Here is a 144,179-nt window from a genome sequence, read left to right as displayed (position 1 = left end):
GATTTCTCCCCTAGTTGTAAGTGACCTGCCACTGCAGTTCATGAGATTGTTTTTAAGTATTGTCCTCAGTGGAACTGCAGAGTAGAGAAATGTTTTCCCACAGCTATAGTCAACGATCAATTGTACCCTCCCACTTTATTGAAAAACATATTGCAACATTTTTAAAAGGAAAACATAAGAAAGTTTTATGTTTTGAAATGTAAAATCATGGTCTGATTTACTTCCATAACTTTACCGCTGAGCTTGAGAGAAAATTTGAACCGCTCATATGCCTTTTCATTTCACACTGAATTTATATGAAGTTTCCAAATAATAACAGTCAACTTGGCAGGAATAAATGTAGACCAAATGGTGTAATCCCCACAAGGAAACATAATTCTCTTATGAAGTATTTACAATAGCAAGTTTGGAAATCCAACAATAGGTTATATTGTTAATAGATTGTTTATAGCATCTTTTATTGACTGATTCATTCCTAATGGCAACAGATTTAGTCACCTAACATTCTTCATGTGGCAGGCAGTTCAATGTTCACTGTTGCTTTAAGAATCCTCTCAGGTAGCAGAAAGTTTCAGTCTGACATAAATCAATAAATAGGACATAAATAGGACCTTACAAAGTTCAGAAGTTCCCTGAAATGTAACTGAACTTTCTGATGCTCCCTTCCTGTGACCCGCCAATAACCCTTATCTCCCCTGCCTTCATGACCCTTTAATGTTTCCCTGGCTCTCCATTCCCTTCATCCTCCTAAAGAGCTTGGCTATTTCCCAACTTGGATTCATCCAACAGGCCACTCTCCTTGGAAACTCTCCCAGTCTTTGAAACAGCATTGCAGTACAGTAGCCTCAATACTAGTTTGCAGATTTAAATTTCACATACTGCTGAACCTGTTATTTTGATATCTGAACTAAAAATGTCCAGTCCTACAGTTTTGTGTAACCTTCAGCATCCATTATATGTTTACCTGATAGCTTCAGACTTTGGCATATTTTTCCGCAAATTGTAGTTATCTAATAGAGTTTCAGATGAGGTGTTAACTTTGAGTGCTAAGTCCCTCAAGAATTTTATTTTTAACAGCTAAGTCCAACATATTTGTTCACAGAGATTTGTTCCAGTACAAATCATACATTGGGTCTGATGGTCTTCACATTTTCCAATTTGCCTACAAATAAATGTGAGCTTCACAGAAGTTTTTTTTTTTAAAGTAAGAAAGAATCCCAGGAATATGCAGCTTTGTGAGTATTTAGGTGAGCAGTGTGAATGCAGCAATCTAAACACTTTTTATGTGCCTGGCAAGAGAATGACTATGCACATGAACGTGGTGACAACTATAGCCCATGTCCTTAAGATATCCCTTAGAATATTTGAGAGACTAGAATGAGCTCAGTACTTCTCTGTGGCACAAAGTTTGTCATCTAAAAAACTGCATCATTACCCTTGAGTATAGTAAAATTAAGCCCCTGGGTTCAGAGGTGGGAGTGATAAGGGTGAAAAGGCTGTGGAGTGGAAACAAAGTCTTCCATGGTGCCATAACAATACAGCAGTAAAGAGCAGATCCAGGTTGGTTGGTTGCAGCTGAGAAAGTGAACTGAGACAGGTCAGTGGAATCTCTGGATAAGTTTGTGGGTTAGGAACCCCCTAAAAGTTTGAAAGGATTGAGATAAAGTTTGGAATGTTTGGTAAGGGCAAGGTGACCGTTTAGCCAGCTGTTTCTTCTATTACAGAAAAAGTAGACTGTCCATGGCAGTTGCCTATCTATGCGACGTACTAGCTATTTTTTTTCTTGCAATAAAACAGTAGTCTCTACTATACAAGGATATGGTCTGAATTTTATTTTCTGATCCTTAAAGGAGGACCAGGGTAAAATATTATAAGAAATGAGCTTCTAAGGGATACAGCACAGATTTATCTGTACGCAGGGATAGACTGCACAGTGAAAAATGGAAATATGTTTAGTACTGTGTTGAGACTAAACAACAGCGGCCTTACCTTCTCCTCATATGGCATGTGCTTCAGCCCCCAAAGCATCTCACTAGCTCTTACTAATAAACCTGCTCAATTTTATTAATAACTCTCCTGTACTGGGAGAATCAAGATGGGTCAGAGAATTTGAGCCACCACCTCACAAGTACCAAATCCATCTTCTTTCATGTCCTTCATGTCTTTCCATCTTCTGAAACTAGAATTTTAGATTTACATTGTTCAACTGATCATTAAGGGTAAGGATATATTTGATGTTATTTATCTGCTATTTAAAAGTACAAGAGTAGTAAGGTTCCTTGTGATAAACCACTAGTTGGTAACCTCAACAAGGGAGAAGACATTTATTAATATGTACTAATTTCATTTGTTTCAGGATCATGTAAGAACAAAAGACAAAAGGAAAACACACAGAAACCCCCTTTCTCTACTGAAACAGCCATTAGATGTAGTGTTCCAGCTTTGAAGTCCCTAATACACATTGGCTCATGAAAATGGATTAAGAAGGTGTAAAATCATTCTGAACAGCAGACTTTCCCAAGACCTTTATGTGCAAGAGAGGGAGAAATTTCCCCAAATGTCCTATCCTTCATGGAAACAAATGCCAGGAAAAAGAATGTGAACAAAACTCATAGTTCTCCGTCAAGTCCTGGAGAAGACCCTACTAGTATCTCTAGCACCTTGCCCTCAGAGCATCATCTGGCACCATCCAACTTGCAGATCTTCCCAGAAATTTTCCGAAAGTAGTACATCTGTAAGCTGGACGCCAGTAAAGGTGACCAGGCACTGCAATAGCATCAAAACCATCAGATTTTTCAAACATGTCTCAAACGCCCTTTCCACCAAGGAGACCTGGCTTGAAGGTATGCTATATCTGTGGCAGAGAATTTGGGTCGCAGTCTATTTCTATACATGAATCTCAGTGCCTAAAGAAGTGGCATATTGAAAACGATCAACTACCAAAGCACCTTAGAAGACCAGAGCCCAGGAAACCTGAGGTCCTTCCTGGTGGTTCCTATACACTTGCAGATGAAAATGAGGCGGCTTATCAGAGTGCTCAAGCCCAGCTCGTGCCCTGTAGAAACTGTGGCAGAACCTTTTTTCCTGAGCGTCTCCCTGTGCATGAAAGGTGTTGCAGAGGAGGTAGCAGCACTCATAAATCTGGTAAAGGACCAAGAACTGGAACTGGCTCAGAAAGATATGGTCAATCTGAGGACCATCAAGGAATGAGTGGGGCTGCATCAGCTGCACAGGTAAATTGCTAAACATGTGCTGTATGAAAGGGTGTGGATGCATCTTGATACTTGGAAGATGAGGGGAGACTGGCTTCCCATCAAATTTAAGATCACTTTCCTTCAGAAGGACCTTTTGGCTCCAGGAAAAAGTTTATCTCCTGAATAGTAGAAAAAGAAAAGAGGAATACTGGGTGAATGGGGAAACTACTTATTCCTATTTGTTTCAACTTTCTTTTTGAAAGAGAGTAGTTGGGTTCTCCTTCTCTGTGGTCCTGTAAGAGTTATACCCCAAGAGGACCATTGTTTGCTATACCTCCCTAGACGATTCTCTTAAGTAGCTTAGGCAAGGTTTGGATGTTATATGTTTTATCAGATACTAGGTATTTTTATTTAGTAACCATGAAATGCAGTGTTTCATTGTCCTGTAAGCACTCCAGCACTCCAAATATGATTTTCATATTTTACCATTTTTCTTAACCTTGGCATGGAACATAAGTTTACTGAGGACTGCATGTTCAAAGGCAGCAGCTCTGGGTATAACAACAACAAAATAAATAGGACTGCACATTTCTTTCCACTGAATTTGGTTCAAGATCCAAGAATAAAGAAGCTGATTCACATTATCCAAAAACTATACAGAGTTTTGGAAAATGGCTTATTTTTTTCTGCATTTGTTTCTGCACAAGCTGTCTTTTGGCCAGGAGTTTTGTAAGATAGTTGTCTGAATTTAGGCCCAGTGTCTAAATTAAACATCTTTTTTTTTTTTTTTTTCAAATGGGGATTGGAATCCTGGTTTCCTACATTACTTTTGAAAATGAGATTTAACTTTTTCAGTCACCAAAGGAATGCAATGGTATGCAGAGCATTTCTAAAGATGCTTTAGATGTCAAAGGACATTACATGTTAGCTTACGAGCTGCTCAATAAAATGGAGATATAAGCATTACCCTAGCTCACATGAGACTAAAAGATAACAGGAAACATTTTTTTATTATGCTATATGAGGCCACTAACTGATAGATACTGTCAAATTAGGGTTCACTCCTTACGTCTTCTATCAGCAAATTTCAAATAATTCCAAGCAGTTCAAAGTGCTGCACAGCTGCATCTATAGGTATAGGAAGGGTGATGTTCTTGTTTTCACAACATTGTACCCTTTACCAAAGAACAGGCTTTGCTCTGAAAGTGATTGTTCAATGAAGGGCATGGGTGTGAAACAGAGAGTTTATTCCATCACACATAATTCTGGAGTTTAAAAAAAAAAAAAAAAAAAAAAAAGGACATGGGGCAATTGTCTATAGTTATAATGCTATCAAAAAGAAAAAAAAAAAAAAAGAAAAAAGGAAAAAGTTTAGAGCGTGGTTTGGCATTGACAGTGACTCTGTAAAATGTTACCCTCTTGCACAACAAATCTGTTCCCTGTGTGGATTCAGTCACATCTGCTGACTTGTTGAACAACAACATTATTACCACTTTTTACTTCTGTGAGCTTTGCAGAGCCAGAATGAAATCTGTTCAAATATGTTCTTCCTTCTGTGTGAACAACAGGTTTACTCGTTTACTTCCAAGCAGTTACAGTTCATCAGTTGCAACAGAACTAATGAGGCTGTACAGCTTGCAGTTTGTAATTGACTCTAAGGGACTTTATTATTAACAATGACTTTCAGGAATGGATGATGGATTTTACCTCTCTGAGGTCTTTTATGTTAATATTTTTAGAGCTGTTCTTTTGTTCACTTTAAAGGCAGAAAGTAGAACAGAAGACTGAAAGAAATGTCCTGTGATCCAAATGGTTCTTCAGGATTGGCAGACAGCTTATAAGAAGTGGTTAAAGGAAGCCTCTTTTCCATAGGTTTAAATTCTCTGTGTGAAGGTCTGTATTTACAGTTGAAAATTTTGAAAGCTCCACACATGGAAGGATGTGGAAAAGCATTAAGCTTATGGAAGAACTGCAGATTTGCTATGAACAGGAACAAGGTCTGTGTGTCCTCTAAAGTCTTCATCTTTTTCCAACATATGGTTTGAGTTTTGCTCACCTTACCAGCTCCTCAGCTACTTATTAATTCTGTTAAAAAATAGTACTCCATTAGTGCTGGAGTGAAATGGCAATCTGTTTTGGTCCTGTCTGGGAAGCATTTGGGGCAGCCTATTGTCTCATTTAACAGACCTACTTGCTGTGATGGTGAATTATTTAAGTACTTATTTAAAGTCCTGATTCAGCAAAACATCAGAGAAAAAGACTAACTGAAAAAAAATCCAACCCTTGTATAAGTGTATTTAAGAGAAGTAATGCTACTGTCAAATTAATTTATGCAATGAAAGATGCCCTATATGAAAAAGCTGAATTTTCTTCATTTACAAAACGAAAGTTTTGACTGATTTAATAGTACACCATGTGAAGGACATCTCAACTTTACAACTGCAAGCACTTCTGCCTGTGTGCCTCTGTCCTGGAGCTCCCTGCCCTTTAGCAAGTGAAGGGCCAACTAGGCTGTTGTCGTTACTGACAAACTCTTTTGCAGTTTTGCATTAAATGTTTTTAGAGCTGGAGACACATCAGCCTTTGTAAATCATCTCTTCCACTAATTGCCCTTGCTCTCAGAATCAGTGAACACATCTGAGTTAATCCTGTGTGACTTTGTACAACAAACCACCGCCTATGCTTAAAGACTCAGAAATTCTGCTTTGGATTCTGTCGTGATACCCCCAAAAATGGAAGTGACGTCTGGAGCTTCTGAAAATCAGACTTGCACTAGAACAGAGTCTGTGTTTTATTCTTTCATAGAAAAAAGTGTGTGGTACGTGTAAGTGAGCACCAGTGACTTGCCGTGTGTGTATGAGTTATGGGATTTTTGACAATAGATATCGCTGATCTTGGAAGCCTATTAGATGTATCACCAGCAGCTGCTGCTGCCATCTGCTGTTTTCTTCTTATCAGGTGAACTACCTAAAAAGATATCACTGATCTTTCTTTGCTGTATTGCAATGCATTTTAACACAGCATAAACCTTGAAAATTTTTGTAGCAACAATGTTGATGTTGTATTTTGCTCTAGCACAAAGCCATCTAGGCGCTTGGTAAAAGAAAGACTCCTTCAGATGCTGTGTAATTCTAATGAAGGTGGGAAGTCAACGAAAAGCTTTGCTTGCCTCGATTGCAGTGGTTTTGAACACCTTTTTAGGAGAATTCTGGCAAAGAAATTTTCAAATATGGAAAGTTAATTGAGAATGGACAGTGAATGGATGGTTTGAACGAAACTTATCATTGGGAATGATTGAGTTTCTTGCCTTTCTTTTTATACACAAAATGTACATGTTCATTATCCTGATGTATTTCAATTAAAATAAAACACATCAGGAGCGAAATGGGATATTCTAGTGCTCTCAGCGGAGTAATATCTTTAATTACCAGCATCATCTGGCAGAATTACTGTTCAAAGAAATTTTGTACACAGGCATATGACCAGTCCTAACATTTGTGCTTGGGGTAGTTGTGTTGGGGCAGTGGCTGAAATTACTCCAGTGGGGTGTGAAATGCAACTTTGCATAGTCATGAGATCTATGCCACAGCTTGTCCCTGTCCTTTATGCAAAATGCTTTCTACTTTCCGGAGAGGAATGTGTGAAAAGAACTGCTTTCATACAACAGAATGGTGCTGCTAAGTGTTTGTACCAATCTTTTTTTGAGCCTCTGTTGCTTGGGCAATTCAAGTCTATGATGAGAGCTCTGTCCTAGAGCAAGATGCTTCCCCTCTTCCCATTAAAATACGTGGATAACTAAACAAATAGGAAAGGCGAGGTGTGTGCAGTCCTAGATGATAAATATTTATGTAGCAGAGCTTGGGAGACAGTCTTATTGTGTACTTAAGAAGAAATTAAAAGCTTTGTGCAGTATGGAAGGATTTGACCTCATGTAACACCATAACAGCAGCCTGGGGCTAACCTCAAGTAATGTCAGGTCTATTGAAAATACATAGTTGCATAGCCCTCTGAGCTAAATAACTTCATTCATAGTCACGCAGACATACTTAGCAGTCTTGGAGAAAAAAAGAAAATACTGAGACACCAGAGGAAAGCCTAGCTACACTGTTAGGTATTTGTAGGTATTTTTATAATAACACATATCCTCAGGAACAGACCTTCCCTACAACCCTTTTTAAAAGTTAAAAACAAAGCAGTGAGCAGACAGCCTAGCCACTGGCCTGTGAGTAGTTTGGGTTGGAAAATTGTGGTGTTTCCAAAAATAGTTTCATTTCAAACTGCAGGCCTCCAGATGTGACATTTGGGATAAGCACACACTGAAGAGAAAAAGAAAGGAAGGGTAAATATCATCAGCTGTAGAAATTCCAAGTAAAGCTTATCATATCTTGGATTCCACAGTTAAAAAATGAGAAACCTGTTACTACCAATTGTAAGGCTAATCCACTTCAGATTTTATTTTTCAGGTTTTCAACATGTGTGCAGAGAAGGATTTGTGTGTATAATTGTATGTCTGGTGATGATTCAAACTCACTATTTTTCTGGAAAAAAAAAAAATTCTATCCTTAGAGTGACCTGATTCCTTTTAATTAATTTTGGTCTCTTCTATTGTTTCTGTACAGTTTTTAATTGTGGAAGTTACAAAAGACAGACATTTCTACTTGAACAGATTTCTACAACATTTTTACCAGGATTCCTTTTTCCCTTTCTGGTAGTATATAAAGAGTTCCCACAAACCAAATGCACATCAAATTGCTCTTTCCTAGTTTTCAGCCAGTAAATAACCTATTTTAATGAATGGTAGGAACCTAGCTAATGAACCTAGTGAGAAATATGTGTTCCCAGTGATTTTACAACTAGCATTTTTTAAGGAAACCATTTCTAAAATGCTGTAACATACTCAAAACAGGAATGCACACTGAAATGAGTCCCCTGATCTCAACAATTCAGATAATATTCTTAATTAAACCTCTCCAGAGCCTACAAATAAACATATAGTGCCTTCAAAAAACTCTGTGTCTGGATCCAGAGTCTTATCTCCAAATCAGACAAGGTTTAGCTCAAGACCTGAAGCAAGGAGGTAGGTGAAAATTGATAGTGAAAAATCAGAAGGTGTTCTTAAAATAGCTGTTGACATATTCACCTACAAATAGGAGGAGAAGGGTATGTTTTTATATTTATTACAAATATACATGTATAAATACTGTGTTATCAAAGGTAGCTAAGGAAATTCCATTTGAAAGTCAAGAGGCTGAAATGTCCTTGGAGAGACTGTCTTTCGATGTCGTATTTCAAGTCACTGTGAGAACTTTCTAGATTAAGTCTACCTTTTCCCAGCAAAAATACACTTTATAGAGTAGTATTTCTTCTTGTAATTGAGTTTACATGTGTGATACAGGAAAGCAAGCTTATGCAGATTGTTCACTAATGACATTTTCAGACTGTAACATAAATGCGAGAACTGCCCAGAATTTCTTGAACACACTCGTGGGCTGACAGAGAGAGTCATAAATACTGGAACAGGTTATTCTTTGTCTTAAACAGCAGCAGAGGAAAAAATTAAATCCCCACCTCCCTTGTTTGAGTGAGAAAGGCTTCCCATGTTTGGTCTGGCCTGGCTGTCCCTCTATCTTTAGGAGAGCGGGGGACAGCTCATCTCTTACTGGTATTCTGCAGTCAGAAGTGTAGGAAGTGCTGGCAGTTGTGAGACCCATCTGTGTGCCTCCAAGTTCTGTCTCTACAGTGTTTTTTTATGCTACCAGTAGGGCTGGTATTGACACCACACCTAGCCCAGGACACGCCTAAGGACACAGCCGAGTCCATAATCTACCATACCACAGTAATTATACATTTTTCAGCCTTAGAATATGTATTTGTGAAGTTTGGGACTGAGGAATCTTTTTCTTCCATTGTTGAGCTGTTTTTTTCTGAGAACAATAGCATATTTGCAGTGTGGAAACAATAACTTGCTTAGAGTCCAGTTCTACACTCACTACAGTTAGTGGCAAAGTTCACACTGAGGCCTTTGGGATAAACAAACAGCAATTCCTATTTTACCCTTCATCCTGAAATATCCTGGGTTGATTTTAATCCTCGCAGGCTAAGAATTCCATCAACTAACTGAACTGTGGCAAAAAAAAGTAACATGGGGTAAGGGACCACAATCACTGCTTGGGACAGCTACCCTCACTCTCCAACTTTAGAGAGACACTAAAGCTGGACACAGTGGTTTGAGCTGTGTTCTGCCAGAAGATGGAGTCTGTCTGTTACTGCAGCTGTGTTCAGCTGAGGAAGCTTTTGTTGCTTCTTTACATGTTACTTCTACTTGGTCCATAAAAAAGAGCTTCAGTCATTTAAGGTGGATGCTGCTCCCCAGCAACCTGATGAAGCAAAGTTGTTTCTGCATGTGAAGACTGAGCATTTCTATGAACTCGAAGGTGTGAAAATAGCTAAGTATTAGTCACACACGTGAATTTTCAGCCCAGTATCTGCAGAATGAACCCATCTGTTAATGAGGTGATATCTCTTACAAGCTTCAAGACTGAATGCAAACAAAACAGAATTGCTAGAAACAGTTACACTGATTTCACGAGTATCAGGTTCTTTATCTACATGACTGCTTTCATCCACAGTCATTCTGATTCAAAATTAATGTTGAAACCAGTATTTATTCTTCTTCACCATTTTTACTTGCAGGCAAAAGTGATAAAACGGCCACCAACAGTGATTTGTTACATATGTGGTCGTGAGTATGGAACAAAATCTATTAGTATTCATGAACCACAATGCCTGAAAAAATGGCACCAGGAGAATGACAACCTACCCAAGCACTTGAGAAGGCCAGAACCTAAAAAGCCTGAAGTCAGAATTGTGCAAGGTAAGATATAGACCAAGTTAAGATCTGGGAGGAAGAAAGTGGGAGGAACAAAAAATAAAAATAAAATAAAATAAAAATTTTTTAAAAAAGTAATTTTAAGTAGTAGATAAATAGTTTGCAAGAACTTCTTTCTCCAGTTTACTTGTTTTAAGCTTTCTGTTAAGTATCAAGTTATTCTGTGGAGCATCCATGAGAAGTGAGAGTAGTCACTGACTCTGGGACATGCCTACTGGGGCAGTCCCCTTTATGTGTCAGTATGTTCGGAATCAAAACACAAATAGATTAGCAACATGCTTCACAGCTTTTGACTCCTTTCAACACTGTAGATAGGCATGTTTTAAAGTAAGCAAAAACATCCAAGAGTAATGCGCAGACTTGACACATACAGTCATTAAAATAAAATACCCTTGGGCAACATACGTATAGATACTTCAACTACGTTCTTCTACAGTCAGCATCCAGTGGATGTTATTGATCCATTTTTAATTCTGTCAATTTGGCATGTTTGTTCTGTGGGTTCTGTTTTATAAGTTTCCACTTCTTGAAGTCAACAAACATTGATAATCCCCAGCACCCACAGAGGTGGGCTCCAGTATGTGTTCCGGGGGATGATGTGCTCAGTGTAGGACCAAAAAGAAATCCTTACCTGTGCTTTGCCTGAAAGCTGTTCCCAGGGCTTCCCTATTCTCATGTAAAGTTATTTCACCTTTTCTTCTGGATGCTTTCCCTGGCCCTGCCAGCTGGTCTGAGCTACTTTGGGCCAAGTTTGGACCACTTCCTCACTCACAGGCATTTAATCCACACATGCTTTTTTTTATATTCCCCATAATTTCCCTCAGCTTCCCCTAATGTCTGGAAAAGTAGACAAAGTCTCCTACAACTCACTGTGAAAGAGTCATACACTAGGTCAGTTTACAGCAGTACAAAGAAATATGTCCTCAGAAGACACACAGAAGAGAGCAGGATCACAGAGAACACTAAACAGCTGTTCAAAATAATAATCAAAGATCAAATAATGTCAAATCATAACTTGGTTAACAGATGCCAAGTGGCAGAGTTGAATCTGCAGTAAATGATATGTTCAAAAGATGTTTTCATTGTGTTTGCTCTTTTAGATGTTAAACACTTTTTAGTTATTACACATTTTGTGGTAAAACAGATGGAGAAAATGAGAATTCCATGTGAAAGAGAAGGATGCAAAAGGACAAATATGTTTTTTTTTAAATACACTGTTCTTATTTTGAAGGAGTGGAAGCAGAAAGACAACCACTCTTTGAGAAAACAATCTAGCAGAAAGCTCAGAAAATTGCTGTATGCAGTGAGTCATATCAGGCATCTCTCATCTCCTGTGAGGTGTTGTGTGCCTATGGTTCCCCAGGGGACATTGACCTGCTTCCAACATCTGTCCCTAAATGCCTGCTGATGCAAGCCTGATCAGTTCTGTAGTTTGAGCTAAAATTGTTGTTCCCCCTGCAGTTGCCTCATACTCCTGGCCTCAAGAAAATAATCTCAGTGTTGTTCTTTTTCCGTAAGAGTTACTCTCGATCATCTGGTAAATGCTATAACTGACCTTGAGACCACATGCATGTACTGCATGTCTCACAGTTTCTCATTTCAGGGAGGAGGGATTACTCCTGTTGTTGAATAAAACAGGCAATGTTCAAAAAAAGCTCAGAAATATTAACTGCTTACATAAAACTTTTTATAACTTACATAAATCTTTTTTTGAAAACTCCAGTGTCACGGGAAGACAACCACTGCCCTCATTACACAGTGTTTTGTTTGTGGAATGCCTAACACATGCCTTCAAGGAGAAAGTCATCTCTCTTTCTCTTTCCCTCCCTCTTTTTTTTTTTTTATATTCCATAAACTCACCAAAGTACAGAAAATACACATTCATTTCCTGCAAGCAAAGGGGATATTTGTCTCAGCCAAGAAAAGAAACACTACTTGGTTGCTCTTCTAACAAAAAGAACATTAGGAACAGGCATATTAAGAGATCTAAGGCTTATTGTGGTTATGTGAACCATTGGATATGAATCATATTAAAATTGTATGGGCCTTTAATGAAGGGCTCTATCATGTGCCAATGACAGAAACCATGGAATTTTTTAAAATGCACAAATCCTTTTCTTTTAAAAATTGCTAAAAGTTCAAAGAAAAAAACCAGATTTTTAAATATTTTTCTATATTGTCATACCATTTGAGAAGGGTGAAGCAAATACATCTTCAATTCAAGCCATGTGGATTTTTTTCTACATGTACTTCAAATGAAAACTCTTAAGGACTAAGTCCAGGTATTAAGCAACCTTCCTGGCCTTTTTGCAAATCAGTTTGAGACAATACTATGTGAAAAGGGAAGTCCATTTCAAGATGAAAGTAAACAAGATATTTTTTTTATACCCAAATCTTGAAAATACATCTGAGTGTTTGAAGAATGCTCTTGCATTTTCAGAGCAGTCCTTCTTCCCACAGTGGAAAATAACTGAGGGTAAGACTGGATTAGCGTTTAGATCACAATACATGTATCAGTGCAGTGACCTCATAGGAAGCTGTGGCTTCAAAGTACTGTAGGTTTTGTCTGTAAGGTTTTGAGCTTATCTAAGATTTACTCCACTTTTTAGCAAAACTTGCATAAACTCCAACAGGAAGAAAATTGAACCCCTTTTCCATAGCAGTGCAAAGAGCATATTCTCAAGTAGGATACACTCCCGCCCATAGCCATGGTCAGATAACACATGCTGATTAAACAGAACTTGAGGTGAAGCCAAAAAGTGAATTTGCTGATAATAGTATGTATGCAAAGATGTTAGTAATTAGCTTAGAATGCACATCATAACACACAGCATGATGTTTTCTCTGTACTCTCATACAATACAAAATGATTCAGTTTGAAGTTAATTTAATTCAACCCCTGGGACAAAAAGCAGAGTCTTTTTTATGTATTTTTTACTCTTTTGCTTCTTTCTTTTCTTTTTCATTTGCAAAAGCAATATGGTTTGGTTAAACTGAAAGGCTCAGTCAACAGGTATTTCCTGAAAATATTTTCCATAAAGAGTTGAATGTGGGTCTCCAGAATGAAAGCTGATACTTTCTTTTTCTAATTTTCCAGCCAAAGGTTTCTATGATCTTGATTCTTTAAATGAGGCAGCCTGGAGCAGCGCCCAGACCCAGCTAGTTCCATGTGATATTTGTGGGCGTACTTTTCTTCCAGACAGACTGATCGTCCACCAGAGGTCCTGTAAACCGAAACCTGCAAAGTGAAGTGGATGTAACACACATAGATACAAATACATGCCTGCTAACATACAAACGCACATGTTTACCCTAAGCTCGATAAAATATATGTGCATGTGTATGTACATGAAGGCACACACATGCACCCATACCTTTCAGACAAACCACAAGAGAAATAAAATTCAGCTGAGAGGCATGGCCATCAAAACTGTAGTGCGTAGTCATATCGTGTGCTCCAGAAGTCTCTAGAGTAAAAATCAGCACTTACTACTAAAGGGTAAGGTGAAATACAGAAAATTATTTCCTTGATAATTTTGTTTACCCTCTATCAAGGACTTCTCTGGTTAGTGTAAAGAACTGCAGCTGAACTTGACTAATCAGAGAAACCAAGTAGCTCCTTTAATGAAGTTTGTTCATTTTTGTTAGGATTTTTGGGGTTTTATGGGGAGGAAGTTGTGTCTTTGTCCATTTTCTATTCAACTATTCAACTATTTAAGGATTCCCACTTAGAGCTTAAATCCAAGGAGCACTCCGGGGTTCACATCCCTGTGTGACAGTGCATCATGAAGACCTTGACTGCCACAAGTGAAACATTCCCATATAAAGGGACTCAGTCATGGGTCATAGAAGCAAAAATTGGCTTTTAGAAATACCCCAGAAATGCCCTCTTCTTGGAGCTTTTTGTGCTTAAGAATGATACTGACCATGTGATTTATCCTCAGCTCAGTAAACTGGTCATGCCCAAAATATTTTAAGTCAGAGAAGCATATCTTGAACTTTATATAATAAGGAAATGTATTTTTATGTCAAGATAAAACATGGGTAGTGTCCCAGATGGTTGCCATAAAATACCACTCTTCCCTCTCTATCAAATGTGGCTATAACAGAGTGCCAGTATTGGCAAGAAGGATAGGTATACTACAATAAAGCTGTGGGGAAGGTGTTTGATGATGCTATTTTGTTATGTAGAAGAATCAGTGCCAAAACACATCAGTGAATAGGCTAAACACATGAAGGAAGTAATACTCACTTTTACAAGGTACAGCAGAGAACAATTATTATTATTTTACTTACTCTGTAACATTTTATTAAGTGGTGAGGTTATTCAAAAGGTATGACAAAATCCAGTACAAGTTTTGGAACAGCAATCTATGCTTCCTGATATTATGAAAAAAACTGTACATGTATATTTTAATCTGCGTGTTTAAGGCCTATAGTTGTCTGTTATGTATTGTGTGATCAATGTGACTTTTCTCAGAGCATTCACACTTACTATTGTACTTAAAAATCAGATGAAGTGGATGCCTTCATACACACTAAAATGAAATATAGGTACCAGCAACTTTTCTTTTCCAAGCTAGCAAGATGTGTGATTTGTGGAGTAAGTGAAACAAGAAGTAATATCATAGTTCTGTTATTAGAGAAATGCTCCTGGCTCCAGCCCTGGCAGGCTGTTAATTCAGACTGGAGAAGTACCAGCATTCTTTGGTGAAAATAATTTCCAAAACAATCAATGGTACCTCAGCAGCCCTTTCATCTTCGGAATGAGGGTTGTATAGTCTGAAGATAGATATCTTCAGGAGTCAAAGGTTCAGTTTCTGTTCTACAAAACAAAGCTGTACAAACCCTGCAGATCTGTCCTTGCTAGTGTCTCCAACCATAAGAGATGCTGGTGGAGCTGGACCGGTGCCATCCCTCCTCCTTTTGGCTTGGAGAAGGCATGTGGCTTGAGGAAAGAACTAGGGCACTGGTTTGTGATTGTTAGACTGGCTCCTAGAAGCTGTTGGCAGGCAACATACACTGTGAGACCCTGAGGCTGTTCTAAGTCACACCAACTGCTGGCCTGCTGGCAAGTGGTTTGGTAATTGGAGGATTATGGATATCATACAATCTCACCTCTGTGTCCCCTCTTCCACTTCTTGGAACCCTCTTTCATTTCTCAGACATGGTAAGTATTTTTTGGCTACATATCCCTCACTGGGTCATCGAAATTCACTAGAGCCACTTCAAGAACGAAAACGTATTTTAAAGAAACTAAGCCTTTGCAAAGTCACTGCAGTCCTTGGCATAAAAAATTTAGCCTTTCCTTTTGGTGGGTTTCAGATGTCAGTCTGTGTCATCCTGGAAGTTAGACTCAGTGATGATTTTAAAACTGTCAGAAATTTCACCCAGAACAGTTTTTCTGTGTTTCATTGCCAGCTCTACACGTGTAGATTTTTTATTTTCTAGAATTTTATTCCAAAAAGCAATAAAATCTGCCTGAAGACCTGTTTATAAACAACAGAGGAAGTACCAATATTAACTGTACTTTCAATGTGCTGTTGTTACCCAGAAATACCATTGTATGGGAGCTTTGAAACCATAAGCCTGGAGTATGGTTTCCAGGTCAGCTTTTACAAAAGCCAAATGAGGATTTGGCAAATTAAGAGCTGTCTCTGCTAATAAGTCATTCCTGCTAATAAGTCATCCCATTTAACATGGGATTTGAGAAATGGTGAGTCAAGTCAGTACTGGGCTGTGAGGGCTAATGGTGAGACCAGAGCATACAGGAACTGAGCGGGAGGCAACAGCCTTCAGAAAGATCTCAAAGATTGTACAGTCCCTTTCCCTCCACAAGTTTGTGGGTACAGTGATTTCAAAAATATGTAGAAATATAAAAAGCACTGACATATAAGTGCATATTGTTCCATTTCAAAGACTGTCACTCAAACCCCAGGGTTACTCTGTCACAAGCTTCTCTGCTGAGCTCACCAGCCCCAGTGTTAGTTTGTGTCAATGGTGATGGTGAATTCTATTGCAAACTTTGTTCACTGGGAGAAGCACATATAGTACCTTCATGGTTTGCTCTCAACGTAGTTCAAATGAGATCTTATGAGCATTTTTCATTAGTGCTTGGCATTTATCATTTGGACTTTTTTGCAGGAGAGGAAAAGGAAATAAGAAATTGAGCTACTTTGCCTCCTTTGTTTCCATACTTTAGTGATTTGTCACTTTAACCTTATCTCATCCACCGTTAGCTCAATGTTATTTCCAGCTGAATCCCATGTTTCCTACTGCCACAATATGTTTAAAGAGCTGAAGAATATGTTCCGGTACTTCAAATCCAATGACATTCCATCTAGTTTGTCACAAACGTGCTGATAGCAGCTAAAACTATTCCTGGACAAAATATACAGAAAGTCAGAACATGGATTGACAAGCAAAGTTCGATCACATTAAACAAATGAGCACGCAGATCATAAATAAAAGCCTTTACTTATCTTTTAGTTCAACCATCTACCAGTTCCAAATAAAAAATGAGACACTTTATAAAAGCAATTCTGAAGATTGTAGTCAGTTTAACTGCAGACATCAGTAAGATATTAATGAAAGAACCCATAACTGCAGAAAATTATTATGTGTAAAGTTGAGAGTCACAGTCCTTTAGTTACCGTACAAACTTCAAAAAGTCCTGCATCTTTAAGAACAGTATCAAAAAATGCCTAGTAGGCCCTAGCAAAAAGTTTTCTTGAACTCTTTTTCTTAAAGGCTACCAGTACTTTGTAGACCACCTTGAGGAACAAAAAATTTGTAAATGCAATGTCAGTTTCTATCTGAAAGATAGTGAGAACCTACATGGATCTGGGAATTCTTTCTTCATGGCACAGACCTGGAAAGCATACAGCACCATACAGAAATTATGTTTTTGGCATTGCCTCTGGTCCACTGACAATTTAAATGCTTAAGCTTTAGTTCAGGATTTGTAAACATAATTTGATTCTGTACTCACTGAAACCAAATCCTACAGTAGCAGATGGGTACAGGATGGAGCCAGAAAAGCTAAGAGATTGATCAAATATTGACATGTATATGTCTTAATCAAATTAGGTCCTACAGCTTTTTATGATGGCACACAAGCTTTCATAGTCTATGTATGTTGAACAATAGAATTTCATAGTTGAGAATTTTGGTTTTAATACCCAAGGAGCTAGTCTACACAGAGAAATTCTAGGTGGGCTTTTGCAGTATTTGCTTTGAGGGTCCTGTCTGCCCAAGCAATTAGTTTGTCTTCACTGTTGGTGGGGATAAGATTTCTGAATTCTGTATTTCTGAGCTGTGTCAACCACAGTGGTTCAAATGAGTTTGCTCCGTCTGGAGACATGCCACCCTCAGCTACACAGTAGCTACATCGTGCAAAAGCAGGATTCAGCAGAGGCAGGAAGTCCACCAAAACCCAAAACCTACAAGCCTGGAAAACCCTCCAAGAAATTGCCTGATGGACTGTCTAAATTCTTGTGTGCTGTTACTTGTTTATTCCTTGGCCAATATCGTAAGTGACATACCCAGAGTGTTATTGACTCTATAGCATGCAAGGGTAAGAGAGTCATCCTAAATCTTTATGTCTTTGAAAACTCCTAGCATTCAATAAAAAAAAAATTATAATTTTCATAAATTCAGAAGAAAGAGTTGACAACAGAACTGGAAAATTTACCTGACAAGTGAGACTCCAGGAGCCCAGATTGTTTAACTTTTCAAAAAACAGATGAATTGCCTCACTGATATACATATCTGTACATATCCAGATTACAGAGCCTTCTTTCCAGAAGAAGAGATTAAATAATTTCCAAAGTAAGAATTTGTTGCTAGTCAAAGTTGCTAGTCAGAAGTAAGAAACTCAGAACATTAAAATGTGGAGCAGTTTACTGAGATTTTCGGTGGAATGTCTATGGCAGGATTTTTACAAACATGAACTTATTTTTAAAAAAATAATGCTTAGTCATAGGTCTAATATGAATAAACTTGGTCCAGCCTTATATTACAGTACAGCCTGTAGAACATTGGACTAGAAGACTCTAAAATATTATCATGAGATATCATAATTGACATACAACAGGTTGTATCTCTGAATTAGGTACTTCAAAGGTAGCAGTTAAAAAGAAGAAACTGAAAAATGCATATTTTTAAAAAGTAGTCCCATCTCTCCAAGAATGTGGGCCTAATCAAACATATAAATAACAAGAGTAAACTGCTTCTTAAGGTAAGAGTATTTGACTTGGTTTATGATCTGTACCTGTATTTGGAAGTTGAATCAGATGCCAAGTTGGCCTGTCATAATGAGGTCTTCGGAGCAGCAGTGAGAGATCTCTGGACAAAAAAAATTTGAGATACAGTCTCAAATGAAATATAAGTTGCCAGTCCCATCAGAATGAGGACATTGATTTCAAAACAAGTGAAGGGTTTGCCTTTCTTGCTTTCTCTGGCACCTTAAGGGGAAAAAGATTTACCTAGGTTAGCTCATAGGACTTGTAAATCTAAATGGTTAGGAAACTGGCTGTTTCATGTTTCACACTTTATTTTTGTAATACATCCAATTGAAAGTGAGTTATACTTACTGCTGTCTATTTAAAGGCTGTTTAAAGGCTGGAAAAAAGTAAAATAAAGGTCCTGCCAGATACAGCTTGTGATAAAAGCAGATTTCCAAGATCTCTCTCTCCAGTCTACTCCCTCCTTTCACAAGTGCTGGTTTGTTAGCCACCATAGCCTTCCCTACAGTTCTTTTCCTCCCTGTGTCCCCTCCTCCACCATTTAGCCTTTTCTGATGCATTTGAACAAAGGTATCTTCTCTAAATACCTATTGGAGAAGTTACACTTCTCAGTATGTGGCCATGACAGCATACGTGCAGCATGGAAGAAGCTTGAGTCAGAAACATGGATCCCACTGCACACTCCATGTTACAAAGTGGTAAACTGGATGCATTCAAATAATATAGCAGAGCCACATGGAGGGTTTTTAATCCCCTAATATGTAATATTTACATTGTATCACTGAGAAGATAAGATATAAAATGAATACACTTCTTGAAAAATATTCTTGTGGTTGTGAGAAGAAAGAGACTCAGTCTGTTCAGATCTTTTATCTGTCATGCATGCCATATTTCAGCTCTTAATTTTCAAAAAACAAACCAAGTTCAAGGGTAGAAATTAGTATTTACAGAATTTCAGTTCTGCATGCTTAACCTTGACATGCCCAGGATCTTGTGCATGTTTTACAAACTCATCTCAATTAGGTAACATAGCAGACTAGAAACCTAAGTCCTCATTCACATGGCATTAAAAATACCCAGTACAATTCCCAGAATATCTGTATTAGCAAAATTTAGACTTTTAAAAAGACAAGGCAGGACATTCAGGTCAGCTTATCTCAGCTTTTCTGAAAAAGTCAATGGAAAGTAACTGCAGGTTCTGTAGTGTTTTCCATACAGTATGGTCTGTGAAGTTGACCTGAATGCCAGAGAGACTAGAAAGTTGTCAGAAGTGTGACTGTGGTACAAAGTGATCTGGTCAGGCAATTTCTTTTCAAGGGAGGTAAAAGGACTTTCTGCTTCCCCTGTGAGTCTGTGGTCAAAGGAGTTAGGTGCCTACATACCTCAAGAGTTCCTGGTGTGGTAACTAGAGAACTGTAAGCTGTCTAAATGGTGGAACAAGCTGTTGGTTTGTGCAGAAGTTCAGCACATATTAGGAAGGATCTGAAGAAGATCTATGGGCTTGATGATGAATACATGACAAGTATAATGTTGGGTAGCATAGTATTTCTAAGACTGAAGAGAGTTCCTATCCAGTACCAGTTCCTATCCAGTACCAGTTCCTATCCAGTACCAGTTCCTATCCAGTTCCAGCAACATGCGTTACAAATGTCTTGGGGTTTCTTTATTAGAACTACAAAGAGATTTCTGGAGCATTATAAGATCTATAGTTTGATTTCTTCCTAAATTTCTTCTCAAATATTGATAGACTCTGCTATTCCAAGGAAAAACCTGTGTGTGAAGAAGAGGAGGTGGTAGCATACTTCCCAAGGTCCTTGGTCAGTGACCCCAGACTAACTGACTTCCAAGTCTGGAGTGCACAGAAAGTCAGCATGTTCTAGCCAAGCCTGAGAGTTTTACAGCTTAACACTTACTTTTTGTTTTTGTTTTTGTTTTTGTTTGTTTGTTTTGGTTTTGGTTTTTTTGTTGTTTTGTTTTGTTTTTTGTAACTCTGTCGGATCATTGAATATTAAATGATTGATGACCCCATATCTGCAAGAGGCATTTGAAAAACCGCACATTTGTGGAAGACCTTGCTGATCTGCCTTGTGTGCTTGTGAAGCAATGAAGCCCAGCAGGTGGCAATATAAGCACTTCTCGTAATTTGAAATCCTTTAACTCTTGTCATCCAATAGCATTATGATGATTTAGTCATTTATAGCTCTGACTTGTATGGAAAATAAGCCTCAACACTGACAGTGATTTTATTCACTAAAGTAATGCAAATTCCATGTGTGGCAGTCTGGCATTCTTTCCATCTCTGGATCCTTCTTGTGTCTTTGGGATTAACCAAGTACTACTTCATTCATCTGAGGTTGAACAATGTCTTGTAGCTGCTGAGAGCAGATTACATCTAGAAACACACCTCAGATATTTTATTTCCGTAAACTGATAGAGTGAGCTCTGACTAGACATTTCTCCTAAAATACATGTACGTCACATGAAATAAATGTTCTCATCTGGTCAAGGTTTCAAAAGGTTTGCTCTATCTGCAATTGATCAGCTTCCTTCAAAACTATGAATCCTTCCTCAGTATGACTTCAAGATCACATCTCCTGGCAGGCAACTGATTTCCAGCTACATTTGTACTTGAATGTATATTGTTTAGGGAGGAGTGAAAATACCTGAGATTGGACTAGGACATTTTACTTCTACAGAGATCTCAAACAAAGAGCTTGTGGGAAAAGGCATGTGTAGGTTACAAAGGCTACATTTAAAGAAGATGTTCTTAACTATAAACTACTTTCTTAAAGTGTCCTGAATATCAGTGTATGTTCAGAGAAATATGTTGAGAAAGTGAGTCTAGTGGACATCCAGTTTTCTTCTGGGCTTCTGGGTACTGAAGTAACTGGATAGTCCCCCAGGGTGAAATTGAGAACTGGAAGTGCTGGAAAGCCTCTAAGAACTCTACACGGACTACCAAGGGATCTGACAGACTCTAATAACCGTAATACTTTGCACTTCTAGTGCACCTTCCATTCAGAGCTCTCCAAGTACTTTAAAACCAGTCATTAGCTAAGGCTTAGAGCCTTTGCTGGACAAGGCTCATTAGTACCATTTTAAAGCTGTTGAATTGATTGCTGGAGTGTAGCCTTACAAATCAGTCCTGTTTTCCTCTGCCTACCCTGACCTCCCAAAAGTGGACCCTGACTCTACTGTTTGCTACGAACTTGAAGTTTGCCAAGAAGCTTGATCTTCTGAACTATAACAGGGAATCTAGAAGTTAAAATGAATCTTTAATATTGCAAACCAGTTTTAGAATAAGTCAGATGCAGATAGATCAATCTGACTATGTAAAATCTTTGGCATTTTCTGAGGAGAAACAGATTTTTGCAAATGCAGTCCCAAACAGAGATTATGGAGAACAGAACTGGTTGCTTCTATTCACAGTAATACAGTTGCTTGAGAAATCTGTTGAGTAACCTGCTCGATGAGAGCTCCTTTATTCCTCAGTTATACTTATGTAACACCTGCTACTTACACTCATGTCATGCATCTGGAGGAAAGATGCCTACACCACAGACCAACAGTGTATGAATGAGAGGCTGGTTCACTGCAAGCTTTCCTCCAGATGACCCCACATCTCAAGAAGGAATCTTTCAGTAATTTTTCAAACCATGATGTGCCAGGGAAGCCAGGAGCTACCATTATGCTGTATGAGAACAATTCAGAGGATGCTATAAATACACTCAGCATTTTCTTTACATTAAGACACTTAGCTTTCTGGTATGCTATTTGATGTTTTGGGTCTAATTATGAGTATTTTTTTCCCTATCTTGCTCTTTTCTTTAAAAAAGAAATTAAAAAAAAATAAAAATAAGAGGGGAAAGGAAAAGAAGACTGTAACAGCCCCCAAAAACTCTCAGGCCCAGTCACAGTCCTAATCACACATGAGTTTCAGAGGAGATCACTGTCTGCCTTCTGGCCAAGCTATACCAGGAGAGGGCTCATGGTTTTCTAGTTAAGAGTTCTTTCTAAAGGCAGCACCAGGAACCTTAGCAGATTACTTCTGCTGGTTGTGACAAGAGCTCAGGCCCTGCCACTGAGCAAGATGAAGACCTAGGTCAGACTGTCTGACAGACTCTTATGAGAAGAGACCACAGTCTGACAAGCCAGAATCTCCTGCCAGCATTTTGTCATGGTGCTACTCATGGTCTGTGGCACCCTGGCCTTGGGGCCTGGCCTTCAGAGGCAGACTCGTGGAAGAAAAGCAGCAGGACTCTGGCACATGTCACCATCTGGGTTTGATGAAAACAACTTGGAGGCAAGGCCACCCATTAAGCGCTGGGCACAGGCACCAACCTTTCCCCCGCTATTCAACACTATATAGACCCTCAGCTGGCAGGGCAGGAGCCCCATGCCAGGCAGGATGCAGCTTGGCTGGCATGTTTCAACCTGGAGAAGGAGAGGTGGGAGGTGTCTGGCAGAAGGAGCACGTTTGGGCTTTGCTGGGTGGAACCTGGGAACATGTCAGCAGCTTCCATCCCTGTCCCACATCACTCCTCCCTGCTGTGTACCACCCACAGGCTGCACAGAGGAGCTTGCTGGCTCGGTGGCAGCTTCCCATGCCCAGAGCTGCCACCACTGTGTCGCCATTTGGCTGCCTGCAGCCCTGACTGATGCACACCGGGACAGTGGTGATTTCCACTGTATGCAGGTCTCCCTGACATTCCTGATGGGTGTCCACAGCCTGACACAGACTGGGCACTGCTCCTACTCTCAGGAGATTGCACAGTGAGCAGTCACAAGGGGTTGGATGAACATCTCTAAGAGACATTTGTATTTCCAAGTTTTGAAAATTTGAAATCTGAAGTTTTTTTTTTTTTTAAATTATCACAAAGTCCATAGATCACATTTCCAAAGAAGGGAAAATGCTCATCAGGGTGCCTAACCTCTTGGTGCCCAACCTACATTTGTTTAAAAACCTGTATATCTGTTGAAAAAAATAAGACATACAAGTAATGCAGGCAAGGGGTGAAGGTTTTGCATTCTAGTGTGTATGGATTTTATCTTCTTGCTACATTCATTGAGCCCTTTCTGTTTCATCTTTTCTTTCCTCCCTTTTGTTTTTATTTATTATCTATGTATCTGACCATGTCTGTATTATTCTGCTGTAAGTTTCAGCAGACATACTTTAAATATTGCCAAATCTTGATGAAGAGAGTTTCTCTGTGTGTGCTCTACCACAGACTCAGAATGTTTGTGATCAGAAACTTGTTGGAATATCATATTTCAGAAAAAAAAATAAAAAGAGTCTGAAGCCTGAACCATGGTCTTGCTTACATCAGAGAATACAGTGAAATTATTTTGATTTCTGTGTGTGTAACTGAGATCAGACTTTGGCTGTAACCATGTATTCTGTCAAAGGCAGAAGACCACAGTCACCTTTGGGATAATGATTAATTACAACCACCAGGTTGTCCTTCCTGTGCAGGTGGTGTAATGTCATATTACATGTTTGTTCTCTCCAAGTATCCAGTTTACTAGATCTGCAAACTTCACAGTCTATGAATGTTCTGTAGTGAGGAAGAAATTAATGGTCAAAATCGGCAATGAGCCACAGAGGCCAAGTCCAGACTGGACTATCGTAAGAACTGGGGCTGGGCAGGAAGGTATGGTTATAAGTTTTAAGCTCATCAAATTACTATGGAGAAGAAATGGATTGGGGGAAGATGTTTGGCACCTGCAAGAGTCTGCAGGTGCTCAGCACTGATTTAGGTAGGGCCTGGATTGAGTGCCCACAAGTGTGAAAAAGAAATTGGAATATTCCCTGAACATTCCCAGGATTACACAGAACAGCAGGAATAGCATTTAGAGAATCCTCCTGACCTTGAATTCACCTCATCTTTTTTCAGTACATAAACTACTGTAAATATCAGATGTGACATACTGCAGTTTGATGCAAGCCAGTACAAAATTGAATTTAAAGAAATATCTCCTCTTTAGCAACTGGATAGAATCAAAGATGACTCCATTTCCACTGTTTCTTGCATGCACCAGCTATTTGCTTCTACAAGGTCTCAGTTACTACTAGAAACAAAGCGTATTTTTTGTAGTACTGACAGAGAAGAAAAGATTTGCACTGTACTGAAGCACAGAGATGGTTAATTTTTATCCTGGTAATACAATTCACCTCAATACCTACGGGAATCCTGAAGCTGAATATTATTTTAAAGGTTGGTGAGAGCTACATTTAAAGGTAAAAGGCAGCCTTCCTAATTTCTGCCCCATTTCCTTACTGAAGAGAGGAATGGAAGATGTGGGTCCTGTGGTATATAAGAAGGAAGGCGGGGCCCATGAACATCCCCACGGACGCTGCTTTCAAGAGTATAGACACAGACTTCTAAAAATGCTGAGCATGTACAGTGGAACTCCTGAACCTGGCTTTGGAGAAGAACATGCTAGACACTAGATGAATATGTAGATAGAAGAAGTAACTGCTACAGTGCATTAGCTGTAATTTCCTTCCTCTGCAATATCTCAGGATGCCAGGAAGAGCAGCTGCAGCTGTTGGAGGCAGGCATGAGATACCAGCTTCACTTCAACAGCGAGAATGGCCAGCCTTTCTCTCTGGGCCAGAGTCTCCTCTAGGGGGATGATATTTCTCTTAATCACCAGGTGTCCAAAGAACTAACACCTCCTTGATCTGCTGCACCAACCTTGTCCGGATGCTAAAACCAGTATGTTGATTTCAGCTGTTCTGTTCTGGTTTTTTTTCTCACTACACACATCAGCCAGGCTCTGTCTCCCAGCAGTCAGACACTCTCCATGTGCTCTTGTGGTGGCCCAGCACTGGAACAGAGCCTTTGGGTCAGATGTCTGAGCTGGAGACAGAAGAAAGGTCCATAAAATTTGAAAGCAATTAAAAAAAAAATCCCTAATAGATATTTTAATATAAAATGCATCCTTTTCCTCCTCAAGAATGTTGACTATATATAACCTAACCAGTGAAAAATACATTTGAGAACCAAATTTATCCTCTAACGTGGAGATGAATACTTCCAACTTCATCACAAGAGTTCCTGAAAAAAGAATATATCCTCAAAAATATTATAGGCAGTGTCAGGGTTTTACAAGCGATAACCAGCTAAATATTTTGTAAGAATCAACTGAGAAGGAGACCGGATATTAAGAATACTGAATTACCAGTTAGCTTTTGCCAAATCCTTGCCTTTTATCTTTGTCCATATCAAAAGCTCTGAATTCCAGTCTCCATATCTATAAAATGTTCTAGGAACAATAATACTTTAAAAAGTGCAGGTACTGTGCATCACTACTGTAGTTAATATGTGCCAGGTATATGAAAAACTTTACATTAAATACTTTCAAGTTTACAAAAGTATTATTTTCTGTTCTCTATCTCATGCCTGAAAAATATTTTTAATTTGCAGTTATACAACTTTTTTCTCTAAAATATGTATTTTTATTAATCATTAGTAAAAGCCAGTAAATATCTAAAGAGAAAATCACCCAATTGCCAGACTTAATAGATATACCCCTGCAAAGGCATCAATACACAACAATACTGTGCCTCTGTGTGTTTGTGTAAGAAAATTCAGCAAACAACAGAAAGAACCAAAGATTACTTTAGAAATTACTAAGGAGATGAAATAGATATGGTAGGCTTTTTGGTTTCAGCATCTCCAAAGTGGTTTAATGTAGAGTTAATTTTCTACATTTTCACAAAGTATGAAATGTGCTCACAATTATGGGTGCAACACAAATGTGTCATTGTTTAAAAGTTGAGACTTAGTATCAGGAAATCCACAAGGGTGGATTTTATCAAAAAACAAGGACTGGGCGAACCTGGCAAGTTGAAAAGTATCAGTAGCCAAAAGATTATCATTCCCTGGTGGATTAATTTTTACAATACCAGCTCCATTTTGTTTTTACTCTACTGGAACATGAAATGTATGCCATTGCTGGAAAGGGATACCCTAGTATAAAAACAAGGACAAAATCTCCGTGACAAGCAGCAAAAGTCTGTTTGTTGATGTTTGGAGCACTCCAGGAGAATCTGATCTCAGCTCCGTCACTGGTGTGCCATGTAACTTTACAGAGATGTAGTGTTTCAGTTTCTAATTGGGCTCTTGCTACTTAGCCTTCCCAGTGATGTTATTTCACTGTCTCAGGCATGTCCTTTAATGAGGGAATTGCAGAAGTTCAGTTTACAGTGCTGCTGTTGTTAGTCACAAAGCATAACAAACTAAAGTCCAACGGCTTTCTGGTGCCACTGAAACGACCTTTTCCATTCTTCAGGGCCTTGGATTTTATCTTTCTATCTGTTATGCCTTTCTGTAAATTTGTGTAAAGTCTCTGTAGCAAAGAAACCCTAAAGCTAAAATCCTGACCCTGTAAGCCAATAAAAAAAATTGCCATTGATATTGTTGCAGGGAAAAGACTCTGGGACATTTACCAGACACAGTTCTTTAAATGAGATCAACTGTATTAATTGATTATCCTGTGATGGTTAAAACAATATTCTATTTTTCTATCAGGGAAGTAGCCATTATTTTCTTCTCTTGCATGGAGTTGCAAAACAGTCTTGGTTCATTACACCAAAGAAAAGTTATGATGTCTTAGCAATAAATACTGAAGTGAAGCAACTCTAGATTTGCAAAACAATACTCATAATCTGTGTTTTTGGAAGCTCAAATTCTGCTTTTTCCTGTTGACCCAAATTTCTCACCATATAATTTCAACCAGTTTTTTAAAAATTGCTGTATTTATGTCACCTCTAAAAGTCAATTTATTTAGACTAGTGGATGGCTTGATGTAAGATTTTTTTACCTAAGTGAATACATTCAAATCCTAGCAGCATCAATTCACCTGCACTTTTCAAATCAAATCCAATTTCATGCCTTTTTCTTTGTTAGAAAATGATGAGTTACATTAATTATTCTCTGACAACTTATGCAAGAGATTTTTAAGTACCTCTGAACACTCTTCATTTCTTCTCTTTATTGCCTGATGTATTTCATGTGCATTGGTTTTCTCTCCTTCATGGCAGAGGAATAAAACAACTGGCCATGCTGCACAGTTACAGTCCCTAAAGTGGTTTGTAATAAAACACAAACCAAAGAGTCACTATGCTATGTGAAATTAATTTAATATACTGGTCTGTATAAAAATTGTTTTGTGTCACAATAAGAAGCTTCAAAAAGAACATTTTTAAAAGGCAAAATAAGGAAAGAGGTGGTGATGGATTATCTCATCATTCTTTCAAGCACTAGTGCCCTGTATAACTCATGCCAGTCTTTAAAATACAGTTCTTTTTTCATCCTTTTTATTACAATTTTTTTATATTCCTAATTTACCAGTGCATATAGAAGCTGTATTCATTAAAGGCTTGGAAAAGAGTAAGACTTGTTTTCTTTTTGTGCTTATACAGTGTTTATGCTGTCCTGAAATGCTTCTCGAAAGCATACTTGTTTCCAAAGGATAATGGCACTTGGCCTTTTCCTTAGTTGAGTGGGCAAGCTAAACAACAGCATTTCTCAAGGAAGTAGCATTAAAAATTCCCAACCCCTCCCCCAAAACCAAACAAACAAAAAACCCCAATAAACAAAAAACCAACCAACCAAAAAAAAAAAAAAAAACAACAACAAAAGAAAACCCCAAAACCAACAACCAAAAAAACCAAACCAAATCAAAACAAAACAAGAAACAAACAAACAAAAACCCCAAACAACCAAACCACAACATTATGTGGAAGTTACCTGATTTCACTATTCAACCATCCTGATTAAATATTTCTTCTGATTTGAAGATACGTCCACTAAGACCTCAGTTCTGCAGTGCTCTGTCTGATTCAGATACCAACCGACAAGCAAACATCAGCACAGCAGGTCATAACATCCTTTTTCTGTGTAGGCAGCGTTTTTCTCTTACATTAGTCCATCACATTTGAAACACTTTATTTACAGGATATGAATAAGTAAGTTTGTAATTGGAGCCCCTGGTGGTCTAGTGGTAAAGGCGCGGCGCTGTCACCACCGAGACCTGGGTTCGATTCCCGGTCAGGGCCACTCCCGGGCAGGTGGAGCTCGTTAGCCCTTAAAGGCAACCCACCTACGTCCTAAGGACCTCGCTGCCACCGTCCAAGCTCGCTTGGCCCCGGCAGATGAACCTTAGGATTAAAGGGTGGGCTCAGTTCCGCGCACACTGTGTCTCACCTAAAAAATCCAATGCACAGGCTGGAAGGTGTAAAGACCTTCCCCGGATCTTCGCTCGCGAAGACTGGCCATTATTATTAATTGTGACTAATGTATGCACGTTGAAAACTTTCAATAAGAATGATATGGAAAATAATTCACAGAAATAAACTAAGCTTTTTTTCATATGCATTTTGAAACCATTACCAAGATTGCTAGATGAGACTTTATGCCATGACCCTCATTTAAGCTACAAGACATACATAGTTACCTTTATCCCAGCTAGTGGCTTCTGCTGGAGTGGCAATGGCATTTTGCATGAACAGATAAGACTTATTTAAGAAAGTAAAAACTGTTCTGCAGCTTCTTTATGTCAAAGTACTGAAACAAAATAGCTCTACAGCTGCTATAGCTTATTACAGAAGCCCAAACTCTAGTAGTACAAAATTATAGTCCAGACATGATATCATCAAAGCCTGAATGGGCCTAAAATAAATACACAAAAAACAAATAAACAAACAAAACCCCAAACAAACAAACAAAAACAAACAAAACAAAAACCCCAAACAACAGAACACCAAACAGAAGACAAGCAGAGTTTGAGTTTTCTTGGGAAAAACACCTTCATTCTTGGTATTTAATATTTCACAGTGTATTTTGTGGTTCAAACCAAATCAAACCAAACCAAAACCACACTTGTCAGAAACAATGTACTTTCATTTTAGAGTATTTCTAAAAAATAATAAAACGGGAAAAGACAAGACAGGCTGGTCTGGCTGGTAGCATCCCTTTTTCATGGCAGTACAATTATCAGAAAATCCACCAAGGCTTGGCAACTCCATATTCACTCACATCATCTGCCTGAGAGGATGGAAAGAGTTCCCATTAGTATTCCAGCCACCATGCAATCCAATACCTGAGAAGGCTGAAAATGGATTGGTGAACAGTTTTATTTTACAGTCTTTCACTTTGTATAAAGCACAAAATACTTGTTGCAAGACAAAGGTTCTTCCTCCCAAGAGAATGTCAAAAGTATTCATAAATGGCAAAGAGCATCTTCATCCTCCTTTGCAAAGGAAGCATTTCATACAACATGAGTGATCTCTCTTAGGAGCAGAGGAACTTTCTTATATGTCTAGTCATTTCTGAAGCAGCACCAAATTCAAATCTATTTGCTGCCTGAACAGTGTCTAGCTGAACTTATTGATCATTTCAGGAAGAGCTATATCATATTTGAGGAAAAAGGATGGTACTACTCAGTGCCACACCATTTAAATTTTGTTGCTGCAACCTCTAACAAAATCTCTGGAATCTGGCCTACTAGTCAATAATATCAGCAGGACACAAATCTTGAAAATGGGGAGTAAACAAAGGGTAGAAAAATACTTTGCATTTTGTTTTTCCTTCTGATTTTGCATGACCTCAGACATGGTTGAAAAACCATGATTTTCCTTTTTTATTATTATATCATTAAATATGCTCTGAATAGATAAAATGGATGTTTAAAATGTCAAGGTCCATCTTTTCCTTCACTTCCTGAGTTCAGGGCTTCAGTGAATTCTAACATAAGAGCCAGAACATCAGCTCAGTACTTCTTCCTTTCAACACAAATGAAACTATTTAGAGTCTTGATTAAGCCCTGCCTGCCATGCATGCCCATCTGGGAGGTTGTCTTACACTGTGATTAATGGGGCAGCTGAAAGAGTGGGTGATAGATAGAAGAGCACAGCACAGGCTTTCTGGGCAAGGGAGCAGCCAGTGTGTCAGAAAGAGCTGCACCGAGGATCCTGAGCACTCATTAACTTGGTGGGCACAATAAGCACCTTCCACCCTTCCCTCCCCCCAGTTGCATCTGACAGAGACAACCAAGCCAGAAAAAGTCCTCTTTTTGGCCTCCTATACCTGCTTTAGGAGGTAAGAGATCTCAGGGCAAAGGAAAGTCTCACTGTACCAGGAGGAATTTGTTGTTGTTGTTGCATACTTCCCATATCCTCCATCTGATACACATGATAGTTGATGTACTTTTCAACATCATACATACACTAATTATAAAATAAATAAAATAAAACAACTCTTATTGCCCTTGCACAACTCCCCAAATCCCAAAAGATCAGTTACATCCATAGGAAGCTAAGCCTCTGCCACTCACACCGTATCATGCCTGCAGCTTCTTTTGATCTGATACATTTGAATCTGATATGTCTGTGGAGCAGTGAGTGAGGCCTTTTATGAGTCCTTGCCTCTGATATTACTATCATACTCTCCAGACATGGTATCATGAGAGCAGTGTCAGTGTGGTGGTGTGATACAGTATATCACTGAATTTTTCCGTAACGTAGCTGAAGTTGTCACAAGAAATAGCTCAGCATGGGTGGTATGTGAGTGCATGCAGCTTGTGCGCTGGGGCAGTATTTAAAGTAGTGAAAAGTGTAATTCTGTAGCAAGAGCTAAGGGACTTAGTCTGCATTTCTTTTATTGTTGCCAGTGGCAGCTTCTTTTATCCAAAGAGGTTAAAATATGCTCTTAAGTGCTTGCAAAGCCCTGGAATGTGTGGTTTACAGCAGTATTAAGAGCTGATCTATAATTACAAATAGACATGGCACTAGTAATTTATTTGGTAAGCTTCTGAAATGCTGACTGTTTCATTCCTTCTTATATATTGAATTTAGATTGTACAAAACCAGGCAAAGCAGGAGGTCATGGTTTCCCCCCACCTCTCCTTCCCCCAGGAACTCAAACAAAACATGTTATTTCTGGATGCAGACTGGATCTGAATGTTTCCTTTCCTTCAGGACCCACAGCACCAAAGCATCTCTGGCTCTGTCTAACCCAAGCTAATGCTCATCAGTTGTTTTTTATATGATACTCTTACTGACAGGGGTTGTCCACTTTATAAATTGTCTCTGCAGACAAATCAAGAGGTCAAGAAGGAAACTTTACAATGATTGGGAGCTTATAGACACCACCCTGCTGTACAAAGCCTTGTAGAAAGCCTTGCCACCTTTGCAGACAAATTCCAGACACTAATTACTTCCCCTGTGCCATGTGAAAAGACTTTGGCAGAGATTAGTCAGGAGAGAATGAGAGTTAAATCAGAATTCTTAGTGTCAATCCTAAATAATGAAAGAGATGATTTCAGGATTGACATTGTGGAAAGAGGTGGATCTGTTCTCTTATGCTTTTCCCCCACTTCCTTCATCATGGTCCTCATAGTTCATGAAATTACATTAGTTCAAACTCTGACTTCTTAAAAATAATTTTTCCTTAAATGTGCAAATTTGTCTTTACCAAGACAGAAAACATGGTAGCATGATCTGTTTTAATTAGTGTTTAAGGTTACAGAGCATGATGTGATATGTTAAAAGTAGCACCTGGAAATGGAAGATGCTTTTAACGCTTACTAGAAAGAAAACTAGAACTGTGTCTCCTTATGCAGGTGCCCCACTGTGTGTGCCCCAACACAGGCAGACAGTGATGGGCCTACTCCAATCTGGAAGTGATTTTATAGGGACAGTCAGGTGCTGTAAATAATTCGCTTGGATCTGCTAAGAATTTTGCTGAAAGGCAAAGATGCATTTTTTTACTTCAAAGATTTTTGCTTTTACACTAGAAGAGTAAACACAAGTATTTTTACTCTATGATAAGTTGAAATACTTGAAGACCCTAATGGTCTGGGTGCATTGCATGCTACAATTGCCCACTGCAATGCTAAGACATCATAGCTTCAACCATCTTCTTGCAGCCTCTCATACAGGCATACTCTCAAACTCAGAAATTTAGTCCTACCTATTCATTTGGTATCTTTAAGAAATTGCAACTAATTCCATCACGGATTTTTCCATATAGGGTTTTTAAAGGGAAATTAATAGTTACCAAAAAAAGAGCTAAATTTGATGGTTACTTGATGTTTACTATGTTATAAATAAATAATGGAGACTGTCCAGCAGCACCAGAAGACAAACTTCATCATCTTTTCCTCATGGATATAAAGGAGGTTGCATGACAATCTTTAGAGAAAAAAAAAAAAAAGAAATCACATTACATTTGCAGTTGTAAATGGGGAAGTAACACAAGAGATTTAACTTACAAAGAAACCATGTTGTCAACGAGTCCTAGAAGAAAAAAGCTTTAGGTTCTGAAATATGGAAGAGCTTTACTTGTTCCAGATACAGCACAAAGTATAGCTGGGTGACAGGAAAAGAGAATAAACCTCCCTGCCTCAATCTGGACTTATTCCTCATGCCAAAGTGTAGTATACAAACAGCAAAGTGAGTATTTTTGTTTCCATATTGTCCAATCTTGGTTTGAGTTCTTCTATGATGCATTTCTTATACGATATCTTGTCCTTCATTTTGCTTTCCATTTTGTCTGTGACCTGCTTACTTTGGCTGGTTATCCCTTAAGTCTCCTCTTCCAACCTGTGCACAAGAGAGCCCTTCTTCTCTAGTCCATAATAACCTATTTGTGATCTCATGGATCTCACTTTGAATCAAATTTCACCAAGAACATAATGAAAGATAAAAAGAGTGACTTTTTGGATAATGATACTCAATATTTTCACTTTCAGAAAAGGTGAATGCAAAGGACGGATGAACTTTCCTTGCTATTTGCATGGCATTTTTGTTTTCCAGAGGAACACCAATTTGCTCTGGTCATTACAGTTGACCAGAAAGTATAAAAATTCTTTTGTGCTTGCAAACCCTTAATACACTCATGCATATCAATGTTTCAGGAGAAGAGCTGGGGGAGGAAGTAAATGTGTTCCTTTTGCAATTTCTAGTCCCCTTCAGTAACAACATGTGCAATGCAGCGAACCATTAGGGTCTTCAATTATTTCAGCTTATTGTAGAATAAAAGTACATATATTTGCTGTTCTTACCTAAAAGCAAAAATTACAGTAGTAAAAGATTAGTCTTAAATTCTGTCCTTTATTTACCACAAAGTTTTCTTTTTAAAGCAAATGAATGTACTTGCATGTTCAAAAATGAGCTGCTAGATCTAACTCCTGCCCTACTTTTCAGACTGCTAGTCTCCTTGAGAGAAAATCTTACGTGATAAACTTTTCATGAATTAGACTTCAAGGATTATAAATGAGAAAAACACTGACTTATAAAGGTGTTCTTTCATGCGTAAGGAGAAAGATTTATCCAGCTTGATCCTGTTATAGACTTTCTTTGCACAGCTTATAGTAATACCATGGAAGGTTCCCTAACACTTCTGCAGCTAAAAATCGGTCATCATTTCTCCAGCATTCATCTCTTTGAACAGCAGCCACCTATTCTTTTATCTCTCTTAAATTTCATTAAGATATACATTTTAAACAATTTGCTTTGGCTAAACAAACGCCTATATAAATACCTATAAATAGGTATTTATACCCATCATTGTGTGGGATCGTCTGCTGCTTTATGGACATTGAAAATGCACAATAAACTCAAAAGCATTTGAACAAGAAAAAAACAACAAAAAATAAAAAATGCAGTGGTGTTAAACTTATTCCTTGGTTTTAATAAAGAAAGCTTAGTGAAATAAATGTCTATTCCCATCAACTATCTGAATTTTTTCTGTCTTACAACATAACGTCCTCCCTAAATCTAAAAAAGAGAAAAAGAAATTAGACCCTAGGCATATTCCACCCTTAAATAAAGAATTGCTTTAAAGACTGTCTGGCTAGTAGAACTGAGGTATCTGATATTAGAGGACCAATCTGCAATCTAACTCCATTCCTACAAACCTGAATATATCTTGTTTTTTTAAACAGTGACAACAGTTTAGTTTCAGAAGCATAGAATTACATCAAATAAAACAGTTCCTGTTTTAGCAGGTTTTGTACTCTAGGAATCCCTGAAAAAGAGCTGAAGTCTATGTTTCTGTCTCACAGGATATATAAAAAGGAAACATAGGTAAAGTGGCAAATGAGTTGACTTTTGCAACGTGGAAACATGATGTCTTTCAAGTAAAATCCCAACCCCAGTGAAGATAGTGGAAATTTTGTCTTTTTGTTTTTACTAGGGCCAGAATTACACTCTGCATGGGATCTTACAATACTTCAACAAACTACTTTGAATCCTATAAAATAATCCTTAAAAAAAATAAGAGTGAGAGAAGTGTACGGAAAAGGATTGTTTTAACTTATTTGATCCACTTTTCTTCATTATGGGATTAATGACAGGGTGTAGTTTACTCTGAAGAGCAAAATAACAATTAGCAATGCCAAATTACCTTGAGAGGTTGAATTGGTCCCATACATTATTGAGGTTGGAGCTGTGCTACTGTATGTTTCATCCACACACACACACACACACACACACATACAAAAGGTCTTCTGTTATCTTCGAAAATGGTGAACTCAAGTTCATGAAATGCAGATGGAGCGAACACAAAGGAACTTTTTATTATCTTTGTATACTTATTCTTTTCTTGAAATCCTAAAAATCGTGAGGTTTCTGTAGCCAACCATAACTTTGACTTTAAACATTCATTCACCAACCTAATGGGGTAGTTTTTCAGTGTATCGTGGTTTCACAATGTATGCAATACCTTCTGTATTCCTGACTACTTATGTTGGAAATCTAGTTTGACCCTAACTCAGAGAGAAATGTGATATGGACAGTGTTTCCCAATGAAATGAGTATCAACATTCATATGATGAATTTGCTTTGCCTGTTGTTGATGGAATAGTTGATGGAATAATTGAAGAAGGTTAGAAATTAAATTAATTCCAATGCAGGATGCTCAACAAACACTCTATGCTTCCCTAACATGTTTAGCTTAAGTCATTCTGCAATCAGAATGAAGTAGAGACTCAAGATTCAGTTCTGAGTGGTCTGTGTACGTTGTAATTTCTAGACATGGTGTTGTGATCTGACCATGAGGGAAAATACAGGACAAATACGGAGTGAAAGTGTGGAAATGCAGGATTCCACAAATTATATATCAAAATGAAAGGAGCTATAGTAGGAGGAGGAGACACAAGATGACTAATTAGTAAGTCATGTCTACCCCAGGGAAATTAGGTGAATATCCGGTGAATTTTTATTTCATTTGGACAACTACCTGTGCAGTTATGATCAGTATTTTGGATCAGATGAGGTTATTTTGTTAATTAACTTTTTTTCTGATAATACTCTTTTTTAGTTTAGTTTGTTTTGTTTTGGTTTTTTTTCATTTCATATGGGAGAATGACCTGGGGGGAGCAGGGAGAAGAAAACAGAAATGTGTAAAAAAAAAAAAAAAAAAGCAAAGCAAATAAGAGCAAACAGAAGGGATCCATCAAGTCAAGGATATTGAATCTAAAATAGCAGCTGGCTGAGACAACATTTGGCAAGGGGAAGAACAATGCCAGAGATATGCATCTCACTGCTGGGTCAGGATTACTTCATATTCAACTACATGAAATGTTTTACTATTTCCTTTAAGTCAGTAAGGCATTGAAAAGCCATCCAGCAGTGCAGGGACATGTACTATTTCTCTGCAGTGACAGAGATGATTAACAACAATCTGACACTGGCAACAGTTTTGGATTTTCATGTAGCAAACAAACAAAAAAACACATGAAATAATTCTTCTGCCTCATAAATATCAGATGGGCACCTGCATGAGGACTACTCCCAGTCACTGCCAACCAAAGACCTCTACCCCGTGTCCTGGGGTGCATCAGGCACAGCATTGCTGGATGATCAAGGGAGGTGATTGTCCCTCAGTGATGCAAAGGTGATTTTCTGCTCTGCACTGGTGTGGCCTCACCTTGAATATTGTGTCCAGTTTTGGGTAATACAATATAAGAGAGATCTAAGAGAGATCAGAGACTGTCCAAAGGGGAGCTGCAAAGATGACCAAGGGCCTTGAGGGGAAGCCATACAAGAAGTAGCTAAGATCACTTTGCTCATTCAGCCTGGAAAAGAGGAGACTGAGGGGAGACCTCATTGCAGTCTATAACTTCCTCCTGAGGAAAAGTGGAAGGGCAGGCACTGATGTCTTCTCTGCAGTGACCAGTGACTGGACTCGAGAAAACAGCATGAAGGTGAGTCAGGAGAGGTTTAGATTGGATATCAGGGAAATGTTTTTCACCCAGAGAGTGTTTGGGAATTGGAACTGGCTTCCCAGGAAAGTGGTCACAGCACCTACCCTGTCTGAGTTCAAGATGTGCTTGGGCAGTGCTCTCAGACACATGGTATGATTCTTGGGGTTATTCTGTGCAGGGCCAGGAGCTGAGCTCAATGAACCTTATGGATTCCTTTCAACTCAGGATATTCTATGATTCTATGAATACATTTTTTAATTATTCCATATGGTCTGAAATTTCTTGAAGGTACGTCTGTTGCAGTTAACACTGCTCTGACCTACTTATGCTCTGAATCTGTTGACTGTACTCCCAACCTTCTTACATGCCATAATCTAATTCTCAGCTACTTACACTGTAAGCACAGTAAAATCCTTTTCTTGAATGTTTGTTATTTTTCTAATTGTGCCTTCCTTGTCCTGCTTTCAGGATTCTGTCCACTTCAGTGTTTTAACTTAGTTTGGAAAAAATTTTTGAAGTCAGTCTGCAATCTTGACAGGTGCTGAGACTGCAAATTCTACAGCTTTCCTTAAACTGTGTGGCTTCAAAGGGAGATAGTGGATTCTGTTACCCATCAGAGTCAGATCACAATTACTCCATGAAATTCACAAGTCCTTCTTAACTAAGTCACAGTTACCTCCATGATCTCCAATACTTGAACTTTCAGTTACATTTTACTTTTGCTGATATAATCCTTAAGTGAAAGAACTAATCTCAGACTCTTACATCAGGTTCTAAACTTGTCCTTTTCATGCTTCACCATTACTAGATATCTAAAAAGCAAGAGCTGTCCAAAGAAGCACCTTGGGTTTTGGGGCTTGCCAGTAGACAGACTGTTTTCGCTGAGGGAGATCTGGCTAGGATGACCCATGAGCCTGTGAGCCTTCAGACAGTGTACCATACCTGGCCCAAAATAACCTCCCAGGGGGTGGAGGATGTGACAGCCTATTGCTGTACAAATTCTGATAGTACAGGTACAGCAGCTGACCAACTAGGATCCTGCATTAAACTCTAAATTCTTTATGCAGATGCTCTCAGATGTTCAGTTTGGGCTTGGCAATCACACAAAGGGAGGGGATGGGGGGAGGAGGGCTGAATAGTTTGGTCTTCATGTGGATCCAATGCCAGCTCCCAAACCATTTTAACACACCAAAAGGCATTTCTAAAGTATACCAGCTGCTAGCAGCTCCAGAGGAACCATCTGCTAGGTTTGCATATCCCAGTACAGTTGTGCCTGGATTATACAGCTTCCAGTTCTTGCACTGTGAGGACAAGTTGTATGTAATGAATAGCTAGATGCTAATATGAGGCTTCCTTGGAAATTAGAAAATTCTGTTCTGGTTGGTGGAAAGTTTCAAGTCCCTTGGTAAACTTCTTATATGGTTAAGAAACTAGAAGGAGGAGACAAGATATAATTTCACATCTTCATTTTTGAAGCTCTGAAGTGTTCTGCATTTTTTCTTATTATGCAGGCACGCAACAATAACAACAAATGTCTAGAACAATGGAGTTGTCACTAAGTGCAGAGGCTAGTACTTCCATGGTGACGCATGAGTGCGGAACATGCTACCAAGACAGATTCAAATAAATCTGTTTTCTTCTGGAGAAAAAAAATTGGAACCTGTTTCTTTGCCATTTGAAGTAAGAATAATATATCAAAGGAAAAGACACAAAAGAAAGAGGAGGAGAAACAGAAACACCTGGAGAAAAGAATAATTCTGGTGTAGTACACAATAATAGGAGGACAAACAAAATAGGAATACTACGTTAGATGTGTTATCATTGGCTACTATTATCCTCCTTATTGACATATTGGAAGGAAGAAAAAAAAAAGATCAGAGTTGGAATCTCCATGAGTGTAAATCAACATCATTCATCTTTCATTGGAAAAAAGTTATGACAATTTAGAACAGCTGTTATTTAGCTCATATTAGTTTTCAGTTGGTGGTTGGGGTTTTTTTGTTTGTTTTTTTTTTTTCTCGTTTTACTTTTGTAAATCATAGCTATGATCATGGGACAGAGGATGGACTGACAATATGAGATGTGAATCCCATGCAACATGACTGCTGTTTCAAGTTTTCAAAGTCTTTTGAATGCTTAATACAATGCTATTTGAATAACTAACAAAGTTTTCTTTGGCAGAAACCCTATTTGGTATCAGAGCAACTAGACGATGACTTCAAATGATAATTACGAAATTGTGTTATTGCTGGTTCATAATTGCATGTGTGAGTGTTGGGAGAGAGAAAATTTTATTTTGTGTCATTGACCAAGTCAGGACAACTGGTCTTCCAAGTCCAGAGGGTATTCTGAATTCAGTGGGAGTTAGTTTAGATTTCAGTTCAGCTTTTTCTTTGAAAATATGCCTTCTTCCTCATGGAGGAAACATGTTGTTTCCTAATTTAGTTTTGGTCTGTATTACCCACAGTCTGTATCTTCTTGTCAAGGGTATTTACACAGTCTAATACACCTTTATAATTGGAATGCCTTTATGAATTATTTATTGCAGATAAAGAGGAGTATGTTTTCGTAGCAACAGCGGAATAGTTAAAAAAAAGAACATAAATAGTTTTTTTTTTTAGTTCACAGTGCTTCAAATAGCTGTGTACTAGACTTCAGAGACATCAAAGAGTTAGATAATTACAACTATGAAAGGAAACAACAGTGAAATACAACATAGCAGAGCCAAAAGAAAAGCTGTCTGAAATAAGCTTGTTTGTAAGTGCACCTGTACCAGGGTAAGAAAAGCAGGCTTTCTGGTGATTCTGCCCCTCTACTTCACTCTGGTTGGACTCTACCCAGAGTGCTGCATCCAGCTCTGGGGTCCCCGGCATAGGAAGGACATGGACCTGCTGGAGCGAGACCCAAGGAGGGACAAGGGATGCAGCACCTCTCCTACAAGGAAAGGCTGAGACAGCTGTATTTGTTCATCCTGAAAAGAGATGGCTTCAGGGTGATCTAATTGTATCCTTCCCTTACCTTAAGGGAGCCTACAAGAAAGATGGAGGGGTACTTTTTACAAGTGCATATAGTGACAAGACAAGGGTGAATGGCTTCAGACTGAAAGAGAATTAGGTTCAGATTAGATATTAGGAAGCAATTCTTTACTCTGAGGGTGGTGAGGCACTAGGACAGGTTCCCAGAGAAGCTGTGGGTGCCCCATCCCTGAAAGTGTTCAAGTCCAGGCTGGATAGGGCCCTGAATCTGGTATAGTGGAAGGTGTCCATACCCATGGAGGAACTAGATGATCTTTAAGGTCCCTTCCAACCCAGGCCATTCTATGATTGTATGATTCAACAGAAATCAGTCTGAAATCTGATTTCTTAACCTGAAAGCAGTCAGGTTAAGTGAACTTGAAGATTCACAAAACAATTCCTTTTCCCACTAGGAATGTATAATAACAGGTAAAAACTTTAAATGTTAATTATAGTAAAGGAAAGCACAATTCTCCTGTGCATTTTTTTGTTCACAGTACTATTTCTGACTTTACACATGGATGTTCAGGCAGACAGGTGGTTTTAGTAAGGTCTGATAAACACAGATTTGTTAAACAAGGAGTCACATGAATGGGAATTGTTTTTCTTAATGTGAAGGTTAATGTTCAAAAACATCTTGTCAGCCACTGAGGAGGTTAAAACCCTTCACATCTGATCACAAAATGAGACTCCCTTTTCTCTGATGCTGCACACAAACGGGCTTGCTTTCCAGGACATAGCAACAGCTTTACTGAATTTGGCTGTAGCCTCCTGTTGACACTCACCCAGAAAATGCCTATTCTCAAGTTCTATGCAAATGCCACATTTGTTTGCTATCATCTGTCTCTATATATTGAAACTCTGTTACTGTTGTTTACCCAAAATAGTGCCATTGATCATGGTAGGAGTCATGAGAGGTTGTTTAGGAAGGCATCATGATATGAGGGGTCTGTAATGCTGTAGTGTGGTCACTGTTAGCACCCTTACTTTTATTAGAAGAAAGCAGACCACTGTTTATTCCCATTCATTGAGCTAACCCTGCACAGAGAAATAAGATGGATAAAGAGCTGGAGCTTACTTTCAAAGAATGATTTCAGGGCTAGTTTTAGCCATCATTCTGTCAAGTTCTTTTCATATAGATAGATATGGAGATAGATGTGCATGTTTGTGTGACACTGCAGATACGCATATGTTGTCTAAGATCCAGGAAGACAAGAAAACAGGAAACAGCCACCTCTCTAACTGCTTAGAAACACCTTGTCTTGTCTCTGTGTTCCCCAATTTACCTTCACTTATTGCAGACCTCTTCATTTCAGCGGAGAAGTAACTGGACCCAATACAGTGGTCAACTCTCAAAGCTGAAGCCTTTCTGTCCTAACTTTTTAATGGAAGGCTTTACTTTTAGGCTTTTATTAGAGTCAGCTCATTTACAGGCTCTAGACTGTTTGTTAGGTTTTTTTTTTTTTATATCATTATTTTAGCAATTAATTCGAGATTGTTTGAAATATCTTGCTTTGACCTAATTCAGGAAATGGAGTCTTCTGCCAAGGGACTGACAGAAAGCATGGATTTAAACTTTCTCAAAATAATGTTATTGATTGGAGCATCTTCAAACCAGTGAAATTAGTAGTGGTGTATTGGTTATAGCTGTAAAGTCTTTTATTAATTCACAGGGTTACTGTGACCAGAATTTGCTTCTAGCTCTTCCAGTAAGTTTATGGTGGTACAGATTTTGCTTGAGGCTCAAGTGAAACATAATATTTGGTCTTAATCCAATGTAATGTGTTCCCCAGTCAGGATTTCCTCTAATGACTCATTCACCCTAATGAATTGAAAAGGATATGTGTAAATCGACTGAATTTAAACTCCAAGGTTTTTGACTTTTTATCTTATCTTGGAATTGGCAGCATACAACATTGTATATATTCCAATCATACAAAAAAACCCCAACAATACCTTTTTTCTTGTTCTTCTTGTTTAATGAGATCACATCAGAGAATGCAGGTCACATATACAGGATGGGAGAAAAATGGAGTGTAACTCTGAACAGCCAACTACATGTGTATTCCTAGTACAAAACAGTAGTCAAATAATCCCAAAAGCACGCTCTAGTGCTTTAAGATAAGGCAAAAACCGGTTGGGTTCAGCTGCCTAGTGGGATCTGCTTCTATGCGTGCTCTCACCCTATGAAGAGTGCAAGTTCACATGCCCCTTAAACAGGAGCATTCCCTGAGCTAGTGATCTAACTTCAGCATGGAAGGGAGAAGGAGTTATACCAGGGCAATTATGGAGCAGAGGATGTAAGTCACTGCCTCAGAGCCTGTCTTACCTTGTGGCAACTTGCTTATATTGCCGTATTCATGCACCATCTATTCAAAGGTAGTATTTGTACATTAAGCAGAGGAATAACAGATATGGAAAAAAAACCCAAACCATCTATTACCCTCTGTAATTTGTTTTGAAGATCACCCTTAAAAGCTTTATAATTTGCCAACATTCGCAGAATGAATATCTGTGACATCAAATATTCACAAATTCAGAGTTGTGGCATGTATTATTGTCAAAATCTCAGGGAATACAAATAAATCCTTTAGAATCTATCCAAAAAACTTTTGAAAGGAGACTTGAAAATATACTGGAAATACATGGATGATAAGAAAATCTGTAAGCATGGACAGCTTCTTATTTACAGCAAGCAAAGGCAAAACTAAAGCTAGGGTCAGAATTTCGATCCTCAAATAGCTGAATGAGAAGATAGACCAAGCACTTGTAATTCAATAGTGAAGCTAATGATCTATTACATCAGTGTTGTTAGGAGGGTAGTGATCAGGATTAGATCACTTTCTGAAAAACATCTTCTAGTTCAACCAGGAATTGTGGGGCTTTATGCCAGAAGTCAGAATAGCTGATTATGGTAATTGTCCCTGACCTTTTGATGCAGTAATGCCATGTGCTAGCTTTCCAGAGATACATGGTATGTTCTGTCTTTCTGCACAGCTGTGCTGAATGTGTGAGCAGGACCTTGGATGTCACATTGTGAAATTCTCTGTGTGATTTATCCGGCAGAATAGATGAAATAAATAAGCATGTAATAAAGCCCAGGCTTGAGTTTCCTCTCCCGCCACGATGCTGCCAAGTAAATGGCCTCTTAAGATTGCAAAAAATACCTTTCTGCCCAATCCCAGAAACAAAGCTATATACTGAAAGATGATTTTGAACTAATTATTCAGATTTTTGTAGCCTCTTCTCTTTTTATGGATGAGGACTTGATCTGCATTTTTTTCAAGGCAACCTCTTGCTTTCTATTGATGGCAGATTGGCCCACTGTTGGTTAACATTACAAATACTGAAAACAATGCAAAAACAGAGCAGAAAAACAATTGTTTTACTGCAGTACCAGGTATGTACTCTAGTCTCCTTCAGATGTAGCAGTTCCATGAATTTAAGATTGACTTACTCATCAGAGGGAGTCCCTGGTGGTCTAGTGGTTAAGGACGCAGCGCTGTCAACGCTGCAGGCCCGGGTTCGATTCCCGGTCAGGGACACTCCCCGGGCAGATGGAGCTCATTAGCCCTGCAGGCAATCCATCTATGTCCTGAGGACTCGCTGCCACCGTCCAAGCTCGCTTGGCCCCGGCAGATGAACCTTAGGATTAAAGGGTGGGCTCAGTTCCACGCACACTGTGTCTCACCTAAAAAATCCAATGCGTAGGCTGGAAGGTGTAAAGACCTTCCCCGGATCTTCACTTGCAAAGACTGGCCATTATTATTATTATTATTATTATTATTATTATTATTATTATTATTATTATTATACTCATCAGAATGTGTGTGGCACCGTTTGTCGTAACCAAAGTGAAACAGTAAGTCATTACCTCTAACAATCTATGCAATGCTGTAATCATTCTTTCAGCCTAATAGAGTTATGCTCATGACAGTATTTGTTATATTGATACATGCTTTTAAGAGTGAAAGTGTTTTTCCAAATTGAGAAAAAAATTTGATATATTGAAGAGCAAACTGAAGGTGGGAAAAATTAGGAACAATGCTTTTTGAAAGTTAAGATGCCAGATTGACTTGATCTGTGTTCTGTTTCTCTCCACTCAGAATCTGAAGGTGAAGATAGGAACAGGTTTATCCTGGTTTAAACTCACTCTTTTGAAATGAGTACATAAATTATGTCATGCTCTAAAAATGGTTGTTGTTCTTACTGATCCTCAAAGCTAAATGTTTTCAATCCTTTTATTTATTTTTTTTTTTTTAAAAGAACATCTAAGTGCCCTGATGATTGCCTTGAATGACTACAAGTTATCATGGTTTATCATTTGACCGAGCTAAAGCTTGTTCTTTGTTAGTTCAGGAGACACTTACACTGCAATTGCTAGGTTTTACTTAATATGATACTGTTGGTGATGTCCCTTGGTGGAGATATGTCAGCAGTCTTACGTCACCATCTGGAAGTTCACAGGCTTCCTTTATATATTAATTGCTTCAAATCCCTACAGTGTTACCAACTGTTTGAGTTACCTGAACAACATTAACTCCCAACCTTGCCGCTCTGAAAAAAATGGCAACATACTGTATATATTGCTGGACTCATGTCTTCTAGGCTTCTGCTGCCTCCTTTCTATTCCTGTCTATCTTTTCCATCACAAGACTGCTGCACGTTTCCAGGAACAAGTATATGAGTTGCTCCTGCGTAGGAATAGAAAATCTCCAGCTGGACATATCTCCATGGGCTTTGTGTAGTAAGTAAAATGTGGTCATGTCTTGTGAGCAGAATTAGCAAGAATCACACTTTTAAATCTGTCTCAAGTTCATCTATTATAGGAATTTCAAAAGTAATGGAGGGTTTTCTCTTGTGTTCATTAAAATCAACGGATGTGATCACTGATGAATGCTGTGATTGCTGCTGACTGCCATGGGCCCTTGATGTGGGCCACAGAATTCAGTTTTTCCAAGGGCTGCTAGACCACAGATTGGTCTTGTGTTTCATGTGCATCCAACCATACACTGTGCAGTTCTGACACAAATACCAGCCTTGGTTTCATCAAGTAGGAATACTGAGGTTCAACAAGCCACTAAATGATCCTGGAGAGATGTACTTGGAAAAGCAGTGGGTAACACATTTTTTAATCACTTTATTCCATTGGGAATAGGATTATCAATGAGATGTTTTTGAATATTTCAGCAAACTTTCATATCTGCACACTCATCAAGAAGAGAGCTAATTCTGTGATTTTGTTTTAGACAAAAAATAATGATGGGGCCATATAGCTGGCAGTAAAAATCCATCCTGAAATTCTTGCAAGAACTGAAGTTGTATATCATAATTTAGGGGAGTTTTACAGTCATATAACATAATCAGCACTTCTTATTTAAACAATATTTCCAGCAGTAAGTTCAGAAGTAGATACATAAACAGGGTTATCAGTTCTAATTGAGATACTATCATATGTAACACATACAAAGACACTTGGCAAAGACAGTTATCTTACAAACTGTATTTGCATATGAATGGTATTTATAGACTCTAAATTAAAATAAGATTATTTTGGTTTTGGTTTTTCATCAACACTGTTTGTCAAGCAGGCCATGCTCCTCTATGACATTGTGTTCTGGAGCTAACCTGCATTCATTTCAAACCATTTAATCACACACAGCTGACCAACATTCCTGTATAAAACCACCTAATCAAATGCACTAAAAATACTCCAAATGGTTACATAAACTTCATATATGTAGAAGTATGAAATATGCAGTGCCCTTTCATAAAAGTGAATGACATAAAAGCAGAAGACCTGTCTGAAGTATACCTTCTCCCCTCTTCAGTACCCACAGACATTTTTAAGGTGGTTAAGATAGTATTGCTTCACATAGTTGGTGTTGCACATATACATTAGAATCCAGTGTTGTAATTCATATTCAAGCTTCTTTTTTACACTTCTTAAAAATGTAATCTAATAAGAAAGAAATATAACAGCTTTCCACTTCTGGGCAAGAGTGTTAAATAAGCTGCAAATTATTTGAAAATGCATGACGCTGCAGCACCCAGATAGCTCAAGTAACATAGCATGGAGGACTGTGTTTCCTTTCATCTCCAAGTCGCAGGGTTCAGATGACAAGCTTCTCAAGGCTGGTACTGTCTGATGACTCTGTGTCAGGATTAAGCAGAATAAGTTATTTCTTTTTATGCCCATTAGCCACAATTTGATTATAACTTTAACTAGAAATCTCTGTAGGAAGAACAGAGACCCACTGAGCTGGAGACTAAAATGTTTTCCCCATTTCCAGAGATACTTATCCAGAGCATGCTACGTGCTGTCTAATGTGGTACTTGTGGTACTGCTGAGTATGCTCTATGTGTTCTGCAGGCAATAATTTTCCAAAATGCCAAACTAGCATAAATTCACTTATTTTTCCTATGTGCACCTCTCGGGCTTTTTTCAGTGCTTGCTCATCAGAGAAAATGAAATATAAGATGTACTGTGTCTGAAAGGTAAAAATGCATAAAAGTCAGAGGAAGTGGAAAGGCGCGTAAAGGGATACACTTAAGAGACAGGATGGAAAATGTGCCTCTGAAAAGTAAGGGGGGAAAAAAACCTCAACAAAACAGACTAAATCACAAAGAGGAAAACCAGCCAAAGGTTCAGTTTTATGCTCTTCTCCTGCTGCCATCATCATCCATGCCAGTGTGGCGAGCTAACCTGCTTGGAGGCCTCCTTTCTTCGTGCAGTCCCTGCAGCTCCTGAGGGACAGCCGGTGGGTTTCTGCCCGGCTCACTGGGCTCCTGCCATGGCTGGATGCAGGAGCACCCTCGGCAGCTCCGCGAACTCTCAGCACTGTGGGAGAAAAACGCAGGTTCCTCGCCAAGGAAGGTGGGACTAGCTCGATGGAAAGGTGTTCAAGCGTGCCACCGCCTCCATTCTCACGAGCCAGAGGGAAGCAGAGAGACTTTCCAGGTTTTATAGCAGATCAAAATAAAACAAACAAACAAAAACAAAACTGCCCCCCCAAACCCATCAAATTTTATTTCAAACAGATGTGAGCGGACTGAACTCGGCATTTTCATGTTCGAGCTCGGCACTTTCGTGGTTTTTTTAGCGCAGCGTGGTGCCACGCGCGGACGATTTGTCACGACGGCGCAGCGATTTCGGATGCCGCGGGCATCGCTTCACACGCGCGCAGGACCTGCGGGGCGGGCGGGAGCCCGGGGCTCCCGGCGGGACGGGAGCACCATTCCCGGTTCCCGCTTCCCGGCAGCTCCGCCGGGGCCGCCCGGGAGAGCAGGGGTCCCGCACAGCCCCCGCCCCCCGGTCACGTGGCAGCGCCCCCCGCATTGTGACGCAGCGGGGCCGGGCGGGGCCGTCCCCCCTTCCCTCCTTCTTCTTCTTCTTCTTCTTCTTCTTCTTTTCCTTCCCTCCTCCTCCTCCTCCCGGCCACTGGCCGGTGGCAGGGCAGAGGCGGAGGGCGGGGTGGGGGAGCCGGGCCTCTGGCGGAGCGCTGCCTGCACCGGCGGGGAGTGGCGGGGGCGGCAGCCGAGAGGCGTCACCTGGGTCCTTCCCCGTCTCCATCATCCCGCGGCTGCCGTGGAGCGACCGCGGCCGAGCGGAGCGCGGGGCTGAGGTGAGGCGAGGGCAGCGGGGCCGTTCGGACGGGGGGCTTTGTTGCCGCCGACAGCGCTGTTCCCCGGGCCGGCGGGAGGGGGGCGCGGAGCCGAGCGCGGGGTGTCCCGCGGGGGGTGCGGGTGTTGCCGTCCCCGGGGGCGCTGCCCGGGCGGCGGGGGACGCGGCCGGGGGCGGGAGCGGCGGGCGGGGGCCGAGCCCCGGCCCCAGCCAGCCCGCCCCGGGGAAGTGCTTTCCGCATGAAATCAGGGCTGAACGCGGGGGGTTTTGCTGGGGCTGAGCGCATACGTGATGTCAGCCCCGCGAAGTGCCGCCGCGAAGCCCTTGTAGAGCGATGTAAGGCGCTGACACTCGGAGCCGACCAGGATCCGCTGCTGCTCTGCTCGGAGCCGTGCGCCCGGGCGGGGACCCGGCTATCAGCACCCTCCTGTCCCGCCGGGCAAGCCGAAATCTGGAAGAAAATCAAGTAGGAGTCGCATGTTTGTAACTGGGGGGGAAATAAATGCCAAGTTGTCGGGTAGAAAAGCTGTGCCAAGGCTTAGACTTGGGTGAGCCCAAGATCGTGTTTTTGCAGCACCAGAGATCAAACCTTTTTCATGCTCGTATCAGTGAGCGTTTTTGTGTGAGCAAATGCAATTTCTATGAAGAAGAGCTCGAGGATCAGGTCTGATGGTACTGGATACGAACCAGCTCCCAAACAGTCTCCGTCCTTATTGTCAGTGTCATCACCTGACGGCACTTTCAATGGTTGGTTTAAAGCCACAACTTTTACAGAGATATTAATCAGTCACAACTGCTTTTCAAAATGTCCCCCCAGTTGAAAACCCACCAAAAAACTGCTAGTGCCTGTGCTTCCATGGAAAATCTTGGAAGCATAGCCTCGTTTTACACCTCAGCAATCCAACAGCAAAAGGTAACTGAAAAGAAGTTTTAAAAAATTACTCTTAAGCAAATCACTTGACTATTGGACCCTTTTGCGTTATTTAAATGGCTGAAGAAAGTTATACAATCATAGCATTGGAAAATCAAAATCACTTTATGTCTTGTGCAAATAGCACTGGTCCTGCAGCAAGGAGTTATGTGGAATGACATGCCTGTATTTTAGCCTTGTGCAGCATGCTCTAGCAGACTTTTACGGTGTCCTGCCCTTACTGAATTTAGGAGTTACAGTAATGCATGTTCTTCCAATAAGCCATAAAAAGCATGACCTTTTGCCTAACTACCACCCATAAATATGAGCTACTTCAGCCTAAAATCCTCTGCAGCTAGTTCATGGGTGAGCTCATGCCTGTTGAACTTGGTAAGCCACTTCTCTCTTTGTACTGCTAAGCCTGCAAGTGTGCCTAGTGTGATACTGGAGCCATAGTTTGAAGATTTTGCAGGTAAGCTGGAAACCTGGTTTTGAGAGCAAGCTTTGGGGGTCCCTCAGGACACAGTGAGATGTTCAAACACAGTGAGAAGCACTTTTCTTGTGTATAAAACAGTTAGAATTTGACCTCTGCAGTTGTCAAGAAGACATTTGCCTCATCACTATAGTTACAGTTGGAAAATTGTAACTTTTCCTTTTGGTGTTCCATCAGCACAGAGGTGTAGTGCCCATGCCTGGTGTGAAAAGGCTCCCTTTGTAAGGTGTGGCATGTCTGATTTCTGCATGTTTTCATGTGTCAAGACCAGCTTACGCAAACTGACTGTTCCACTTAACACAGGCACTGACACTGTCTTAAATTGGCAGTTCAGTGATTTTTCAGGTCTTTGTGATTTCTAGTCTGTGTCGTTGATTCAGTGTGCTGCAGAAAGCATGTGTGGCTTGTAGCTTGTTGAAAAAGTGGGTAATACAGAATTACATCGGAGGTAACTGGCCCAGTTACCTCCAAATCCAAGGAGTCTGTTAAAAAAAATCTCCTTTTTCTGGAGTGAGCAGTTCAGTGTGGGCTACTCAAAATGCTTTAAGTGGTATTTTGGCATAAGGAGATGGACAGTGTTTCAGGTTCTATGGAAGTTCTATAGAAGGTGGTAAAAGTTGTATAGAAGATAGTAAATCATATTAGATAGAAGCTGCTCCTCTTCTTAATGTTTTTTTTCTCTAATGACAGCAACATGGCAAATAAGTATGACATGAGTCCTTTGGGGCCAGCTTCTGAGTTTATAAAGAGCTGCCAAAAAGTAGACTTCTTGAACAAGGTGACTGATTGATACTTTGGGAGATTGTGTCCCTTCATGGAGTACTGTGAATAAGTGATAGGTAATTTTTTTTTCATGAATGAGAAACCGTGATCCCAAATACTACGTATTTTGTAACCATTTTTTGTCCAGACATTGGCAGAACTTGAAAAACTAGGAAGTGCCCTTCTGCTTCATAAGTGTCAAGTCTTCCTGGGAGCCAGTCCTGTTCCCATGCAGACTCCATAGGTGCAAGAACTCTTCATCCCACATGCAGATGAAATGGGATACCACCCACACTGGTACAGCTCTATTCCTCACACAATCTCCTTCCAGGATGTGCCAGACTCTTGTTGTATCTACACTCACAGCAGCTCTGTCCTTCTTGGATACTTGTCTGATTAGAAACAGGAAGGGGCAAGTGGGATGGCCCTGCTGTGGCCGCAATAGTTTCTGTGCTCTGGAGACATACACGTAGTGCTACCTCCACATGTAACAAGATGCCAGCGAGAAAGGGGGAGCACACAGCCAGAGGCAGCCTGATGGGGGTTATTCAGCTGTCATGGGCAGCAGCACAAAATTTGCGTTGGCAGTAGTGCAGGGATGCTGGTACTTGAGACGTCATTCGGTGTCACGTGTGCGTGGAGTGGTGATGCCGTGCCTCACAAGCGCAAAGACCAGTAATTCCAGCAGCCTTTGTGGGATGCAGCAAGTTATTTCCCTCATCTGGCTTTTAAATGTTTCAGCAGACTAGATGAGATGTGCAGCACAGCTTTATTTCCAGCCTTGCCTGTCTCTGATTACCTGTGTGAAGCTCCAGAAGCAAGGAGGGGAAGAGAAGGGAACAATTACCCTTTTTATTTCAGTTTTACTAGGATAAACCTACATCTTTTTCAGGATACAGTTGGAAGTAAAATGTCAGGAGAAGAATATGCTTATCCTTCCTTAGGCAGCCATGATAATTATAATTAATGCCAAGTAAAATAAAGAAAAGTTTGTATTTTTCAGGTGAAAGTCTTTGTAAGGAATCCACCTTCCAATGCTTTACTGTGTGTTGCTTAGAAAATTCAGTGGTTTTGTAGAGTTGAAATATATATGTTCCTTGTCAAGATTAAAAATATGTTAGAAAAAGTTGAGAAGTACTGTATTTTGGAAGGGCAAATAATTATTCTCAACTGTTGTCAGAATAGGGCCATAACTAAATTAAATTAAAGGAAATAGTGCTTAGATAATTGGCAAGAGAACTTGGAATAGCGTTGTGTCTGTACTCTCTCTTTTTCTGGCAGATCTATCTGTTTCTCAAAGGAGGCAGAGAAGATAGGCTTACATGGAGCAGGTGCAGAGTAAACACAAGAGAATTTCTCTTTAGATGCAAATGTGCTTCTACAATAGATTTATATGCACTCTGGAACCATTGGAAACAAGAAAATAGAACATATGCATCAGATACTTTATTGATTTAGGATCCTAAGAGAGCTTTAAAGTGAGTGGGGAAAATAATTAATTATTGTGGTAGAAATATCACTTGCCACTTCCCTGTCTAAGGTGGAATTGTGATTTCATCTTCTAAGATAAAGCTCAAAGTGATTCAGAGGGCTGAAGATCTTAGAGTTATCAAAGAGAAGTACAATTGAGCCACCATAGTTTGGCAGTCAGGGCAATCCTCCATTATGTATATTTTCTTGTATGTTAGGGGGTCTTTGCAAAAGCTTATTTTGAACATGTTTGATTTTCACTTTATAAAGAATTATTGAGTGATGATTGAAAATGTGTTTTTCCTCATTGAAGCACAGCATTAGGTCTGTAAGGTTTGCTGTAAGCATTTCCTTTTCAGTTCTGTTTTCTCCTCAGTTCTTGTTTGCAGTCAAACTGCTGGCATTATTTTTGTTTATAGCAGAGAAAAAAGCATTGTCTTACTTATCTTTAAACTTAATACAGTGTATTACATGACCTCTCCTTATATATAAATCCTCCCTCCCTTTCCCCTTCTGCTTTATTGTTACTGTATCAGTCTGGAACATTCCATTTAAAATGTAATTCTAATCAGGAACTTAGCACTTCCCTTCAACCCTGCCATTTTAGCCAACTTGTTTACATCTTTTGAGTAAAAATCAAGCTGTGCTACATAGCTTTCATGGAACAGGCTGCCCAAAGATGTTGTGAAGTCTCCTTCCTGGGAATATTCAAAACCAGCGTGGACATGAGCCTGTGCAATCTGCTCTGGGTGAACCTGTGTTATTAGAGGGATTGGATTTGATGATCTCCAAAGGTCCCTTTCAACCCCAACGATTCTGTGATGGCATAACAGGAGCATACACATGACTGTGATTTAAAGCTACGCTGCTCTGCTGTTTATCCATCCGTTTAGCTCTTTCGCAGGATCTGGCCACACTGACTGACTTTTTTTTTGGTTGATTGGTTGGTTGGTTGGTCGGTTGGGTTTTTTTTTTTGTTGGTTTGTTTTATGTTTTTTAAGAATTAGGAAATACTTTAACTGTCCAGACTAACAACATATAACTGCTACCATGCTTATATGTGCATGTACATACCTTGTGTTCTCATTTACTAAAATATAACTGTAAATATTCTGCCTTTTATATGCTATGCTGTCAGTTCCAGTTGAGTCACAGCAGTAAATTCATGAAGAGCCCAAGTTGCTTTTGAATTGGATCGAGATTCTAAACATTGAAGACACTTATTGAATATTTGTAAAAATTATCTCCAAGATGTTTTTAAAAGCAAACAAAAAGGACTAAACAAAATTAAGCAAACTATATTTGGGAAATAGTGCACACAGAAGCAGAAGACTGCTAATAGGGTAAATAAGCTATGTCACATTCCCTGACTCACACTTCTAAGTGTAAGTCACTGCTAAGTCTGAGTGTACTCATTTCCCCTCTTTTTACATGCAAAGAGTCTTAAGGTATGTGTCCGAATTATGTTAATTTCTGGGATATTATCATTTTGCAATCTCATATGTTGAATACTGGATAAAGCGCAATATTTGTGCATGGTACTAGAACATGGGCAAAAACATACCTTGAGTTGCAGAATGGAATCACCAGGAAATTGAGTTATACTTACAACATTAATTACTTGCTTTTCATTAATGTTGAAATTCTGACAGGCTCAGCTGCTCCTTGTATGGCTTCCCCTCTAGGCCCTTCAACAACTTCCTAGCTTTTCTTTGGACACCCTTTAATAGCTTTAGATCCTTCTTATATTGTGGTGCCCAAAAATGCACAATACTCAAGGTGAGGCTCCACCAGCACAGAGCAGAGTGGGGAAAAACACCACCCTTGGCTGGCTGGTGATGCTGCACCTGATGTACCTCAGGACACAGGGTATTGTTCTTTCAATGACAAGAACTGAGAGCAGTGCTCATGGAGGTATTAAATTGACATTTTTAAGGTAGAGGAATTCTTCCCTGTGCTTGGTGCACCCCAGGATATAGCTGATCCTTTTGACTGCCAGGACACATGGCTCATTCATAGTGAGCTTGCCATTGATAAGAACCCTCAGGTCCTGTTCCACAGTGCCTCTCATTCCTTCTCCAGCCTCTGGTTCCCCAGTCTGTCCCTACATCTGGGGTTGCCCTGTCCCAGGTGCAGAATCTGACACTTGCCCTTGTTAAGTTTCATCTGGATGGTGGTTGCCCAGCCCTCTAATTTGTCAAGAGGATGTCCTTTCAAACGAGTCAGCAGCTTCTCCCAGTTTGGTGGAAATTGCCAGGACAGCACTGCTTGGAAATTTTGCTGTGATTAAGTGCTGAGGTGCCCAGGTCCAGACGGTTAACTGAAGCACAACTTTGCATATGCTTTAGGGTTTCCACAGAGAGACAGACAGCAGCAAAGGATTTTTATCCCTGCACCCAGAACTTTCTGTATTTCACTAGCTTGCTTCTTCCTGTGGTAAATTAACCCATGTGTAATCCCTGCTGCTGTGATCCAATTTCTATCAGAGCTTTAATTGTCCGAGTCAACACTAGCTTATGTGTCTTTATACTCTCCTGGTAAGGCAGCTAAGCGTGCTGAATAACTAATTCCTTCCTAACTTGTCTTCTGGTTGTCATTTAGCAAAACGCACACAAAATCTCCCCAGAGTGAATCATTCATTATGCAGTCAGTTTAAGAACGTACATAGATCCCTTTGGTCACTTGCTGGACAAATGGTAGTAAGCCATTCTTGAGAGAATGCAGTGTCTGTAGTAGTTTGTAGCTAGTAGAGGATTTGTGGTGCAGCTGTGCAGCGAACCACTGTTTGAGAAGAGGAGGTCCTGAATTCAAAGGACTTTATCAGCCCCTGGCTTTCTGCCTCACAAGTAAGTTCTGCTCCTGGTAGCAGCAGTAAAGGCTTTGTTGGTATCTTGATGTTCTTCTGAAATCACTGGCCTTGAACCAGGGGAGACCTCATGGCAGTCTGCAACTTCCTTGTGAGAGGAAGAAGCATGGAGGCAGTGATCTCTTCTCTGTCATGACCAGTGACAGAACTTGATGGAGTGGTGTGAAGCTGTGTTAGGGGAGGTTTAAGTTGGATACTAAAAAGACGTCATCTTCACCCAGAGGGTAGTTGGGCACTGGAACAGGCTCCCCAGGAAAGTGGTTACAGCACCAAGCTTGACAGAGTTTCAAGAAGTGTTTGGACAATACTCTTAGGCACATGGTATGACTCTTGGAGATGGTCCTGTGCAGGGCCAGAAGTTGGATTTGATGATCCTTGTGAATCCTTCCAACTTGGCATATTCTGTGGTTCTGTAACTAATACGCCTGCTTCAGTTAGGGCTTAAGAATCGTTGTTAGTAATGTATGAACAGTAGTGAGTGCTGTTTACAGGTAACACGGTTGTCTCCAGCTGCCTGTAGAGTGTGACTGTGTCTCTGCCTCAGACAGTAAAGCTCGGTGAGTTGCTGAACTTGAAGGTTCAGGTTAACCTGGCCTGATTCTGTGAATCCACACAGGAAAAAACAACCAACGTGTATTACAATGTCCTCCAGGAGTACAAGGGAAGGAGGTTCTGTAAGGGACAGAGTTAGCACAGCTAATAGAATTTAGCAAAATGGACACTCTCTCCAGCATGTGTTCCTCATCAGGTCCCATATGCTTTACAGTATGCTTTCAGACTTTGCTTTTTGCAAATGCAGTTTTTAGATGAACATATCTACAGTAGCTCTATTTTTGGATGTGTCTACACTGCAGTCGAGTAGTGTGATTGCAGGACATGCAGACAGCTCTGTAATAGCTTCATATGTCATATGAAGACATGCCAGCCTAGTCTTAAGAGAGGGCTTTGCAAGCCTTCTGGACAGGTTGTTAAACCATGCTGAAGTCTGCTTTCATCTGTCTCCACTGCTATTTTTAACTCTGCTCTCTAGATTTACACTATCGTGGATACTCCTACACATGGTGACATAATTCATAACTGCATGCCCACTACTTTGCCCTGGTGTTGTTGGTGGATACTCTGCGTCTGGACTTGTGTTTCTTTTTCTTTATACTGAGACAGCCTTAATTTCTTTTCCACTGAGTTTAATTGGCTATTTCACTATATAGTTCCACTCTGTAAGGAATTTTAGAAATGGCAGTGGAGTGTAGGAGAGACTTCCGGCAATTTTCCACTTCAAAAATTAATTTTAGAGTCCCTATTCCAAATTTGATTGGTAAGCTCAACCCTAAAGAACCTTCACATCCAGGTCACACATCTTTGTAACAGTTAAAATCCAGATGAGAGACCAGGTTGAAGAAGTGATGTTAGAAAGTAAGCATTTTAACATGTCCTTTATCAAAGCACTGAACCTAGAGCACAGGGAAAAAAAGAAGTGAAATTATATGAAAAATGTCAGCAGTAACAGTAAGGTCACTATAATATATAAACCACAATCCAACTCTGTTGAAAAGGATTTGAATGTACTTTTAAGAGAAGTAATGTGTATGGGTTTTGAACATTTTGAAGAAGATCCCTGCACTACTGAGAATTTCTTGTTGTTTTGGTTTGTGGGGTTCTTTTGTTGGTTTGTCTGTTTTATTGGTGGAATTTTTGTGCTTTTTGTTTTTTTAAGTTATGTAGTAAGCTTTCTTTTTGGTTTGTTAGATTAATTGTTAAGTTACTTCACATGCTTGTCAATGAAGTGTGCTTCCAATTAAGGTAGCATATTGTATGAGTAAAGTTTGATGACGAGTCTACTTGCACATCAGATTTTAGTATTTTTTAATTCAGAAATAGACTCTCCTTTACTCATTAAAAACCAACCAACCAAAAAAAACCCCTGCAGAAAACTGCAAAGCTGACCTGTATCTAAGGATGTATTCTGCAAATACCTGCTGAGTATCCAGTTCTTTTACTGGGCAATTTTCATGCTATTTAACAAAGACAAGGGAGAAGACATGGTTTGAAAATTGAAGTTAGGATATTAAAGGATTAATTTATGCACATTTTTTCGTGACACAAAAATATTTCAGATAAGAGTGAATACTGTCAAACTCAGGGGAATTCAAAATAGACTCTAACAAAGCATATGTTATGTGATATGAGACATGCTTTAGAGGAGTAACATGAAGCTGAGCTTTTTAGCCTGGTGGAATGCTGCAACTTAGTTGTATGCCAAGAAAATATTTTGTTTCTAGATAAATTCTTAAACTGAAATAAATAAAACTTTCTCTTATCTTTTATTAAATAGTTCTTTAAAAGAAGTACTTCTTATGCCTGTCCTGGACACCTTTCTGAGGAAAAAGAGTGGTGTTGGTTCACTGGCTGGTGTGCAAGAATGCAAGCTAAGCCTGATTCTAGCAGCACGTGGTCTTGAATAAATAATTCAATTCTTTTCACCTATAAAATTGGAAGAAATATATTGGGGAACCACAAATTGTCAATAGCAACATCTTTTTGTAGCGTGGAGATCTAACAGTTTTTTGTTTTGAGAAAGATTCATTCTTTGTGTTGAACAACTCCAGCATCTTCAAACTATGAGACTCAGTGTATCTCCTGTGGTGTACTTAGTCCTCCTCAGACCTCTCCATAATCCTGTGCAGTGCTGGGGGCATTATGTAGTCCCACAGGATTGTTCTCTACACAGATCGTTCATTGTGTCCTGGAAGCAGGACCTCTTCTGGTTAAACCTCCTGGGAAAACACCCCAAAACCAAACCATAATTGGAAATTAGATGAACAGTTAGCAGATTTGTGATGCTTACAAAGTCAGGTGCTTATGAAGTAAAAAATGTGAGAACCACTTCATGATGTCCTTGCTCTTCACCTTTCTGGCAAGTATCGTGCTTCAGGAGGTTTAGTAGATATCCTCAGCTCATTTGCTAATGAGCTGGAATACACATAGACAACAGTGCTGGGCCCAGTCCTGTTTAACATCTTTATCGATGACCTAGATGAGGGGATTGAGTCCATCATCAGCAAATTTGCTGATGACACCAAGTTGGGAGGGAGTGTCAACCTACCAGAAGGCAGGAGGGCTCTGCAGAGGGACCTGGATAGACTGGAGAGATGGGCTGACTCCAATGGGATGAAGTTCAACAAGGCCAAGTGCTGGGTCCTGCACTTTGGCCACAACAACCCCCTGCAGCGCTACAGGCTGGGCACAGAGTGGCTGGAGAGCAGCCAGGCAGAAAGGGACCTGGGAGTTTGGATTGACAGGAAGCTGAACATGAGCCAGCAGTGTGCCCAGGTGGCCAAGAAGGCCAATGGCATCCTGGCCTGGATCAGGAACAGTGTGGCCAGCAGGAGCAGGGAAGTGATCCTTCCCCTGGACTCAGCACTGTTGAGGCCACACCTGGAGTGCTGTGTCCAGTTCTGGGCCCCTCAGTTCAGGAAGGACATTGAGGTGCTGGAGCGGGTCCAGAGAAGAGCGACCAGGCTGGTGAAGGGACTTGAGCACAAGTCCTATGAGGAGAGGCTGAGGGAGCTGGGGTTGTTTAGTCTAGAGAAGAGAAGGCTTAGAGGTGACCTCATCACTCTCTTCAACTACCTGAAGGGAAGTTACAGCCAGGTGGGGGTTGGTCTCTTCTCCCAGGCAACCAACAACAGGACAAGGGGACATGGGCTCAAGCTCTGCCAGGGGAAGTTTAGGTTAGATGTTAGGAAGAAATTCTTTACAGAGAGGGTGATCAGGCATTGGAACGGCCTGCCCAGAGAGGTGGTGGATTCACCATCCCTGGAAGTTTTTAAAAAGAGATTGGACATGGCCCTTAGTGCCATGATATAGTAATTAGAGTTGGATCAGGGGTTGGACTTGATGATCTTGGAGGTCTTTTCCAACCCAATCTATTCTATGATTCTATGATTCTATGATTCTATGATTCTAACAGGATAAAGAAGCAATCATCACAAAGTGGTGTGTTCTTGGAAGGAACCTTAGTACCATCTAGTTCCAGCACCCTGCCATGGACAGGGACACCTTCCACTAGACGAGGTTACTCAAAGCGCCATCCAACCTGGCCTTTAACACTTCCAGGGATGGGACATGGACCAATTCTCTAGGCAACCTGTTCCAGTGCCTCACCACCCTCACAGTAAAGAACTTTTTCCTAAGAAGTTCCTAAACCTGCTGTCTTTTAGTTTAAAGCTCTTGTTCCTTTTTTTATCTCTGTAAACCCTTCTTTAAAATCCCTCTCCAGCTTTCTTGTAGGCCTTCACGTACTGGAAGGCCACAATGTGGTCTCCCTGGAGCCTTCTCTTCTCCAAGCTGAACAGTCCCAGTTCTTTTACAAGACATGCTCCATCCCTCTGATCATCTCTGTAGCCCTCTTATGGATTTGATCCTTCAGGTTCACGTATTTTCTGTGCTGAGGACCCCAGAGCTGGATGCAGCACTGAGGTGGGGTCTCACAAGAATAAAGAGGCAGAATCACCTCTCTCAGCATGCTGCCCACTCTCTTTTTGATGTAGCCCAGGATGCGATTGGCTTTCTGAGCTGTCGGTGCACACTGCAGGGTCACATCCAGTGTCTCATCCACCAGCAATCCCGAGCCTTTCTTCTTGGGGCTGCTCTCAATCTCTTCATCCCTCAGCTTGTACTGGTACCGGGGATTGCCCCAGCTCAGGTGCAGCACCTTGTACTTGGCCTCTTTGAACCTCATGAGATTCCCATGGATCCACTTGAGCCTGTCCAGGTCCCTCTGGATGGCATCCCGACTTTCAGGTATGTCAGCAGCACCAGTCAGCTTGCTGTCATCTGCAGCCTTGCTGAGGGTGTACTAGATCCCTTTATGTGTGTCATTAATAAAAATATTAAATAACACTGGTCCCAGTACAGACCACTGAGGGCACCACTTGTCACCAGCATCTGTCTGGACACCAAGCCATTGACCACCACTCCGTGGATTTGATTGTCCAACCAGTTCGCCAGAGAGTCTATCACTGTCTCTCCAGTTCAGAGAAAAGGATGTTGTGGGTGACCATGAAGTCCAGATAAAATACATCCTCAGTGCTTTTCTTGTCCACCGATGGAATCACTCCATTGTAGAAGCCACTGAGTTGGTCGGGCAGGACTTGCCCGGGGTGAAGCTGTGCTGGTTATCTCGAATCACCTCCCCGTGTCATTCACGTGCCTTGGTAAAGCTTCTAGGAGGATCTGTTCCATGGTCTTCCTAGGCACAGAGGTGATGCTGACAGGTCAGTAGTTCCCAGGGTCCTCCTTTCTACCGATTTTAAAGGTGGATACAATGTTTCCGCTTTTCCAGTAACCTGGGACTTCAACTGACTGCCATGACTTTCGAGTATCATGGAAGGTGACTTGGCAACACAAATATGGAGGACCTGGTTACAGAGAACGTGGATATGGTGGAAGTACTGAATGCATTTTTTGCCTCAGTCTTTACTAGCAAGCCAAGCCTTGGAGAGGTTGGAGCAAGGAGGATATACCCTTGGATCATGACAAGCCAACTGGTTATAAGTAAATCCACGGATCCTGATGGGATGCACCTGTGAGTGCTGAGGGAGCTGTCAGATGTTATTGTGAGGCCACTTTCAATAGCCCTTAATAACTTATGGTAACTGGGAGAAGTACCTGAAGACTGAAGAAAAGCAAACATATCTCCATCTTCAGGAAACACAGGAAGGAGGACTCAGTGAACTACAGGCCAGTCAGCCTCACCTCAATCCCTGAGAAGAGGCTGGAGAAGCTAATCCAGGAAACCCTTTTCCAGGCACATGAAAAACAAGAAAATCATCAGCCGTAGTCAGTGTGGTGAGGAAGTTATGCTTGATCAACTCAGTACATTTCTATGATGAAATGTCCAGCCTGGTAGATGAGGGAAGAGCAGTGGATGTGTCTACCCAGGCTTCAGTGAGCCCTTTGACATTGTTTTCCAGAAGATCCTAACAGAGAAACTGTTTATATACAGACTGGAAAAGCAGGCAGTGAGGTAGCTTGAAAATGGTCTGTATGGCCTAGTGCAGAGGGTTGTTAGCAGTGGAACAAAATGTAGTTGGAGACCAGTAACTAGCGGTGTATCCCAGGGGTCAAATCTTGGTCCAGTCCTGTTTAACATCACCATTAATGATCTGGATGGTGGGGCAGAGTGCACTCTCAGCACATTGGCAAGTCACACAAAACTGGAGTGGCAGAGAGGCCAGAGTGTCATGCTGCCAGCCAGAGAGACCTCAAAGGGCCGGGGAAGCAGACAGAGAGTAACCTCATGTTACTGCACTGAAGTGCAAAGCCCTGCACCAGGGGAGGAACAACCCCATGCACCGATATATGTTGGAGGCCACCCAGCTGGAAAGCAGCTTGGCAGAAAAGGACCTGGTGCTAATTTTGAGGAGAGTAAATATTTGAAGTAAAATTGCTAAAAGTTTTTTTAACAATGTTTGTTGAACAGGTTGAACGTGAGTGTGCCCTTTGGGCAAAGGCGGTGAATGGTATTCTGTTCAAAGGAGCTGGGCCTTCCCCTCTATTCAGTAGAGTGAAAAGAGAGGCAACAGGTGGAGTGCTGTGTCCAATGCTGGACTCCCCAGTATGAGAGACATGGGATTGGAGAGAGTCCAATAAAAGGCCGTAAAAATGAATAAGTGATTGAAGCATTTCATGTGAGGAAAAGGTGAATGGTCTGGGACTGTTCAGCTTGGAGAAGGAAAACCCAGACAGAGATCTTGGCAATATATAAAAGTACCTCCTGGTAGGGTGCAAGAAGAACTGAGCCAAGCTCTTTCCAGTGGCATCCAGGGAGAGAAAAAGGGGTGACAGACAAAAACTGATACACAGGAGGTCCCTTCTGAATATCAGGAAACACTTCTTCACTGTCAGGATTGTCAAGCACTGGCACAGGTTGCTTAGAGTGTTTGTGAAGTCTCCATCCTTGGGGATACTTGAAAGCCATCTGGATGCAGTCCTGGGCAGCTGGCTCTAGCTGAAGCTGCTTGAGCAGTGGTTTGGACCAGATGAACTACAGAGCTCCTTTCCAGCCTCAGCTGTTTCATGATTCTGTGAAACACTGTGATAAGAAGAGACAAGGCAGCAGTGAATAACCTGTGCCTCTGCCTCTGTGGTGGCAGCCCTGGGTGTTGCTAAGCATGAAACCCAAATCATTATATGGCTGGTAGCCTTGAAAGCCATATGCTTTCATATTTAGGTTGTCTATACTGAGCCTTTTGGTGTTGGACACATACATGAAATGAACTGTAGTGAGAGCTGTCTCCCACTTGTGGCAGTGATCTGTACAGTCTGGAGATGTGAACAAATACACAGGAAATCCCATGTGCTCCCATGTTTCTCATCCTGGCCTTTTTGCTGTTATTCTTTGGCTTCCTGTAAGCCCCTTTGTCTGTGTTTCAAATTTCTGGGTAGGGATAATAATGCTTTCTCATCCTGTAATGGAGACTGTGAATGAATTAAGGAATGTTTGTGAAACACTTGGACATTATTGATGAGCATCCTTGAAAAAGCTGATCTTTCACTCACTGTAGGGCTTACAGAGTCTAAAATTGTATGTATTCTAAGATGTATTCTAGTTAAATGCTTGATGGGTGAATACAAGAAATGAAAATACCCACCTATTTTTCTGAGTAGTTTGGCTGTGCTCTGTGTAAGGTATCCTACTTGCAAAAGTATCCTTTTGGAAAACATAGAAGTGTGATCCTTCAAGTAGTCTCTGTATCAAAATCAGCACAAGTAAAGGAATGTGCCAATGCATAGATTTTGTAACATAGTAGTTTTTGATGTAGTGAGGTTCATTTCCTTAACATAGTTTCAAAAATATAATTTTTTTTTTCCTTCATAAAGTGTTTTAGGAATCTTGAAAGAAGAAACTACAAAATTACAGCTTAAAATAATATTACTACTGCTGAAGTTGGCACTTCTGCCACCTCATCCCACACTGCTGTTGGAGCATTAATAAATGTACAACTGAGCACTGGTGTTGGTCATATCTGCTGTCCATAGTATTTTAAACGAATAATATTGGATAGCAATGCTCTCTGTATAATAGCATTGTATAGCTGCAGAAGTACGGTTGCAGTCTATTTCTCATTACTCAAATGAAAAAAATAACGACAGTTTCTGAAGGACAGCATTCTGATCTCTGAAGAATAATTTAGCTGTTTTTCACTGAATTTTCCAGTTTCCACCAAACTTTAGCTGAAACAAAAGGTTCTTGTTTGACAGTGCTTAAATTTAAAGTAGTTTACACTGCTAACTTTTAAGAATTTTTGTGAAAAACTTCATAGGCTCTGTCTAGGGAATAAAGTATGAAAAATAGTGCAATTTCTCTCCTGTCTTCATGTAATTTTATCAAAATGAAGATATTTTCCTAGATGTTAGTGGTCATTGCTGATTTTGAGGAAAGTTAATGTTTGAAGTAGAATGGCTAAAAGTTTTTTTAACTATTTGTTTACTTGGAAAATAAATACCTGTAGTATATTCATACAGTATTTATCAAATTAATGTGATTCATCAAGTAGTCTCGAAAGTGGGTCGGTCTGAGTGACAAAGAGAGTGAGTTCTTATGATTGAATTTTTGAGTTCAAGGTTTCTCTTTGTTTGGCCCATGGCCACCATATGCACAGATACATGCACCTGTGATGCACCCTGTATAAGGCTGACTCACATACCAAACTGAAGTGTATTGCTGGTCACACACTGGTGCCTCAGATCCAGGCTATACTAGTGAATTTCAGTGCACAAAGGATGGGACAGTGAAATTGATCACCCATTCGTTAAAAGAGAGAGAATAAAAAAGGGTGCATTTGGAAGACAGAATAGGAAAGTGGTTTGGTCCTTGTTGCAGAGAAAACAGGCGTTGGACCAGAGAGCAAGATGGTGCATAGATAGACTTCACACAGATGGTAAATACACTTGATATATTGTGACCCTTACAGGAAATGTTACTTATATAGAAGTTTTCCCTTGAATCTACAATTAAAGCTCACATGAAGCAAGAAATCATCATGGGACTGAATGCAGGATATATATTTTGGCAGAGAAATGTAAATGAGGCAAGTTCTAAATTTCTGTCTTCAAATACAGCATTTGGATATTGCAAACTTGAGAGTACTGTTTGGCATTAGTCTTTTGCCAGGGTATTTCTAGAAATAATTGAACAGACCACTATGGGACTCCAAGGTGTTGAAATTCTACTAGACAATTATTGAATTTGGGTTAGGTAATTTAAATGAGAAAAGGAAAGATACAGAGAAGTGTTTGCCTTTTTCTCATTCTAAAAATAATACTTAAAAAGGCCACTCAAACCCCAATATGACCTAACAGATACTTTCAGCATTAGATATATGTTAAGCAAAGATATTTTAGATTACTTGGTTTATTGAAACAACACATACAAATGAAACATGTTCTTCAATGAATAAAAAAAGTACTTTAGGAAGATTTATTGGGATGATATACTGATTAAATTAATTCCCTATTGTTCTATGATCACTGCCACTGCAGAAGTAAGGTTAAGTGTTGCAAGACTTTAAGGAGAGAAACCAAAGCCAGGATTTCAGTCACAAAACTGCTGTATCAAATAATATGATTTCATTTAAATTACCGTATTGAGAGCTGAAAATTATGAAGGATCACTGCCCCAGTGGTGTTACCCCCAGTGCTGCTGCCATTGGTTCAGCAGGAAAAAGAAAAACCTCAGTTTATGATTTTAAATGAGAGTACAGTGAGTCACATCTGCTTTATTAAAGACATTGACATAGAATTCCTCCTCTGCCCCCAAACCAGCACATGGTTTGGAAAGGCTGAGCTTGCTATGCTTGATTTCATCCTAACATAAGCATTGGAGCCTACATTAACAGTAGTAGTTACCATAAGCCCTGTGCTGCTCTGTCTTACTTTGGGGCCAAGTATCTGGTTCCTTGTGGATGCTGTTACTAGAGTGTATTATTTTTGGATTTTTACATAAGAACTAGGCTACCAAAAGAAGGCTTTTTTTTTTTTTTTTTTATTTCCGTAGTTCATGAACTCACAACAGCCCTGCAGATGTTCAATATTCATTACCTTTGCCAAAAGACGAGAAGTTGCGAATGCTTTTATGGCACAGTACTTTTCAAATTATACCTGGAGTAAACTGTTGTTACATCAAACTATCATGCATATTTTTATATATCTCTTTTCTCTTTGTATCTTTATTTTTCTTCTCAAGTTGATTAGGAATCATGTGCAATCATTAGTTTCCTACATGTTCTGCTTAATGCTCCTGAAAAAGCGCATCTCTAAGTCTTGCTTAAGTAAGTACAAGAGCAGTGTGTACACTTACACACTCTCCTGTGGTCTTTCTTTATGTTGGTAAAGTTTTATGTTACTTTGGAGTGCTGTTTAGATGACACATGGGCTTAACACTTTTAGCCTCCCTTTAGGATATAGTGGTCAAATTTTCTTTTTTCTGTGCATTTTCTGTACAAGATGAGTTGTGTTTTTTGTCTTGACAAATGGCTTATGGTATATAAGGCCTGATAGGTAATGTAGAAATTCAAAGCAAGGCATTTAAATAGTTAGTTCTTTCCTCTAACAATGTTACTGAATAGTTACACAAGGCTCTATTTTCTTTGGTTTCATTAACAGTGTACTGGTTGTGAAAAATATCTCAGGAGTCTGGTCAGCTGATCTTGTAATCATCATTTAGCAATTACCTCCTGAATTAGAGGGAATAAGCATTGGTTTTATTGTGTAATGCACTGTATTTCAGTCACTGATATTCTTAGAAATAATGAAGTGAGCTGCAAATAATCTTGACATGAAATAATACAGCATTTTATGTCTCTCAGTGTTCCAAGTGACCATGACTTGATCCATGTAAGTCTTTGGTTCAGTCTCAAATCTAGGTTTAATGGAGGATTTATAGAAATGTTGAATGGCACTTGTACATGATTTATTCAGTGTTCTATATATATTTTACAGTTCTGCATTGTAAATTATTTGATCTTTTAGTATTAAAAACAGATGAAAACCTATAGCTTTAGTATTATATATACAGAGAAGATGGATATATACTCACATATACTCTCTGTATTTATAATTGTTGAATCTCTATACTATATTATAATGCATTATTCATTTCTGCCAACAATCACGAGTCAGTGGAAAATAATGGGTGCAATCATTTGAAAAATGTGCATTTGCAATTTACTTGTATTCATCTCAAAGTTCAGACTGCAGATGTGTAACCATTCATTTTACTGTTCTCAGTGATGTGTAGAAGCCTCCTGAGGATTCACGTTTATGAACTTCCTGCATTGCCATTGGTATTAAAAGTAGATAAGATAGGTAACATGAAATAAAATCTATTTCTGCCATAGAATTTACTGATATAAAAGGTAGTTATTAAAAAAATCAACGCTCAACCTGATTTTGTTAGTTCAGCTGCTGTATTTTCACTATTAAAGTAATACATTCAATTTACAGTGGACTTTTCGTAGTAACTGCAAGCATTGTCTGTACATTTTCTCCAGGGAGTCACACTTGGGAGTGGCAGCAGCTTTTTTTCTCAAAATTTTGCAGGAAGTAGAGAAGAAAGATGAGTGTCTTTTAAGATTAGCTTGTTAGGAAAGCTTTTCTGATCAGATTTCACACTTCTGAAATAGCTGAAGAACAGAATTGTTAATTCCTGATGTTTCTGCTCAATCATAACTTTCCATGGAAAGTTATGTCATATGCAATCTCCTGATCTATATGAGAATGTATTATTTTAACCTGGTTTTGGTGTTAGCATTGAATTACCAGTACTCAAAACAAATGTATTTGAAGATTTCTTTGGCTAGTTCTGCTTAAGAAAATATTTTTAAAGCTCAGAGGAAGTACAGTGAGCTAGTTACTAGCTGCACAATTTAAACTTGAGCCTTTGTACATTCAGTGTTACAAAATATATCAATGGCAGGTTTCCCACTGTTGTGCATGTTTTATTTTGTTACTGATTGTTCCAGATTGTGCTTCTGATCTAATTTAACGTTATTCATAGCTTGGTAGGATAGGTCTTTTTTTTTCCTTTGGTTCAGTTGATTTTGTTTTGGTTTAGTCCATTCATTGATATTATATCCTTTATGTTTTTTCACCATTCAATAAGCAAGGGCAAAAGCCCTTCCACAGGCCTTCTCAATTAGAACCACTTTTTACATGTTGCTGAGATGTTGCAATTTAAGAGATTGTATTGATTATGGGGATAGTACAGTGTGATTAATTATAAATTCAATCTTGCTAAGATCTCCATAAGAAAATATTGCAGTATCAATCCATTACTGTAATTTAAAAAAAAAAAAAAAAACAAAAAAAAAAAAAAAAACAAAAAAAACCAAAACTAAACCAAAACAAACAAAAAAAAAAGGCATTTTTTTCCTTGCTTTATTGGTTTTTTTTAAAACATGCTAACACTGATGGCTGTGATGGGGGAGAAAGCGAAAACCATGTTTTAAGTGCAGATATAGTGTAACAGTGCTCCTTAAGTGTATTTTAGATTTCCAACTACAACATGAAAAATATGGGTTTCACCAGGACCAACAGAAACAAATATTCTTTTCCCATAAATGGAGTGGTTTAAACCAGTCAGGATGCTTGAAAAATCACAGCACCTGGAAAATCTTTTTAAAATATTTGCAGATTACAATTTTTCTAGACATGGTCCCATAGGATGACAATGTAATAAATAACCTGCTTTGAGGGAAATTGATTCCATAAAATTAAGAAAGTGAAAAAGTCGCTAATGCTGGTATTTACATAATTCTGCAGAGTGAAGGAAGTGATTTTCTTTCTTGCTTTGAAAACTAAATTTAGTGTACATTAAAAAAGAGTAATAATTTTTTGCATCCCTCGGTTAAACCCTGTGGCATACTGTTAGGTCATTCACGCATGAAAGTGGGATGATGATCAATACTTGCTCTTTTCTAGACTTAAAGGGGAGCTTTTCAGATATCTGAATTGAAAGGTACACAAATGTTACAACTTCTCAGGATTAAAGTAGCTTCACCTGAGTTCACTTTTGGAGACTAGCTGAATGAGGAGCTCTGGATTTCAGAAGGGTAGGTGAATCTCAGTTACATTATCAATAAATCCTGTCTGGTTGTCCATTGTAAATCTGAATTGAAGGTTCTGTTGTAGATTAGGTAGAGTGGGATATTCTATAGAATTGCTTACTATATTCAGTCCTGGTTTCTATATACGCAAGTATGCAACGGTATTTTCTGTCCTATTGAGACTGCCAGCTGATTCTGAAAGATATTCCGTAGACCTGACTTTCCTTAAGGAAAGAGCCACTTTCCTTGGCATTAAAGGATTAAGCATTCCGTGCTTAAAAGGTCCTGCTAGATTTTTATAGAATTTGTAAAAACATTAAATAACTTATGGGCAAATGGAAAGTTGAGTCATCTTTCAGGGAAGAATATGGCTTCATAAGTATTTTGATGATGAGCTCTTTGTGAGTTGAAGGAGAGATTAGTGTCTTTACCACTTACAGTTCTACAGATGTGCTTAATCTCTTGTCAGAAGCTCTTCCATAAGCCTCTTAGTTTCTTTGTGCAACTCTCCAGCACTTTATGGCTCTTCATGTATTTCTGCAAATCCTCAAAGAACAGTACTGCTACAAAATTCAGTAGCTCATCAGCACTTGTGCCTGTGCTGGATCTGTGAGTGTTTGAATAAATGAAGTGGGTGAAATTCTTCACTAATGCTCAGATCTTTGAGAACTTGGCTATGAGGGCTGGAGGCTGTTGGATCCAGGGTTTCAGGCAGATTCAGGATTCACTTACCCTAGTTATTCTGCCTTCTCTAAACTCAATATAGGGTTTAAGGCAATAAAGTTACAAAATTTGTGTGTCTGAATAAATGCCTGTTCAGGGCAGTATCTGTACTATAGTTTATGTAAGGTTTTAGTACGATATCCCAACTATTCACAAAAAAGAACTGATGGTGATGACATAAGGGATATTCATATTTTACATGAGTCCCAATCACCAGCTCACAGAGGACTGTGACAACTGCAGGCAGTACACTCTTTTCTTTGCCTGGACAGGGTTCTCCTTAGAATTGTAAGACATATGTCATCTCCTAAGAGCATTTATGAGAGTTACAACTGACTTTTGAGTAGCAAGAATATACTTTTTGAAAGACTTTTGCTGGATAACAAGCAACCTAAGATTATATTCGGCAGCAGGAGCTGAGTGCTGAACTGACATAGCAGTCCAGAGTTTCTTCTCAGACTATATGGCTGTGATAAATATCAGGGAATCATCTTTATAATTGAAACACCATATGAACATCCTGGGCCACATAAGGTTCACAATTTTGACAGTATTCCAAAATGCAATTTCTGGGATTGGCAATGTTTTTTGCTGTGTAGTGGGATATACAAACCAGGAAATCCTTGTTCCTCCTTACTCACCAGATGTAATGCCCCTTTACCTTGTAACAAGTGAATGGAAAAAGTTGGATCTTGTTTAAAAGGAATAATCTCTTAAACAGTTGCAACCGATACTGATTTGTTCTGATTAGTATTAAAGCTGTTTTTTCTTCCTAAAACTGGGACATATCCTAACTGGAGTGTTGTTGCGTGTTTCAGAGTATGTGAAAAAGAGGCAGTAAAAGTAATACTCCTTTGTTGGAAAAATGGAATAACAGTCTAACAACACTGCCTAGCCAACTGCATTTATTCCCAGTGAAGTGACTACACTTGTACCTTGGTTACATGCCAAGACTGATGATTTGTTTTATAGATACAGAAAATTATGTTAATAAAACTACAAATTCTAGTGCTGCTATCCACAAGCACAAGCTTTCCTGTGACAATATTGTTTACTTAAAAACTAAACATTATAACATTGATACTAAATTGCTTGTGCAGATTTTAAACCAAATCTAGCCAATCAGTGGTTTTGCTTACTTGTCAGTTGCGGACAACTACATACTTGTTTGTGATGCTAAGCTGCTGTCTGCCAAATGTTCTCAGTTTTGGTTGTTGGGTTTTTTTCCCCCTTCGTAAATAGATCTATTCTGAGTTTCTAATTTTATTCTTTTACACCCTTCCAGAACTAGGAGTAGAACTGTTGGTTGGTATAGTTTTTAGTGAAAAAACCAAGGTATTGTGGTCATACATTTGGGCATACATTCTTTCAAATCCCTGTCAACATGTTGTACTAAATGTAACAGCTGTTCCTGGTGAGCCCAAGAGTCATCCCTAGAGAAGAGTTTATTCATGGAGTTCAGGCTATCTCAACAGAGGTAGAGGAGTTGGAGGGGTCTGGAAATTATGGTGATAACTCAGTGGTGAGAGCTCAGTTCTTCTCTTTGTATCATAAGAGGCTCAGGCATACAGTTTATGTGTCTTAAATTACAGTCCTTTTCAGTGGTCATCCTAAGGGATATGGTTGTATCATTTCACTTGTGAAAGCTAGCTTCTAGAAATCAGAATTGGGTATTAATTGTTACCAGAAATTGGAATCATCTGATTTTGGCATGCTTTTCTGTCACCACAAACAGAAAAGTAGTTGGTGTGGAATGAAAATGAAGCTACGACAGAGTAAAAAACTTAATTTCAAATTAGTCAATAAGTAAGTGTATCTCTATTGTAGCCTAGTAATTTACCACTGGGGTTCTCTCTGTCTAGCTGACTACATGATTTGAATAGGCTTATGAATGACTGCATATTTAGTGAAGTTTAGAATATATAAAAAGAAAATAAAATATGTTTTAACTGTTGGGATAGGCTCATCCTTGTTAAAATTTCTTTGGGTTTTTTTTTTTCAGTTATGTTTGAAGTTTTGAGGTCATTTCCCCAGTTTTTCATACATTTGAGGATGATTTTTTTCTTCATTCAGCTTCTTCATATGGTTGAAAAAGAGGCACTAACTAAACTGTTTCTGTCAGTTGCAAACATTTCCTGTTATCCAGCTCTGATTTTTCCTACTGTTGTCACCCATGTCCATGTATTCTGGTGTTTTTCCAGACAACAAGGCTGCTTTTTGGCTCCTTCATTTCCTTTCCATGTGTCCTTAATTAACAGTGACACCCACAGAAGTAGCTTGAATCCTCTAGGCAGAGCAGTGAAAATATTGGGCTTTAAGAGAGTCACATGTAACAGAGCAGGGAAGTCTGAATAGTTATCTGGAGAGTAGACTCCTGGATAGAATGTAAGAGAAGTTCAAATGAAAAGTTTTTCTGTTTGTTTTAGTAATTTATAGCATGGAGTCAAAACCAAGAGATAGATTTAAACTTTAGTGGTAGAACATTTGTGGTCTGGTTTCCAACTGAAGTAGCAAGTCACTGTGGCCAACTGACATCCAAAAAGTTAAAAATACTACTGCAATATTTTTGCATGTGGTAAAGAAGGAACACTCATTTAAAAATTAATCTTACCATCTGTGATATTTCAACATGGAGGGCATCAGTTATAAATGTCTGTATTTTCATTAAAGGTCGGATGTTTTTCTCTCCTGTATTTTCTGCAGCTCTTTCTATAAATGCAGCATATGTGTAAGCAAAATGCTGGTAAATCAGAATAGGGGAATCCTAAATCCACTTTTTAAAAATTTTGTAAATTACACAGGGCAGAAGTGTTGTCTTTTCTAATCTGTGCTGTCTTTTAAATGCATAATTTTAAGTTGCACAAATTATAAAGGTCAGGATTGTTCCAGTGAGTAGAAGACAATGAGACATGGCTGTTCATCTGTCTGGAAAACGATTCTGGAAAAAATAACAACTGAGAAAGAATATGTTGCATGAGAAAACATACACAGTAGTCCTGGCAGAGTTCTGATTGCTACTGATTTTGGTTTTGGTAAAAATAGATAATTACAGTAGGTGATATTGAATCACATAGCTCTTCAGAAAGACTAATTGCTAGGTTTCTGATTTGGAATATCAAAGAACTATATTTAGAATAAGTTCAAGATATTTCTTGGATTTGTCTCTGGTTCCATTCAGAATTTTTCCATGTCTAGTGTGGTCTGTTTTCCTTTAACTGAACTACCTTATGTGATGCAAGAGGGCAAAAACTCAGTTAAGAAGTAGTGAAGGAACCATAGCTGAGGAAACTGTGCTGTCCACTTCAGATTCTGAAGAGGAATCTACATTCTCTAAGTGGTTAAGTTTTTTAAAATTTTCATCAGTGTTATTATTCCCCATCCATAAATTTGTGACTTTTATATGTCCCTAATGGCTTATGGATGTTTAGCTGAATGACAGTTGGTAAGGGAGCAGTGTCAATCTGTTTGTGTCTTTTTGGCATATCAGTCAGTAGTAATTAAAAAAAAAAAAAAAAAAGAAGAAGAAAAAAAGTGAGATCAGTTTCAAAACCTCTTAACAACCACATAAAAAATGACAACTATATTGATTTCTCTGATAATTGCCCTAGCAGAATGGTAGGAGCTTAGTGGTACAAGCATAATGAAATGCATTAATCAGTAGACTGTGTTGGGTATACTTCTTTAGAAGCCTGCAGTAAGATGCTGTCAGTAGGGAGTCTAAATGTAAACTTCTGTAGCCTCCTTTGCTGATTCGTGAAACTACAGAAATCATGAAAATAGGAGGGAAAACAAATATTGCGGAATACCTGTAGCAAAAGGTAGACATTTGAAAGGAAAGGCAAGAGTAAAGTCCTCTTCATTAATCTAGCAAGTTCCTTAAAAGGACGTGAAGCATGGTCTGCCATACATATGTTCTAGATTTTATATAAGAGAGTTTGTGAGAAATATTTTCAGAGCCTGCTGGGATATAGTCAGGATTATGGCAATTTCCCATAAGAACATGTGTTTACCAGCTCCAGCTTCCTTTTGAAACACTGTTAAAGAATTGCTTTCATGAAGAGGGTTATTTTTTTTTCTGTTTGAACAGGCAGAACAAACAGGATATCTCGGTCATAATGAGCAGCATAATTGCAGCTTGTTTATGTCATGATTATGCAAACAATTATTTTGATAGGTATTTCTGTTTCTGCATACCCTAAGAAGCCTTTAAACAGGATTTTCTCTTTTTTTTTTCTTATCTCTGTTAAATACTTCAATATATAAAAAGGACGCTAAAATGAAAAATCATTGAAACCATGCCAACTTTTGAAAAAAATTGTATAAAATGCAAAATTAGTCTGCCTTGGGTTTATTTTCAGTGTTGGATGTCTTACATGATTAGCATTATGAGATCCAGTGTTTGAAATGTAAATTTTCTCTTATTAAGTTTCACACACATTTACAAACTAGCAAAATAATAGATCATAAGTGCTTAGAGGAAGAATCCATTGTTAAGAATTCAGTGTTACAGCCCTGGAAAAAAGAGACTGCAAGCACTCATTGATCATAGGATCATAGAATAGCTTGGGTTGGAAGGGACCTTAAGGGTCATGGGTCCTGATGGAATCCACCCCAGAGTAATGAGGGAACTGACAAAAACACTTGCCAAACCACTCTCAGTTATCTACCAGCAGTCTTGGTTTACTGGAAATTTGCTAATGTAAAGCCCTATGTGCAAGAAGAGTTGGAAGGATGATCTGGGGAACTACAGGCCTGTCAGTTCTGGCTCTGGACAAGGTTATGGAAGAGATCATCCAGAGTGCCAGTACACAGGACATGCAGGACAACCAGGGGATCAAGCCCAGCCAACACAGATTTACAAAAGGAAGGTCCTGCTTGACCAACCTGATCTCCTTCTATGACAAAGTAACACAGTAGGTGAGGGAAAGGTTGTGGATATAACCTGTCTAGACCTCAGTAAAGCGTCTGACGCTGTCTTCCACAGCATCCTAGAAAAGCTGGCTGCTCATGACTTGGATGGATGGACTCTTTTGATGGGTAAAAAACTGACTGAATGGCTGGGCCCAGAGAGTTGTGGAGAATGAAGCTAAATTCAGTTGGTGGTCATTCACTAGCAGTGTTCCCCAGGGCTCAGTTTTGGGGATGGTCCTGTTTAACATCTTTATTGATGATCTGGATGTGGAGATTGAGTGCACACTCAGTAAATTTGCAGATGACACTAGGTTGGGTGGGAGTGTTGGTCTGCACAAATGCATGAGTTTCAACAATGTGAAGTGCTGGGTCCTGCACTTGGATCACAGCGACCCTATGCAGCACTACAGGCTTGGGGAGGAGTGGTTTGAGAGCTACTCATCAGAAAGGGACTTGGGGGTGCTGGCTGACAGCCAGCTGAATATGAGCCAGCAGTGTACCCAGGTGGCCAAGAAGGCTGTATGAAGAGTAGGGTAGCCAGCAGGACTAGGGCAGTGATCATCCACCTTGTACTTGGCACTGGTGAGGCCACACCTGGAGTATTGCATTCAGTTCTGGGCCCCTCACTTTAGAAAGGATATTGAGGAGCTGGAGTGTGTGCAGCAAAGGGCAACAAGGCTCATAAGAGGTGTAGAAAACTTGTCTTGGGAGGAACAGCTGAGAGAGCTGGATTTGTTTAGCCTGGAGAAGAGGAGGCTCAAAGAAGATCTCACTGCCCTCTACAAAGACCTGAAAGGAGGTTGTAGTGAGGTGGGGGCCAGGCTCTTCTATCGTGCCTGCAGTGAGAGGACTCAGGGAAATGGCCCTAAGCTGAGACAGGGGAGATTCAGCTCAGATATTAAAAAAAATTTACCCTGCTGGGGTGGTCAGGTTTTGGAATGGGTTGCTGAGGGAGGTGGTGGAGTCACCGTCCTTGGAGGTGTTTAGGAGGTGTCTGGATCTGGTGCTGGGTGATGTGGTTTAGTGTTTTAGGGGTTACAGTGGCAGTGCTGGCTTGATGGTTGGAGTTGATGATCTTAAAGGACTCTTCCAACCTTGATGATTCTATGATCTAGGTGTAGACAGGGATACCTTTCACTGGACCAGGTTCCTCAGGGTCCCATCCAACCTGGCTTTGAACATTCCAGGGTTGGGACATCCACCATTTCTTGGTGCAGACTGTTCCAGTGCTTCACCACCCTCACAGTAAAGAATTTCTTCCTAGTATGTAATCTAAACCTACTCTCTTGCAGTTGGAACTCATTGCTTCTTGTCCTGTCCCTAACTTGTAAGTAGTCCCTCTCCATCTTTCTTGTAGGCTCCCTTTAGGAAGTGGAAGGCTGCAATAAGGTCATCCCTAAGCCCTTTCTTTTCCCACACCAACAGCCTTCTGGAGTGTTGGCAGCAAGTCAAGAGGGATGGCCCTGATGACTCCACACCTGGAGCACTGGGTCCAGTTCTGGCCTCCTCAGTACGAGACAGATATGGACCTACTGGAGCAAGTCCAGCACAGATACACAAAGATGATTAAGGCTGAGGAGTCTCTTTAATATAAACAGAGGCTGAAAGATATGGGCTGTTGAGCCAGAAGAATAGGAAGTTCAGAAGAATCTTATCAATGTTTATAAATGCCTGATGAGATAGAATGAAGAAGACGGACTGAAGCTCTTCTCCATGGTGTCCGTTGACAGGACAAGAGGCGATGGGCACAAAGTGAAACATGTGAAATTCCATTTGAACACAAGAAAACACTTGTTAGCTGTGAGGCTGGTCATACACTGGCACAGTTGCCCAGAGACATTTTGTAGTGTCTATCCTTGGACATACACAGAAACCAGCTGGAAGCAGTCCTGAATTTAACCTGTGTGAGCAGAGGGTTTGAACTAAATGATCTGAGGCAGACCCTTCCAGCCTGTGACATTCTGGGCTTTAACCTCAGCAACTCTCTGCTGTTTTGGGGGATAATGTTGATCAATTGATGCGTTATTTCTAAGTATATATAAAGCTGTTAAAAATGTCTTTTCTCACTTTCTCACTTTTTCTGTTGAAGAAGTGGATTTTCCTTTTCTGAAAATTTATTGATGAGAAATAATTTTTTTAATTTACTCTTTGTTGTTAAAATTTCTGCTTCTAAGTGCACTGTTTTCCTGAAGTATCCTTTTTGAAACCATTGGAACATTTCATTTGAGAAAATAAATCATATTTCATGGGGATGATGCTGATCTTTTTTGTGAGAAGTGACCATTTCATACATGACTGATAAGAACTTCACACTTTAAGTAGCTTGCTTTATTTTGTGACTGTTTCTTGTGCCTCTAGGTGACTGGCTTTTAAATTCACAAGAAGGTAATTTCAAATGGACATTAGTATTTCTCTTCTAACAGAGATTTGAGAACTATTATTCTCTACGTTGAGCAGAAACACTTTGTTATTTTAGAGTCATGATGTCACAAATATGATTAGTGGGAAGACTGAAAAAATTGATTTTGGGGACAAATAGTAACCAAGGATAATCATGATATTAGACACATATTCATATACCAGTTTAAAGGAAGAAGCAGAAGTTCATTACTATTTAAAAACCCTTTTTAAACAAGTAAAGGGAGCAACCCTCATGCCCAAATTGGGTCAGTGGCTGGCAGGAAGTAGTGCACCACAGTTTAGGTAAGTGGCATGAAAGCAGCAGTGGAAATAAGTAGAACCACAGAATATTGTCCATGCATGACTAATTTAATAGCCTTTAACAAAAAATGGCTAACAATGAATAGTGCATTGTTTTATTCAATCTCTCCTTACAGGTAGAATCGCTTTTTTTATATAGAAAATTACTAAATGAGGGATGAGCTTATAGATATTAATGGTTATAGTGACTCTGTGGTGCCTGTGTGCACATACAACAGCATCTTAAAGTGGAGAGGAGTGCTGCAGTGCACTCAGGAGAAACTGTACCTCTGTCCGTGGTTAAAGCACTGCTTTTCTTACTAGCATGAGTTGACAACTGGGTAAGTGGCAAAGCCAGACAAGATTCCACTCCCATGCAAAAACTAAGATGTTAGAAGTTGAAGTAAATCCCACCACCTGCTTTTCTTACAACTTGTCTGCAGGTTGCACCCAAGGCAGCAGCTCTGTGTTTCACTCCAAATGCACACTGAGTGTCCAGTAAGGCTACTGTCCTAGTCTGGCCTCTGTTGACAACAGATCACTCAAGACAGTGGCGTTATAGAAATAAGTTATGATAATGGAGCAGTGTGTATTCTTGCTCTGTGTTCTAGTGAGGTTTTTGCCTGGGTTTTCCCTTCTTTTATACATATATGTACATTTGTCATTTACAAAAGGAGGTTGTTTGATCTGGTTTTGATCTGCATGTCGATGAGTCCTAAAGCATACAGAAAGACTTAGCTGCTATGAAATAACTGGGACAGTTGCCATATAAGTTAGAGTGCAGTGAAGTAAGCATATTAATTTTGCATGATTGTGGATGTTTCGTATTAAGAACAAATAACCTTGTAGTAGTTCAAAGGGAATAAAATCATAGATTAATCAAAGCCAATGAAATTTTTTCAGCACATCAGTTGACCTCTCATTTATTTTGATCCTGTCATTAAAGTTACATAGGCATGCATCAGCTTTTGCACAGTTCTTGAATCATGTGTGCTGTTTCAATTTTGAAATAACAGCAATTAATTTCCAACTCCAAAGGTTTCTCCTTCAAGGCTAATTGAAATAAACAACTTTATTTTTCTAGGCCTTATTCCTAAATGCTCAAGTCTGTATGTCTGGCTGAATGCTTGGAGTCCATTTTTTTTTTAATGCATGAATGTTGAAGGAAATATAAAACCAGAGGGTGGAAATGATGGTTTTATTATAAGAAATCTGAGGTGGTTTGCAGTGAGCACATGTCTTTCGAGTCGTGTTACAGTAAAAACAACTCTTCAGTTAGTCAGATCACTCAGTAACCTGAATATTAGTTTCCTTTTTGTTATGTTGCTGTGTTCTTTTGGAAATGAAGGAGTAGAATCACTGTCTTTCAATATTAAATATAATGGTTATTCATGCGACAACTAAATGGACAAGTATTTAGAAAAGCAAGAAGGAGGTGCTTTCTAATTGCCAGATAGACACTCCTTGCCTTAAGGTGGCTAACATCTTAGTCACACAGATATTAATGGCAAACCTGCTTGTACTTTAGTTACAGATGTCATCCTCAGGCTAACACTTGCAGTAAGATATGTGTGCTAAAAAACCCCAAAAAACCTAACAACTGCAAGGAACTGTGTCTTAATAAGCATACTCTATCTTCACTCTGTGCATGCTGACATACATTTTACTTACATAGTATCAGCCTTTGTTGTGATGAATTTTCCATTAAATTCATGGAAGTAGAAGATAGAGTAGATGAACCATATACTATTACCTACTTCCATATGACTTGTTTGAAGTCACAGAATCATAGAGTGGTTTGGGTTTGAAGGGACCTTTAAAGGTCAGCTAGTTCAGCTCCCCTGCAATGAGCAGGAATATCTTCAGCTAGATTAAGTTGCTCAGAGTCCCATCCAACCTGATCTTGAATGTTTTGAGGGATGTGGCATCTACCACCTCTTCATCAACCTATTCCAGTGTTTTACCACCCACAGTGTAAAAAATTTATTCCTTATATTTAGCCTAAACCGGCCTCTTTAAGTTTATAATTATTAATCCTTGTTCTACCACTATTAGCCCTACTAGAAAGTCTGTTCTATGCTTCTTGTAAGCCCCCTCTGAAGTATTAAAAAGCTGCAATAAGATCTCCTTGGACCCTTTTCTTATGCAGTCTGAACATCTCTGACTCACTCGACCTTTCTTTACAAGACCTTTCCATCCTTCTGGTTACTTTTGTGACTCTCCTGCAGACCCACTACAACAGGTCCATGTCTTTCCTGTGCTGAGGACTCCAGAGCTGGACACAGTACTACAGGTGGGACCTCACCAAAGGGGAGCAGAGGGCAGAATCATTTCCCTCATCCTGCTGGCCGCACTGCTTTTGATGCAGCCCAGGTTAGGACTGGCTTTCTGGGCTGTGAGCACACATTATCTGCACATCTCCCCTAAGGCCCTATAGGAATTATAGAATCATAGAATATCCTGAGTTGGAAGGGAAACACAAGAATCATCGAAGTCCAACTCCTGACCCTGCACAGGACAGCCCCAGGAATCCCACCACCTGTCTGAGAGTGTTGCGCAAGTGCTTCTTGAGCTCTGTCAGGCTTGGTGCCATGACCACTTCCCTGGGGAGCCTCTTCCAATTCCCAGCCACCCTCTGGGTGAAGAATCTTTTTTTAATATCCAGCCTAAACCTATCCTGGCACGACTTTATGCAGTTCCCTCGGGTGCTGTCACTGGTCACCACAGAAAGAGGTCAGTGCCTGCCCCTCCTCTTCCCCTCACAAGGAAGTTGTGAACTGCAATGAGGTCTCCCCTCAGTCTCCAGACTGAACACTCCTCAACCACTTTCATACAGCTTCCCCTCAAGGCCCTTCACCATCTTCGTTGCCCTTTTTTGGACACTCTCTAGTAGCTTTAGATCCTTCTTACACTGTGGCACCCAAAACTGTACAGAGGACTTGAGGTGAGGCTCCATCAATGCAGAGTAGAGTAGGACAATCACCTCCTTTATATGCAAGCAATATGGATGAATGTGTGTTCTTGAGGTCCAGGTATATGACTAGGAGAAGTGTGATTATGCTTGGATGGGAACAAATACATTTTTTTCTTATCTTGTGCTTTGCTGAATTCTGTCTTTTTGTACTATCACTGTAGCTTGTGCACTGATGGTTCTCGAGTGGTGATTAAAAGCAGTGCTTTTCTTTTTACTTGCTTTAGAAATATCATACTATTGTGAATTGCTGTTGTGAACTTTTAAACTCAGGAATATTTCTGAATAAGTGTGATAAGGGATTAGGTAATCCTGGTCACAGAATTCTTTCCTTCACTGAAATAAATCACTTCATTTTTCAGCCTCACTGTAACTTTTTTTTTAAAAATAATGAATTGTTGTTTAAAATTCATTTTAACTATTTAATATCTCGTACTGCTCCTATTGAGCCTTTCCTTTATATTTTTGTATTTGAAATTTGACTGGATAGGTAATTTTAAGGAGAAATTAAAAAAAAAAAAATCATGTAACCAGAAAAAAACACTTTGGGAAATCTAGAAATAACAAGAGTTGGTTGCACAATGCAATTCAGAGTGCATTATCTTATCAGAAACCCATATATGACTTAAAAATGTCAACATAGTCTAGTTGTGTCATGTTGCCATTTTATTTGAACACATGAAGTTAAAGTACTAAGCTTGAAAAGCACATAAACCTCCATTTGAGTTTCATTGTTGTTCTTTGTAGTCTCAAAGTCATGAGCATGAAAATTTGTGGATTATATCCAAGTAATCTCCCCTTTAGAAATAATAAAAATAAGGTAAATATTAATGAGAAGCTGGGGTCTTCTAAGAGTGCATGTATGTATAGTGTTAAATCTGAAGTATTACTCATAACTAGATGACCACTATATGTCTCTTCCAACTGAACTGTTCTATTCTAATGGAACTGCATGCTTTCTATGTTTTTGATGCTTTCTCCTTGACTTCTGCTTTTATCACCTGCAAAGGCACCATTTATATTTAGCAAATAAAGATTTTCAGTTGTCTTGGGGATCTGGTACAAAGCTTCAAACGTGACCTCTTCCAGAGCCCACTGCAGTGTATTTGTAACATGTTTATTGTGTAATTGAATCACTCTCGTACCACAAAGCTCTGTTAATAACCAAACACAGCAACTGTACGAAAAGCCAGACAAATGCAGAGTGACCACACGATACCTGTCTAAAAGAACATGTAGTCTTTAATTTAAGACAACACACACCTAGGCACCAGGAAGCATAATAAGCAGTAAGAGATGTAATAGGTACAGAGATGATAGTGTTAGCCCAGACTAGCTCTGTTAGGACCTTTCTTACTTTCATTCAACAGTCCTATTCTCACATCCCCAAATTATGGCAGACCTCCTGAACATAATGTAGTGCTTTCCTCACACTGTGTATTAAATAAGGTTGAAAGACTAAATTAGCTTTTGGTAGAACTTCACTGTTACAGCAGAATTTGAGGTTGGAGGAACTGAATTTAGTTTTAGATATTTCGTAGTGCTGACAAGATGACATGCCTTCCTCAGCCATAGATTTTAATTGAGTTCTGGGCTTTTCTTTGCATGTTAGATAGATTTAACATAATGTAAAGTGAAGAAATTTGGGGTTATGATCTTGGTATTTCTTAATGTTAGGGAATAAAATTCAAATGCCTACCAGATTTCAAGCATTAGTTGAAACACATACTGTGTGCTTAAATTAAAGATGTAAAGTCTTTCCTTTCTGCCCACAGTCTTGTTCATCTTGAGCTACTATAGTTCCTGATGCTTAGGAAAGGGACGTATGTTTATTTTGTTGTCTTAGACCTATAATTGAAAAATGTAACTTTATCCCCTAATTAAAAAGCAACTGTCTTGGCATGCTGGCATTTAAAGCCTAAATATTTAATAATAACTGTTCTTAAGAAAACAGCCTTTTGCTGCAAATACTTAAAAGTATTTTACATCTGATTCACTTTATATTTGATTGAAACTTTAAGTAAATCCCCAAATATATTGTTATAGTAGTTCTGAGATGTGGCAAATAAAATCCCATGTGACATTTAGTAGGATTTCTTTGAGTTACAACTGAAATAAACATTTAATTGACAGCAGATCTTTTATTGTTACTTGTTATTTATGTATCCATAAATAATTAAAATTATGCATTCTCAATTAGTTGTTTTGTTTTGGCTCAATAAAGAAGCCAAAAGGGAGGACATTTTTCCTGTCCTCCCTCTTGGATTTAGTCTTTCACATGCTGTACTGAGGCTGTTTTTGTCTGAGGTCCTGAATCAATTTCCTTTTGAAGCTACTGAATTCACTACAGCCTTTTTGCAAAGGGTCACTCACTGCAGATCAGTTACACTTTTTTGTTCCACAGTTTTTCATTTAACAATCAGAACAAGAAAATGAACATGATATTTGCTTGTATCCTGCCTGTCACATCAGTATCTTCATTCACTCAGTTAATTGCTAGACAGCAAGTGCTTTCCTGTATGGCCTTGTTCTTGCCTGATGTGCAGTAGTATGGGTTAGCTCATGGCAGCTGAACTGACTTTTAAAACATTCCTGTTCTTCTCACATTTTTCATCCTCAAAAGGCACACCAGTCCTTAGGGATTGCTGATGGTGTGACTCTTTGTTTGAGACACTGGATAGAAAAATCCAAGAGTTGATCCACCTTAAAAATTAAATCTGTGAACAATTTTGTTTCTTATATAGGTAATCAATCCAGAGTAAAGTGTTAGTGTTTGCAGAGCTTGATGGATTGGTTCCCTGCATCTAATAATTCACTGCTACTATTAGTAATATTAGTATTATATTGGAAATGGCTTTTTTTGGTCCCTTTTTTCCTCATTCAGCTGATTTTGTTGCATGTTTGTTAGCAATAGGATTTGAGCTCAGGTGTCTAGTTTTAGCTGAGAAGGACAACAGCAGAGGAAATCTGTACTGCTCATGTTTGAATAGGAGAAGGTTGAATTTGATTTTGGATTCTGTTTATTATCTGTTGCAATGCAACATATGCAAAATGTTACTGTACTGATACTATTATTATTACTATGTTTCTGTGTGGTAATGGTTTTCTTCTTTTAGGTGTGAATTCTGAAAGCAGACCAGATTTCTTTTACCTGCAAAAAGCATACATGTGTATGCATGTGTCCCTCTGCAAGGCAAATCGCCAGAAAAAGAAATGCCCTTCTTTGGGTTAAAATTTTGTGGAATATTAAATTACTAGCTTCCAAAATACAGTTAGGAAAAATTTTAGGTTAAATGTCAAACGTTTGTGCTGACGGGCTAGAGACAGTCATCTGCGTTGCTTTGATGTTGGTGCTGGAAACACATTATTCATCTCATGGCCTTCATTACGGGCAGTTGCAATTTTGGTTGCAATTATTTTTACCTTGAATTTGACCAGTTGTGCTTATGATCTTGTGAATGCTGTTCAGATTGTTTATACTTCTGGTAATGTGCTGGATTCAGCCATTGCAAAGCTCTGAAAATAGTCACAACTCTGTGTTCTATCCTTACCATATGGTTTGCATTATACATGTTGTAGTTCTACTGTATTAAATTGTATCAGAAAAGTACACCTTTTGACTAAAACTCCATGTATAGTCATGGGAAATCTTGTTAGCTATAGTATATGACTTCAGTTACTGTCCAGTTTTACCTTATCAAGAAAAAAATTAATATCTTGTAGCAAACAGAATACATTAATCTCTTGCCCTTTCTTTTCATATAACTGAACACTATCTTCAGAAAGTTTTCTGTAGAGACAATGTGCTTGTTTTGGTTACCAACTTTCTATTCGGCCCTTGTGTGTTTTCATAGCCTTTATCTTTTTGTGAAGACGGAAGATAACATTTTGGAGAAGTAATTATAAAGGAATGTGGATTGACTTCATGGGTTGTGTACATCACTAGGTAAAATGCAGTCTTTTTGTCAGCTGTACATGGACACAGCAATTTTTTTTGCCTCAATGGGTTCTTGAAATTTAGAAAGGTTTGAAGGGTTGAGAATTTTTTGTTGTAAAATCTTGAGATATGTGGTAATCAAGAACAGTAGTTCTTTTACTAGAACGATGGAGGTTTTTTTACTGAAGTTTTTATTAATGGAATAAATCAATTTTAATTGAAAAATAAAAATACTATGTCACTTCGTGATTATTGCTTGCATAGCATGTTCAGAGCAGCTTTATTTATCTCTTCCATTGATTTTTAAATATAGTGGATGGGCATTTTTGTAATCCATTTAATTCCAGTGAAAAACTGAAATTTATTGAAGCGTTAGTTTGTTTTCAGACTATTTGTACGTTATGTGGTCCACAGATGTTTTTAATGTTTAAACTTTTATATTTTAATGTTCATTCCTACTTCATACATTTATCACCTTATGTAATAATAGAATCCTTTAATTTGTGTAGGACATTACATATAGAATCGTAGAATCATGGAATATTATAATTTGGACAGGGCCTACAAGGATCATCGAATCCAGCTCCTGACCCTACACAGGACAGTTGGTTAGAGCATAGTGCTAATAACACTAAGGTTGTGGGTTTGATCCCTATATGAGCCATTCACATAAGAGTTGAACTTGACAATCCTTGTGAGTCAGAGTATTCTCTGAAATCTGTGAAATCACACCATATGCCTGAGAGCATTGTCCAAATGCTTCTTGAACTCTGTCTGGCACCCTGGGGAGCCTGTTCCAGTGCCCAGCCACCCTCTGGTGGTTGGCATATATAGTCAGCATTTGCCAAATACATTTGACGTATACAGTCAGCATTTGTCTTGCTAAAACTGACTTAATAATTTGGCCTGAGCTGGTATCAGTAGTTACGGTGATAAACTGTCAGCTAGTCTCTACCTCTGTGGAGCGGGGGTCACAAGTCCTGCCTGCAAACTGCTCCCACATAGGCTCTATTCTCCACAGGTTCACAGATTCTGCCAGGAGCCTGCTCCAGCATGGGCTTTCCACGTGGTCATAGCCTCCTTTGAGCATCCAACTGCTCTGACGTGGGGTCCTCCATGGGCTGCAGATGGATCTCTGCTCCACTGTGGACCTCCACGGTCTGCAGGGGGACATCCTGCCTCACCATGGTCTTCACCACAGGCTGCAGGGGAATCTCTGCTCCAGTACCTGCAGCACCTCCTCCCACTCGTTCACTGACCTTGTTTTCTGCAGAGCTGTTGCTTTTCATATATTCTCACTCCTCTCTTCAGGCTGCTCTTGCACAGTAACTTTTACCCCTTCCTAAACCTGTTTTGTTTTTTTACAATTCTTTTTCATAGTTGTGGTTTGACTCCAACCAGCAACTAAGTACCACACAACCTCTTGCTCACCCCTGGAAGAGTAAAAGTGAAAAAACTCATGGGTTGGATCAAGACAGTTTATTAGGGAAAGCAAAAGCTGTGCATACAAGCAAAGCAAACCAAGGAATTAATTCACAATTCCCATCAGCAGGCAGGTGTTTGGCCATCTCCAGGAGCTGGGCTCCATCATGCTTAATGCTGGCTTGGGAAGACAAATACCATCACTCCAAACATTTCCCCCTTCCTCCTTCTTTCCCCCAGTTTTGTATGGTGAGCATGATACCAAATATCCCACTGGGTTGGTTGGGATCTCCTGTCTCAGCTGTCTCAACTCCTTGTGCACCTCCAACCCACTCACAGTTGGAGTGGGGTGAGGAGCAGAAAAGGCTTTGTCTCTGCATAAGCCCTGCTCAGCAATAATGAAAGTGCTCCTGAATTATTGACACTGTTTTCAGCACCAATCACAACCCCAGCCCTATACTAGCTACTGTGAAGAAGATTAACTCCATCCCAGCCAGAACCAGTACATTCATTTAATGGGAAAATGATGCTGGTAGTGCTTTATCTTCAGTAACTTGATGAGAAACAAAAATTTGCTTTTCCATCTATTTTAGCTTAAAGCTGTAGATGCTTCTTGGTTCTCTTTCTAATAACTACTCAAGAACAGGTGTCTTAAGGTCAGCTTTGTCCTTGGATAGTCTGTTATTAGGGTGATTAATGACTGCGGTTTGTTTGCCAATGACACCTGCAGAAAAGCATTTTTTTCAGGCTCTTTATCCTAGGAAATTCTTAAATGCATAAGAATGTTTCACACAGTGATTTTATTTAGACCTAACAGCTGACTTCATTATTCATTGACATATTTCTTGGCAGTTATATGGATAAACTAGGCTTGTGTTATTTTTTTCCTTCAGGCACTTCCTTTTGTTATGTACAAGTACTAGAAGGGTTTTATTTTCTTTCCTAATAATACTTAACACTTACGTAATGCCTCATAGTATTTAAAAGTGCATTAAATTTTCCTTGTTCAGCTTCCTTTAAAATAACTCCCTTTTCTACTTTTACTTCTGTTGCACTTGCATGTAGTGATAACACACACCTTCGTTCTAGTTACAATTAAGAATGAGGGGCTATTGTTTTTGATATTACGATTGATTGAGCTCCAATTTATTCAGCTCTACATACTGGCTTTTCCAGCCAAATTTCTTGCTTTGCTAGAGAATCTTCTCTTCTTTTTCACTTGCTGTGAGAAAATGGTCAAGGCCCCTGATTATTTGTGCACTCTGATATAATTCTGGCTTTGCCTTCATTACTGTTTTGTGATATGTGCTCTTACAGGCTGAACAGTGGTACACATTCATTTGTAAAGCACTGGCTGGACTGGGTATTAGTCTGCTTGTAAGCAGAGAAAAGGTGTTATAGCATTTTGTTTTCTGTGTGCAGCATAATTCTCTGTTCTTTTCTGCCATCTTGGGCAGGGGAAAATTGTAGGTGCATACTTAAGAGAAGATACCTCTTTAACACAGGTACGATTGCAAGGTTACAAGGGTGCTCAGCAGCTTAGATCATTACACCTGTGTTGAGCTTCTGGAGGAACTGAATGATGCTGAATGCTGAAGCATTTTTGACTTCCATTTCAAGTACTGCTTAGCTATTCACCCTAAAGATTGAAATGTCTGCTTCACAATATACAGAGTAGATGTGGCAAATCATATTTAGCTTTTAGGATTGTTATGAAAGACTTTAGTATTTGAGTTAAATGTTTTCATAACCTGCTGATAGCAGATATGGCATACTGCTGTGTATACCAACTGTATGAAGCATTTCGGTGTTGTTTTGACTCTTTCTTTAAAGACAATACATTTCTTTTTTCTTAATTAGGTCTTTACTTATGTGCTGACTCACCCAAAATGTCCATAGGAGAATAATGGAAGCCCCTGAATACCTTGATTTGGATGAAATAGATTTTAGTGATGACATATCGGTAAGTACAAATTTTATTTTATTTGTTCAAGTTGAGACAATCTTAGATGTCTCAGTCCTGGTGTAACAAACAAGACTTATTAGAAGCCACACTTTTTACTGTGTATATAGGAATGTTTGAATAGGTTGAAGCTAGGCTAAAATAAGATGTTTTGTAAAGGAAATCTCTGATAAGCTGGGAAGGAAAACTTGATTCCTGTCCTTCAGGTAGTAAAAGCTACTTGCAAATCATATTAATAAATTAGTTTTATTTTTGGGTTGCTTGTCTCCATTTTTTTCCTGAATGGTTTGATTTGTGTGTGCTGTAGTGTTAGCCTTAGACACGAAAATTGTAAGTTTTCCTTTTTTAATTAAACATATTTCAGTTATGAAAAAACTCCTGCTTCTCTGATTTCTGGCCTTTCCACCAGTAGCCATGTCCAAATACAGTGGGATTTTATCTGTTGGTGTGATGTAGCTACCTGGGACATGGTAGAGTACAGGAAGAGATAGAAGGACTTCCAGGGATTTGTAGGTGGCACTCATCCTTAGTGTCACGACTAAAACAACTGCAGCCGTAATGGCAAGGAAAAGTATTGTTCATCTACGTTGTTGGTGTTCTTGTGGGAAGCACTGATACAGTATAGTTGTCTATTACTCATAATACTACTCCTACTGCCAGTGTTTCTGCTTTTTGTGCAGTAGAGTTGTTTAATGTCTGATACACAATGGACTTGAATACATAAATCAAGTCTCTATAAGAGAATTTATTAATTGAATTTTCAGAGGAAAGTGTGCCACTGTCTCTTTCCACGTTTCATAGTTTCATTGTTTAATTTTTTTTTTTTTTTTTTTTTTACAAAAGACCTGGTTTTCCCTTTAGCATTTGGGACTCTTGATTCATTTTAAAACATTCCAGATGCTTTATTCACAGACAGATTCCTTTTGAAGAGGATTTTTTTTTTTTTTGGTACCTACTGTACTGTTGAATTTTTATTAAAGCAGAATATGGCAAATGCCCAAAATATTACAAGACAATGAACCAACCTTGAGTGAACACCTTATTATGGGCAACTTTCTTTTTATTGCTGTTATATACTATATTTTGTCCTGGTATCTGTTCCTATACTCAGTTTTGTAAAACTGTAAAACATAATAGATGTAACCTCTCCATGCCTCTCCCATTGTGGCTGTTGCTGCATACTGGTGGGTTAGGTTACTCACTTTTCTGCTGAACAGCTCAGGCTGCCTGCTTTAATAGCCTGTTCTTTCATTGGATGCTGAACATTAAATAAAAAACCAGCACAAATTATTGAGGTTGCAGTTTTACTCCCTGCTTTAGCAGTTAAGAGGACAAAAGATTTGTTGTCAGAATCCAGATTAAGAAGAGAATTCATGGTTTTTGTAGTGCTCTATTCATATCTTACCATATATGATTTAGAGATACCTAACCTTCGCATTTTATCATTAGCCCGTTCTGGTGAGAGCAGCTGAACAGCACCAGTGTTAGCCCTCTGGTTCTAATCCAGTGAAGAGGAGTGACTAAAAATAATGGCAGCAAGAAGTCTGTTAAAATAGTGCTCTTATAAATGTACCTGAGTTAAAAAGCTACTGTGTATAGCCCAGATCTTTGTAGTCCATTTCATCAAAAATGATCAAAATGTGATAGACATAAAAAGTAGATAGGAAGACAGGAATTTGTTTTAAAAGGCAAATAGATATATAAGTTGATTTGCAGTTTGGTTGGTTGGTTGATTGGTTTGGTTTGGTTTACTATGTTTTGGATTTTTTATGTTACTTTTGTACATGAATAAAAGGAAACTACGTTTTCCAAGATCACAGAATCATAAAATGGTTTTGGTTAGAATGGACCTTCAAAGGTCATTCATTTCCAGTCCCTGTGTAATACAAAGGGGCACCTTCCACTAAGTCAGGTTGCTCAAAGCGTCATTGTGATAGGTTGACCTTGACTGATCACTAGGTGCCCACCAAACTACTCTGTCACTCCCCTTTCATTAAAAAGATGGGGAGAAAAATATGACAAAGAACTTGTGCTTCAAGGAGAGGGACGTCACTCACCAATTACTGTCATGGATAAAAAAGGCTCATCTCGGGGATATTAATTTAATTTATTGCTAATCAAATAGCATAGGATAATGAGAAACAAGGGTAAATCTAAAAACACCTTTTCTCCACCCCTCCCTTCTTCGCAGTCTCAGCTTCATTCCTGAGTGCTCTACGTTGCCACCTCAATAAGTGCAGGGGGATAAGGGGGGATGGGGTTTGCATTCAGTTCATCACATGGTGTCTCTGCCATTCCTTTCTTCTCATACCCTTTGCCTGCAGCAGCATGGAGTGCCACCCACTGAAGACAGTCCTTTATGAACTTCTCCAGTGTGAGTCCTTCCCAGAGGCCACAGTTCTTTATGGACTGCACCAATGTGCATCCTTTTGCTGAGGTACAGGCCTTCAGGAACAGGCTGCTCTAATGTGGGTCTCACAGAGGGTCACAGTTCCTGCCAGAAAACCTGCTCCTCTGTGATCTCTCCACAGGCCTTAGTTCCTGCCAGGAGCCTACTCCAGCACTGTCTCCCCATGGGATGCAAGTTTCTTCAGAGCACATCCACCTGCTTCAGTGTGAGGTCCTCTATGTGCTGCAGACTGGGTATCTGCTCCATCATAGTCTTCTCTGTAGACTGTAGGAGAATCTCTGCTCCAGGGCCTGGAGGACTTCCTTCCCCTCCTTCTTCACTGACCTTGGTGTCTGCAGCCCTGTTTCTGTCAGATTTTCTTACTCCTCTCTCCCAGCTGCTATTGTGCAGTGTTTTTCATCCTTTCCTAAATCTGTTATCCCAGAGCTGCTACCATCATCTTTGATGGCATCAGCATTTGCCAGCAGCCAGTCCATAATGGAGTCAGTTGCTTCTGACCTACAAAGGGGCAGGCCCTCCTGTTAGTTTGCCACATAAACCAGACACTATCATGAATGATAGGCATCCACAACCTCTCTGGGCAACCTGTTGCAACTACCCTAATTATAAAAAGTGTCTTTTGGTATATCCAATCTAAACTGATGTTCTTTCATTTGCCCCTTGTCCTGTCAGTACAGGCCCTGGCAAAGAGCCTTTCTATATTTTTCTTATAAGGCTCCTTTATATATTGAAAGTCCATAAGAAGGTCTCCATGCAGCCTTCTGTTCTCCAGGATGAAGAACTCCATCTCTCTCAACTTTACTTCACAACAGAGGTGTCCAGCCCTCTGGTTCCTTTCGTGGTCACCTTCTTGACCCACCAAAGAGGTCCATGTCTTTTTTTTTTGTCCCAGGGGCACCTTAACCTGAGGCAGTACTCTAGATGCACTCTCCCAAGAATGAAGTCAAGGGGAAAGATCACCTCCTTCACTGTGCTGGCTGTACTTTCAGCACAACCCAGGAATATGATTGGCTTTCTGGTCTGCAAGTGAACATTGGCTGTTTAAGTCAAATTTTTATCCATCAACATACCCAGGTCCTTCTCTGCAGGGCTGCTGTCAATACCCAAGTCTGTATCTGTATAGATACTGGGGGTTGCCCTGACACATGTGCTGGATCTTGACTATGTTGAACCTCATGAGGTTTACTTGGACCCACACCTCAAGCCTTCCCAAGGTCACTCTGGATGGCTTCCTTCCCTCCAGCAAATCAAACACACCACTCAGCTTGGTGTTCTGTGAAGAATTCCTAAGTGTGCACTCCATCCCTTCATTTATGTCATTGATAAAGATATTAAATGGTATTGGTTGCAGTGTGCATCCTTGGGGGACACCACTCATTATTGGCTTTTGCGGGGATATTGAGCCTTTGATTGTAACTTGTTGGACATGGCCCATTTTTTGTCCAACTATCCATTAGACCATATCTCTCCAAAGTAGCGGCAAGGGTCTGTTTGGAGGCAGTGTGCCAAAGGCCTTGCAGTTCAGGTTCACGTAGATGACATCTATAGCCCTTGCCACTCCATTGTAGAAGGCCACTATGTTAGGCAGGCACAGTTTGCCCTTTGTGAAGCCGTGCTGGCTGTCTCAAATCACCTCTCTGTCATCCACACGTTTCAGTATAACTTCCAGGAGGATCTATTTCATGGTCTTACTGATCACTGAGGTATGACTGACCTGCTTGTACTTCCCAGGGCCCTTCTTTTTATCCCTGTTAAAAATGAACATGATATTCACTTTTATCCAGTCACTGGAGACTGACCGCTATGACTTTAAAAATAGGATTGAGAGTGGCTTAAGTGCTACATCTTCCAAGTCTGTGAGAGCTCTGGAGTCCAAATATGATGCTTATTTTACAAACTAAGATGGTTCTGTTTCAGATCCAAATGGTATAGTATATTTGACTGTAGTTTAGACAGCAGATTAGGTTTCTGGGGCTCTTGTTTAGAGTAAACAAAAATAATATTCTGTCTGCAGAGACATAATGCAACCTAGCTGAATATTTTTGTTTATTTCCTCATTAATAACTATTCCCAGAAAGTAAGAAAAAAAAGGATCTCTAAGTTGCATTAAATCATAGGTACATTATGAAATGTATGTTTTAAGCTTACACCTTTTTTTCCATTTCTCCTGATTTTGACTGTAAATTTATTCCTGCTTGTAGGTTTTATGCTGCTGGTATGTCTACCTCAAGGTTTCCTAATCCTTTGATTGAAATGCAGGATTTCTGTTGCACTGGAAAACTGTGCAAATTGAAACTATTTTATTTCTTTGTTTACAGAAATAATACAGGATAACCTCATCATAACCAGAGCTCCTGATGCTAGGACATTTGTAAACATTTAAAGGTTCACTGTCTAGATTATTGATCTGATCATTCAAACAGCTCTGAATGAATAAAACCCATGGCTTAGTGTTGCCAGTGTGGGACTGGGCCTAATTTAAAAGTTTGTGAAATGCAAGTTCAGTAATTGAATTCAAATATAATTAAACAGCTGTTGAATTTTCAGTGATTTTGAAACAGCTTGAAAAACTTCATGTGAATCCTCGCCTGGCAGTGAAGATGTAGACTATGTATGGTCAGGACTGTGCCCAATCTACTCCCTTCTCATTTATTCAACACGGGGCACATCCTGAGCCTGCTGTCACCCTTCGTTTGCCATAGGAAGAGCTGGATCACCCAGCACTGTGTCAGCCTGATCTCTTTCCTCTGCTTTTTTGTTGTTCTGAAGCTGCTCAAATTGACACTACTGTTGAGAAAAATCTTCCTGCAACATCAGGCCAAGTATTGTTGATTTACTTTTTCTCAGTGTAGCTTGCTACTACCAAGTAGCACTAGAGCACCATAGACTAGGAAAAAGGGTAGTGTTGCACAGTTATAAATGATTAATAAAATATATTATAAAGTTATTAATTTTAATGGGATTTTAATATTAAGGAGACAGTTTTCCACTGTAGCAAATAAAAAAGTAGACTGTTAAATAGTTTACTGTAATAATAACACCTCGAAAAAAATAACTGTAGTGAAGGAAGGTTCCTGTTTTCAGTATCTAAACGGAAACAAAGAGCTGTGCTTTTAAGAGCAGGACAGAGTCACTGGTGTCTTGATCCAGTGGAAGCAAATTATTTGAGTTTTGATACTGCAAACAGTTGGAGTTGGACATGGTCCTTCATGTGTTGAGGGTGTCATGGTTATGGTAACACGGTCTGAAGGTCACACTGTGCATCCAACTTTGCACTTTGACTCCAGTTTAGGAAATATTGAAAGTATTCTCCACAACAGAATCTGCAAAGTAACTTTTGCTTCTTAATTTACAGGGTTTTTTACTATTTTATATATGCATTTCTGTGCTCTACACATGATCGGTTATTTCTTTTTTCTAATATTTCTTGGACACAAATGAGTCTGCAAGTGGTAGACAAGTGGCACAACACAGAACAACCGTGTTAAAAATATTTTTTTTCATGTGTTGGGTTTAAAATTCGTTGCATTAAAATCTGAGAACCATATGAAATTTAAAAGGTTAACTTTTGTATTAATTTAGATTCTGTAGTGGAGTTTTTTATAATGAACAAATGTTTTGCATTATAAGGGAGGTTCCATTTTCCCCTGAATTAGCAGTGTCTGTTGGAGAAAGTTGGGAATATGGAATACTTGCTACTTCTTGTATCTTGTTTGCTCTTGGTACTGTTCTTCCATCTTACAGAGTTCTTAAGGGTTTGACTAAACACAGCAAAAGAACCCAGACTTCAAAGAGTAATAAAAAATTCCATTATGTGCATTATATTGGGAATAAGCCCTTAGTTTTGTTACTGAATTTCACCCTCACAACAACAGACTTTAGTTATATAACAAAGATCAGACTAAGCATTGACTAGCAAAGTGACCTGATGTGCTTAGCTCTTACACTGTCAGTTATGTGTTTGGGCATGGACCTTAACTCTGTCTGAGTCTAATGGTGAAATGTGAAAAGTGGTGTTTAATTTTGTGTGCAAAAAATTTTGAAATTATCAAAGAGTTGAAAGTAATTAATTTTACATGCTCTTGAATAAGCATTAAGTCTAAAATTCTGCTCTAAGAAAGGGTTGCAATCTCAACCTCTTTTGCTGTCCTTCTGTGCAACCTTGAAATTTAAGATTGAAGAAAAGCTAAAAAACATTACTAATGATTAAAACTGTAGCTAGAGTATAAGAAAAAGTAGTTCTAGTGGGAAGAGCTGGGAATGGATTGTTTTTATGATTGGGAAAGGTCCACTTTAGAGTGTAACTTTAGTTGTTTCCTGGGTCAAAAGCTGGTTCTTCACATTTTAACCACAAAATACAGAAAGCAGAAATGTAAATGTGCAGAAATCTTTTTGAGGACAGAGGTGAGTGGGAGGAAATCTGTTAATGAAATCAAACCAATATGATTAAAATGTATAATCAAATTTATAACATTGAATACATTTTTGGTGGTAAGATGAGGTAACTGAATACATTCCAGTGCAATGCTGAAACAGAAAAATATCTTTCTTCCAGGAAAGAATATGAAAAAGACAAAAAAAAAAAAAAAGATGGCTTTCTGTTTTTGAGGTTGCCTGAAAAATCGCATAGCAATGAAATACCAAAGGCCTCTTTCTAATTCAATTACAAACTGTATAATAATTTAAACTGCACCAGCTGGTCTTATGAAGCTACCATGTTCCTTGGAGACATGTTTTTTGGATTCTCTGAAGAATCTTACTGGACCAGTTCAACATTGCGTTTGAGTCTTTGTGCCGAAATAGCAAGATGTACAGCTTAACAGCTCAGGCTTTATTAAACAGCAGCTAAAGTGAAGCACAGCACATGGTGTTTGTCCATGTCTGTGTTTAACTTGTATTAATTTGTATTTAGTAGCATTTCAGGCTGTCACATCCTGGAGCACTCACAACCTTATAGAAAACTCTTTGTTTGGTGGGGTTTTGAATCACTGGGTTTACCATGGAGTACTGCTACACACTTTAATTAATAAGTTCAGTCTTGATCCTGGAAATACCTGTAAGAACTTCTTGTGGTTGAGGTTTCTCAATACCTCCCTGAATCAGATCAGCAAGAGAAAAAGTAAAGCATGGGAAGTTTTTGAGACTTAATAAAGTAACTACAGTAGTTTGAGTAACAATCTTAAACTTGCACCAGAAAAACTAATTCTGCAGTTGGTGTCATGAGCTTGACTTCAGATTATTTTGAAGTAAATTGTCAGCTGTGCATTAGAAACATGTCAAACATTGAATGACAAACTGTCAGCAAAAACCAGGACAATGTATGACTGTTTCTTTTTTGTATGGAAGGTTGTGGGTTTATATGTAGTTGTTTTACTTTACTGGTCAACAGTACACCAGCTAAAATATCTGTTTCTTTGAAAACATATGTTGTTTATGTATTCTTTAAAAAAATTTCAGTTGTGCTAATCCTAAATGCTTTTTTCTGTTTTAGTTTCTAAAATACTTGCTTTTATAGTTTGGGTTTGGTTTTTTGTTTGTTTGTTTTTTGGTTTTGTTTGGGGTTTTTTTTGTATAAGCAAAGTCATTGATCTTTCTCTCACAGATGTAATGATTTTCATTTGTTTAAGTGAAAATTCCTATAACATTTAAGCATTTGATTAAAGAAGACTTGCTGTTAAGTTACTGTATATCAGAATGTATGGATTTATAACACTCGATCATGTGTCTTTCCAAAGGTATTCCAGAAGTTTATAAGGAAAAAAATCTATTTAGTAAAATAAGTATGTCATCCCTGTTTTATTTCCCTTTCTAATGCTGAATTCAGAAAATAACTTATTGATTAATATCAGATATATTTGTCACATCAAAATAATAATGCAAGTTTGCTTTAATAAAGCCTAGGTTAGAGAAATGAACCTGTCCTCTCATATGTGTATGTTACACACATCCATCTCTGAAACCAGATCTGTACAGTGCAAATATTCTCTTTTACATACTGGTTTGTGACAACTTGAATTCTAATTTTTAAGCATGACATACGTTGCAGTGCAGTCACCATAACAGATGCACAGGTGGGCAAAGTGAGACCCATGAAGTTTGCTGTGGAGCTCAGATGTATTCTGACCTTCAATGTACCTTGCATTGTGTTGCATTCTGGTTTTGACTTAAATAATGGTCTTATGCAGGAAGGAGAAATCTGAGATACTTTGCTGTTGCTTTGAATGTCTTTTTTGTATGCTTTGAGATGGGACACAAAAGCAAGTAGGTGCTATCTACTTTTCTCATGAGAAGACCATCAGACTACCAGAAGTACCCTTGGCTGGTAGATTTTGTTAGTGTCCATGAGATTTGGACCTCTTGAAAGTCCTATGTTTTATCTTTTTAAATTATTACTTCTTTTTTTTTCTTTTTTTTTTTCAGTATTCTGTAACTTCTCTCAAGACCATCCCAGAATTATGTAGAAGGTGTGATTCACAAAATGAAGACAGATCAGGTATGATGTCCATTTCTGTCCACACATCATTTTATAGGCTTTTTTTTTTTTTTTTACTCATGTACAACTTGGCAATAATAGCTTCTTGGCAGTGTGCTTTTGTTTTGTTTTCTCTCATTTCTGTACATCTTTCTGGAAACATGACTTACTTTGTGTTTTTTTTCAACAGATGTTAGTTCATTAGAAGGAAAAAAAGTTCCAAAAAAGGATTTGGCTGTATACAGATAAATGTAGGGCTTCATCTCAGCAGCTCCAAACCACAGTATATGCAACAATTTACTTGAAAACCCGAGAAACCATTGGTGACAAGACGTAATAATGTAGGCGCCAATGAAAAAATGTTGGATATATTTATTGCCCATATGGTCACGACCAGTTTGAGGGATGATGTTTTGCCAGAGTCTGAAACTGTATCAAGGATGCTACATGATAGAATCTACTCTAAGGCATACTGTAACAGTTAAGATTAAAACTGAGTTTTTTAGTTTAATAGTGTAAACTAAATGAAGAATCATGGCATATAGATGAGAACCAGCTGGAGACCTTCTCCCTGCCCCCCTGACAAAAAGTGTATTCAGTGCTGGTTTTCACTCTGTAAATCAGATTAATTCACTTTTATTTTTCTCTTCCTGATGGAGGAGAAATGAATTGGTGAGAGGAGCATTTTTGTTGAGCTATGAAAAGTTTATTGTGCTTTCTGGTGTTTTAATTGAACTTTGTGAATGTTGTTTTGTCAAGTACTTTTATAACAGAAATGGGAGACCTTGAATTCATGGGATGATAGAAGGCTTTCAGAACTGTGCTATGCTTGGACAACTTCTATTTCTGTATTTCCTTACAGACTGTTTTAGATTTCTAATGTATGTAACTAAGTCAAACCTTTCTGATAGCTATTTCTTCTACCAGAATCATTAAAGGCCAGGTCATCACATGACACTGTTCTTGGCAATAAAGGGACGCAAAGGTCTCCTTACCACACTTCTTGCCATGTTACTGCCCATACAGGGCACAGCACTGATTGCACACACATTACTTGTTGCAAGCAAAAGCAGCGAAGAAGTGTAAAGGGAGACCACTTCGTATTCACCCCACTCAATTTACCCTATCTCACACTACCCCAATCTCCCCACATCCTGCTCCCTCCTCCCCTCCATATTCCACTCATTCTTCCCATCCTTCCCCACTGCACCTTTCCCTCCTTCCCCTGCCTCACCCCATCTCCTTTCTTCTCTCTTCTTCCTACCTTCTTACCAATTCTCCCCCTGCTTCTTCATCCATTGCACCCTCTTGTCTTCCCCTTTTGTTCTTTCTCCTTCCCTCTTCTTCCCCTCCCCTTCTTACCTCTTCTTACCACCATTCTCCCCAGTGTCTCCCCATCCTCCTGTTCTTACACAATTTCTCCACCCTATTTTCCCCCCATTCTTCTCTCATTTCTCCTACCTCCTCTTCTTCTATCTTCTTTCTCACCCACTTCTTCCCCCTTCTCACCTTTTTCTTCCCTGCCATTCTCCTTAGCATTCATCCCCTCATTCCTTCCTGCATTGCTCCTACCATTCTCCCCACTTTTCCTCCTCCCATTCTTCTTTCCCCATTCTCCCCACCATTCTCCCCACTGTTTTTCCATCTGTTCAACCTACCATTCCTCCCCCCGCATTCTTCACCCCCATTCTCCTCAGTGTTCACCCTGTCATTTTTCCCCCAATTTCCCCAGACCTTAATTTTACTTCCCCCACATTCTTCCCTCCCCAGTCTTTCCCACCATTCTTCCCCACAACTCTTTTCCTCTGTTTTTCCCTTCAGTCATTCCCCCAGTGTTTCCCCCAAGTATTTTACAATGTTCTTCCCACCATTCTCCTAGACCTTTCTTTACCCGATTCCTCTCACCATTCTCCTACCCATTATTTAGTGCCCCGCATTGTTACCCTCTTTGTTCCCCCACCCAGTATCTCCCTCATCTCTTCCAGGTCTCCCTCTTCTCTACTTTCTCACTACCAACATTCCCACCCCCCCTCTGCCTATAAGCAGCTGATCATGTGGCAGAGGAGCTTTACCTAATCTTGTCATGCAAAAGAATTAAAGCTACTCATTCACTCAACTGCTCCAAGAGAAAGCTGAACTAGAGAAGGAGAACAAGATTAGCCCCTGAGACCAATTGCACTGATTGGTCCGTTCATGAGGACGGCTTAGCTACAAAAAGAAAAGTATGTTCTTTTTTAAATTCAGGTAGTAGTCATAAAGTAAAATGCGGACTGAGAGCAAGGATGAAGTACGAGTTATGAGCTCTTCCTTTAGATTGGGGGATGCTGACACTTATTGTGTAGCTCTGTTCTTCTGTGATTGCTTCTGCAGTTGGACATTTTTTAATTATGATTTTAATTACTTCTGCATTCACTTATTTCCTTGAAAAAGGGTTGACAGATGCAAATACAGGCATTGCTAGAAGACAGTAGTAGCTCTGGCTACTACTACAGTAGTGTGCCAGTGGAAGTTAATTCACAACTTGGTTAAAAACCTTGAGTAAAAAAGAGATCTTTAGCACTGATAATAGTATTGGTCAAGTGGAAACAGTACTAAATTCTGGGTTTTCTCTCCACTTGTCAGTTTTGAGCTTTGGTGAATGGAAATAGTACTGAAATCCTTTTATTTTTACTTTGTTTAGTTACTGAGTAATCATGTAGTGCTGCACAGGAGGATGTCACTATATCTCTGTACAGACTTCAGTATCTGAAGCATCTTGAAATATCAATATCAAGAACCATATCAGTCAACATTGTGTGTTGCCTCATTTGCTGACTTTTCATAGTTGCTTTTGATGCAGTTTCTTGTCTTCCTCATATTAGAGACCATTAAAATAACTTTTTCAAATTATTGTTGGTACCTACTATTTTTGATAAATATAAACTATATCATAAATCTTTAGTATGTATGACATTCATGCTATTTTATATCTGTACTGCATTGTTAATTCAAGTAGTCACACATAGAAAAACTCAGAGGTTTTACAAAGAGCTGATCCAGTTTTCTACCTCATTGTGTAGTTTTTCCTCCTTGAACTCCCACTGTCACCTCCCTTTATTGGACAACACTGACCAGTGACGTGTATTGGTGGGATAGTCGTAGAATCATAGAATCAACCGGGTTGGAAAGGACCTTTGAGATCATCAAGTCCAACCCTTGATCCACTATCACCGTGGTTACTAGACTATGGCACTAAGTGCCACATCCAGTCTTATCTTAAAAACCTCCAGGGATGGAGAATTCTGTAAAGAATTTCTTCCTAATATCTAACCTAAACCTCCCCTGGCAGAGCTTAAGACCATAGCCTCTTGTCTTACTGATAGCTGCCTGAGAGAAGAGGCTGAACTCCACCGGGCTACAAGTCCTGTGGTTCCTTCCTCACTCTTTTTCCAGATGTGCATGAAAGTCATGCAGTCAGAACAGTCTCAATGCTCACTCAGAATCACAGAATATTTTGATTGGAAAATAACCACAAGGGTCATTTAAGTCCAACTCTTGGCCCTTCTCAGGACAAACCCAAGTATCACACCACATCTGAGAATATTGTGCAAATGCTTCTTGGATTCTGGCAGAATTGGTGCTGTAACCCCTTACCTGGGAAGCATGTTTCACTGCCCAAGAGTCCTCTGAGTGAGGACTTTTCCTAATATCCAGCCTAAACCTTCCTGAACAGAGCTTCCTGCCAGTGCCTCGGGTTCTGTCACTGTTCACCAGAGAAAAGAGATCAATGTCTCTCCCTCCTCTTCCCCTCACAAGGAAGTTGTAGACTGCAGTGAGGTCTCCCCTCAGTCTCCTCTTCTCCAGAATGAATAGACCAAGTGACCTCAGCAGCTCCTCATACAACTTCCCCTCAAGGCCCTTCACCATCCTTACTGCACTCTTTTGGGCACTCTCTAACAGCTTAATATCTTTCTTATATTGTGGTGCCCAAAACTACACACAATATTCAAGCTGAGGCTACGCCAGTGCAGAACAGAGCGGGACAATCCCCTCTCTCGACCGGCTGACGATGCTTTACCTGATGCCCCCCAGGACACTTTTGGCCCTCCTGGCTGCCAGGGCACTGCTGACTCAGATTCAACTTGCCATCGACCAGGACCCCCAGGTCCCTTTCCATGGTGCTACTCTCCAGGCTCTTATTCCCTGTCTATACACACAACCAAGGTTGCCCCATCCTCGGTGAAGAATCTGACACTTCCTTTCTTTGAACTTCTTATAGTTGATGATTGCCCAGTCCTCTAATTTGTCGAGGTCTCTGTCCAGGGCCTCTTGGTCTTCAAGGGAGTCAATAACTTCTCCCAGTTTTCTATCAGCTACAAACTTACTTCATATCTCTTCAAGTCCTGCATCCAAGTCATTTATGACACCTCGCTGTCCTTCTTGGATATAGGGAATTCTGACTCAGAAAAATTCCAAGGGATCCTTGGAGCCAAAATATGTGTGCCAGTACCCCCAGATTACAGGGTGAAAGATATATGAAATTGGCAAAAAAGTGCAGGGCAAATCACTGTTTATCTGCAATAAAGCATGATTAATTGTTTTCTCCACCATCATGCTTCAAGAGAATGATCTTTGTAGCTAGCATAATAACCACTAAGATGGACATTAGCTCACTTGATTAGAGCAAAGTGCTAAAAACACCAAGATTGTGGGTTTAAGCACTTACAGGCCATTCACTTAAAGGTTGGACTCAATTATGTGGGTCCCTTGTAATTCATAATATTCTGTGATTCTGTAATTGTTCATCTTCAAAGACAGAAAACTGAAAAATGTACTTTATAAATGGATCTAGTTAGCTCATTTTTCTGAAAGGAATTCTTAGCCAGTGTGCCCATTGATTTCTAGCATTGTTTAATATAGAATGATAAACTGAAACAGAAATAAGTCCTTTATGCTTTTGTTACTAAGCGTGGAATTGGATAAATTCTTTCTGGACAAATTTTCTAAGGCCACTTGAACAAATGGCTCAAGACATCTGTGTTCAACAAGCTTCACTGAACCATGTCATTGTTAAGTAAATTCTGTCATCTGTGATGACTTTTGGTTGCCATTAAATGGATGTTTCCAGTGAAGGCAACATACTACTCTAGATCTTTATTCACAGAATGATAAAAACAAATTCACCTTTAATGTCCAGCAGGTGTCATTCCACAATATTTCATTCCCGAAGTAACTGTCATTCACAAAATTATTCAAGAGATTAGTTTCCTATTTGAGAAAAAGAAACAAATCAGTGAACGTAAAAGTGCAGACAATTTCTGTCTCAAGCTCCTGGTAGTTTTTGAGTTGTATGAGAAAGTAAAGTAAAATTTGATTTGGAGGCAGTGTTACATGGCATCAGTTTGACAACCTGTTGTGCTCCAAATATCTCCCAGGTAAATATATCTGAAACAATACAATATTGTTTGGATTATTCCTTGGTAGAATACTGAAGAATTTTCTCTTACAATAAAACAATACTTGTGGTAACTACATATAAACTCTTTTTCTAACTCATTTTCACATTCTCCCTCTTTCTGTTTTACATATTTAGTGCCAAAATGACCTGTTCTGATTTTTCATTAGAACTTTGCTTGCTACCTTCCTTTTACGTCCATAGATAATCTGAACAAGGGTAAACCCAATTTATTAATTTCCAAATTTTCTTTGCATCTCCTATATTCTCTACTGTAGAATGACATCTTTTGTACTGTTATTCCTCAAGCCAAGATAAGAAAAATTATTCATTCCCTGAGGCTCGTAATTATGTTTGAAATACCTGGAAAAGATGCACTGTTATTTAAAGCATTAATTATTATTTTCCCTCTATTCCCTTTCTTACTTCTTTGGAGTGACTTCAAATTCCATTTATATGGGAACAAACCCTCTTTGTTCTTACCTGTGCAGGATCGTTCTTTATTTCAGGTTCTCACGCTATACAGCTTACAGTAGAGAACTCTAATATGTATTCTTGTACAAGTTATTGATATATTAAAACTATAAAACAGTGCCACCTTCAGTTAAAATTGTTAAATATGAATTCAGTTATATTAATAAAACAGCAAATAGATATTCAGAAGTGGTTTTGATTATCCATTGACTTGGGACATCCCTTCCTCTATCACTTGGAGCTCAAGCACTGCTGCCAGTATGGGGAAAACATTTGTGTTAACAACAATGAGGAGTTTTCTGAAAGTTTCCCTAGTGTAGTTAACACCTCAGCATCTGTATTCAAAATCAGAATCACAGTGCTTTAAATGGACCTGGAATTAATACAAGTCTTAATTGATTCAAGAGTCTCTGCTGAAGTCTTATCACAAGGAAGAAGCTCAGGCATTTCTTTCATATGACAGTAAAACTCTAAATGCAAAACTTTGTATAGACTTGTTGCAGGTCCCCTCCTAATATTACATGAGCAAAATGTTAAAATACTGCATTTAAAAAAATGTGGGCAGTTGTCAATGCTATTCCCCTATTTTCTTAATGAAAAACTTGTCAGTGTTATTTTCATTATACTCAGGACAATTTAAAGGTGTTTGGCACTAGATTGTAAATATCACAGAAATTGCCTGTAACACAACAGGGTAAAGTTTCATCTGTGCACGAGGTAGTCGTCATAGTTGGAGATAGTTGGAGAAAACCCAAGGAGTTACCCTGTAATACTGCAGATGCTTGTATAACAGATAAAACTCCCCCTCTCACCTCCTCATGCTCTAGACATAGAGATGATGTTGAAAAATACTCTGAAGTAAACAGATGCTTCCATTTTGAAATGTTATAAAGATCTTCTTTTAAAAAGTCCAAGGTTAATTTTGAATCTCTTAAAATAGAATCAGATAAAGTGATTAAACTGCAAGAGAAGTTGCGTCCTATTTGTCCCCTTTTCTGATTACTTGTCCCCAGTAGTTCTAGGACATCTATAAGTAAGTAAATAAGTAAATAAAACTATAAATAAACCTACAAACCTCTTGATTCACATTTTGCATTTTCTCTTCTCAAGAAGAAACAGAGCACAATATATGATGAAGAAGTACTGCAAATGTGACCTTTGCAGATTTTCATCAGACAGAGCTTTCTTTTGTGCTAAGGAAATGCTTTGAACCTCAGGTCTATCAAGTAGCAAAACGCTTCTTCACTGTTCTGGATGAAGTCTGCAATTTTTGTGTTCCTCTCTCTTTCTGCTTCAGCAACACAACAATGGCATTATCCAAATCTCTTATATTAATGAATAAAAGTTAAGGAAATAATTTTGACAACATAATTGAGAAAAAGAATTGTTGTTGTCACCTTTTAGGAGTATACCAGAAATATTATCAGATTCTGGAATCAAGCTAGCTGCTTTACATTCTCTCACCTTAAGCTCAGACCATCTTTCACTGTTGTTTAAAAAAGAATCAAACAGTATTTATTTGACCCAGACTTTTAATGGCCCCTGCCTGAGTTCATAAGTATGGAAAGATGAGCAAGAGGCTTTTCCTCTGGGGCAGCTGTTTAAAACTGCTCACATAATTCCTACTGTGCTGGTGCTTTGGAGGCCATAGGAAACACTTGCTTTTGCTTCTTCAGGGAAAAAGCATCTGAAAACAGAATGAAAGAGAATCAAACCATGCCCTGCTCCACTCTGACCTAGTGGAGTGTAAAGGAAAGCTGTACTGTAACTACCTAAGGACTGGTGCAGCCTTTACAGCACCCAAGTAGTAAATAGCACAAAGAAATACTGTGTCAACCAGTCTGGCTTTCTTTGTTCCCTACTGCTCTATGTTTAAATGCTATATACCAATCCTTTATTAAAGGCAACGTAAATCCATCATCTTAGTTAAGTGAAGAGTATGTTTTTAAGACAGTAAAAGTATTGCTAACTGTTCTTGGCATTCCAGTTTCTTTTCTGGAAAAACAGTGTTTGTAAAGAGATGTTGGAAAGAAAAACAATGAGAACTGGAAGAACCTTACTCTGCTCTAGCTTTGATGAAAGAGAAATACATGAGTTCACAGTGATCTGAGACAAATTTGTAACAAAGGTCACTGCTTCTTTTGCAGTGTCCGATTTTACAATTTTGTCATCAGTGGTTTATTGAAATGCAAGTTATTAAAGTTAAAAAGTGGAGAAAGTGAAGCAACAAAATAAATGTAAGCTTACATAAAGTGACGACAAACAAAATGTTGATGCCTTTTCCTCTGTCTAGACCCCTGTGTTGAAAGCAGTGTTTTCATAAAACTCAGACAGAATTCATTTCCATACTGAGTGCTTAATAGTTCCTGTCAGAACAAAACAGCTGGGAAACATATGGTATCCATTTCCCTGTATCACTTGGAAAAAATTTCTCATGTAAATAAAACCAACATAAAAGTGTAGGCCTTTGAACCTAGAATCTTATACAATACATAAATAAGTCAGTACAGTGCATTCTTTGTATTGGCCCACTGTTACATGCCTTTTGATTATTATTATTTTTATTTCTTCTTCGGAAATGTTTTCTTAAGAACTTCCAAAAGTATTAATGTAATTTTCAGACATCATAACTACTAAGACATACTAATCTTTCACTTCAGATATTAATGTTGCACTGAAAATGTATGTATCTGTTTCCTTAGGAAGGTGTTCATGGCAAATTGTGTGTTTTGACCACAAATTAGATCCCACTGATATACAGTTTGCACATATTATAAATCTGCTTTGTTTAAACAGTATTCCTGACTTTCAGAATGCATTAACACTTAGTGTACATTGAAAGGGGCAGAGTAACTGCCTAAAGGCTTTGGAGATTTTACTGCTGTCCCTCAACTGAAAATAAAAAAAAGAAAGAAAAGTCTTTGCCAGAGTTCCACTGATTATGGAGATCATAAATATCACCAGCTGGGACTGTGTGAAAGAGTGCAAGTTCAGTAGGATTGAGTTCAAGTTCAGTAGGATTAAGAGTTAGTTGACTTGAGCTCCCTTCCTTCTCTCAAGTTAGATTCACTGGTCAAACTCTGTATCCTGCAGTGTACTGAAGTAATTCTCTGGAAGGTCCAGAGCTATGAGGGGGTATGTGTGTGTATACAGGTTGTACATATAAGGGATGGAAAGTTTGACAGAGAAGTAGAGAGGAGAAGTGGAAAAGGAAACATCATACCTAAATAAATAGGCTTAATTTTTAGATCAGAGAATCACAAAATTATTTAGGTTGGCAGTGTCCACTTGAGATCATCTGGTCCAATGCTTAAGCAGGGCCAGCTAGAGCAAGTTAAACCCAGGAAGCCCAGGATTGTGTCCAGTTGCATTTTCAGTATCTCCAAGGATGTAGACTTCACAAAGTCTCTGGGAAACTGTGCCAGCATTTGGCTAGTCTCACAGTAAAAAAGTGTCTTCTTGTGTTCAGGTGGAATTTCATGTGTTTTACTTTTCACGTGTTTTACATTACCTCTTGTCCTGTCAGTGGGCACCGTGGAGAAAGGCCTTGCTCACGCTTCTTAAGGATGACATTCCTCCTGACCCGTCTCTTTCCCAAGCTGAACAGTCTCAGCTCTGAGTTGCTGGTGATATGAATTTCCCGTTCTTATGTGAGAAATGTATCTTACAGAGAAAACAGGCCTTAGAAATTCAATTGTTGTTACTGTTCTTAAAACAAATCCAGTGATTTTTTTCTAACTCTGTTGTTACCCTTCCAGAAGATCATCCTACTCTAATGAGCATCTCCATGCAGGGTAGAGTGTGAACTAGCACAGTTGGACAGGACTGCTGTAAATGCCACTAGGCTGTTATTCACAGAATATGTTAAGGTTGGAAAGGACCACAATGAGTCATCTAGTCCAGCCTCCCAGCTCAAACAGGGCCATCCTAGAGCATTGCACACAAAATTGTATCCAGATGATTCTCGAATCACTCCAGTGAGAGAGACTCCACAATCTCTCTGGGCAATCTGTTCCAGTGCTCAGTCATCCTCAGAGTAAAGCAGTTCTTCCTCAGAGTCAGTTGGAACTTCCTGTGCATCAGTTTCTGCCCACTGTCTCTGCCCTATTGCTTGGCACCACTGAGAAGAGCCTGGACCCGTCCTCCTGGCATCCTCCCTTCAGATAACTTTATATATTGATAAAGTTATCTCTTCTTGAGGCTGAACAGGTCCAGCTCCCTCAGCCTTTCCTTCTAGGAGAAATGCTCCAGTTCTTTAATAATCTTTGTCAGTCTCCACTGGACCTGCTTCAGGAGTTCTGTGTCTCTCTTGTGCTGAGGAGCCCAGAACTGGACACGGCACTCCAGATGTGGCCTCAGTAGGGCTGAGTAGAGGGCAGGATCACCTCTCTCAACCTGCTGGCAATGCTATTCCTACTGCACCCCAGAATACCATTAGCCCTTTTGACCACAAGCTCACATTGCTGGTTCATGGATAATTTGTGGTTGTGGTCCTCCATTACTTGATTAGAACTATTTTATTTGTAATTATTACAATGTATGTCCTGATTGAAGAAAATTTTTTTTCTAGAGTATTAAATTCTTCAGCTGTTTCGATAGAGATGCCATTAAGTCTGCTTAGATATGAATGTGGGCTGTTACCATATAATCCTTGTTTCCAGTGTTTGGCCAGGTAGATCTTTAAAGCATGCACAGCTTTATATGTGCACAGCATGCATGTATCTTTATATCATGTCACATGATAGCAGTCACTTCTAAATCAAATTCTTCTATTTCTCAAGTTTCCAGCAGCAGCTGGAACTGTGGAGTGTCAACTCTTCTCGGAAATGCACAGAAACCAACAGGAATTGCAGATGTGTGCAATAAATTCAGACCTGTAAAGAGGGTTTCCCCATTAAAGCACCAGCCAGAAAGCTCTGAGAACAATGAAAGTGATGACCAGAAGAACCAGAAGGGAGAATACCAGAAAGGCAGTGATTCTCAATCTGCACCTCCAAATGATGACCAGAGTCCTGGAGAAGGAGAGAGCCTTAAAAGCAAAACCATTGAACCTGCTGTTCTACTTGGGGAGCTGGAGCACTATGACCTGGACATGGATGAAATTTTGGATGTGCCTTATATTAAATCAAGCCAGCAACATGTTCCTTTTACAAAGATAGCTCCTGAGAAAAAACTTTTGGGTATATGTTCAACAGTGAATGGTCTTAGTGGCAAGACTTGCTCTGCAGGGAACACAGAGAGCTCGCCTGCTGGCGGGACGCAGTTCTGTGTGCTGTCTCCTGTGAAAGGCTCTCAGCTGAGGAAAACGCAGCCCACTGTCCTTGATCAGCACAAACATTCAGCAGAAGAATTAGAGCTTTCCCAGCCTTTAGTTAAGTGTAGCTTGGTCCATGAATCTGAAGCCCAAGCCAAGGGCTTCCTCGGCAGGACATTTGCTGATCCTCATGCTCACAAAACTGAGAAGACTATGCCAAACTGCCACCGGAGGACTTTCCACCTGCAGACGGCAATGGCAGAAAGCAAGCAGCTGGAGGAACTGAGTATGAACTGGAACAATGCGGGGGCCCCAGAAGAGAGGAGCGAAGAAGTGAAAAAAATTAAGAGCATCTTAAACATTGTAAAGGAAGGCCAGATATCTTTACTGGTAAGTATAATCTTTTTCATAAAAAATATAGAATAAAAGGGACCTGTGATGTGGTTTATTAAGCCAGCTAAGCTGATGAAGTGAATATTTACAACTACTGCCCTTTTTATCTTGTACACTCCTTAGAAATTGAGCATATGGGCTTCCAAACGGAAAGTCTTAATATTTACATAAAATATGCAGCAAAACCAAAATACAGGTTTTATATAAACATACCCAAGATTGCTATTTTATGCAGTACACTGAAATCATGTAGAAGGCAGACATTTTAACTAGTGAGATCACTAAAATATCTAATTGAAACCTTACTTGAGTTTTGCTTTCACAACATTTGTGGGTCACTTTGCTCAATTTTTGCTGATTTACCTCAGTTGTTATTTAGAGGTTGATGATGAGAACAGAGGGGCTTCTGTTGTATTCTGATTATTATTCAGGAGCGTTTTATGCTGTCTTGTCGCAGCATTCTCAGTCAGGAGCTTTCTCTAAAGCCTTGTTGGCCTCTGACCCATATGAAGTTTTTTTAGTAAATTCTAGTGCTGTGATCAGGCATGTCAATGGTGGTTTCCAAAGTAACTGGTTGCAAGTTAGCACAATGATGCAGAACATGTGATCTCCACACAGAACAGCTGGTGGAGGCACAGTGTATGTGTAAGAACTGTTTTTGTTAGATTTTTGTTTAGCTTCTCTGTTTACCAGTCTAGCTCAAGCACAAAGGCATGCTTTTAACAAAGAGGCAAGAACAAAGATATTCAAAACTAGACAGAGGCAGAAGAGACTATTAGATTGCTCATTAAGAACTAAAAGCAAGTTAAATTCACCCTGAAATAGGAATTGGTGGGGGGAAGAAAAAACAAACAAAAAAAAAAAAAGGTCATCATAAGTAGGTAGATGGAAGGAAAATACATGTTTTTCCAAACAGGTCAAAACCTCTGAATGAAGTAGACTCATCGAACAGTACACTGGCAAGTTTGCACAACTCTAGGAACCTAGTTATTGCTACTCCTTAACTATGTTTTTCGTCTTCTGTTTTCCTTTTGGAGTTTTTCAATCCAAATATTTTGTCTCTAAATTAAAATTGGTCGAAATAATGTCTTACGTCATGTGTAGAACTTTGGGTAAATATTCCATCTCTTTTTTTCATGGAAAGAAGCTATCATATGAAAATCTTCTATTGTGTCTTTTAACTACATTTTAAATGGTCTTTAACACAAGCTACTGCCTTTTTCAGAAATCATGGATGTTTTCTGTTTAATTACTTGTCAATATAATGCTAAAAAAAAAAAAGACAGAAATTATTAAAATGTGGATTTTTTTTCAACTACCTCATTGACTAAACTAGTGCAAGGACTTAAAGCTGTTTAAGATCTTACACCGTTGTATGACAGTGGCATGAGAAGGAGAGAAACTACACATTTAATCAAGCCAGTGAGAATCCCACCTCTCTCCTTTTCCTAATAGAAGCCAGGTTCTATATAGTGAAATGAAAACCTCTGGATTTTGACTTAGAAAAGAACTTGCCTACAGGGAAACCTCTTTGACTTCTGTCTGGGACTGTGGGGCTAAATTTATCATTTTATCCTTAGCTGTAACTAACATAACTGCTTTTTTTTTTTAACAGCCTCATTTAGCAGCAGATAATCTGGATAAGATCCATGATGAATGTGACAACAATCTGTTGCATGTAGCAGCATCAAAGGGACATGCAGAATGCCTGCAGCATCTCACTTCTTTGATGGGTGAAGACTGTTTGAACGAGCGAAACATTGAGCAACTAACTCCAGCTGGATTAGCAATAAAGGTAACAGTCTCTTTCTCTACTGTAATGAGACATAAGGTCATTTAGTTTCCTCCTGTGATGGCAGTAAGAAAGGCATCCAGCAGGATGTTATTTTTCAAGCATTTAAGTGAGAACGAGAAAAAAGCCATTGGCTGGTACTGCATAAGCAAATTAAAATGGATTACTATACAAGATGCAATATCTGATGTCTAACATTGAAAATTTATATATTATTAATATATATATTAAAATTTATATATTATTGTCAACACATATGCATTCATTTATAAGTAAGTCAACTGACTTTAAAGAGTATTTGTCACATTTTAAGCAGCTTTCATTTAATTCAGATTCAGTTATTTAGGAAGCATGGCAGTTTCTTGATTTTTTACAAATACTGGTACAATCCTGTAAAACAAGTGTGAAAAAATTTTTACAAAGCATAAAAACATCTGGAGATGACAATTCTTGGCTGTCTAGAACAATTGCATTAAAGTTGAAATGTACATGTTACAGGAATGATCTGTTAAAATCTGCAAAAATTAATGTCAAAGTTTACAGGAAAACCTATTACATAGAAAAATATGAAAATTCATTCTGTTACTATACTAAAATAAAACACAGTCATGTACAGGAAGGCTGATGATTTAATCATAGTGCTTCTGGTTTTTTAGTAAGTGAGACTGAGTGGTTGAATGTCATTCCCTTTAGCCTTGAGAATAAAGAAGGAAAGGGGTGAAATATAATACAAGAGTTTCATTTTCTTTGGGTGTTTTATTATTATTTGCTTCTTGGGAAAAATTTGGAAACTGAGAAAGTACTGGTGGATTCCAACCTACAGTTTTGCATATTTGAGGTGGTATTTCAATGATCTGGTGCAGGTTTCAGAGTTGGGTTTTTTTATTTCTCTGGATCCATATGAATAGAAAATTAGACTGATGTCTAGTTGTGCTAATGAGGTGCTCCTATATCTTGTCAGACTGAATAGTTACAGTCTGCCAATCTAAAGTCCAAATTTATAGTTGGAAATTGTTTGCTTTCTTGTTTATTTTTTTTTCAAGCTAGGTATATAATGTGTTTGTAAGCCAATAATACCTTTTGTCTTTTTCTCCAGAAGGATTGGCTTATTTAATAATTGATTCCTTTTCTTTCAATAATACTTGAGCATACTTTGACATTCACAGAAAACTGTGTAAATGTGATGGAGTTCTTCACTTAAGTGAGGCTGCTCAGGCTCAATTATTTCTAATGATGTCCTGCATGACTGGGCTTAACATGGGTCTTTACAAAGTTTTATAAGAGCCTTTAAGTAATCTGGCATAACTAAACTTTGTAGCTCTTGATCCTTACTTTCAGAGTGGTTTTCAACACTGATAAAATCTCATTTATTCTTCTTGCCATTGTAACTCCCATAATTTGGAATGTACACCTGTTTTACACAAGAGTGATGACTATCAGAATGGATGAAAACATAAACTTCCATTGAAGAGGATTTCAACAATTTACTGATGATAACATTTCCCAGAAAGGAATGAATTAATGAAAACTAATTATTTTGCTTCAGGACCTCTTTCTTAACTTTAACTATGAGCTAGAGACAGAAAATGAAGTGGTATGTTGTGGCCAACCACACTTTTATATTACAGAATCACCGAATCAGAGAATATTTGAGGTTACAAGGGACCGCTGGAGGTCACCTAATCCAACTTCCCTGCTCCTGTGTTTTGAATATATCCACAGAGACTTCATAACCTCTCTCTGGGCAACCTGTTCCAGTGCTCACTCGCCCTCACAGTAAAGATATTCCACATTGTTCGTATGGAACTTTCTGTGTTCCAGTTTCTGCCCATTACCTCTCATCTTATTGCTTGGCACCATCGAGAAGAGCCTGGCTCCATCCTCTTGGCACTGTCCTTGCAGATATTTAGAGACATTTATGAAACCCTCTCAGTTCTTTCTTCTCCTGGCTAAACAGGCCCTGCTCCCTCATCCTGTCCTCCTGTGAGAGGGGCTTCAGTCCCCTAATCACCATCTAATAATCATCATAGCCCTCCGCTGGACCCACTCCAGGAGCTTTATGTCCCTCTTGCTCTGAGGAGCCCGGAACTGGATGCAGCACTCCAGATGTGGCCTCACTAGGGCTAAGTAGAGGGGCCAGATCAGTTCCCTTGACCTGCTGGCACTGCCCTTCCTATTGCAACCCAGGATAGTATTGGCCTTCTTCACCATGAGGACACACTGCTGGCTTGTGGACAGCTTGTTGTCCACCAGGACCCCCAGGTACTTCTCTGCAGACTTGCTTTCCAGGAGATCGGCTCCCAGCCTGTGTGGTGGGGTTATTCTTCCCCAGGTGCAGGACCTGCACATGTCTTCACTGAATTTCAGAAGGTTCTGCACTGCCCATCTCTCCAACCTATCCAGGTCCTCCTGAAGGGCTACACAGCCCTCTGGGGTATCAACCCCTTCTTCTAGCTTTGTGTCATCATCGAACTTGCTGAGGAGGCATCTACCCCTTCATCCAGGTCATTGAGGGATATGTTAAACAATACTGGGCTCCAAGAGACACTGCTAGTTACATCAGAACCCCTGAGACCCACCGTGAGCCAGCTCTTAATCCACCTCACCATCCACTCATCCGTGTGCTTTCTGAGTTTGCCAATGAGGATGTTGTGAGAGACAGTGTCAAAAGCCTTGCTGAAGTTGAGGTCAATAATATCCACTGCCCTCCCCTCCTCTGTCCAGCCAGTTGTCCCATTGTAGAAGACAATCAGGTGGTCAAGCATGATTTCCCTTTAGTGAATCCATGCTGACTACTTCTGATCAATTTTTTGTCTTTCACATGCCTGGAGATGGCCTCCAGTATGAATCATTCTATCACCTTACCAGGGATTGAGGTGAGGCTGACTGGGCGGTAGTACCCTGGGTCCTCCTTCTTGCCCTTTTTGATGCCTGGGTGACATCTGGTTTCTTACAGTCCTAGGGCACCTCTCCTGATCTCCACAACTTTTCAGATTATCACTATGGTGTCCGCCAGCTTCCTCAGCACTTGTAGGTGCATCCTGTCAGGGCCCATGAACTTGTGGATGTCAAGTTTGATACTGATAGTTTATTTTAACCAGCTCTGGAGAAATCCTTTCTACATTAGCAAAATTGTCTTAATTTAGCAGGTACTTAGTTTTATTAATTCTTTAATTTTAAAAATACAAAAATGTTTTAGTTGTGATACAAAGGAGAACAAAATAAAAAAATTATTAGTTGTTCGTATTTACTAATGTTTGAACCCAGATATGAGGAGAAGAATTTTTCTAATCTAATAAAAAGAATATAAGCAGCTTCATAGTTTTACTTCATTATTGAAATTGAGACAAATAGAGAAAAGTGAATAAAATAAAATGGTGTGTACTTTTGTATTTATGTACATACATTACATATGAAGGAATAAGACAAATATAAAATTAATTTTATTTCAATATTTTTCCATATAATTTTATATAGATGAAAGCTTGCTACATTCATTTCTGTGCTTTTATAAAATAAAACTGAAACTTGAAATGGATATTTATTTCTTTCTGTTTATTGCTTTATCTATTTTATGCACACAAACCCCTTTTTTCTGTTATGTATGTTGACCTCTGTGATGTTTTGACTGAGCAATTGAAATATTTGTCTCAGTTATAAAGAATATAAAACCTTTATGAACATGTGAGCTGAAAAACTTCAGTAAGAGCAGGCCGAAACATAGGTTGTTGCAAACTGCATTTGCCAACATACCATTGCTGAAAAGGGGCTGCAGGAAGAGCAGCTGAACAAACTCTTGCCTTTACACTGGGCTGCAAGCATGCTGTGAAGAAAATGTTAATCTGTTTCCACAGTATCTACATCCTATTTCATAGTAACTTGCGGTCTACTGGGAGTGTGCATAGCACCTTGAGAACCTTGAGATGAGGCTGTAAAAGGTGTTCAGGTGAAGAACCATATCTCTAATTTGTGTTTGTAGGGTGCCTGTTGGGCAGAGGTCCTAATCCATGACGTTTAGGCATTCAGCCACAGAATATGTAAGAATAATGTGAGGCATGCATTTAATTGGTGTTCAATGAAAATTTAAGTTTCTAGGTAGACTCTTCATTCTGCTTCAGCAAATAATCTCATTTCATCATTGAACCTTGCTGTACCAGTGATGGAAACAGAACTATAGTTTCTCTCTGAACAATCTGAGAGTAGGTACAGATTGTGGTACCACAATCCTATTTGACTGACACTTTCACATTGCCCCTTTCACTGTAGTCAACTGCCAAACTATAATTGGTCTTGGACAGCAAGATCAAAGTTTGTAACATAAAAGCAGACAAAAGAACACATTTTTAAGAGAACTGGAAATTCATAACTTTTTAAAAAATTTTGATAAGCTTTTCCCTGTTTAGTAGAAGTGTTTAGAATGGAAACAGGTGGCATTGAAATTTTTTTTTTACTTGTTTAGAATGGTCAACTGGAGTGTGTTCGATGGATGGTGAGTGAAACAGAAGCTATTGCAGAACTCAGTTGCTCAAAAGACCACCCAAGCCTTATTCATTATGCAGGTTGCTATGGCCAGGTATGACTTTCATTTACTTTTCCAAAGATGCTCATATAAGAATTTCAATTTAAAATGTATATAATTTTGTGACTTTTAATTACAGGTGTTATGAATTAGTTCAAATATAGCAAAATCTTTCCCCACTTAATCTGTGTAAATTTTTTTACAGTGTTTTCCCTCTTAAGTTTTTTGTTTGTTTGTTTGTGTGTTTTGTTTTAGCTTTGACTAATGGCTAATTGACTAATGGGAGAAGTTTAACTGGCGTATCATGCCAACCAAGAACATCTAGGGAGATTAGCTCTCCTGATGCCCAGAGGACTTATAGGACACATCAGAAAAGCAACAAATATATTGAGATAGTTCATTCTATCTTTCCAGGAGAGACTGTTCTGAAAAAAATTTTGCAAATTATGATAATTTAAGGATTCACCATATTAGTAGTGAAATATGGTGAAACTTGAACATCACCAGTCTAGCTCTAGACACTTCTATTGAGAATTACATATATAAAAATGTTGTAAATCAATCCTGTGTCACACCTAACTTCTCTATAAATATAATAATGAGAAACCACTGAAATACAACATTCTAGTACTTTGCTAACATCTGTGCCACCTAATTATACTACATTCTCTTTCCACAAAGTCTGTTTTTTCCTAAGTAGACCTTGCAATAACCCCTCTTCAAAGGACCTTCTCCAGGATCCACTGTGCAAGGAATAATGATTGATTATTCTTCTCCCATCTCTTTGGGAGATGGACAACTTTGTCTCAGAGTTTCTTCAACAGATATTGAAGATAAATCATAAAATCACGAAATAGTAGTTATTAGAAGGGACCTTAAAAATCATTTGATTCCAACACTCCTGTCATGGGCAGGGACTCTAAATCCCACTGTTTTTGTTCTAATGCTTTTTACTCTTGTTGAGAGAGAACAAGCAAAATACAACCACTAAGAAAATCATTCTTTCCTGTGCAAGTGTGGCTGCCTCAGTCAATGCCATAAAATTATTGTGGCTATTTCTGCTGTTAACTGCTCCTCTCCAAGCACAAATTTACTGTAGGGGAAAGGAAGGAGAAGAGACAGGTTTATAAGGCTATGGAATTGGAAGTCTACCCTTTCTCCTGCTGTTTCCATAAGCACACAGACTCCCTCGTTTTCATGCTGTGCAAAGTCTTCCTTTGCCTTTTCTCCACTCACCTACTATGAAGATGTTACTGGTACAAGTTACGACTCTGCCAGATATACAGATTGATGGTGTCCTGCGTTCCATAGCACATGTGGCCTCTAAACACAGCACTGAATATAGGGAAGCTGTGAGCCAGATCAGAACTGATTCAAGAAAAGCATGCTTGCTACTGGGAAGAAAAAGTTAGAAAGAGAAAGTTGCATGTATACTTAAATTCATATCTGTCTACTGCCAGAAACAGATCTGACACAGTTTATCTAGATTCCTTTCAGAGCAGAACGGAAGCTCTACTGGTTGAGAAACATCAGCTACAGTCAACCACCAATGAAATTTGAAAAGGTGACATATAAATTGCTGCCAAATTTTCTTAGTTAACTGAATGCCAAAGAAAGTTCACATGTAATGTCAGCTATCTTTTTTTTTCATATTCCATAAACAATCCACAAACATGAGGGAATGCTGAGGCTGAAGGAATGCCAGAATATATTACCAAATTGTGTTAAGAAAAGAAAAACTTTAAGAAATTTAAATGCTTAGTTGGCACTGTCCTCGAAGCTTTAATTTATTTTACCATTACTTACACAGGAGATAATCCATGTAAACACTGGTCTTGGCAGAGTTACAAGAATAATATTTTTACAAGGGAGACCTGCTATTGAATCATTTTCTAAAAGAGTTAGTCCATCCATTGTTTCCTGAGGCATTTTAGACGCACCACATTTTCTTCAACAATTATGATTTAGAATGGGCAGCAAAACAGAGTTCATAGCAGAGCTTCTATGTTAAAGGTCATCAAACCACAGTCATGGCCTGATTCCAAAGACATGTCAGCAGTATTATATTTTTACAGTAAGAGAGGGACTACATAAGTCAATCTGATGGAAGAGCACAAAGCTTAAAGTCAACATGTAGCCTGGTCAGCACACCTCTTAGCAAGGGTTTCTTTAAGCATGAGATTATGCCAGAAGAAACCATGATTATTGACAGGCCTCTTCATCTGGGCATAGGTCATGAGTACACAGCATACCAGCTGTGCCTGGCACAATCACTGTGTCAAAGGTGCAGTCCTAGGTGCATATTGTCCTAGTTCTGTCTAAGAGCTTCACAGGGCTCTAATTTCTTTCCAACAGGGGTCTTGTGATGGTATGGACTGCAAAGCTGAGAGGCAGAGGGTGGGAAATGCCAAAGGTTTGTGGCTTCTGAGCTCCAGAGAGTCTAGGGGGACACTGGGGAAACAGCCTAAAGCGTGACTGAGGACCTACAAGGGATCCCATGCACAACTTGATGCTGATACAGTGCTGGAGAACACAGTGGAAGGCAGTGTATGACATTCAGATATACAGATGCCTAACAAAACACCTTATTTTACACTTCAAGATGTTTGCCTGCCTGTCTAATGTCATTTTTTCAAGGGTAATGTGTTGTTTTCACTGACTCTTACTCTTCTGCTGTAAAGGGTTACTGGAAGGACAACTTATTTAATTAAGATCAAGTGGTGGGACTAAGGTAGCTGTAGAGTCAGTACTCCTCACCACACTCATCCTTACCTGGGTAGACCATGTAACGATTTAAATGGTCTTTGTTAGTTGTACTTTCTTCTCCAAAAGCCAGCTGGTGAAACCAAAGTCTGCAGCCTGTCCCAAATTTTCCCAGAATATTTTTATAGGCATGTTTGAATTATTGTAGGTCTAGAATATGCCAGAGGGATGTTAGTGACTGCTACAATGTAAGACCATTGTAGGTTTTAAAAATACCAGGTATACTGAATAATTCATAAGTATTTATCAATTACTGTTAAATAACAAAAAAGTTATTATTTTCCGTTGTCTTCATCTCAATAATTTTCTTATTATCCTTCATTTTGTCTGAATAAATTGCATTGATGATTATGAACCTACTCCAGGGAATATTTTTCTTGCAACTGGAGGGTTAATAAAGTGATATGTGGTGTATTTTGATGTAAGATGTTTTCATTTTCCCTAGTTATATGTGACAAAAATATTTGCTTTCTTGGGGTTTTTTGGTCAAGGATAAATTTGTTAAAAAATGTGCTCATTTGAGAGAAACACAAACAGTTGGAAAAGGACTATGGCTTTGTGCCTGTGATCCCTTGATGCACAGATAGTTGTAAATACAGATGATTCAATATAGCCATCCAGGGACTTGATTTCCGCGTTGACAAGTTAAATTAATAGAAAACATCCATTGCTCCATGCTGATTGTGATTGTAAAATTACAAAACATGCTTGACATTCTGGTCCCTGTTACGTTCCAAAGATATATATGATTTCAAAGCTATAGTTGTCTTCCAATTCTGCAGAGGAGTTTTGCTAAAATATTTTTCTTTTAATTATTAAAACATAAGGGCAATTTACAGGAGTAGTATAATCCTTCTTTGTTGCTGGCCAACACCACTGGCATATTAAGAAACTGCTCAAGAATATTTTTAAAGGGATACGTGATCATAAGTCATCTCTCCATACTGGCTGTCAGCTGTATTGGGCATTAAGTCAAGGAGAAGTAAATATACCTGTGCATTTACCCTATAATGAAAACAAAATTGCTGTTAAAATGAAGATATGAGGAAAATACTTGTCACACAGACTAACCCTCTGAAATAGTAAGCAGAAATCCATGTGCTTGAATGGACAGAATCATTTGGAGTAGCCCTGGAAGAGTCTAACAATTCCTTCTCTTTTCATTGAGATTAAAATTTCTGTGGTACTTTTATACAAAAAAACCTGGTTTATACCCCGCCTTTCTAGGATTTTCTTTCCTCATTTTTATTCTTTCTCTTTTCTGCCTGTTTCCTGCTCAGTCCTCTGCATGCTTTCAATAGTGTTTTATTTAGACACACTTTGTTTTTATAGGCCCACATATCTAACTGTGGGTGATTAAGTACTTACGTGTTACTGAAGCTACTGAGGTGCTGCAGGTTAAGTCTGCACTTGCCTCAACAACACTGGAATCCGTTCACCCCTTTTTGATCTACAGCTTCTGTCAGTATTATACATGATTGACATCAATGGAAAATACTAAAAAATACATGTTTACTCAAAAAATTTTTAATCTAGGAAGTAATTTTTTCTTTTCAGCTATTCAGAAGCAAAAACTGGGAATGAAACTGTAGTCAACTATCCTTTAGTGGACCTCACTTTTCTACATAATCTATAGATTTATTCTAGATTTTCAATATGGTTCATATTCAGTAAGGCAAAATGAAATTTCATCTGGAGAGGCATGGAAAGTTCCTAGAGAGAAGAAATTTTTTCGAAATAAACCTACTGGGGAAAATAAGATATGAAATAAGCTTAATGCAGTTTTATAAATGATCCATTTTTAGAACAGGATACCCAGATAAATGTGTGTTACACCTAACACACACACACACAAAAAAAGTGTTGTTTGTACAAAATTAAGTTTGTATCTCAGTTTTGACTTCCCGACTTTCACTTGCAAGGTTTTGAGTCCAAGTCTCACCATCCTTCCCAACATGCAGGACACATAAATGGCCCATTATTCAGTATACTGAGAGTCTAGGATAGCAAGATTTCCTGGGTTTAGTTGTGTTGCTTCTCCTCTAGCACAACCACCCAGAGCTGGGAAGTGGCTAGAGATCTGAAGAATGCAACTGCTCAGGTCTATGAGCTAAGCATGCTCCTGTTTTAATTTTCCAAAGAGGCTTGTGAACTTTGACCAAATTTCACAAGCTGATTTTCAGATTCACATGTGATTTATTCTGCCCCATATTCTGTCACCAACACAGAGGCAGGCATGCTCTTTATGTGCAGTTTCTCAGAATGTGTTACAGTACTCATGTTTTTCCTGTTACATCTTTTTATAAAATAAAGTATTTCAACTTATTTCCCTGGGGGAAAAAACCCACCAACAAAAAAAAACAAATGAGAGACCCATGATACACTAAGTCCTACAAAGTTAAGAGACACTGAAAGCAAGGAATTATTGGATAGTAATTGTAACAGATAGCAGTACCAATATTGCTCTAGTATATAATTTAGCATTCCATTATTTCTTATTTTTGTGGCATTTCTTTCCCCCTTCCCCTAGGAGAAAATCCTTCTATGGCTTCTTCAGTTTATGCAAGAACAAGGGATTTCACTGGATGAAGTTGACCAGGATGGAAATACTGCTGTTCACATAGCTGCTCAACATGGCTATCTAGGATGCATACAGGTAGAGTGAGAGTTATATCAAACACCTCTAAATAACAAGCTTGAATGACAACAACCAAAAATTATTATGGAAGATCTAAATGGGAATTTATATTTGTATATTAAAATATAGAAGGAGGAATTTTAGACCAGTAGGAGTCAGACTGAAATACTGAAATGTTCCAAGTTTTTGATTCTATTCTCAGTTATACTGTTGCAAGTCTAAAGTAAATGTTGTAGAGCAAGACAAAAACATGATCATATTGTTTATACAAAAGCATCTAGTGTGTATGGTTTTGTGTTACAAATGGTAGACGGTGCAGGTATGCATACTCTTCTTATTGTTCTGATATTTTCCTTGTTTCTTTTCTCACTGAGTAGTTGTAGCTCTGGAGCCCCTGGTGGTCTAGTGGTAAGGGCACGGTGCTGTCACCGCCGAGGCCCGGGTTCGATTCCCGGTCAGGGCCACTCCCGGGCAGGTGGAGCTCATTAACCCTTAAAGCAATCCATCTACGTCCTAAGGACCTCGCTGCCACCGTCCAAGCTCGCTTGGCCCCGGCAGATGAACCTTAGGATTAAAGGGTGGGCTCAGTTCCGCGCACACTGTGTCTCACCTAAAAAATCCAATGCGCAGGCCGGAAGGTGTAAAGACCTTCCCTGGATCTTCGCTTCGCTATGCTTAGGAGAAGCATAACAGAAAAGTTTGTTGAAGGATTTATACCTTGAGTAAACCATCCTTTTCAGATTTGTCATCTTTGAATGAATCTGTGCTAAACAATGCAGAGTAATGCTAACTTCTAACTAATTCTCAGGGAATCATCTTGGCCACTGAAAGCAATATAGTTCTGTTTTGTAGAGGTGCTAAAAGTGGTAATTTATCGGCTGAAAAGGCTTACATATCTGCAATACTTCTCAGAGCCAGGTCTGAATAAACCAGTTTAGTTACCTCTGTCCAGTACCCATGTTCAATGCAGACGTACCAAAAAAGTCTTAGGGTTGTATTGGATGTCTAGGTCATAGAATCATAGAACCATAAAATCAGTAAGATTGGAAAAGACCTTTGAGATCCTCAGGTCCAATCTTTGAACTGGCACCACCACCATATTCACCATTAAACCATGTGTTCAGGTGCCATATCTACACAGTTTTGGAACACTGCTAGGGATGGTGGCTCCGCCACTTCCCTGAACAGCCTGTTCCAATGCTTAACAACCCGTTTTGTAGATTTTTTTTTTTCCTAGTATCCAATCTAAACTGCCCCTGGTGCAACTTGTGGCAATTTTTTCTTGTCCTGTTACTTGTTACCTGGGAGAGGAGGCCAACCCCCATCTCACAGCAACCACCTTTTAGGTAGTTGTAAAGAGTGATAGGGCCTCTGCTCAGTCTCCTTTTCTCCAGGCTAAACAACCTCAGCTCCCTCAGATGCTCCTCATGAGACTTTCACAGCTCTGTTCCCCTTCTCTGGACTCATTCCAGCATGTCAATGTCTTTCTTGTAGTGAAAGGCCCAAAACTGAACACAGTATTTAAGGTGCAGCCTCACCAGTGCCAAGTACAAAGGGACCATCACTACCCCAGTTGTGCTGGCCACAGACTGTGTTGCCGATACAAGCCAGGATGCCATTGGCCTTTTTGGCCTCCTGGACACACTACTGGCTCATGTTCAGAGGGCTATCAACCAGTACCCTAAGCAGCTTTCCAGACACTCTGCTCCAGTCCTGTCACACTGCATGGGTTTGTTGTGGCCCAAGCGCAGAACCTGACATTTGGCCTTGTTGAATATCATACAGCTGGCCTCAGCTCATCAATCCAACCTGTCCAGACCCCTCTGCAGAGCATTCTGCCCTCAAAAAGATCAACACTCCCGCCCAACTTGGTGTCATCTGTGAGCTTACTTAAGGTGCACTCAATCCCCTTGTCCCTGTTGTCAGTTATATGAAACACGACTGGCCCCAATACTGAGCCCTGAGGAGCCCCACTGGTGACCAGTTACCAACTGGTAAGTGGTGTTAACTCCATTCACTACCATGCTCAGGGCTCTGCCTTCCAGCCAGTTTTTCACCCAGTGAACAGTACACACAGGAAACCAGTTTCTCCAGGAGAATACTCTAGAAAAGAGTGTCAAATGTTTTATTGAAGTCTGGGTAGATGACATGCGCAACCTTTTACTCATCGCTTTGTCATAGAAGGAGATCAGGTTGGTCAAGCAGGACCTGCCTTTCATACACTCATATTGACTGGGCAGCATCTCGTGGTTGTCCTGTGCTTGTTGCATGATGACAGTCAAGATAATTTGCTCTGTGAACTTCCCTGACACTGAGGTCATGTGACAGGCCTATTGTTCCCTGGATTCTGTTTCCCACCCTTCTTATAGATGGGTGCCACACTTGGCAACTTCCAGTCATATGGACCTCCCTGGCTGATCAGAACTGCCTGTAAATGATTGAAGCTGAAGCAACTTAACTTTGTGTTGAATTGCAGACATACTCCCTGTCCATCAAATTTGCTAGAGCCACTAGTCACAAGAGTACATTTCAGTATTTATGTTGTGGCCACTTTGAGCGAAAACTGTTTGGAGAAGAAATAATAATATAATTATTCCAGGAAATTGCAGAAAGGTATTTGATAAACAAATTAGTCACTGGAGAAGAACAAATAAAAGAGTAAATAACCACTTGGCAGAAAGGAAAAAAAATAAAAATTACAGTTCTCTCCCACATTAGGGAGGAGGATGTGTCTAAAAAGGAGCAGTAATTCTCAGAGTCAAAAGATTCAAATATATATCAGTAAACATGCTAGTCCTGTTACCACATATGAACTGATCCACATAACCTTTTAGGCCACTGCAAGTACAGAAGATTTATGTTAATCCAACCCAAGAAGAAATACAGGCAGTCTGTAATAACCTGCAGAGATGATGATGATGATGATTGTGAATATTATTATTAATGATAATAATAATAATAATTGTTTATACAACAACAATAATAATAATAATAATAATATAGCAATCTATTTATATATCTGGACACAGGGAAGACATAACTCCATAAAAGCCAGTTTGAGAGTCTCACATAATAAAAAAAGAAAAACAGGTGATAGTTGAGCTAAATTAATAGACTTGAAAAGAAGGCAGTCAAATAGATTTGGAGGACACGAGAATCTCTACATTCTTCTCATTGAGGGAATATGTCATTTTTTGGGTTTTTTTTTTAAAGATGGGAGGAATAGATACTTTAGAAACTCATATGAGAGTAACATAAATAAATCATCACATCCATTCTGCATCTAGTGTTTTTACTATTGTATTGTAGACAATTACGATGATCAGATGGGAAAAAATGGATAGAAGAAATGTTTACGATTTACTAGCAGGGAGCACCATTGTGGTAGAGGGTTTGCTTAGGGATGCTATATACTGTATGTTTAGGGTTTCTATCTCAACAGTTCCTCATTGAGATGTACAATGCATTTGAAGAAGTGAGCACAGATGATTTTGAACAGAGTGGTGACATCTACAGGCTGTTCTCAAGAATAAAAATAAACCAGAAAGGGAATAACCCTGCTTTCTCTGTGAGGAATGAACCTTAATAAATGGCTTAGAATTCTTAGGATTATTGTATTTTAGATAAATATACAAATTAGCAAGTGCTTTGTGTTGAAGCCATGAGCAATAAGTCGTGAAAATATTTAATGACTATAAACATACACAATGTTAGTAATGTCAATTCACTAACACCTCACAGTCTTCAGTGTAGTTATTTTGTGGTACTGTGAAACAAAATAACCCCTCTGCTCAATAAGCTTATACTCTAATTTAAAACAATGTACAGTGAATAATCTGATAAGAAGAAAAATGTCAAAGAGGAAACAAGGAAATTATAAGCAGCAGCATAACAATGGAGAGTCACAGCTGTCAGTGATTCCCTGGACCTCTCATTTGCTGTGTTTATGAACAAATGACACTGCTGTCATATTTCTAACTATAAGATTACTTTCTGCAAGGTCATAACTCTCCCTTCTTTATTTTCTTTCGTGATAAATTAAACCCATGAGATAACAGTGCAAGAGTGTTCATAACTTTCCTTTCTGTGTAGTTTTAGCAGACTAGGCAGACCAGCATTCCTCTTTCTCAGGTCTCTCTGCCTGCTATTTGTGATCAACAAGGTCTCTCTAATCATCAGCGGCTTACCAGCTCTGCTTGGATAACTCAAGCAAGAGCTCAGCTCTTCTGCATGTACATGTGTTAGGTTAATAAGCTGTAATTTCTGGGTGTATTACGGCATTGCTCAGAAAGTGCTATGATCATTGTTTGTCAGAGCATTGCTGAGAACATTTAGGTCCTTATCTGTGTACTCCAGTAATGCAAATAGTGTGTAACACTGATAATCACAAACATATTATAAAGAATGAAGACTTGATCTCAATTCTTGCTTCAGTTAATGTGTTTCTTGAGTCAGCCTGACAGCATTCTTATGCTCTTAGAACACTCTGTATTCAAGTCCCAGAGTAACTAAAATGTCATGCTCACAACCTGGATGATTCTCCAGCAGAAAGCTCGGTTTTTCTGATAGTCCTGTGAGTAACACAGGAATATACATCAGAATATAAGCCATAATTTTTCTTACAGACTGAAAGCTGACACAAATTTCAGTACATCTTCAAGAGAAAATAGGGATTAGCCAAGCAAGTGCAAAGCAAGGAGACTTCTTTCATCATTAGGAAACCAAAACTCCAACCAGACTGATAAAATCATTGTACAGATCTTTTTCTGCAATAAGAAGTTTGTACCTCTCTGACCTAAAGTGTCTGCCCTTCCTTTCATATCCAAACATTACTTAGCTAAGGAACCAGGACACTGAGACTGCTCTACTGAGTGTTTTGAATATAGAGATTCTGCTGTGGTAAGGAACTGAGAGGTAAACCACAAAAGGAGTCAGCAAATACTGAAGCAGTGACATTCCCAAAAGATTTTAAGGGTGTAAACCATTACACTCATCACCACCCTCTATAAACTGACTGGCACACTGCTCTGGACCCTGATGTTATCTAGAACAGATGTGCTTTGAATTGCTCTTGCCTGTGTCTTCTTTTCTAGATCGACCATGTGTAAAGTTATCCCAGTGTTATGTCATGCATAGATAGGTGCATCTGAAAAAGTTTATTACTGTGGTGCAGGCGAGAATTAATACGTGACCAAATGAAAGTCCTCTGTTTTCATTTGATGATCCCACTTGCTGTATGAATGCTACAAGTAGTGCTATGCTGTGCAAACAAATGAGCAGAAAACAAATTATTGAGTAGAACTGTTAAGGGGAGAGGGAGAAATTATATAATATTTTTATAGCTCTTCTGAACCACAGCTCACTTCTTCTATGTTATTGTTGCACATAAGGGGTAGATTTTAGTTCTATATGGTTTGAGTTCAAGCTGAACACAGACTTGTTAGTGACTGAATTTTAAAAATTACTGGCTCAGACTAACATTTTCAGGCATTTTATTCAGGAGTGCTTTGCGTCCAGCCATTCTTGTGGTGATCAGAAGTCACAGCAAAGACTTACACTTACAGACTTCTCTGTTCCCTGTTATGTTTTTACAGACATTGGTTGAATATGGAGCAAATGTCACCATGCAAAACCACGTGGGAGAGAAACCCTCACAAAGTGCTGAGCGACACGGGCACACCATGTGCTCCCGCTACTTAGTAGTTGTGGAGACTTGTATGTCATTGGCCTCTCAGGTTGTCAAGCTAACTAAGCAGCTGAAAGAGTAAGTGTTTCATTGTTAGCAGAGCGATTGGTCTTAAAACTACGCTACTTCAATTTATTTGCAGTGTCTACCTTCTGCTTCGTATATATGACATTTTCAAGTCATATTTCTACCTTATTTCTCTACTCTTTCCTACTCTCAAGTATTTGCCCTTACACCTTTAGCAGCTCAATTTTTCAGCTGTTCTCTTTGTGGCGGTTTGCTGTGAACATAGATAAAAGGAGTGTAAAATGAATAGGGTACGTATGAAGCAATCCAATCCCTTTCCCCTTGCATACCTTGGGATCAAATCATTACTGGTCATGGTTACTGTTCACATGGCATGCTTTTATATACAGGGAGTGGATTTTCCCACTTACAGTGCTGGGTGTTGATGCTGGGAGAAATAGTAGAAATAGTAGTTAGAGGAGGGTTTTTGGACTTGGAAGGTCACCAAAGCCCACAATGGCTATTAGGGGAATATCTTCTGTTCTGTTTCTTCTTCATATGAACTGGTTTTAATATTTTTGTACGGCTTTTATTAAACTTTCTTTAAAGGACCTGTTATTTTGAAACACAAATTTTTGCAATTACTTGCTTTAATTTTTGGTGATGTTACTATGACTTACCATGTCAATAGGCTCATAAGACTCTTAGAAACCATCAAGACTGGTCTAATGTTGTTCCAGTTTAGGTGTGTGATCAAGACCTTGTCAGCTATCACAGTCCATGAAAATGACTTCTGATAATCCCATGTTCAGAGCAGACCATACAATTTTATGCAAGCAGCATTTAGCTAACTGTACTGGGTATAAATTATAATATTCTGCTAGGAGGGGAACTGTAGGGTGGCCTCTGAGAACAGGTGAGGACCTACTCTTTGCTGGACACAGGTCTCTGCAACGAGTCCACTGCAGGACACAGCTCTGACCATTGATCAATCTTGAACCACCTCTGTGAAAATATATTTAAAAAAGGGCAGAAAATGCCACAGAGGAGAGAACAGAAGAATGATAAACAGAGGGAACACCAAGGTCAGAGTAGCTGAAGGTGTACTGTGTGGGAGAGGACACATCCCCAAAGGGACTGTGGTCCACAGAGTTCCATGGTAGAACAGGGACATCCCTTGAAAGGACTATAACCCCACACCAGAGCTGGCGATTTCCTGAATGGACTGCAACCTGTCAAGGACCCACACCAGAGCACAGGGAAAAGTGGACAAAAACAGAGCAGCACTGAAAAACTGCTACACATGAACCCTGACCTGTGCTGCAAGCTGGCTCACTGAAAAGACTGGGTGTAACCTGCAGCAATGACAAGAGAGGTGCCTGGAGCAAAGCCTGAGAAGTGGGGAGAATTGAATCTAGAAGTACAGATAAATTTGAGCTTACAGAAGGGGAGGATAGATGTCTGTCCTTTTTTATTTCCCCAAACCCGAACCAATAATGAAATATTTATGCTAATTGAGAATGAATTAAGTTAAATTCCCCAAGTCGAGTCTGTTTTTCCCATGACAGTAGCTGGTAAGTGATCTCCCTGTCTTTACCTTGGTGTTTTCTCTCTGCTGTATCTTCATTCTTCTATTACATTTATGCTGTCAAAAATACAAACAAACAGTAAACTGAGGATTATTATAATTTTCAGTTTTCATAATTTCACACTCTGACACTGTTCCCTGGGTATTTCAAAGTACCTATAAGTTGGTTTGTTTGCTGAAAAATACAATCAGATACCATAAAGGAAAAAAAAATAGAATCCTGAGTAGACTGCATTAGCATCTGACTCAATATATAATGAAACTTATTTTCACTATTGCTCAGCAGAAAAAAATACCCCACGCATCAGGAGGTAGAAATGGCAACCACAGAGCCTCCATGTTTCAGTTCTCTTCAGTCTTCATTCAGTACTTGATATAAGTGTTACCTCTCATATAGAAGAGAAAGACTTGTTATGTCAGTCAGCAGGCTGCTTACCCCACAGAAATAGTCAAGTTGTGACTTTCATGACAAAAGTATTAACACTTTTCCAAGTCTCCCCACTGTCATCTCATAGATTACATCCATAGGAAGTAATTTAAATGATTCTTGTCTGGTCCCTGATGGGTTTCCTTGCTTGGAATTAAATCTGCTTCCCTTCATCAGTCTGTTTTTCAGGATTCAGATTAGTTCCAGTAAATGCAGCAGCAGCCTTTTCTTCCTCTTCTACAGAGAGATGTAGGTCTCTTGTGCAACCCTGTTGCAATTTACTGAGGCAGTGAAATATTCTATTTTCTGCTTGAAAGAGCAGCTTCTGCATGGCTATTTGGGCTGCAGGCCCCAGGCCACAAGTGGTTTTGATAGAAGCAATGGAGCATGTTCAGATGCTCATGCTCAGGAGGCAGAGAGGATGATGGAAGAAGACTCTAACCCTCCCCATCCTTCTTAATAATCCAAGGATGGTACAAAGTACCTGCCTGCAATAGCTTCTCAAGGGGACATCTAGCATAGCATGAGAATCTGTTGGCTGCAGCACCTCTGAAGATCCTAAAAACATAAGATGGCAACAGATAGAAGTCCATTTTACAGTCTAAGTCACTTCAATTGGCTGTTATGTAGGAATAGTTCCAACTTGGGCAGTTGGAACTGGATTTCCTGTATTTTCTCCACTACTTTTGCAAGTGTCAATGAACACTGTTCTAGAGACAGAAGAGGTATGATTGTAGCATGATGGATTACCTGAGCAATCACTGAAAGCCCTTATGTACTTTTCAGCCTTTCCTCAGTTGCTGTAAACATGAGCTGACCATGGGAGACGCTGAAGGGCCTGTAGGGGAAGCCATAGGACAAGCAGCTGAGGTCACTTGGTCTGTTCAGCCTGGAGAAGAGGAGACTGAGGGGAGACCCTGTTGCAGTCTACAACTTCCTTGTGAGGGGAAGAGGAGGGGCAGGCACTGATCTCTTCTCCATGGTGACAGGACCCATGGGGATGGCTTGAAGTTGTGTCAGGGGAGGTTTAGGTTGGATATTAGAAAGAGGATCCTCACCCAGAGAGTGGTTGGGCACTGGAACAGGCTGCCCAGGGAAGTGGTCACAGCACCAAGCCTGACAGAGGTCAAGACGCATTTGGATGACACTCTCAGGCACGTGACGTGATTCTTGTGGGTTGGACTCAGTGATCCTTGTGGGTCCCTTTCAACTTGGCATATTCTGGGATTCTGTGATTTCCTGATTCTAAGTGGGTCATTAATAAGGCATAAAAGTCTCTCTCTGATAACACAATGTCTTCAACCACAGGAAGACTGGAATGGTTGATATTGAGCTAGAAGAAAAGCAACAAAAAAGCTGTCTTAGGCAAGCACCTATCAAGACCTATCTTCAAAGGTCTTAACCCAAAGAAGGACATACCATCTTGCATACTCTTTTTATGAGTTCTTCCAGTCATGAAGGCAACACAGAGCAATTCTGGAGAAAAGGTTTTCCAATGCATCACACTATTTGAAGCCATTCCTGAAAGAAAGGCACAAAACAAAAACAATAAAATCACATTTGTCCAGAATCTTCACATCTTTCAGCTATTTGAACCAAAGCAGCTCAACTCACAAATACAGAGGAGTAAAACAAAATGTTCTGAGCTGGGTTTAAGTATCCATTCAGAGAGAAAAGCCTTTTTTTATTTTATTTTATTTTTTAATTTAAAAAAGAAAAGAAGGAAATAAGCAGTTACTAGTAATGTTCCATCAGATCTTCAAAAGAGGATTAACTGAAGGTTTTCCCCAACAGAGGGAAAGAACCAAGCAATTCTTTCCATAGGTATAAAGGAATGTGGCCCACAAAATCCTGCTGTTACTGGCTTGAAAATGCAAGCTTTGCTTTCCATCTCTTCATAATTGCAGAAGTTTGGTCAGTGCAGTGTGGCCTTCTGAACTAAAAAAAATACTTAGGACAGTCACAAAAGTTTCTCAGAGACTGTACTAAATAGTCTGCTTTCATTTTACTTCCTGAAGTCTCCATAGGTCTTAGAGTCTTATTTATTCCCTCACTGATTTTATCTACCTAAAAAAATCCTTAGTTGCAAGTGTGAAAAATTCCTACGTACAGTATGACTTTTACTGTTTGGGCTTTTCTGGTCTGTAGAGACCATGTCAAAATTAATGACATAAAATGCATGCTTCCATGGACTTATTTTACATTGCTGCTTGCTGATGGACCTGCATTCTGAAATGGTTGCACTGTCCCACATTTATGGACTTGGATGTGTATATCAGTTTAAGAATGAGACACAGATTCTTTTGATACACTATCAAGCCAAAATCTATGGCAAGGCAAAGATCAAAGCAAACCAGGAGTCAAAAAATGAAGTTGAGAAAGTAATTTAATATGTTCTGTTGCTATCACTTTTCTGTGTTCTGTAAAAGAAATCCATGGTTTTCCTGGAATTTCACAGGAATAGGTATAAAAATAGCTATTTTTTTTTTGGTTTGGTTTGGTTTGTTGGTTTGGGGTTTTTTTTGGGTGGGTGGTCCTTTTTTTTTTTTTTTTTTTTTTTTTGTAGTGGTGTATGCAAGTTGCTGGGTTTTTGGTTGGTATGGGGGGTTTTTTGTGGTATTGTGTGTTATACAGACGTATGGTAAGAAATGCAATGTAAACTTTAGAATGTTCATCTTTTTTACCTAGTTAAGCCATTTTATTTTCTGCTTTGTATGGTGGTCATTCTTGTGTTATTTGAAAAAAATGGAGAAATAAGAAAGCATATTATGGAAGGTAATTCAGGAGCTCCCAATGCATCAGCCTATTCCCTGTTGAGTTACTGAGCTTCCTGATTTCATTAGAAGGTAATTGGGCTACACAGCTTTCTAAGTAGACACAGAAGAGTCCTTACATATTACTCACTGGGAACATTGTCTAAGGGAAGACCCAGAATTTGTCCATTAAGTACAATAAAGTAAGTAGACTCTCTGACCCCGAAAACTACAGTGATCTTGTCTCCTAAATCAGTCTGGTTTTAATACTTTGCAGTGTTGCTATTCCCAGAAGCTGTGATCCCTTGTTCCCAATGTTATCTTAGATGTATATGTGTATGTTATATATCTTTAGGGTTAGTGCTGGCAAGATGTGTTGGTTTCTGTGAGTTCAACTAACTAGCTTAACTGTGAAAATGGAGGAAACTTCAATTCTTTTAAAATTGAAATGTTTAAGTGGAATGAGAACATTACCTCAGGAGACGACATGTCAGAGATTTCCACTAAAGCTAAAAACATTGAAAACTGTTAGCTGTATTATTTAGGTATTTCAAAAAACAAATTAAAAGAAGGATAAAAGACAAAAAAACAGAGAAATTGCATCACAACCTAATTTCAAATAAAAATTTCCCTGGTTCTTAAAAGAGAGTATCTCGGGATCTGCAATATAAGCCAATGTTGACAGATGGTAGGAGTAATCTTAAAATAGTCTAAGGAAGTGTGTAGGCTAGAAGAAGGAAGATGGAAAGTTAAAGGAAGAAAGGATCTACATGAACCATGGCTGTATTGTAAAATGTGGTGGCAAGGCAGTATGTCAAGATCATACCTTTATTTCTGAAACACTTTTCAAATTCACTTTGATATATTAAAAGTAAAACATTTGTTTTCTGCCAGCCCTGCAAGTACAACCTTTAGTTTAAAAAGTCATCTGGATTCTTTCTGGCTTTGACGTTGCCAGTTATAAAGATTTCATTTGGAACTCAGATAAATCTTTCGCTGATGGCATGTAAGCTAAGAAAGTGTCCAGCTCACTGTTTGAGAACTGTCTTAGTTCTGCATATCCAACAAGAATTAAAGTACTAAAAACATATTACTCATACAGCAAGAGAAGCAAAGCCTGGGAGAAACAGATAAAAAATCATTTTCCTGTGGTCATTTGATCAGGACCAGGGAATAAAACACAATATAACAATTCTGTTTCAGGTTAAAGATTGCATATGTACAGTTATAAAAAGCTTTGTTTTCCAGTAGTTCCCAATAATTCTGTCTGTGCAGTGTTTAGAGGCACTGGAAATTTCAGGTCACTAAACAAGATTGAATGTTATATGTGGTGGTCAACAAGGTGAAGGGGTGTTTTGATGTTAGAATGGAAAGTCTGAATTGTATGGGAACAGGGAAAAGGAGAAGACCTTTGTGTGGCAAATTGTTCTATTCCATCATTCTTGTAAAACTATTTGAGGAAAACAATTTCAGGATTTGTAGGTTATATTTTTCAACCGAGTCCTTCCTATGGAAATAAGTACGTTGCAGGACAACACATATCATGATTGCACATGATAAATATTAAATTTTGTTTCTAGAATGGGTATCATTCTTATATTGCTAACAATTTTTAGGTACTATTACAATTTTTGAAGTGTTGGTTTCTAAAGTTATTTACAAAACAATCACAACACCACACTGAAAGTGATAAACTGCATTAGGTATAACATTAGTGGGTGCTATAAGATGGGTGCAGAACACAAGCAGGAGCTTTGGTAAGGTTGGGCGGCAAGCAGATGTGGCACAGAGGTCATACCTAGCTCCATCCTGCAGCTGAAGATTGGACCAGTCCTTGGACCAGTGGGCAAAGTCTCCTCTCTGAGTTTGTTTGCAGATAGAAGAGGAAAGAGCAATTGTTTGAGCTAATGCTTAGCTCAGTAAAAGCCATCCACCAAACATAGGAAGTAACTGTTTAATCTGTCCATTTCTATTCCTTCCTACAAACAAGTAAGAACCAAAGTGCCCTAAGTTTGCTCTGCCAGATCTTTGTGTCTGAGTCACTCAGTTCCAATTCTCTGCTGCTTATGATCACACACTTTCTCTTATATAAAGTATAATAAATAATCTGACAAGTAGGGTTGTCTCAGTTGTTCTTGTGCAGTGATTACAAAATGCCAACAGAGACTCAGGAAAAAAAGTACAAACTCTGTATGTTCTTATTTATGAGTTCTCTATTTACTTACTACATAAAGTACACATAAAGAGGACTTCTTTAATACAAAGTGGAAAGGATATTATCTGTTACCCTGCAGCTTACTAATGCAGACAGTTTTACAATATGAGGTAAACAGTCTTAAATTTTCTTGCAGGCAGACGGTGGAACGTGTGACATTACAGAACCAACTCCAGCAGCTTTTAGAAGCCCAGCGGTTGGAGGGCAAGTCACTGCCTACATCCCCAAGGTAAGGTGGGACAATTGTGCTGCAGTCTGGATTTTCCTTTTATATCAGTTATCAGGAGAAGCTGTGGTGTTGCTAAGTAGTAGATGTGTTCTGTAAAGAAAATGTGGGGGTTTTACCTCATGGGCTCGAAGCTGAGCTTCTAGAATTTGACAGTGTGTAATGTTGGTAAATATTGGAATTTTTGAGTATGAACTAAATAGCCCCTGTTTCCCAACAGAGTGAAAAACCAGTTTTACAGTGAAATATGCTATATTTTGAATTAGATAAATAGCAGAGGATCCTGGAAATCTGTAGAAAAGTTGTGAAGTTTGACCTTGCGGTGATCCGCTGTACATTACTGGTAGGAGTAAGTTATAAAACCAGTTACCAACAAATCTTGCTTTCAGAGTAATAAGGCTCCTTACACTCATTAAATCTTTTACCTGCAGTAGCTTGAATAAAAAGTCAAAACTCTAGAGATTTTATGTGTTGCTTACATATCATGTCAGAAGTTGCAGAAAGAAACTCAAATTAAGTTTCAAACATTAAAGACGAGGAAGGTGAAGACAGAGGACTGGATCTCTGACAGTGTGATATGTGGAAGTCAAGCAAGCACAGCTTCTCTCTCACAGCAATCCAGAGATGACTTTGAAAAGAATTAAGTAACTCACATGCGATAGAACTCAGTTTATCATTACCTTCTAATCCATTTTCCTCTCTGGAAGGCATACACAGTGCTTCTCCTTGCTTCGGAGTTGTTAGGGAGCTACATCTGTGTTTAAGTCTAAAGCCAGAATAAAAGCTTCTGCAGGCATTGGTGATCAAAGCTTTGGGTCATCAAGTATATGAACTCATAGGATGAGTGACTGCTTTTTGTCAATTCTCACAGAATCTCAAGCATTTTTCCGTACAAATGCTCCACATCCCTGGATTTCATGTGTTACTGTTTCAGGCAAGTGCAGATAGTTACAATAGTAGATAACAAAGACATTGGGATTAGAGGTGCATTTGTGTAAAGGAACTTCAACTAGAAAAGGACTGTAAACTCTGAACTGCTGAAGTAGAAAACCACACTGGAAAGAGGGGATTTTGTCCTTTTTTTAGGAATCTTTGTCTTCCCTGTCTACCAGCTCAATAGGTACAATGGGACCAAAGGTTTTCTTCCAGCTTGTTTGGTTTCTGTGATTTTTGCTGACTGGTCTTTCCAAGTGGTCTCACATCTGAGTAGTGATGAACACCAGGACTGTTTTACTCTCACTGTCAGATAAGATCAGGTGAGAGCAGATTTCTCAGCATTCACTATTCCTGTAAAAGGGTAGGTTTCAATATTATTTTAGTTAAATGAACAAGTCTGAAAATTGTACTCTATTTATTTTATTTCATAGTTGGCTACTATTCTTCCTTACAGTTAGAACACACTTGTGGATATTATCGTCATCCAAGGAGTCAGTAGCAGATCCTTTTTCTAGGAATGTCTACTATAGATAAATGCATATTCTTTAGTGTCTGTGCTTTTTTTTTCCTTTGTTAACCAAAACAAAGGGAATTGAAAATTATGTGGCTAGTACAGGCATGTGAATTTTTTACATTGTGAGAACTATGGACTCAACAGGGCAGAAGCTGCTTGCCTGCCTCACACTAACTTTAATTTGGTCATCTTGTCCTTGCTTAGCAGAAAATTGGTTTAAAATAAGAATGTATATAAGTATTATGAACTCTAGCACATGTCACAGGGAAAGAAAAGTCTCTGTAACTTACATGCTTTGCAAACTGGGCTTATTTGAAATTGCTGTTTCCTTGCTATAAGATATTTGGAGTTTTAAATTTAATTTATTATTCTAACAGTGTTGAAGTACATTCTTCTCACCTTTCTCTTGCTTTTTAGTATTTTGTATCTGAAAAGGGTTTGAGTGCAAATGGCTCTGACTTTTTATGAGGTCTTATATGGCTATTAGTACCAGATGGAGTGTAGGTATATGAGATCATTGCAATGCGGAGGTTTCTTTGCCTTCTAAAACATGGTAACTCCAACAAAAAGGAAACTAGTTTCTCTAGAGTTTTCCTCATAAAATTGTATTTGGTATTTAAATAACCATTCTAAGTTTTGATTTTAAGGAGTTTTATTTGTAAGAGAAAGTGAAGGTCCTCAGATCCTGAATAGGAGTGGAAACAGGGTTACATCCTTCTTTATGTAATCTTTGCTGTGGCATCCTAGTAATAAATTCCATGTGAGTAGCGATGAGGAGGATAAGTAACAAGAAGCTGAGACAGACATATACACTGGAAATGGCAGTTTCACATTTTAAATGTGCATTAATTTCGCTGTGGTGTTTCCTCTTTTTTTTTTCTTTAAGCTTACCATCATCTCCTGCTTCTGGCAAACCCCCATGGAAACCAACTGAAGCAGATGAATTGTCTCCACCAAAAAGTAAATTGAACACCCAAGATGGGATTCAGATTCTTGGCAGCTTGGGAACTTCTAGTCGAGCTCGAGCCAAGATAAAAGATGAGGACTCAGATAAAATCTTGCGCCAGTTGTTGGGGAAGGAAATCTCTGAAAATGTCTGTATGCAGGAAAAGCTGACTTTGGAATTTCAGGACGCTTATGCATCCTCCAAGAACGTGAAGAAGATTTTGCCAGAGAAAAGGGAGTTGAAGTTAGCCCGACTGAGGCAGCTGATGCAACGGTCTCTCAGCGAGTCTGATACAGATTCAGCCAATTCTGAGGACCACAAGAACACCCCTGTGAAAAGAACTGACAAACCAAGGCCTCAGCCTATAGTGGAGAGTGTTGAGACCACAGAGAGTTTGAACCTGATGCTTAAGAAACACACTTCTGCGGCAGGACGCCGCTTCCCCTTTGGCATCAGGGTCTCTAAGTCTGTGGATGGCCACAGTCCTTCCCCTACTTCAGAGAGCAGTGATCCGGATAATGAAGCCCCATATCAGTCTGGTACGGTGCCTCAGAACCAGTTTTGTGGAGACAACTCTCCATCCAGCTCGGATACTGCTCAAAAGGTTGCCACAAGCCCTAAGAGTGCTCTTAAGTCTCCGTCTTCAAAGCGCAGGACGTCACAGAATTTGAAGCTTCGTGTAACTTTCGAGGAGCCTGTGGTGCAGGTGGAGCTAGCAGAGTCAGAACTAAATGAGGAAAAGGATAAAGACCAGAGCAAAGGACTCATGCGGGCTCCAACCAGCTCTGGGGAGCATGTAGGGGATCAGCTGAAAAGGCCTTTTGGAACCTTTCGATCCATAATGGAGACGCTGAGTGGCAACCAAAATAACAATAACAACTGTCAAACAGCAAACCAGGTCAAAACCTCATCGACGCTGCCTTTTACCTCATTAGGAAGGAAGACAACAGACAGCAAGGGAAATCCAGCAGTTCTTTCAAAAGGAAGAAACAAGCCAGTGAGTGTGCTGAAAGAAGGAAGGGCCTTTTTTTTCTAATCTCTTTAAGTAATGAATAAATTTGACAGCTTCTTCCTCTTGCCTTTTTATAGTAAAAGGATGCATATAAGTACTTTATTGTATTTGACCTGTAGAAATCCCATCCACTTTTTAATTTTGGAAGGCTTTTCTAAGGAGTGACAGGTGTTGCTTGTGTATAGAGTCTGTACTCTTAGGGCATGTGGTTCAAAGGTTCTGTGTTGAAAGCTTTCTACAGAAACGTGATTCACATGGAAATGATATTTGATATTGCACTGAGTGACAAAACTTACAATGAGAATGTCGCTCTTGAAACCATGGGATATTGGAAGAGTAAATAACTCAAGGACTACCCCTGTCCTGTCCTATAGCCAAGACTTGATGAGAAATGTAACCAGGAAAAATTACAGAGTTGGTCCTTCTGGTTTCTGTGGGAGCTACAGTATTATTTGCAAACCTTCTCCTCATAGCCCAGTGTCTTTTTGAGTCAGAGCATACAGTTGGTCTGTAGCAAACTGTACTGGATCCATATCATCCCCTCTTTGCAGTTAACAATGTCCTTTCTGGGATCACAACAGAAAGAAGAGTGTCTGCATTTAAGGGACTGTCCCTCTTGTTTAAAGGAAGGAGAAAATACTTTGAACAAATGTATCTTCCAAGACAATGAAATATTGAATGAAAGAGACAGAGGAAGGAAATACTGTGGGCACCGTGTTTGTAGAGGGGAGAGAAGTGTGAGCTTCTGGAGATAAAATACAGTTGAGAGGGAATGGTAGATGATTTAATTCTCTGTGGAAGTCACGCTGGGAGGGAAGGGGTGGATGGAAAGACATGAGGTGGAAGAATAAATTCAAGATGAAAAAATAAGCTTAAAGCAGGCCAATAGCAGGAGGAGAAGGATTAGTGAATTATATACTGTAAAAAGTGTGAAAAGGTAATGGGAGAAAAACACAGGAAAATCTTAGGCAAAGAGGAGGCAAAATGGGTATGGAAAAGAAACAGTGGAAAGAGAGAACTGGGAAACAGTGAGCAGTCCATGTTAGTGGGTGCTGCTAGAACAGTAGTGTATAGCATACTGTAAAATGAAATTAAATGAAATTAAATTAAAAATTCAAAGGAGAGGTAGCAGGCTAAATTGAAGTGGGACTCAATTTCTTAAAGTTTACTCAGAATCACAATATGAAGTACTGGTCTGAGTCTTTGAAGACATGCAGCATCTGCTTGAACAGCCAGTTTAATATGGAAGTATTTGTATAACACAATGACTTCTTTTTTCAAGTGAGTGCTTCAGATTACATAGTGATAAAGGAAAAGAGAGTCTATCTTCAAAGATGTTCTGGTAGATTGTAAGGTCATGAGCAGTTTTCATAGGTCCCTAAGAAATTTAAAGAATTGTATGAGGTAATTCTAACAGGATTGATGCTTGCATTGTGAAATGCTTGTTGTCTGTGAAAAGGCCGTGTTTGCATGTCACTCTTGTCAACATCAAAACTGTGGAAAGAATAAATTTTCATACCAACCCAAAGGTCCACAGCACACATCTCAAAGAGGTAACAGATTCAGACATAAAAAGAAATCTGTTGAAGTGTTGTTGTGGCTATCTGACTGCATGTTTAGTAGATTTCCTTGTAATGCATGTGGTGAGCACAGTGCATGCTTTTAACTGATATGATGTTGTACTTCCTTAGGATCCATTCTTCAGCTTCACCAGTCTTTCCTCTAGCACATTGAATGAAGAACTTCTGTGTAACTGTGCTTGGTATGTGCTTATGCATGGTAATGTTTAGCATCTCTGTTGCTTTGTTTTCTCAATTTGTGTTTGCTAACTATTTGTAACTGAAACACTGGAATCTATTGACTCACAAGAAGGGAAATAGATGAACATCTATAATTCCTGGAAAAGCAGAAATTTATGATGAATTTCTGCTGATGTCACCATTGAACTGGCTACAGGATTTCAGTTCCAAGCAAGTACAGAAAGTATTCATAGTCATAAATCCACCAGGGTGTATAACAGACTTTGGCTGATTATTCTGCCTCTGTTGAACGAAAGTCAAGAACCAGATGAGAATGGAAATTAAATTTCCTCTCATGAGGAGAGCAAAAAAGACCACAGTTCATCTCTAAATAGAGTACAGAGAACATGAGAGTGCTCTAGTTTAAATAGTAGTGTTTCAAGTAGTGCTCTTTTATTTTCACACATTTTTCTTACTCTCCCTTAGATTTTGAACTTAAATCTATTTTTTAAAAATCTGATTAACTATGACTACGTTCAAACTCCTTAATTTGGACTATTCAGGCAGATAGAGATCAGTCCCTTAATGTCCGTAAAGACATGTTGGGAAAAGAGCATTTAAGCCATTAGAGAGTGTCTAAATGAGGGCAGCAAAATGGGTGAAGGGCCTTGAGGGGAAGCTGTATGAGGAGCTGCTGAGGTCACTTGGTCTGTTCAGCCTGGAGCAGATTGAAGGGAGACCTCATTGCAGTCTAAACTTTCCTTGTGAGGGGAAGAGGAGGGGCAGGCACTGATCTCATCTCTGTGGTGACCAGTGACCAGACACAAGGGAATGGCCTGAAGTTGTGTCAGGGGAGGTTTAGGTTGGATATTAGAAAAAGGTGCTTCACCAAGAGGGTGGTTGGGCACTGGGACAGGCTGACAGAGTTCAAAAAGTATTCGGACAACGCTCTCAGGCACATGGTGTGACTCTTGGGGATAGTCCTGTGCAGGGCCAGGAGTTGGACTTGATGATCGTAGTGGGTCCCGTCTAACTTGACATATTCTGTGATTCTATAAAAATGTTTATTTTTTAAGCAAATGCTTTCTAAAAATTGCCTACCATTTTTACTCAACTCTTAACACTCACAAATTCCTTTTTCTTTTTCTGTTAAACTAAAATGTGAAGTTAGTCTAATGTTAGTCATTGTGCAGTTCAGGAGCCTAAATTACTTTCAGGTTAGTATTTTCTAAATATCTAATGCATTTAATTTTTTGTTCACTTATTTGCTATTGCCAGGACCTTCCCATACTTGAAAATTGAATTTCTGTAATGGAAATGGACGTTTTGTTCTGAAGTCATTGGCACAGCATATGTGAAACCAGAAACAGAACTGTAAGATTTCCAAGAGGTTTCATTCTCTCAAGAAAACAAAGAAGGAAACTCCTGTGCAGAAAACTTCACAGCAGTAGTTTGAGGGAGCATGAGTGGTCAGCCTCCAGTCAAAACATCCAGCTGCCTGTCCAGACCATAGAGTAATACAAAACCATTAAGTTCATCCTTATATTGGAGCCATCTCCCAGATGTAGCCAGTTGCTGTAATTTGGCCTTGCCTTGTGTAACTGCTCTTGTGTGAGAAATCCCTGACAACATGATATTTCCCAGAAACAGTGAGAGATAGGGTGGGTCTGGCTGCCACTGCAGAGGTGTGAAGTCATTTACTGGGAGGGTGATGGCTGGGCCTGAGCTCCTGGTTGCCCCTCCAGGCACAGATGGTCCACGCACCGTGTCCTGAAGTTGCCCCCATGGCAGTGGACACATGGATAACCAGAGAGCAGAAAACAAGGAGCAGAGTGCATGAGGGACACAGCTTGAGGAGACTGTTATGGTACCCACAAATTAGGACAGAAGTGGGGAAATTGCATGCCAGAGTCTGTGTCATGAGATCTGCAAAAATCACATAAGAATGGAGGTTTTATTGGACTTTTCAGAAATCAGAACACAGACCCAAAGAGCTTCTAATCCAGCCTTTGTGATGTCTTTTAGCATCTCCTGTGATTTTTGAATGGGAAAAATGAGTGCCTGTTGTTAGTCCACTGCATGATGCCCAGTAGCTGTGAAATTTATGAAATAAAAGAATGTCACCATGGTGTGCACTACAAACCCCTGGACACTGTCTGAATTTCCCCTGGATGGCCTGGGGAGACTATTTAATTACCATTTCAAAACTATTTTGAAAAAAACAACTTCCTGGAAAAGAGTATAATCTTTGGTGTTTTAAACCTTTATAGATTGTTATATTGGGGAATTATATTGCTGGATGCAGTTGCAAACCCTCTGGACCCTTCTACAGGGAATTTTATTAGCATTTTCTGAACTATGAAGTCATACAAAATCTACCTTCAGAGAGAGGAAATTCCTGTCCACCAGTTTCCAGTTTCTTTTTCTTCAGCTTCTGTGTATTTAATTTGGTTCTGGTGTTTTGTTTTGTTTTAATTTTCACTCAGAATACTTAAATGCATCAAGGCTCTGTAGTTTGTTTTTTCAAATTGATCACAGCTTAATAGTAGAGGACTGTGCTAGAATTTTCAGTGGCCTTTCTAAATTTGGTGCACCCTGTTTTTCTGAAAGCCTTGGAGAAAATTTCAGATGTGCAGGATGGTTTGGGATAATTTTTCCCCTTTTGGAAGGATTAGCTAGTTTTTGGCAAGTTACAACTCCAAGAAAATACTTGTAGGGTTTTTTCCATCTTACATGTATGCCAGTGAACAGCTCTTTCCCACACTTTAAATTATCTAAGATCTGCATTACATTAAAGTAAGCTCTAACTCACCATATCAATGCAAACTTCTGTATTTGCTGCAGCTATCAACAGCAAAAATTGCTTCATACATTGGGGCAATCAGCAGAATCCACTGTCAGATTTCTGTCGAATAGTTTAGAAACTGGGAATGTTTCTAAAATGGTAAGTGGATCTAACCTAACAAATATCCCACTGCCAGAGCTAGTGCTAGAGAAATTACAACTTCAAATATATACTCCCGAAAAAGAATGCTTATCTGTATGTCAAATAAAATAGTACCAATTCAAACTAGTACAATTTAACATCAATATGATAGTAATTTAAGCCTTGTCTCAGACAACTTCCATTTGTTCTGTTGTGAACTGCTATGATCATGCATCACTGCTTGCTGCATGAGGGGATTTTTAGTATTGCTGGATTATATAGACACCAGAAGATGTTAGAAATTTAATTAGGAATTTGGTTACTAATTAGTAATTCCAGTAATATATTTTTGCCAGGTCAGGAGGCGCAGTATTGTTGCCTAGAGACATCTGCATTAGCTAAAAATGATGCTCTTTGAGGTCACATTGCAACTGTAGAGCTACAAACTGGGGTCTTTGGAGTGCCTTGTGGGCCTCTACATAGGGGACTCACCCAGAGGGACTTTCAGCATGCAAGTCTAAGCTCGTGCAGTAGTTAATTAATAACCCTAAACATACTGTTCATAGCAGCAAGGAATGTTGATTGCCAAAAAGTAGATATGGCAAAAAGTTAAGTGATCCTCTTTTACCTCAATCTCATTCCTACAAACTCTGCCTCCCCAGGCTCAGTTTTGTGTCTTTTGCTCTTGCCTTGGGTATGTGACAATAGTAATTTAGATGAATGAAGGAGATTTTAAAATAAAATGATCCCTGATGCCCTCTTACCTCTTATAAGGACCCACAACTGTGATCCATGAGAAAGTCAACTTCTGTTAAATCCTGAAGTAACCACAAGGTTATCTAACCATCCTATCCTTGTGGATATCCCACATCCTTGTGGATGTTTGGTTCTTTGTGATGATTGCAGACTGAAATAAATCTATTCTGGTTTATAAGAATCAGGCTCAAAATATGTGAGTTTAAAACAAAGTTTTTTGTACGTATAATCTTGCCTTGACTGTAGTATCTCTCCTTTGCAGCAGCAAACCACGTAGTCGTTATTGTATTGTAAGAGTTTTGCTATCTTTCTGTTCAGTAGTATAACTAAAAGTGAGGGTTTTAACTGGTTTGCAAGTTGCTGTGGACTGGATGCTTAGTCAACAATTAGCTGGAAGGTTAATTGAAGAGAGGGGGAACATACTGGGAATTCAGAACAGGGACACAACAAAGGAGCTGATGAAAACGAGTGTTACAAATATGTAGTTATTAATTTTTTCACCTTAATTGACAAAATATCATTTGAATCCCATGCACAATAGATAGATTTTTAATTTTTTTTTTTTTTAATTTAAGTTTACCTAGTGGGGAAATGAAAACATGCTATGGAGAAATTATCCTCAGCTGTGCATCTAATAAAATCTTAATGACTTGAATTGACTTTTTACATAAATTACAATGTAAAAACAGATATAGGCTCATGTCAGAAAGTTAATTACTGCTTTCCATTTTTCCTGTGGTGTTTGCCTCCACCTTCTACCTAAAGCTGCTGAAAGGGTTCATTTCTCTCTGATGGTTATTAATGGGGACAAGATGATTCCATTACAGGCAGAGTCAGAAACCAATAGGATACGTTTGGTGTTTATTGTAGTGGATCTGTTTATCACTGTGATACTTTCCACTAAAGGGCAAGGAATTTTTTGGTGTTCTGTTCATTATTACTAGGACATTACAACAGCACACTAATTAATACTATGACTGAAAAAGCTTCTCATCATCCCATTGGTTTCCAGATTTGATTTCAGAAAGAAAACTACAACTCAGTAGAAATACACAGTATTTAAAAGTATTTTGTTTAGTACCTGTCTAGAAAAATGTCTCTCTCAGAGGGAAGATAAATTCAGACTCCAGTACATGCAAATGGAATAAAACAGAGTAAATAAGCACAATGCAAATACCTTGATATTGTTAGTGTTACCATGAATAATTTTCTTTTTTTTTCCAGGCATGATGACATCAACTGGAACAGCCAGAAATCTGTCAGTCAAAAGAGTACTGAAGAGCCAGAGCTGCAGGAATTCTTCCTCTAAACCGCATCATAATGTCTTATTTCATCTGAAATACCTGAAATATAGCCTTTGAAACACTAATATGAGACATACCCCTCACCAGCAAAACAGCAGCTGTTAGGATGCCTTAATTTGTAGCAGTTAGACCATAAACAAATCTTTTTTATGATATGTGTATATGTAACTTTTTTGTAAGCTGTGCTGTGTAAAGGCATGGGTGATTTGGCAACAGTAATTTGAAAATTGTTGTGACACAGGCAACCTCCAAAATGTTTGTTGGGCCATAGAACACATTTTGTACTTTGTGTCTTGCATGGATATATTGCATATACCTTTATTTCCCTTTTTCAATGGCATATACTGTCAAAGTTTCAGCCAGGACTCTGCCTGTGCAGCTCCTCAGTGAGACCAAGGCAAAAGCATTGATTTTTTTTTTTTTTGAGTATAATTGTCTGTTGTTATTTCTATTTTTTGTAAAAACAAAATAAAGATGGTGTTAATAGGACACAATGAGCCCACCTACTTTTCATACTTCATTTCCTCTTTTGAACTTTAAGTTTTTTATTGTTCTTTTTGGTGTTCACTTGATAATTAGACAACATCCAGTACCAGTATTTCAGTTCAGTCAATCGAGTCAAGAATTGCTTTAATGTTTAGTGGTCTTTTATCAGCTTGAAAAGGTGTAGAAATAAAAAGAAAGTATAAATGCAATTTTAAGTTACCAAGTACTATTACTTGCCAAACACAAACAATGTACTCAGCTTTGTTCAAATGACTGAATAATCTCATGAAACTCTAGTCCACATTCTCTCAAAGCTGTCATGATCCTTTTATTGACTGTTCTGTGAACTTTTCAGAGAAAATGAATGATTTCACCTTGTTTCTGATAAACTATGAGTGGATTCTTCAAATGTGTCATGCAACATACCATCCAAAGCAGAGTACTATACTAGGCAATCTTTACTTGCCACATTTATTTATATCAAATATGTGTGTATATGTTTGCTTTATTTTGATTATATTGATTTATTTCCATTTGAAGACTGCTGTGATTTGCTGAGAGAGATCCAAATACATGGGGATTTGTTTTACTAACTGTTCTAATAGAACGTAGGGAAGTCAAAAGAAGCTTGCCAAAGAAATTTTGTATTTGTCAAAAAGACAGTGATAGAATCATGGTTAAGGTTGGAAGGGACCTTTAAAGATCATTGAGTTCCAACCTCCCTGCAGTGGGTAGGGGCATAAAAAGTTATGATATTATGAAAATTAAATTCCTGCAGTTGCAGAACTAGTAACTAAAAAATGTGGACAGATTAGGATTTTGATTAAATACAATGGAATTGCTTTCTATGCAGTTTCTTGTGCCTCTTTTTTTGCGGTGTTTGTTTCTGGTCAGTGAGGAGAGAGAAACTTCCTGAATGTGATTCATTCTACCTATTAGAGATATCTCATTTACCAAGAGTACCATCTAGTCCCTTCCTACTTACTACAGAGAAGTGAGATAGTAAAGCTCTTGAAGAGCTGTAGTAAGTACTTGGATGCCTTTAACTAAGTGAGTTATATGTCTTCCTCTGTGTCAGAGTGATGTCGCATTTGGCCATACAGCTGCCGTGGACCAAGATGACAGAACGCCCCAGGCACCCTGTTTATAGGCTTTGGGTAAGCACAGAGTACTACTGGATAAAATGGGACCAGTTGAGACATCAGGAAAAAAAAAAAAAAAAAACCCACACCAAACCAAACAAAAACCAAAACAAACAAAAAATGCCTACACACATCAAAAAAAGAACAAAAAACAAAAACAAAAACAAAAAACAAAACAACAACAACAAAAACCCCAAAAACAACAACAAAATCAACAAAAAACCCACCCAAAACAAAAACAACCCACACAACTAGAAATAAAATTAATGTACTTACAGAAATGAAATTCAGAAATTCTTTCCACAGTTCTTATCTGTCACTTGGCAACACTGATTTTTGAGCTAAAGTGATAAACCTAGCACTCTAGCTGACCTGAACTGTGTTGTTTAAAGAAACAACCAAACCTCCAAAAATATCTGTGAAAGGAAAAGCAATACCTTTAACGGGGCCTCCTGTCGTCTCTGTGCATAAAAAAAAATCTGAATGCAAAATGAGAAGAGACACATGTGCTGCAATTGCCAGCGTGCTGAAAGAGAACTAAAAAGGAAAGATTCTGTGTCTGGTAGATGGGCTTAAAACAAACAGGCAATTTGCATTTTTGAGAGTGTGCAGGGAGCTGACTGTGGTCAATGCGAATTGAATGGCAGAAGAAGCAGTCCTGCTAAATGATCCTGACAGACTGGAGATGTGTAAAGTCTGCCACAGTATCTATAGTATCTATCTGAAGGAGGGGATAAGAATGAATTTCAGTGAAGGGATTTGAAACAGACCAGGATGTAAGTATTGTCAAGTCCTGGAAGAAAGAAATGGCCTGTTCTGGAGACTGAGGATTTAAAAGTTAACTGCTCTCTGCAATGTAGCAATTTCTAGAGTATATCCTCGTGCAGCACATGAAGAATCAAATTATGCAAGTATCCTAGGGCAATAGAGATTGCTACTTGGGGTTACCAGAAAATGCTTGGGGTGTGTGGTTAGAGATATCCATGACTCCTGAACATTGTGACAGAAAGCTGATTTGGGGTAGCTGTGCAGAAGAGAGACCAACTAGATGTAAGCATGAAAAGTGGTGTCTGGAAGGTTTAAGGTGAGGTCATGCTGATTTTATTATTCCTAATTTGCAGTTTCTTTCCTACCTAGGGCCCCAAAGCCTGCACATGGTACACTCTGATGTCATGCCTATTACAGAAATGCTGATTCTGTGATCCTCAGCTGGCTGATGCGTGTTCACTCTGCATATTTGTGTCCTTAGTAGGTATGGAATGCAGGTGCCATAACTCTTTCTGTTTAGTTTGTGATCCTCCAGGCATATCCCTACTGGCACGAATCTAAGTCAGGTTTCTGTCAGCAAAGCATAAGCATTTCCCAGAGGCAGAAGAGATGATTAGGGAATTCCCAGCAAATGTCTTCAGAAATATCAGTTAGCCAAAGTTTTTAACAGGAACACAAACCCCTTATGATTACAGCTCTTGCAGAAAAGGTCCTTGTCTGTCCACTTAGAAATTTTTGATCAAAGAAGGCAGTGATTTACCAGTGAACCAATGTGTGTCCTAATAAAATTGTATCTGTGGATACCACAAGTTCAATGACTAACTGTTCATGTTCTGTCACTGCACAAAAATGTGAGAATAAGAACACCTCTCTGTGTTTGTCCTGCAGTTCTATACCAAAGGTCATAAACAGGGTGCCAGAGAGCAGTAGTGAGTTCCCAAGTTCAGGTAATCTCTAACTCTCCTTTTTGAAGAATGAAAATAATTTAGTAAGAGCCTTGGGTTTTTTTGTGACTGACCAATTTATTTGTTTCTGGTACTTGAGGCAGGCAGCAAGCATCAAAACTGCAAAAAAGGTGCTTTATTTCATCCTCAGAATGGTGGGCTATGCTTTGTCCAGCATTAGTAGGGCAGCGTTTTAGTAATATTTCATTTATTTGCCTTTTAGTCTCCATATTAGA

At 39.1% G+C, this 144,179-nt stretch overlaps 3 protein-coding genes across 6 annotated transcripts; all 3 read left to right on the top strand.

Annotated features, from left to right (window-relative positions):
• The first annotated feature begins 2,609 nt into the window (after window positions 1-2,609).
• LOC126647117 (zinc finger protein 474) lies at window positions 2,610-13,400 on the top strand. The gene is made up of 3 exons (XM_050329046.1): window positions 2,610-3,233; window positions 9,888-10,068; window positions 13,181-13,400. Exons 1-3 carry the CDS (start codon window positions 2,802-2,804, stop codon window positions 13,330-13,332), a joined length of 765 nt encoding a protein of 254 aa, XP_050185003.1. The 5' UTR covers window positions 2,610-2,801; the 3' UTR covers window positions 13,333-13,400.
• A 33,685-nt stretch (window positions 13,401-47,085) lies between these two features.
• SNCAIP (synuclein alpha interacting protein) lies at window positions 47,086-141,092 on the top strand. 4 transcript variants are annotated; one of them, XM_050329034.1, is made up of 12 exons: window positions 47,086-47,184; window positions 85,318-85,420; window positions 94,251-94,323; window positions 104,992-105,854; window positions 107,473-107,652; window positions 112,109-112,222; window positions 117,462-117,587; window positions 123,164-123,333; window positions 130,381-130,473; window positions 132,807-133,863; window positions 135,570-135,640; window positions 140,524-141,092. In XM_050329034.1, exons 2-12 carry the CDS (start codon window positions 85,364-85,366, stop codon window positions 140,606-140,608), a joined length of 2,889 nt encoding a protein of 962 aa, XP_050184991.1. In that variant the 5' UTR covers window positions 47,086-47,184; window positions 85,318-85,363; the 3' UTR covers window positions 140,609-141,092. The 4 variants fall into 4 exon arrangements, with proteins under 4 accessions (XP_050184991.1, XP_050184994.1, XP_050184992.1 ...); XM_050329035.1 differs by lacking the exon at window positions 47,086-47,184 and adding an exon at window positions 47,631-47,649; XM_050329036.1 differs by lacking the exon at window positions 47,086-47,184 and adding an exon at window positions 48,789-48,812.
• Window positions 56,724-57,643, top strand: LOC126647118 (uncharacterized). The gene is given in 3 exon segments (XM_050329047.1): window positions 56,724-57,054; window positions 57,057-57,147; window positions 57,149-57,643. Coding segments are annotated over 3 exon segments (696 nt in total). The 5' UTR covers window positions 56,724-56,852; the 3' UTR covers window positions 57,552-57,643.
• Window positions 141,093-144,179: the final 3,087 nt, after the last annotated feature.

The sequence above is a fragment of the Myiozetetes cayanensis genome, unplaced genomic scaffold, assembly GCF_022539395.1.
Source record: "Myiozetetes cayanensis isolate MyiCay16 unplaced genomic scaffold, myiCay2020 scf4, whole genome shotgun sequence".
NCBI lineage: Eukaryota > Metazoa > Chordata > Aves > Passeriformes > Tyrannidae > Myiozetetes > Myiozetetes cayanensis.
The sequence above is the reverse complement of the archived record's forward strand: the minus strand, read 5'-3'. Positions and strand labels throughout refer to the sequence as shown.

Excerpts from the sequence above, each read along its gene's own strand:
- LOC126647117 (XM_050329046.1), top strand. The coding sequence starts at position 2,802 with ATGTCTCAAACGCCCTTTCCACCAAGGAGACCTGGCTTGAAGGTATGC. Across the intron at positions 3,234-9,887 it reads GGGCTGCATCAGCTGCACAG|GCAAAAGTGATAAAACGGCC; the intron begins GTAAATTGCTAA and ends TTTTACTTGCAG. Across the intron at positions 10,069-13,180 it reads TGAAGTCAGAATTGTGCAAG|CCAAAGGTTTCTATGATCTT; the intron begins GTAAGATATAGA and ends CTAATTTTCCAG.
- SNCAIP (XM_050329034.1), top strand. The coding sequence starts at position 85,364 with ATGGAAGCCCCTGAATACCTTGATTTGGATGAAATAGATTTTAGTGAT. Across the intron at positions 94,324-104,991 it reads ACAAAATGAAGACAGATCAG|TTTCCAGCAGCAGCTGGAAC; the intron begins GTATGATGTCCA and ends CTATTTCTCAAG. Across the intron at positions 107,653-112,108 it reads CAGCTGGATTAGCAATAAAG|AATGGTCAACTGGAGTGTGT; the intron begins GTAACAGTCTCT and ends TTACTTGTTTAG.